At 45.0% G+C, this 121,984-nt stretch overlaps 2 protein-coding genes across 2 annotated transcripts; both read left to right on the forward strand.

Annotated features, from left to right (window-relative positions):
* Positions 1 to 26,416: 26,416 nt before the first annotated feature.
* On the forward strand, positions 26,417 to 45,036 carry Calm2 (calmodulin 2). Its single transcript, XM_045137622.1, has 6 exons — positions 26,417 to 26,546; positions 32,026 to 32,056; positions 42,262 to 42,405; positions 42,490 to 42,596; positions 42,959 to 43,094; positions 44,400 to 45,036. The coding sequence occupies exons 1-6, from the start codon at positions 26,544 to 26,546 to the stop codon at positions 44,426 to 44,428; spliced, it is 450 nt and encodes a 149-aa protein (XP_044993557.1). The 5' UTR covers positions 26,417 to 26,543; the 3' UTR covers positions 44,429 to 45,036.
* Positions 45,037 to 52,845: 7,809 nt separating this feature from the next.
* On the forward strand, positions 52,846 to 114,136 carry Stpg4 (sperm-tail PG-rich repeat containing 4). Its single transcript, XM_004660201.3, has 7 exons — positions 52,846 to 52,923; positions 55,464 to 55,523; positions 59,730 to 59,987; positions 88,345 to 88,409; positions 89,089 to 89,143; positions 110,289 to 110,393; positions 114,020 to 114,136. Exons 1-7 carry the CDS (start codon positions 52,846 to 52,848, stop codon positions 114,134 to 114,136), a joined length of 738 nt encoding a protein of 245 aa, XP_004660258.2.
* The last annotated feature ends 7,848 nt before the right edge of the window (positions 114,137 to 121,984 follow it).

Below are 121,984 nucleotides of genomic sequence, written 5' to 3' on the forward strand. Positions count from 1 at the left end.
CCTCCCCACATTCCACATTTTAGTTTCTTTCGGATGTTTATGTTCCTTGGCTTGTCTCTCTGCACACCTTGAATCCCAGCACTCGGGAGGCAGAGGTAGGTGGATCGCTGTGAGTTTGAGGCCACCCTGAGACTACATAGGGAATTCCAGGTAGGCGAGACCCTACCTCGAAAAAAAAGTGAGGGCTGGAGAGATGGCTTAGTGGTTAAGCGCTTGCTTGTGAAGCCTAAGAACCCCAGTTTGAGGCTTGATTCCTCAGGACTCACGTTAGCCAGATGCACAAGGGGGCGCACGCGTCTGGAGTTCATTTGCAGAGGCTGGAAGCCCTGGCACGCCTACTCTCTCCCTCTTCCTCTCTCTGTCACTCTCAAATAAATAAATAAAAATAAACAAAAAATTAATAAAAAAAAATATATAGAGAGAGAGAGATTTCAAAGAAATGTATCTTTGCCTGCAATGACAAACACAAGAGAATTTTCTCACTTTACTTTTGCTGAGGTAGAAATTCCAGAGAAATCCAGTAGGGATGCAAGTGTCACTTCTCTCACGTCTTATCAATGCCATATCAATATTAACAACAACTGAACCTCCTGAGCATTTACTGTGTGGGAGACACTATGCCAAGCCCCTTCCACAATTCATTTCAGCTAGCCCTTGCCCACCCCACAGGGTAGGTATTATTTATTATCTTGGTTTCCGCTCTGATGACACTGAGGTTTAAGGCGCCAAGAGCTTGCACAGCTGAAGAATGGGAATGCCAGCAACAACCCTGCTATGAGTACTGCGAAGCTGCAGCCCTTCCTCATACAGCTTTCTGGGATGATCTCCTTTCATGAAACTGTTGTCTTTAAGTCCCAGAAACAGCCCAGTGTGGTGGCACATGACCAAAATTCCTGCTGCTTGGGTGGGGCGCAGAGGAAAGAAGATGGATGGATAAATAGATACATAGATAGATAGATAGATGGATAGATTGATAGATACATAGATAGATACATAGATAGATAGATAGATAGATAGATAGATAGATAGATAGATGGATGGATGGATGGATGGATGGATGGATGGATGGATGGATGGATGGATAGATACATACATACATAGATGGATAGATACATAGGTAGATAGATGGATAGATAGATAGATGGATAGATACATAGATAGATACAAAGATGACTCACAAGTTATAGCACAGCTTGGTCTACACAGTGAGTTTGAGGCTAGCTAGCGCTACATAGTGAGACCCTGTTTCAAAACAAAAATGAAATAACAGGGCTGGACAGATGGCTTAGCGATTAAGGCATTTGCCTGCGAAGCCAAAGGATCCCAGTTCAATTCCCCAGGGCCCACGTAAGCCAGATGCACAAGGCGCACGTGAGTCTGGAGTTCCTTTGCAGTGGCTACAGGCCCTGGCACGCCCATTCTCTTTCTATCTGTCTCTCTTCTCTCTGCTTGCAAAATAATAATAATAATAATAATAATAATAATAATAATAATAAAAGAGAAAGAAACAGTAACATGGCTTTCTCTGAATTTGAAAACCTAGAGGATTATTATTATTTTTTTAATTATTTATTTAAGAATGACAGACACAGAGAGAAAGACAGATAAAGGGAGAGAGAGAGAATGGGCGCGCCAGGGCTTCCAGCCTCTGCAAACAAACTCCAGACGCGTGCGCCCCCTTGTGCATCTGGCTAACGTGGGACCTGGGGAACCGAGCCTCGAACCGGGGCCCTTAGGCTTCACAGGCAAGTGCTTAACCACTAAGCCATCTCTCCAGCCCACCTGGAGGATTATTAACATTGCAAATATGAGTCATTTTTTTATGCACTTGTCACTTGAAAGATCATTGTTGAGGGATCGATTGGCCAATGGCGTTTTGTGCCTTGGCTCCTGGGTAGAGTTCTGGGTGACAGGAGATGACAGAAGGAAAGCCACACATTGGCCTGGCATTACTGGGTCCACACCTCTTCTGAAACACTTCCTACTTCACAGAGCCTAACATGAAAGTGCTGGAGCTGTCTGACAAGGCTGAGGGCTGCTGGGCTCGTGAAGAAGCAGAGCAATTTCAGAAAATGAATCCAGTGGTTGAGAAAGAAACCAGTTGAGCTTCTCTTTTCAGAGGGCAGTGACCTTGGGATGACTCAGAAGGCACCATGGTGCTGAGAAGAAGTGACCGAGGAGCGCTCAGCACTGCAATATCTCTATCACACCTTCCAAGTCTCCGGGTCCACTGCAGAAGAGGAGGTGGAAAGAATGCAAGAGCCAAAGGAAGGGGAGGACTCCTTACAACATGCTCCCTCCAGACACAAAATGGCCTGAATATCCATGACCTCGCAGTGCCTGACACTACCTACACAAGACCATCATAACAGGAGGAAAAGATGATGACATCAAAATAAAAGAGAGACTAATTGAGAGGGGGAGGGGATATGATGGAGTTTCAAAGGGGAAAGTGGGGGCAGGGAGGGTATTACCATGGGATATTGTCTACAATTATGGAAGGTGTCAATAAAAAAAGAAATAAGGCTCCAGGACTGTGGAAATGTCTCAGCAGTTGAAGGCATTTGCTTGAAAAGCCTGCTGGTCACCAACACCTATGTAAAGCCTGTTCCCAACCTCCCTACAACAACACAAGACAGAGCCAAGAGAATCCAAAGCTCACGGAGCAGCTAAATCTGGCATTCTGTCTGCTAGTTCGTTTGCAGGAAAACCTATTTCAAAACAGGTGGAACGCAGACACTTGAAGCTGTCCTCTGACCTCCACGTGCCTGCTGTGGCTTTCCTGCATGTGTGTGTGTCTGTGTGTGCGTGCACGTGCAAATAAATAAATAAGTAAATAAATAAAATATTTAAAAAGAATAGAACTTCTAAAAATAAAAAAGAAGCCAGGCGTGGTGGCACACGCCTTTAATCCCAGCACTCGGGAGGCAGAGGTAGAAGGATCCCCGTGAGTTCAAGGCCACCCTGAGACTACATACTGAATTTCAGATCAGCCTGAGCTACAGTGAGACCCTACCTCAAAAATAAATAAATAAGAGCCGGGCGTGGTGGCACATGCCTTTTAATCTCAGCACTTGGGAGGCAGAGGTAGGGGGATCGTTGTGAGTTCAAGGCCAGCCTGAGACTGCATAGTGTATCTCAGGTCAGCCTGGGCAGAGTAAGACCTTACCTCAAAAAAACAAAAACAAAATTAATAATAAATAATATAATAAATAAATATAAAAAAATTTTAAAAAGAAGACAAAGCAAGGCTCCAAGAGACCTAGAACCGTGCAATAATAAACAGAAAGTGATTCCCAGTTTTTCTGTCATTTCTATCTCACTCCTTCTTTACCCTTTTGCTTTGTGAATGATGATATTTGCAACCCATGAGGGGGGGAGAACGGACATAATTTCTGCTTTTTCTTTATTTAGTTTTTTGGAGAAAGTGTCTCACTCTAGCCCAGGCTGACCTGGAATTCACTCTGGAGTCTCAGGGTGGCCTCGAACTCGCAGCAATCCACCTACCTCTGCCTCCTGAGTGCTGGGGTTAAAGGCGTGTGCCACCACGCTCGGCTAATTTCTGCTCCTTTCAAAAAGACCAGTGAGACTTCCAAACTCGAAGAAAGAGGAGACTCAAATTGCTTAATGTAATTTCAGGAATAGCCTTGATTTTGTTAGCTAAGGACTAAAGGAGGAGGCACAGGCCCCCACAAAGCAAGATTTATTTGTTTTCCATGACAAGAGAAGGCAAATGAACATTGGCTTAATGGTGATTCAGGCTTGTAATTTAATTTTTCATCTCAGTTTAGAGAAACCATCCAGAGACAGGACAAAGGATGCTAAGGCTAGCAGCGGTCTTCTGAGGTAGTGAAGAAAGAAGGTCACCCGGCTACTTCTTCAGGGTCCCCCTAGGATGGCATGACCTCTGATGTGAAAGTCCTGGAGCAAATTCATTCAACGCACAGATATTGAGTGAGCACTGTGTACTAAACACCGAGAGAGACAGCTGCTCCCGCTGGAAATGCTTGCAGATCAGTTCAGAACTAACAAGCCGGGAAACCCTTGCTACCAGCCTGCAAAACCCTCCCAGCCTCCCCAGGTACCCATTTTCGTCCTCAGACTTATTCTGCTCCGTTGGCACAACTCACTCCTATGGGCTACCAAACTCCCCAACTAATTAGCAGCTCACAGATATTAACAGCAGCTGGATGTCAATGTTCGAAAGAGAAACGTTTGTCATCAGGACAAACAGGTCACAGGGCTCTTTCCTGGCCCGACTCCAGAACGTCAGCTTAGAGGGTTGGCTTCGCTCTATCAAGCCTTCAGTTATGGAGGAACCAAGACTATTTTGCCTTTGTTAACACAAAAACCAAATAGCGTTCTCCAGCGTGGGATGTGATCCAGACCAGCGCCTGTCGGATCAATCAACCTTTTAAAAGTCTTTTTAGGAGAAATATTCCGCTACAGTCATGAATTAAAGATGTGAGGGAGAGGGAAAATGGGACATGCTTCTACTGGTTAACACTGGGTTTCAAACCAAAGCGTGAGGCTGCGTAGTCATATCTTCTCAGCGAGGCCTATAATGAAAGTAAAATTTGAGCTGAGTAAAATTTGTTTTAAGCACTGCAATTCTGACAAATATCAAAGGTTTTTGAGTTTTGTGGCAAGCAAGAAGAGAATGACCTCAGAACAGAGGAGTCAGGCTGCATCTGAATTATAAATTTATATATATATATAAAATTTTATTTTATTTATTTGAGAGAGAAAGAAACAGAAAGAAGCGGATAGAGAATGGGCATACCATGCCGGGCATGGTGGCACATGCCTTTAATCCCAGCACTCAGGAGGCAGAGGTAGGAGGATTACCGTGAGTTCGAGGCCACCCTGAGACTCCATAGTGAATTCCAGGTCAGCCTGGGCTAGAGTGAGACCCTACCTCAGAAAAACAAAAACAAAAACAAAAACAAAACGAATGGGTGCACCAGGGCCTCTAGCCCTGTAAAGAACTCCAGATGTGTGCACCACCTTGTACATCTGGCCTAATGGGTCCTGGGAAATCAAACCTGGGTGCTTTGGCTTTGCAGGCAAGTAACCTTAACCACTAAGCCATCTCTTCAGCCCTGAATTAAATATTATATAACATATTGTATTATATTATATTTATTATATCAACAACCAGAAACCTAGATTTTTTTTTTTTTTCCCCACTGATTCTGTGTCTGATTATGCAATAAATGACTTCCTGGCTCATTTTGCTGACTCATGGCAGATATGTTGCCCTATCATGAGCTCTGTGTATATGCAAAACAGTGGATGTGGTAAGGGTCTGTGGTGGTTTGATCCAGGTGACCCCCATAAACTTAGGTGTTCTGAATGCTGTGTTCCCAGCTAATGGTAATTTGGGAATTAACGCCTCCTGGAGGCAGTGTATTGTTGGGGGCGGGCTTATGGGTGTCATAACCAGCTTCCCCTTGCCAGTGTTTGGCACACTCCCCTGTTGTCGTTTTGTCTACCTTATGTTGGCCAGGAGGTGATGTCCACCCTCTGCTCATGCCATCATTTTCCTCTGCCATTGTGGAGCTTCCTGCTGAGTCTGTAAGCCAAAACAAACCCTTTTCTCCCACAAACTGCTCTTGGTTGGGTGTTTTCTGCCAGCAATGCGAACCTGACTGAAACAGGGATGGCACCCATTACCATTTGGATCACTGTCCGATTCCCTAAGTGAATTACTCTTTGTTCCTCTGGATTTTCACAGGTTAGAGTTATGGCAAGGATTTCAGGGAACAAACAGGTTGGCAGGCAGGGATGAAAGTAAATGCAGATCTTCCATCAACTCAACTTAACACTTTATGACTGCCGTCTTGTCTTAAAACTTAGAAGGTTCATCTTTGCCCTTGCGTCCTATAAATGAAGTCTAATGGGATAATGGAGCAAGTAGAGAGATATACAGAAATAGGCAAGTAGAGAGAGAGAGAGAGAGAATGGGTATGCCAGGGCTTCCAGCCTCTGCAAATGAATTCCAGATGCATGTGCCCCTTTGTGCATCTGGCTTACATGCGTCCTAGAGAGTCGAACCTGGGTCCTTTGGCTTTGCAGGCAAGTGCCTTAATCACTAAGCCATCTCTCCAGTCCCTCTTTATTTTTCCAAAGGCAGAGAAGGATATTTTTTAAGATTTTATTTTTATTTATTTATTTATTAGAGACAGAGAGAGGGAGAGAATGGGCACGCCAGGGCCTCTAGCCACCGCAAACAAACTCCAGATGCATGCGCCACCATGTGCATCTGGCTTACGTGGGACCTGGGGAATCGAACTGGAGTCCTTAGGACTCACAAGCATGCGCCGTAACCGCTAAGCCATCTCTCCAGCCCCTCCCCCCCCCATAATCTTTTCTTCCTATACCTTCTCATCTCTGCAGGACCAACTCATCCTGGTTATCCTGCTTTCTGTCCTCAGGCATTCTGAACCTCACTGGCCTTCCTCTTCCCTTTGCCTATCTTGTGGTCACAGCCGCCACGCTTTTGGGGTGTCAGCTGGGGCAGAGCAGCAGAGAAGGCTCTTATGTTCCACTGTGGCTGTGTGTGACTTGGGGCACAAACATGGGCAGGGCTTGGGTTGAATTTGCACCTCATGGCATCAATCCCCTACTCTGGCCATCAGTGCACCCTGAACACTTGGCCCTGTGACTATCCGGGCACAGAGTTGGGAATCCCTTGGGACACACCTAAGCGGGGGGGGTCATGGGTTGGGGCACTGGGGGGAAACTGAGTCCTCATTCCAGACTTGGGCCTTACTTCTTCACTTTGTGATGGAGCCTCTTGACTAAGTGGCTAACTTCAAGGACTTGCATGGGGATAGGTGATAAGACCCTGCTTGTGAATTCTTGTTTTGTTTTTTAAATTAATTTTTGTTATCTTTCTTTTAGGTATGTGTGTGTGCACGTGTGAGCGTGGGGAAGCAGGTGCCACGGTGTTATGTGTGGAGGTCAGAGGACAAGAACTCAAAACTATTTTGTTGTTGTTATTCTTGAGGCCGTGCCATCCCTGGCACTGAAAATTTTCTCGTAACAATCTATGTCTCCTGAATGTTCGTTCCATTGTCTAAAAAAGCAGGCTTCCATATGACTTATTTATATCCTCTTAGATTTTTGAAAATATTTTATTTTATTTTTTGGGTTTTCAAAGTAGGGTCTCACTCTAGCCCGGGCTGACCTGGAATTCACTATGGAGTCTCAGTGTAGCCTCAAACTCATGGTGATCCTCCTACCTCTGCCTTCCCAGCACTCCACCATACTTGGCTATCCTCTTAGACTTTGATTAGCCCTCCCTCCACCATTCCTTTACTCAGTCTCTTCCCCTGACCTCACTTAGGCCTTTTCACCCCCATTAATCTATTCTTCTACTTACATATATACAATACCATCCTGTTAAGGCCCCCACCTTTCTTTTCCCTTTACATCACTTTTCTAGCTTACCAGCTAGAATTTTAATCTTTTTTTTTTTTTTAATTATTGCTTTTTTGTTTTTCAAGGTAGGGTCTCACTCTAGCTCGGCTGACCTGGAATTCAGTCGGTAGTCTCAGGGTGGCCTTGAACTCACAGTGATCTTCCTACCTCTGCCTCCCAAGTACTGGGATTAAAGGCGTGTGCCATCACGCCCGGCATTCTTTTCTTCTGTTTTGATCTTTCTTTTTTCCTGCTCTGCTGATGGGTCCAGTATTATAGAGGTATTATGAAGGTAACAACAGCCTCCAAGATTACTTCTTAAATACATATCTGTGTGTGTGAGAGAGAGAGAGAGAAAGAGAGAGAGAGAGGAGAGAATGAGAGAGAGAAGAGAGAATGAGAGAGAGAGAGAACGGAAGAGATCTATACCACTTTTTGTGTCTGACTTATGTGGTTGTTTGGGAATTGAACCCATAGGCTTTGTAACCAAGTACCGTCTTCCCAAAGCCCAAGCCTATTTGTTAATACAGTTTTTATATGACATATAGCTTGGGGCAAGCCTATTGATAAGTACATTTTAAAAAGGAGAACTGGGCTGGAGAGATGGCTCAGCAGTTAAGGTGCTTGCCTGCAAAGCCTAAGGACCCAGGTTCGATTCTCCAGTTCCCATGTAAGCCAGATGCACAAGGTGACACGTGTCTGGAGTTCATTTGCAATGGCTAGAGTCCCTGGCATGCCCATTTTCTCTCTCTATTTCTCTCTATATATCTTTAAGAAATAAATAAATAAAAATAAATCTTTTTTTTAAAAAAGAAGGAAGCTGGGCATGGTAGTGCACACCTTTATAATCCCAGCACTCGGGAGGCAGAGGTAGAAGGATCACTGTGAGTTCGAGGCCACCCTGAGACTCCATAGTGAATTCCAGGTCAGCCTGGACTAGAGTGAAACCCTACCTCGAAAAACAAAACAAAACAAAAATAATAATAATAAAATAAGAAAGAAGGAAAACTAAGTTGTTTTCAAGGAGCTTATGATCTAGTTGGAAATAGATGAGATTGAATAGACAAAACAAAGAGAAGATTTATCTCCAAAAAAACAGTGGGGCTGGAGGGATGGCTTAGCCATTAAGGCATTTGCCTGCAAAGCCAAAGGACTCAGGTTCGATTCCCCAGGATCCACGTTAGCCAGATGCACAAGGGAGTGCATGCATCTGGAGTTCGTTTGCAGTGGCTGGAGGACCTAGCACACCCATCATCTCTCTCTCTCCCTCTCTCTCCATCTTTCTCTGTCAAATAAATAAATAAATAAAAATATTTTTTTAAAAAAAGTGGAATTAGCTGAGTGTGGTGGTACATGCCTTTGATCCTAGCACTTGGGAAGTGGAGGTAGGAAGATTGCTGTGAGTTTGAGCCCAGCCTGAGACTACATAGTGAATTCCAGGTCAGTCTGGGCTAGAGTGAGACCCTGCCTCAAATACAGGGGACAAACAAAAAACAAAAACAAACAAACAAAAAAACATTGAGGTATGGAGTGTGGGAATTAGGCCAAGGATCCTCCTAAGGGTGCTTCAAGATGCAGCACTATGGGTTTTGCCACACAGCAGAGTAGAGGCCAGTGTGACCTTATGACATAGGCTTTCTGACTAGCGATCATGAACCATCTCGGGTCACTCCTTCCTACCATCCCAGGTCGCAGCGTGGTTCTGGTGAGTGGAGGACATGTGGGGACATGCAAGGCTGACACTGGCCACTTGGGGAGAGTGGCAATAGGCTACCTGGAACTCAACTGCCCGAAGGGTGGCAGGCAAAGACGAGAAAATGGGTCAGAGCCTCTAGGATACGCACATCAAGACTGCAGGCTGCACCGTGTAACCCGGGCAGCCTCTCCACGTGCTCCTTGGACCCGGCGCCCAGGAGACCAAGGGAGCTGACCTTGCAGTAAGCAAGGGAGGGGAGGGAGTCAGGTCTCACAGTAAGCGCAGCAAATGAAGGGGGTGGGGAGAGCAAATATTCTCTGGTGAGGGTTGACTTAATTAGCCATTTTAATAATTCATGAGTCTTTAAAATGTTTGCCAGAACATTCGGAGCTCGGATTCTGCTTCTGGCATTTCGCTCTGGGTTTTCTCTATTACAGACTGTGCCGCCTCGTAGGATGGCATCGGCGGGAGCGAGGCTGGGAACAGAGGTCTGGGTTTGGTCACAACACACACAGTTCTTCTTCTTTGTTTGGTCGGTTTTTCGAGGTAGGGGCTCGCTCTTTTTTTTTTTCTCAATTTTTATTAACATCTCCCATGATTATAAAATATATCCCATGGTAATATCCTCCCTCCCCCCACTTTCCCCTTTGAAACTCCACTCTCCATCATATCCCCTCCCCCTCTCCATCAGTCTCTCTCTTATTTGGATGTCATCATCTTTTCCTCCTATTATGATGGTCTTGTGTAGGTAGTGTCAGGATATTCAGGCCATTTTGTTTCTGGAGGAGCACGTTGTAAGGACTCCTACCCTTCCTTCGGCTCTTACATTCTTTCTGCCACCTCTTCCGCAATGGACCCTGAGCCTTGGAAGGTGTGATCGAGATGTTACTCAGTACTCCAGTCACTTCTTTCCAGCACCATGATACCTTCTTAGACGTCCCAAGGTCACTGCCATCTGAAAAGAGAAGATTCTGTACCCAAAGTGAGAGTAGCATTCATATAAGGGTATGAATATTAAGAGAAGTGCTCACTGGGCAGTTTGATAAGCATAGTATATACATTTATCAGACATCAGCAGACGTTACACGCCTAGAGCTCATGACTACCCCTGTTTTAAGTTTTCAGGATCAGGAATGTATTCCCTCCCATGGAGCGGGCCTCCAGTCCAATTAGAGGGCAGTTGGTTTCCACCATGACAGACATGCCACTATTGTACCTGGAGGGTCTCACTCTTGATCAGGCTGACCTGGAATTCACTATGTAGTCTCAGGGTGGCCTTGAACTCTCAGAGATCCTCCTACCTCTGCCTCCCGAGTGCTGGAATTAAAGGCATGCACCACCACGCCCAGCTCATCATACAGTTCTTGACTCTTAGGGGCTTAAAGCCTCTTTGAAAATCTGGTGGTGTTCTGTACCCAGGCCCTAGGAAGATACATATATATGCAATTGATTCAGGGCTTGATAGACCCCCCAGAAGTTCTTTCCTTGAACACTAGACGACTTAGATGATTTCTGATTTTTTAAAAATATTTTATTTTTATTTATTTGAGAGAGAGAAAGAGACAAAGTGGGGGGAGGGAAAAATGGGCATGCTGGAGCTTCCAGCCTCTGCAAACGAACTCCAGATGCATGCGTCACCTTGTGCATCTGGCTAACGTGGGACCCTGGGGAATCAAACAGAGGTCCTTTGGCTTTGCAGACAAGTGCCTTAACCACTAAGCCATCTCTCCAGGCCATGATGCTTTTATAACTTAACCACAAGCCACACTTTCAATCTGTCACCTGACAATGTTCAACGACTCTTTGGGCATGCAGGCAACCAGCCTCAACTCATGTGGATGTTTGGAAAGGGAGAAATGCACAAAGCAATATTTGTTCATTATACTGAAGTGATGTTAATGCAAAAAAGAGAACTGAATGAACCCAAAAGCCATGAGTCAGCTTGCTCCCTGGCACCTGCCAGGGAGGGAGGCAGCCTACTGAAGCCTGGGGGTGTGGGGCTGGGGGGTGGGGAGGGGGGAGGGGAGCAGGCCCTGGAATCAGACAGCCTAGGGCCTTTGAATCCCAGCCCGAATGCTTTCTCGCTGTGACTGGAGGGAGTGACTTAGCCTCAGTTTCCGCATTTGAAAGTTAGGGCTATAGCCGGGGCCTGGTGGTGCACGCCTTTAATCCCAGCACTTGGGGAGGCAGAGGCAGGAGGATCGCTGTGAGTTCAAGGCCACCCTGAGACTCCATAGTGAATTCCAGGTCGGCCTGAGCTAGAGTGAGACCCTACCTCGAAAAACCAACAACAGCAACAAAACGTTAGGGCTGAGAGGATATCGCTTGTGTCCCCAATTCTGAATGACCATCCTGGCCCACCTCTACCTGATCTCACCTAGTCCCAGGCCACAGTGATGCCCAGTGAAGGCTGTAAATAGTCCTAGGGTCATCATCCAGGCATATGCTATGGACTCCAGGACACTGCGGTGGATTTTCATGCTGGGGGTTGGGGTAGGGACACTGGAGCGTGGAGGAGGGTCTCACTCTTTTTGTGGCCTCTCTTCATCCACCAGCCCTGTGTCCTGAGGGACCGCAGGGCCCTTTGCTGGGGTCTCACAGCTCTGACCTTCTGTCTGTATGGCTCGGGAGTGCAGAAGTGCTCCCGAATGGGTGGGAGACTCTGGGCTTTTTAATTTTTTTTTAATTAATTAATTAATTTTTTGGCTGTCAGTCTGACCGCAGGCTGAGAAGAACACAAGAGGAGAGAGAGAGGAAGAGTGCGGAAGGGAAGAGAGGCTCGCTTGCATCCCCATCCCCAGGCAGGGGTGAGGGTGATGGTGGTGGTGGACCCTGGGAAAATGTGGAACCCAGGCAGCTTGGGTGCCTGCTCTCCCACGTTGTCTGGGACATGAAAACAAGCTGGAGAAAGGAGAGAGACAGTGCTGGGTAGATGCCAAAAAATGGTCCCAGCCCTGATGGGGGTCCAGGCTGCAACCCTCCCAGTCACCCTCCAAGATAAACACTGTCGTCCCGCACTGTGCCAATGGTGGGGGTGGGGGGGGCATGACGACAAATCTCAGGGAGGCTAAGTGACTCACGCAGGAACAGCCATGGTGTGTTGCCAAAGAATTCAAACCAGGTCAACCTGCTTCTGAAATCCGTTTGCCTTTTTTTTTTTTCTTCCCCTCCCGCCATCCACAATTGAACTAGATGAAAACAGGACTCCTGCGTGGACCTCACTTCCAGGGCCTGGAAAGCCACCGTCTCTCAGCTGCTCACAGCACCGTGCCCAGAGTCCCAGCTCGGTAAATATTTGCCCATGACTGGGAAGGAGAGAATGCGCCTTTCTTGGGCCTGGGCAGCTCTTGGCAGTTCGGGGCACTCTGTTTACCTTTCCTCCCACATTCCCCCCAGAGGAATCATCATGCTTTCCCTTCTCCACCGCCTCCCCACAATCCCCCACCCCCCCCCACACCCTTCCCTTCAGTCTGCTCAATTGAAAAAAAATAAGGCAGAGAGGGCTGGAGAGATGGCTTAGCGGTTAAGGCCTGTGAAGCGGGTTCGATTCTCCAGGTCCCACCTAAGACAGATGCACACGGTGGTGCATACATCTGGAGTTCGTTTGCAGTGGCCAGAGGTCCTGGCACACCCATTCTTACTCTATCTCTCTCTGTCTTTAATAAATAAATAAATAAAATCAGAAGGAAAATAAAAGAAAGAAAATGAGGCAAAGTGGAACGAAGGGGAATTGCCTGGTGCGTATAAAGCCTGTCTCAAATCTGTCCCATGTGGACTCGGGTCTTCTTCAAAATGATTAAGAATTCTAAATGGAGGGCTGGAGAGATGGCTTAGTGGTTAAGTGCTTGCCTGTGAAGCTTAAGGACCCTGGTTCGAGGCTCGATTCCCCAGGACCCACATTAGCCAGATGCACAAGGGGGCGCACACGTCTGGAGTTAGTTTGCAGTGGCTGGAAGCCCTGGCGTGCCCATTCTCTTTCTCTCTTTCTGCCTCTTTCTCTCTCTATCACTTTCAAATAAACAAATAAATAAATAAATAAATAAATAAATATAATAAATCCTAATGGAGAGCTGATGTGGTGGCGCACGCCTTTAATTCCGGCACTTTGGAGGCAGAGGTAAGAGGATTGTCATGAGTTCGAGGCCACCCTGAGAATCCATAGTGAAATCCAGGTCAGCCTGGACTAGCGCAAAACCCTACCTCAAAAAAAAAAAAAAAAAAAAAATTCTAATGGAGAAAAAGACCTCAACTCCAGGTGGACATAGCCCTTTCATCTAGGAAGATGGAGTGTATTCAGCTCCCAGTAAGGAAAGTTTTCCTGGGAAAGCTGCCACCCCAGAGGCTGAGGGTAGACCAGTTGTCCTGGGCATTTTGCTGAGCAGGGTCTCTCTCTCAGCCTGATTTTGTAGCTGGTGAAATGACTGTTAACATGAGCGCCAAGCAGAGAACAAACCAAGACCTCACCCCCGCCCCCTACTAATTTCCAGTCATTGGTTCCATGATGGTGATGAACTGTGACTGGTAAAGAGAAAGGGTTTTGTCACCATGATTTTTCCATAAAATTCTAGCACAGCTCTATTTTCTCACCGAGGCCTCAGGCATCCTTTTAACATGTTGAGTATGCCATGTTCCTCAGGGCCAGCTTTTTATTTTATTGCCATTTTAAGAGTATCAGAGTTTTTAGAATACGCAGCTAAATAATAAGACTTCGGATGGCAGCAGCCTGTATTATCACTTACATTTAGTAAAATCCCCTTTGGATAATAAGAGCCAGCATGATATTAATTTCTCTTGTTGTCACTTGACAATATGGATTGGTTTCGTGTAAGAACCCAGCACTCATTGGATTGGGTTTAGGAAATTGGTAAATAAAACAAATTCAACTTCAGTGGGTTTGAATGATTACAGTGTAAGAAACATAAAGGCTGGGAGGCTAATTTATCATTGCTTTCAGCTCTATTTATTTGAAACTCCTTCATCATGGATCTAAGCAGACTTTATTAAAGATTATGAATCCAATTTCCAAACGAGTCATAAATGGTTTTCTATAAACGGCTTACTTGAATAAAACATGCTTTTGCCCAGTGGGGTTGCAGAGCCCATATATTAATACTGGAAGCTGATTCTCTTGCGCTTGGCATCTATGATATGCAAGTTAGATTTTCTCTCTCATCTATGGGTCTTCAACTGTCTTTCATAAACACCGAGACCCAGATGCAGAAACCTCTCAAGACCTGGCACTTCAGTGAGTCATCAAAGAATGTCTGTCTGTGTGGCGGCTTATCATTTGAATGATTATTCTGGTTCCCTTTAGAAATGCTCAAGTGTCTGCTCTTCAAAACAGACTGCAGCGAAAGGGAAGAGAGCTGCTGTGGGTCACCGCTGGAAATCGTGACTGACCTCGGCTTTTGTCGCATTGTAACACGACCGTCAGGATCTTAGATCACTGCATACCACGGAACGACCAGGATGCTGCCCTGGAAGGCAGGGGAAACCTCTGAAATCACCACCCTCACCCCCAGAAGCCTGGTATGCTGCACAACCCTGCTCCCTTTCACTTCTGCCACCAAAGGATGCTAAGCTCTCCCCAGCCGGTGCCTACTGGAGCGATGCCTGGCACAGAGGCAAAGGGCATGAGATTCTAGGTGGGGTGGGGTGGGGTTGTGTCAGAATGCTGCGCAGGACATCAGGAGGCCATTCATCTTAATTCCCTCAAGGTTGCTTGGTATATGTTAATATATTAAACCCAGCACTCAGGAGGCAGAGGTAAGAGGATCGCTGAGTTCGAGGCCACCCTGAGATTACATAGTGAATTCCAGGTCATCCTGGGCTAGAGTGAGACCCTACATCAAAAGACCAAAAAAAGAAGTCTCCCTTTAAGGAAGAAGACTCAGGGGGAAGGGTATACACACCTATTTGAGAGTGACGGACACAGAGAGAAAGACAGATAGAGGGAGAGAGAGAGAATGGGTGCGCCAGGGCTTCCAGCCTCTGCAAACGAACTCCAGACGCGTGCACCCCCTTGTGCATCTGGCTAACGTGGGTCCTGGGGAACCGAGCCTCGAACCGGGGTCCTTAGGCTTCACAGGCAAGCGCTTAACTGCTAAGCCATCTCTCCAGCCCAATTTTTTTAATTTTTGAGACAGGGTCTTGTAACCCTAGCTGGCTTTACACTCTATGCTCTTGCCAAGGCTGACCTCAAGCTCCTGATCTTCTTGTCCCCACCTCCCATGTGCTGGGGTTATAGGAGGATGCCACCATGCCCAGCTCAGATATTTATCTGTAATGGGTCCTGGCCTTTCCTTTCCCTGGTGGACTGTTCTGATTATCTTCCTTGCTTATTCTTCCCAGGTGCCCATTGCTGTTCCTAGTGTTTTGTGGACACTCAACTGTTCTCACTGCTGACATCTTGCTAACACAATTTTCATGGAATCTGCAAATTCTATATGAACTGTAGGACTTTTGTTTGACTCTCAGCAGTAAACCTCTTTTCTCCAACCCAAGATCTATGTTCTTACTGACCAGAGATTATTTCTGGCCATGTTCTGTCTAGATCCCTTTGTATTCTAGGAATCATGAATTTAAACCTTGCTTTCAGAAAGTTTCTAGCCTATGGAGATAAAACAGAGCTACTAAACTTGGAATACCTACGTCACACATGATTACCTTGGATTGTGATCTAGTTGTTTCTTTTTTTTTTTTTAATTATTTATTTATTTATTTGAGAGCGACAGACACAGAGAGAAAGACAGATAGAGGGAGAGAGAGAGAGAATGGGCACGCCAGGGCTTCCAGCTTCTGCAAACGAACTTCAGACGCGTGCGCCCCCTTGTGCATCTGGCTAACGTGGGACCTGGGGAACCGAGCCTCGAACCGGGGTCCTTAGGCTTCACAGGCAAGCACTTAACCGCTAAGCCATCTCTCCAGCCCTAGTTGTTTCTTTTTAAAACAATTTTATTTATTTATTTGAGAGCGAGAGATAGAAATAGGCTGGTGGAGAGAGAGAATGGGCACACCAGGGCCTCCAGCCTCTGCAAATGAACTCCAGATGCGTGTGTCCCCTTACGTGGGTCCTGGGGAATCAAACCTGGGTCCTTGGCTTTGCAGGCAAGTGCCTTAACTGCTAAGCCATCTCTCCAGCCCTAGTTGTTTCTTGTGTACAGACTTGTGCATTTTTCAGTTAGAATATTTCCATTTCTCTTACTTTTTTCTCCTTTCACATTGTACTAGATGCCGGGTGCTAGCTGATACAATGAATGGGTGACTGGATTTCAATAGAAGTATTCCCAGGCAGAAAGACGTAATGGTTAAGTCTGTAAGCCAGACAGGGAGGAGTTGGAGATCTATTGTGTAACTGAGCAAATATTATCAATTCTTAAAACCTTAGCTCCTCCAACTGTGAACTTGGATGGTTACACACTGACCCTGTAAGTTTTCCATGAGGAATAAATAAGAGGCTAGATCTAAAATATTTAGCACAGAACTTAGACACAATCGATTCAGTGTTTGCAAGTATTGGTGACTACTAGTGTAAAAAGTGATAAATGATCACACAAGAACAGAGGGGACAGTTCATTCAGTATTGTGCTTGCCCTGCAAGCCTGATGGCCTGAGTTGACCCCACCGAAAAATACTGGATGCGGGGGGTGTTGGGGGTGGGGCTGGAGAGATGGCTCAATGGTTACAGGTGCTTGCTTGCAAAGCCTGATGGCTTGGGTTCAATTCCCCAGTACCCATGTAAAGCATGCATATGGAGTTTGTTTTCAGTGGCAGGAGGGTCTGGCGTGCCCCAACTCACTCTGTCTGCCTTTTCTGTGTCTTTTTTTTTTTTTTTTTTTTTTCTGAGGTATGGTCTTACTCTAGCCCAGGCTGACCTGGAATTCACTATGGAGTCTCAGGGTGGCTTTGAACTCACAGAAATCCTCCTACCTCTGACTCCTGAGTGCTGGGATTAAAGGCGTGCGCCACCACACCCAGCTTGTGTCTTTCTTATATAAATAAAAAGTTTAAATTATTTAATTAATTTATTTAGTTTTGTTTCTCGAGGTAGGGTCTCACTGTAGCCCAGGTTGACCTGGAATTCACTGTGTAGGTTCAGGGTGGCCTCGAACTCATGGCAATCCACCTAGCTCTGCCTCCCAAGTGCTGGGATTAAAGGTGTGCGCCACCACACCCGGCAATAAATATATAATTTTTTAATGCTTGGGAGGAGGGAACAGGGTTGGAGAATGTCTGTAATTCCAGCACTGGGGAAGTAGAAATAGGGGGTCTCTGGGGCTCACTGGCCAGCTCATTTGGTCTAATTAGTAAGCTCCAAGTCACTAAGAGACCCTGTGTCAAAGGAGGTGGATAAATTTTCTGAAGATGAGGCCCAAGGCTGTTCTCTGACCTCCACATGCACATGGGTCCATCTACATGCACATACACACACACACACTCACTCACATTTAAAACACATACAAAGGCCGGGCGTGGTGGCGCACACCTTTAATCCCAGCACTCGGGAGGCAGAGGTAGGAGGATCACCGTGACTTCAAGGCCACCCTGAGACTCCATAGTGAATTCCAGGTCAGGCTGGGCCAGAGTGAGACCCTACCTCGAAAAACCAAAAAGCAAAACAAACAAAACAAAACCACATACAAAGGAAGCTGGAGAGATGGCTTAACAGTTGAAGTGCATGTCTGCAAAGCCTAAGGACCCAGGTTCAATTCCCCAGTACCCACGCAAGCCACATACACAAGGTGCCACATACATCTGGAGCTTGTTTGCAGTGGCTAGAATCCCTGTCACACCCATTCTCACTCTCTCTATCTTCTTTCTGTCTCTCTAAAAAATAAATAAGCAGGGCATGGTGGCGCACGCCTTTAATCCCAGCACTGAGGAGGCAGAGGAAGGAGGATCACCATGAGTTCGAGAGTCCTGAGACTCCATAGTGAATTCCAGGTCAGCCTGGGCTAGAGCAAGACCCTACCTCAATAAATAAACTAAACTAAATTAAATATTAAAAAAACACAAACAAAGGGCTGGAGAGATGGCTTAATGGTTAAGGTGCTTGCCTGTAAAGCCTAAGGACCTGGATTCGATTCCCCGGTACCCACATAAAGCCAGATGCCCAAAGTGGCACATGCATCTGTTGTAGTTTGTAGCTAAAGGCCCTGACATGCTCGTTCTTTCTCTTCTTCTTTCTCTCAAATAAATAAAATACAAAACGCATACAAAGATGAGGTGGAAGCCACTGGCGTTACTATGGTGGGGTTCGAAACTTGGTGGAATTTTAAACAGGGTGGAGATGAGCACCCCGTCTGCACAGTGCAGGAGGGATGAGATCAGAGCCAGGGATTCTAGCCTCTAGACTTCCTGCAGATAGATGTGGACCTTGAGCAAATCACCTCAATTGTAGGGGCTCAGTTTCTTCCTAACAGACCTGCACTAAATTATATCTAAGTCTTTTCCCACTCAAGTTATTTTGCAATTTTTTTTTTTGTTTTGTTTTTCGAGATAGGGTCTCACTCTAGCCCAGGCTGACCTGGAATTCACTATGGAGTCTCAGGGTGGCCTCGAACTCACAGCAATCCTCCTACCTCTGCCTCCCGAGTGCTGGGATTAAAGGCGTGAGCCACCACGCCCAGCTAATTTTGCAATTTTAAAAAATATTATTTTTATTTATTTATTTATTTTGGTTTCTCGAGGTAGGGTCTCACTCTGGTCCAGGCTGACATGGAATTCATTATGTAGTCTCAGGGTGGCCTCAAATGTAATTTGCAATTTGAGAAGAAAAAAAATAAAAGATGCATAGGATCTCTCCCTCTTCCCTTCCCTGCCCCTTGTTCCTCTTCCTTTCCTTTCCCCTCCGGTGGTGGTTTGATTCAGGTGTCCCCAATAAACTCAGGTGTTCTGACTGCTAGGCTCCCAGCTGATGGAGATTTGGGAATTAACGCCTCCCGCAGGGAGCGTACTGTTGGTGACGGGCTTATGGTGTTACAGCCAGTGTCCCCTTGTCAGTGTTTGGCACACTCTCCTGTTGCTGTGGTCCACCTGATGTGGGTCAGGTTGATATCCATCCTCTGCTCATGCCAACGTTTTCTCCTGCCATCATGGAGCTTCCCCTTGAGTCTGTAAGCCAAAATAAACCTTTTTTTTTAAATTTTTATTTATTTATTTGAGAGCGACAGACACAGATAGAAAGACAGATGAGAGAGAGAGAGAGAGAGAGAGAGAGAGAGAGAGAGAGAGAGAGAGAATGGGCGCGTCAGGGCTTCCAGCCTCTGCAAATGAACTCCAGACGCGTGCGCCCCCTTGTGCATCTGGCTTCCGTGGGTCCTGGGGAAATCAAACCAAGGTCCTTTGGCTTTGTACTCAAACACCTTAACCGCTAAGCCATCTCTCCAGACCATTTTTTTCCTCAAAAAATGTGCATCTGTCTTACATGGGTCCTGGGGTGGCCTCAAACTCACAGTGATCCTCCTATCTCTGCCTCCCAATTGCTGGGTTAAAAGGATCCTTTGGCTTTGCAGGTAAACGCCTTAGCCACTAAGCCATCTTTCAGCTCCCCAAAGAGGCTTTTGTTTTGTTTTGTTTTCCTAGGTAGAGTCTCACTCAAGCCCAGGCTGACCTGGAATTCACTATGTAGTCTCAGGATGGCCTCGAACTCACAGTGATCCTCCTACATCTGCCTTCTGAGTGCTGATATTAAAGGTGTGCACCACCATGCCTGGCTAAGTGTTTTGAAAACCAAACCAATACAAAAAAAATTAAAATTTGGGGTATTTTTGCAAAAATTCATTCCACCATGTGGTCTTCCATGCTGCCAACAACATATCAAAAATATCAAATACATCTTATCTGTAAAACCATTGAGAGAGTGGAAGCATGTTTTAGTTTAATTATCTGGTGACTTGTTGCTTTAATTCTTAATTTCATGGCTAATATAGCCAAAACTATTAATACACAGAGATAAGAAAAAACTATTACAATTATGTAAACAGAGCTGGAAAGTCAGCTTAGTGGTTAAGGCGTTTGCCTGCAAAGCCAAAGGAGCCAGGTTCGATTCCCCAGGACCCACGTTAGCCAGATGCACAATGGGACACACAAGTCTGGAGTTCCTTTGCAGTAGCTGGAAGCCCTGGTGTGCCCATTCTCTCTCTCCTCCTGCCTAATTCACTCCCTCTCTCTCTCTCTCAAATAAATAAAATAAAATAAAATTAAAAAAATTAATGCTGGACATGGACATGGTGGCGCATGCCTTTAACACCAGCACTCGGGAGGCAGAGGTAGGAGGATCACCATGAGTTCGAGGCTACCCTGAGACTAATTCCGGGTCAGCCTGAGCTAGAGTGAGACTCTACCTTGGGAAACAAAAACAAACAAACAAGAAAATTAGCTGGAAATGTACCAGATACCATGGATGACAGATGACATTCTGTCTAGGAAGTCTTCATTTCGTCCTTGATGTTGTCCTCCATGTGCTTCCCATGTCTCCCACATTCCTTTGTGTGTGTTCATACATGTGCATGTGCAAGTGTGTGCCATGACAAGTATGTTGAGGTTTGAGGACAATTTTTCAGGTCAATCTTCACCTTTCCATCTTATTTGAGGCAGGATTTGCTGTGTTCACTTGTGAGCTTCTGGAAAATTCTTCTGTCTCTAACCCTACCTTACGTCAGCATGCTGGGATTACAGAAGCCCACTAGACATTCTGGCTTTTATTGTCGTTATTATTATTGTTTTTTCGATTGGGCTCTGAATGATCAAACTTGGGTACATACTCAAGTTTAAGTGATAAGAGCTTTAACCACTGAGCCATGTGTCCAGCATCCCATGTTCACTTTCTCTTAAAATATTTTATTCATATTTATTTATTTATTTGAGAGCAACAGACAGAGAAAGAAAGAGGCAGAGAGAGAGAGAGAGAGAGAGAGAGAGAATGGGTACGCCAGGGCCTCTAGCCACTGCAAATGAACTCCAGGCGCGTGTACCCCCTTGTGCATCTGGCTTACGTGGGTCCTGGGGAATCGAGCCTTAAACCGGGGTCCTGAGGCTTCACAGGCAAGTGCTTAACCTCTAAGCCATCTCTCCAGCCCCCATGTTCACTTTAAAAAAATATTTTTATTTATTTATTTAAGAGAGAAAGAGAGAATGGGCATGCCAGGGCCTTCAGCCAACTCAAACAAACTCCAGACACATGTGCCACCTTGGTGCATTTGGCTTATGTGGGTCCTGGGGAATCAAACCTGGGTCTTTTGTCTTTGTAGGCAAATGTCTTAACTGCTAAGCCATCTCTCCAGCCCTCCACATTCACTTTTATCACAACACATTTATAGCATATAATAGGCTACTGGTATTGAAGGAATGGAAAACCTCAGTTTTCCTGGAATTGCCTATTTTTAGCACTTGAGAGTCCAGTATCCCAAGAAACCTTTTTTTTTTTTTTTGGTTTTACAAGGTAGGATCTCACTTTAGCCCAGGCTGGCCTAGAATTCACTATGTAGTCTCAGGGTGGCCTTGAACTCACAGCGATCCTCCTACTTCTGCCTCCTGAGTGCTGGGATTAAAGGGGTGCGCCACACGCCTGGCCCAAGAGACCTTTCAATCGTAGGCAATTTACATACCTAGGTGGATGGTCACCCTAACCTAATCAAATATTTTTTCTTTCTTTCTTTTTTTTTTTTTTGGTTTAGGTTTTTTCTGATACCAGTATGTCAACATCAAAACCAAAGGCCCTTAACTGTTCCTATGTGTACGAGCATAAGTCTCTTCAGGATACTTGGAGGGTTCAGATCTTTTCCCATGGTCTTCAGCCCTCATGGACCTAAGAATGCATTGAGCAAAACATGACCTGGCTGGATTCCTCACTGTGTTGATACCAATCCTAAACATCTGCCAGAAGCTTCTGTGTTGAAGGCTTGGTCCCCAGTGCAACAGTGTTCAGAATCGGGACCTCTGTGAAGTGATTGACTCCTGATTTGGGGTGAGAGGCTTAATTATAAAAGCCAGCTGTCGGGGGCTGGAGAGATGGCTTAGCCGTTAAGCACTTGCTTGTGAAGTCTAAGGACCTTGGTTCGAGGCTCTATTCCCCAGGACCCATGTAAATCAGCTGCACAAAGTGGCACGTGCATCTGGAGTTCGTTTGCAGTGGCTGGAGGCCCTAGCGCACCCATTCTCTTTCTCTGCCTCTTTCTCTCTCTGTCTGTGGGTCTCAAATAAATAAAAATTTTTAAAGCAAAAAGCCAGCTGTCTTTGTCTCCTAGCTGCTGTGAAGTGAGCAGTTTTACTGCACCTCACGCACTCTGCCATGGTCTTCTGTCTCACAAAAGACCCAGAAACAAGCCTACTGACTGTCAACTGAGACCTCAGAAACCATGAATCAAAATAAATCTTCCCTCCTTTTGTTTTTCTTGGGTATTTTGTCACAGTGATGCAAGGGATGGAAAGCTAACACCTTGCTCCAGCTGTGTTTTGTCCCACAATCCTGAAGAAAGAATAGCTTAATTTTTTTCGACCAAGATTCCCTATCTGAACTATAGAAGAAGAAAACAATTTCAGTTCTATTTTCTTAATTCTGTCAAGGTTGGTAAATAACAGATGCATGGAAGAGAGGAATTGATTCATTATATATGAACATGCTTTAGGACATTTAGGGTTTATTTAAAAAAATATTTTATTTTTCTTTATTTCTTTGAGAGAGAGGTTGAGAGAGAGAGGGAGAGAGAATGGATGCATCAGGGCCTCCAGTCACTGCAAACAAACTCCAGATGCATGCACCCCCTTGTGCATCTGGCTTATGTGGGCCCTGGGGAATCGAACCTGGGTCCTTTGGCTTTGAAGGAAAGTACCTTAACCACTAAGCCATCTTCTAGCCCTAGGGCTTTTTTTTTTTTTAAAACCTGTTAAGAAACCCATAGCTCTATAGTCAAGATCACCACCCTACCCTTGTTCACTAGCTTAGCTGGCTAGAGGAGGGAAGCTGTGGAAAGGAAGTTGTCAAAAAGATAAGACTTGTATTATCTCAGTTCTGCGAATGAGGAAGCCCAGAGAGGAAGTGCATTCTTATTCACCCCCCCTACCCCAATGGGCAAAGGTGGAGAACTATTAGGTTTCACCAAGGTGGGGGCCAGTTAGAAAAGTACTTTCTGACACGGTGGTCATCAGCGACTTTGCATCTCAGCTGGTAACTGCCAAAGTTAGGCAGCACTGCAGTGTTGTGGAAGACAAACGCTCTATAAATAAATTGGCTTGGAACAGTCTCAAACACGCATAAACCGCAATGGCTTTAAATGTAGTTCTTGACTTTTCTCTTATTTTCTTTCTCTTCTTGAGAGGTCAACAGGGAAGGCTTTTAAGAGGCCTTACCAAAATTCAACCCAGGGAATCTGGAAGAACTGTTCTGATTCTGTTTTTAAAAATGCATATTTAAAAAACTGGGTGTGGGGCTGGAGAGATGGCTTAGCGGTTAAGCGCTTGCCTGTGAAGCCTAAGGACCCCGGTATGAGGCTCGATTCCCCAGGACACATGTTAGCCAGATGCACAAGGGGGCGCATGCATCTGGAATTCGTCTGCAGTGACCGGAGGCCCTGGAGCGCCCATTCTCTCTCTGCCTCTTTCTCTGTCACTCTCAAATAAATAAATAAAAATAAACCAAAAATCAAATTAAAAAAAAAACTGGGCGTGGTGGTGCTTGCCAGTGATCCTAGCACTCAGGGGGCAGAGGCAGAAGCAGGTAATCCTCAGCTACACAGTGAGGTATCCTGGGCTACTTGAGACTCTTGTTGCAAAACAAAATATCCAAAATAGTAAATGACTTTTTTGGGGGGTGGGGTGGATTTCGAGGTAGGGTTTCACTCTAGTCCAGGCTAACCTGGAATTCACTATGTAGTCCCAGGGTGGCCTTGAACTCTCTCTGCTTCCTGAGTGCTGGGATTAAAGGCATGTGTCACCATGCCCAGCCATAAAAAATTTTAAATATCATATTTTGCATCTCTAAATACTTGCTAAGAAGCTTCAGAGTACAACATATTCCTGCTTGGGCATAGTCCTGTGACTTATGTTGATGCCTATTAAGTACTGTGCATGAGTGCTTTTAAAAATATATTTTTCTAGAGGAGGTGATTATTCATTTTATCATTCAAGTTCCCATCATTATAAATTCCACATGTAAAAGTCATTGCACGCTCATGGGGTGCTGTGTAAAGAGAGAGTTTAAAAAATTTTTTTTGTTCATTTTTATTTATTTATTTGAGAGTGGCAGAGAGAGAGAGAGAGACACAGAGAGAATGGGCACGCCAGGGCCTCCAGCCACTGCAAACAAACTCCAGACGCGTGCGCCCCCTTGTGCATCTGGCTAATGTGGGTCCTGGGGAATCCAGCCTCGAACCAGGGTCCTTAGGCTTCACAGGCAAGCCCTTAACCGTTAAGCCATCTCTCCAGCCCAGAGAGAGTATTTTTGATGACTCAGCTGAAAGAAAAGATTATTGTCAGGTCTTCCATCTGAGGATATAAGGAGGAATCAGTGATGAAGGTCTGAGGAATCTCTTGGAAAGAGTTGGAGGCTGGGCTGGAGAGATAGTTCAGTGGTTAACGTGCTTGACTGCAAAGCCAGAGGACCCGTGCAAGCTAGATGGACAAGGTGGTGCATGTGTCTGGACTTTATTTGCAGGGCTGGAGGTCCTAGTACACCCATTTTCTCTCTTTCCCCTGCCCCTGCCTCAATCTCTCTCTCAAATAAATACATAAGTCATTAAAAAAAAAACCCAAAAAACAGAGTTGGCCGCAACCGGAATGCAGAGCGATGGACTGACTAGTGGCCTGAGATTCTGAAGCCCAGGTGGCCAGTTTTAGGTTAACATCCTGACTTTATGGTATTTACTTCACTTGTAGGCTAAAGGCTAATTAAATCACCCTCTCCTCTACCATCATTACATCGCTACATTAGCAAGGACAACAGAAACATAGCAGCCTGATTTTTCATTGAATGGTCATTCATCTGAAAGGGTCACAGTTTTTGCCAATGCTAATTAGAAGGGCGCTTAATGTCCATCTCTGGCCTAGTTTATATGTGTGTGTGTGTGTGTGTGTGTGTGTGTGTGTGTGTGTGTGTGTATGTGTCTATGCATATTATGGTGCGATAAAATGCCTAATTTGGCTAAAGGAGGTTAAATTCAACAGAAGCCTGCCAAAGGGGTGCAGATAGCTGTTTGCAAAAAGAAAAGCTGTTGGGCAAGAAAAAGGAATCCTTCTCTTCCGTAGGTGAGATTTCACCTCGGCTTGTTTTAAAAAAAAAAAAAAAAAAAAAAAAAAAAAAAAAAACCCTCTTGACTAGGTAGGTTTCCAAAGGCACCCGTGGCTGTGCCGTTGACTGGGAAGTTAAGACCTTGACAAGGTCCCGAGAGAGGATTTCTGTTACCGTCAACATGTAACCAGAGAAATACATCTCGCTCGCGGAACCCTAGCTCCTCTTTTCACCTGCAGCCTCCTTGGCTGGGCGATGCACTTTGGGCTTCCAATCTCCAGGGGCTACTTGGGGGGGTGGGGGTGCGATGGAAGCAATCTCAGGTACACCGCAGGTCTGGAGTGACATGTATTTGTTTATTTGTTTATCTACCCATCTATTCCTGGTCCATTCCTGCTGGAGCCCCTTGCAGATCTTAGTGTGTCGTGCGGGAATTGCACGTTTATTGGGGAGTGTGTGTGGGGGGTGATCCTGGGGTTTCATTTTTTTTTTTTTTTTTGGAGGGGTTAGGATGATGGAGAGGAAAAGCGAGCGCAGGATGGGTGGAGGAGGAAGGCTCCCCATCCAGAGCCGAGCTCTTTGGAGCCTCCGGGCGCAGTTGCTGGGAGGGGGGCGGGGAGGAGGAGGAGGAGGAGGAGGAGGGCAGCAACGGCGGCGGCGGCCGCAGCGAGAGCGCGAGTGACGCATTGCAGGTACAAACCAACCAATCAGAACGCGCCTCAACGACCGCCGCGGGAGCGCGCGCACACGCGCGCGCGCGCGCGCGTGTGCGTGCGTGCGTGCGTCTCTGCGCCGCGGTGTTCCTCCGCGCCGCGAAATAGCGCCCGCCAAAGGAGCTTCGACTGCATCGGGGTCGTTTGTTTTGTTGTTGCTGGTTTTATTTTATTTTATTTTATTTTTAATTTAACCGCTCTCCGGCCACTGACGTCATCCGTTTTTCCATTTCTCTCGTGGAGCCGATTGACTGCGGTGTCCGGGATAAGGAGGAGGGTGGAGGGGAGGAGTGGGGGAGGGGAGGGCGGCCGGGACTCGTTCGCGCCGTTCCGTTATCTGGCCGCGCGGCGGAGGGATCCGGCGGAGGAGGGAGGTGTTTATGAAGCGGCCGGGGGCGGACGGGGGGACAAGTAGTCCGAGTGGAGCCGGCGAGGCGAGCGGTTGTGCGTGCGCAGCTCGGCGGAAAGCGGTAGTCCTTGCAGCATGGTGAGTGCGCCTGAGTGTGGGGGGGCGGGAGGCGGGTGGAGCGGGGGATCGGGATGGTGGCGAGTGATGATGATGATGATGATGATGATGAGGGTGATGGGGGTGATGGTGATGATGGTGACTGTGCAGCAGCAGCAGGGGGAAGAGATGCTGCAGGGGCGCGGGGCCCCGCCAAGAAGGGCTGTTGGTGTTCACCGGAGAGATGGTGGCGCAACCCCGCGACGGCTGTGTCGCAGGTGCTTCCCCCGCACCCTGTCCATTCCCGAGGGTGGGGGGTCTTGCTATGGGTTATTGGGGAGCGGGGAGGGTTCCTTGCTGCTCCCCCTGAGCCCCGGAGGTGCTCCTTCGGGGATTGGCTTGTGCAACAGGAGGAGGAAGAGGAGGATGGGGAGAGGCGGGAGTCTGCAAAGGTCATGCCGGGAGGGCGGGATGCAAACCCTCCACGGACGGTTAACGCCAGGAAGCGTCTTTGTCCGCTCGGCCGCCACGCGCTGCTGGGACGGGGGTTGGCGGCGGTGGTGGTGGTGGTGGTTAAGGGCGTGCGGACGTGGGGGGGGGGGCTTCCACCCCCCCCCGCCCTCCCTCCCATCGGGACGAGCGTTAACCCGCATCGCACGCACGCTCGCCCGCCCGCCCGCACGCCGGCCCGCCCGGGTGGAGAGCCCGGGGTCCAGGGGGACGCGCGCGCTGTGTGAGCCGGGCCCGCGCGGGCGCTGGGAGCGGTCGCTGGGGGCGGGGCGCGCGGGTTCGGGAGCCGCCGCCCCGCTCGGCTGGGCTCGGCTGAGCTCGGCTGGACTCGGCTCGGCTCGGCTGGGCTCGGCTCGGCTCGGCTCGCGCCCCAGCTGCTGCGCTGGCACCTGCAGGACTGCGGCGGTGCCGGCGCGCGCGCTGCGGGCCTGGGCGGGGGAGGGGCCCTCCAGCTTCCCACCCACCCTCTTTCCAGCCCTGTCTCTTACTCCATCTGCTCTCCTTCCACCTCCCACCCCACCCCCAGGCTGGATGTCCAAACCGGTTTTATTTAGGGAAGGGAAGGAGAGAGAGGGAAAAAAAAAAAAGTCATTTTGTGCAAGCGAAGAGAAAATCAATTATTGTGACCATTGCATGGATGCCTTTGCAGAGAGGGCGGGTGTCTGCTGTTGGTTACTGGGGTGACCTACGCACGCACCCACGGCGTTCCTTGAATACAGACTCCGTATTTCCGTGTCGAGGTTGCAAGCCCAGCTCTTTTATACAAGAGTGACTGTTAAAAAATTAACTGGCGTGGTAGATAGGAGAGCACATTAGGGGACCAAGAAATGTTTGTTTTTTGTTTTTTTTTTTTGGGTCACCTGCGACCGGGGTTCCTGATTTTTTTTTTTTTTGTTTAAAAAAAAAGAAAGTTAAAACGAAGGCGATAATTTGCCATACTTATTTTGTGCTGCTCTCTGCCAAGATGGGTGTGTCTAGGGAGGCAAGGTGACATCTTAAACTGGAGTTGAGGATCCTTGCCAACTGAAACCTCCAGCCTGTATGGGTGTGGGGGGAGAAGAGTTCACCTTGGATAGATCTAGCGTTCATTACGTTTGGTGGACTCTTTTCCCTGTTAATATTTTATTTTATTATAACTTAGAATATGCTGGCTGAACTTCCTCTCTACGGCAAAACAGGATGTACTTTATAGACATATAATCTTAACTTCAATTCGTGTAGGTTTTTTTTTTCCAATTAGGAAGTTGGATAAGATTTTAAGTTTTCTTGGGAATGTAAAATTTTCTATGTAAAATTTCAGTGTAAACGGTTCCTTGTCCTAATAAGCTTCTGTATTTACCATTTACATCACAGATGGATTGATAGTCATGTTTAAAAAGCTATTTTGAAAATTGCCCTCTGGTAGCTTCATGAATTATGGAACTTTAAAATTTTAACTTAGGATCTGCTAAACAAAAAATTAATTCAGCGCAGATGTGTGTATAAAGCTCTTGAGTTTACATGCAGTCGTTATATTTTTATTAGAAAGGATATTGCTTCAAGATGATTTGGGGCTAGGTTGATAAACATGTGAAAAGGTAGAAAGTTTTATCCCTGGTTTAAATCATTCCATTAAGTTGCAAAATCTGTATTGTATTAAACTCAGAAAAATCAAAAACTTCCCACCAAATAAAGTTCTACTTAGGGTAGAAACTAGACCTTTGATAAAGATCCTCATTTTTAGGAAGTTTTGTTCCACCGGTTTCGATCTTGGCTCAGGATGCTAAATGGTAAGTGATATTCTGTTAAAATGTCTTTTTTTTCCCCCTATGGAGAGAACTTTGACTGCATTTGATACAGGGAAAAGAAATATCCTAATGTACAATTGTAGGAAAGTGATGTAGTCCTGAGCATTTTGGGGGCGTGTACAGGTAGGCAGGGTTGAAGCACAGTATTTGTGTTCCCATTGAAGCTAAGAACTTGAGATTGGGAGGGGTTGAGTTAGGGTCTCCGCTGAGCTCAGGTTGACCTGGAATTCACGATGTAGTCTCAGGGCGGCCTCAAACTCACAATACTCCTTTTTGCTTCCGGGAGTGCTGGGACTACAAGGTGTGTGCCACCACACCTGCTAACTTCAGATTTTTATTTTTATTTTTGTTTTTTGGTTTTTTGATTTTTCGAGGTAGGGTCTTACTCTAGCCCAGGCTGACCTGGAATTTACTCTGTCATCTCAGGGTGGCCTCGAACTCATGGCAATCCTCCTACCTCTGCCTCCCGAGTGTTGGGATTAAAGGTTGCGCCAGCCACCACATCTGACTCTTAACTTCAGATTTTTTAAAAGCACTTTTCACCATGAACTCCAAGAGTATTAGTACTCAAGTTTGAATGCCAATTGGAAAATACATAGTGGGCTGTATGCTTTCCCTTGAGTTCACTGTTATGCAGATCAGAGCTTCTCAATGCTTAAAGCCCACATGTGGTAGCCCAGAATGCAGCTTCTAGTTGAGAAGGGCTGAGTGGGACTTCTAATTCTCTGCAGTGACGAGAACAGCAGGAAGAATTAAAAGTAAGAACTAGTCATATCTGGTGAATTAATCTTCACACTCTACTGAGATAAGGTAATAGCTTACCGATTCCTAAAAGTATAATTCTGGCTGTAAGAAAATGACACTGTAGACAGAATAGTCACATTTACTTGCAGTGAAAAAGAGTGTCAGGGGGCTGGATAGATAGATGGCTTGGCGGTTAAGCACTTGCCTGTGAAGCCTAAGGACCCCAGTTCAAGGCTTGATTTCCCCAGGACCCACGTTAGCCAGATGCACAAGGGGACGCACGTGTCTGGAGTTCGTTTGCAGGGGCTGGAAGCCCTGGCGCGCCCATTCTCTCTCTTTCTGCCTCTTTCTCTGTCACTCTCAAATAAGTAAATTAAACAAAAAAAATTTTTTTTTAAAGTGTCAGGAAGTCTTAGGGGTTTTTTTTTTGTTGTTGTTGTTGTTGTTTTTGTTTTTCAAGGTAGGGTCTCTCTGGCCCAGGTTGACCTGGAATTCACTATGTAGTTAGTCTTAGGCTGGCCTTGAACTCATGGTGATCCTCCTGAGTGCTGGGAATAAAGACGTGGGGTGCTACATCCAGCCTAGGTTCTTGTTTTTAGGAAGTTTTAATCTAAATGTTGGTAAAGTTTATTTTGAAACCTTAAGCTCAAATAAGTAGTAAATATGGAAACAAAAAAACCTTATTATGAAACCTTCAAAAAAAAGTTGAGCATTCAGGTTATCTAAGAAATTTCTTTTCCTATGTGCCTAGTTCATTCTCTGAAGTTCATTTCTGTGATCTAAGATAATATTTTTATTTAAAAAAAGTATGTGTACACATACATACGTGCATGCATGTGCTTGCTCACATTCCTCAGACCAGATCGTTTGAAGTCCTTAAATTTTGACTTTGTAAGAAAAAGTGGACAATCCATAGCACATCCATAACTAATTTCATTTTTCCTGAGGTCTCATGCTCTTTCATATTGTGCGTGTGTGTGTGTGTGTGCACGCACGTGTGTGTCTTTCCTGAATCATTGACCCCCGTGTTCAGAATAAAATCCCACCGTCTGCTGCCCCTTCCTGCACATAGGCCGTGTTGTCTTTCTTTCAGAAATGGGGTCCTGCTAAATTCAAGTTGACGAAAAGTATTCAATTCATTGGATTTATTCTGAAGTCTCAATCCTAGAGCAAAAAATAAAGATGGTGGGTTGGGGTTTGTAGATACAAAAGAACGGTTTTATCTTAGAATCTTGAGCAGTTGACCTCAGTTGCACTCCTTGGCTTGCCTTGGTGCTGGGAATCAAGCACAGGGTCCTCATGCTAGGCAAGCCCTTGCTGCCGAACTCTGTATCCCCAGTCCTCCTTTGGCTTTAAAAAAATAGAAGTGAATTCAATTTATTTTGATCAAATAGGATTTGTTGTTTGAGATAGGATCCCGCTGCGTAGCTCAAGCTGGCCGCTGGCCTTGAGTTCCTTCTTCCTGCCCAGGCTCAGATCTGAACTGTTGAGCTGGGAAGTTTACTCTCTGGGTCCCCTTCCACCTTTCCTTACGCTGTGTCTGACAGAGAACGTGACAGCGCTCGGTTTCCTAGGGATGAGCTTACTTACTAAAAAATGAAACGAGGCTCTAATTAATTTCCTTCTCCCAGTAAGGGACTGGATCATGATAACATTTGCCTCCTGCATTGATGGGGTTTGAGGCCGTATGACACTACCCCTCGGGTCACACAATCCGTTGGGTCATGGGATGTTTGTCATAGACAGTATAACACTCAAGGCTACAAAGAATTGGATATTTTGTGATCATTTTATATGTTACAATGCTCTGAATTTAAAATTTAAAGGCAGTGGGTATATCTGACATGTGTTTAATCCTGGATCTGTTAGTTAAGAATTTTGTCTGCCCTACTTTGACCTGTTTAATTTGGGTCAATTTTTTTTTAACCAAATGTTTCTTTTCCATGTGCTGTGCAAACATCACAAACCTTAGGTTTATTTTGGGAGTTTAAAGCTACAGAGAAAATTAATAGTTGGACTTGACGGTCAGTAAATATTGTAGTTCAAATGTTCAGAACCCTGTATTTTTGCATTTGCCTGCCAGGTGGGAAGAGTAAGAGCTGGGGATGCCCCCACTCCAGGTTTGGGGTCATTTCTGTATCAGAATGTGTTTAGTCATTTATGGAAGTGACTTTTTAAAATTTGAATTCATTGAGTGTCAATTTCTAGTATGAGATTTTTTTTGTGCCTCTTCCTTAGAAGGGTATCTTAAATGTAGGTATTCTAACTGAAAAGGGCAGCTTAAGTCTTCTGAGGTGGCGGGCTGTGGAGGGTAAGCACGGTGGGCGCTCTCCCCACCCACGGGTCCTGTCGCCTCCTGAGGGAATATTGAGCTCAAGGAAGCTGGTGAGACAAGATAGACTGAAATTTAAAGCTTGTTTCTGTAACTGCTAATCTACATAATTACAAGTCATTAACCTACCTTTTTGATCTCTTTGTAGGCTGACCAACTGACTGAAGAGCAGATTGCAGGTGAGAAACACTCCTGGGGTTTATAAATAACCAGCCTCAAAATACATGAATAAAATGAGATAATTGACTTTGTATGTCATAGATGATTATAAACGAGGATCACCATGAGTTCAAGGCCAGCAATGAATACATTTTAGTCTCTATATAGTCTGGAGCCTGGTGGTGGTCTTGGTTTTTTGTGCCCCCCCCCCCCACTGACCTGGAATTCACTCTCTCCTTTTACGGGCTGGTGGTCTATGAACTGTGTCTCCCAGTGCTGGGATTAAAGGCATATCCCACTGCACTAACTTAGTCTTGTTTTACTAGATTTTATTTTTTAAAAATACTTACTTATTTGAGGGAGAAGTGGCAGATATATATGCACCAAACTCCAGACACATGTGCCACCTTGTGCATCTGGTTTACGTGGGTCCTGGGAAAGGTACTCAGGGTTCTTAAAGCACCTTGACTGCTAAGCCTTCTCTCCAGCCCTGTGAGGCCTGGGTGAGGGCTGGCTAATGGTACAGCTACAAATCAGGCTCCATGAGAAAGTGGGACAAATTCAGTAACCGACTTCATTTGTAGAATGTAGAATCAGAAAAGTGAGCATTTAACTTTATTGGCTTAAGTCAGCTAATCTTTTTTTTTCGTTAATATTTTTATTGGGGGGAGTGTGTGTGGACCGGCCAGGGCCTCCTGCCACTGCAAACAAACTAGCTGTACATACTGCTTTTGTATCTGGCTTTTATGAGTATTGGAGAATAAAATAAATCATCAGGCTTTGTAAGCATTGTAACCTCTGAGCAATCTCTCCAGCCGTTAGCTAGTGTTTTAAAATTAGGATTACATAGTTGAGCATCCCTAATCTGAAAGTCTGAAGTGTGCCAAAATCTAAAACTTTTGAGTGTCAACATGACACCATCCAATGCAAGTTTGCTCATTCCACTTCATGCAGCGGTGGGCTACAATCATAGTGGTTAAGGGTACCAAAAAGTATATATTACTTTAAGGTTGGAGAGATGGCTTAGCTATTAAGGCGCTTGCCTGCAAAGCCAAAGGACCCGGGTTCATAACCCAGGACTCACGGAAGGCAGTTGCACCAGGGCCACAAGCATCTGGAGTTCATTTGCAGTGGCTGGAGGCCCTGGCGCGCCCATTCTCTCTCCCTGCCTATTTCTGCATCTCTCTCGTAACTGAATAAAAATAAAATATTATAAAAAAATACTTTAAAGCCAGGCATGGCACATGCCTTTAGTTAGAGTCTTGTGGGGAAAAAATTTACTTCAAGGATATGTGTGTTCCAACTTGTTTATGAAACATGAATTTTGTGTTTAGACTTGGGTCCCATCTCCTAAGTACTTCTTTATGTGTATGAAAACCCTTGAAATCTGAAGTATATCTGGCCCTGACCATTTCAAGTAAGGAATATTCTATCTGAAATTAAATGGGGAACAGTGTAGAGATGATGTTGTAGTCATTTGCATGAAACTGTTGGCACTTTGTTTTTAATCGTTTTGCTGTTGGTATTTCCATGCAGGGTCTCCCTGTAGCCAGGTGTACCCGGAACTCCCTCTAGCTCAGACTGGTCTTGAACTCATGGTGATTCTTAGACTCGGGCTTTCCCGTGCTGGGATTAAAGGCCTGCGCCACCACGCACGGCTTAGGATTTTTAGTGAGGCAGGGTCTTGTGTGGTACAGGTTGGCCTTGAACTCTCAGATCTCTGTCCTCACAGGATTGTGCCATCTTGCCTGGGCTCATTAGACGTTTTTCCTTGAGGTTCGGTCTTGCTGTAGCCCAGGCTGACCTACAATTCACTGTTTCGTCTCAGGGCGACCTCAAACTCACATCGATCTCGTACATGTCTCCCTAGTGCTTGGGATTAAAGGCATGAGCCACCACACCCAGTTTATTGGACTTTAATTAGCACTTCAACAATGTAATTGTCACAGTTTTCCCAGCAAGCAAAGAGGCATTCTGTGATCAGCACTTAAAACAGTCCTAGAGCAGGCTGTGATTCCGGGGATTGAACGCAGGGCAAGTAGGGGCTCTTCCACTGAACTGTATCTCATATTTATGTATAGGTCAAGCTAGTTAGGAACTTTTGAGCTTCCTGGCTCCCGAGTTCTGGGATTACATTCCTGCACCCATGGGAAGCAGATCTGTCATTCTCATAGAAGCTTGGAGACAGGAAGAAATAACTGATTTCCTTGAAAGATCCATCACAAATATCTGATAACAGAAAAGCTGTTGGAGGGGGTGGAGAGGTGTCTTAGTGGCTAAGGCACTTGCCTGGAAGCCTAAGGACCCATGTTTGATTCCCCAGTACCCATGAAAGCCAGATGCACAAGGTGGCATATGCATCTGGAGTTTGTTTGCAGTGACTAGAGGCCCTGGGGCACCCCTTCTCTCTCTAATAAAATATTTTTTAGGGCTGAAGGGATGGCTTAGCAGTTAAGGCGTTTGCCTGCAAAGCTAAAGGACCCAGGTTCGATTCCCCAGGATCCATGTTACCTGGATGCACAAGGGGGCGCACGCATCTGGAGTTCGTTAGCAGTGGCTGGAGGCCCTGACACACCCATTCTCACTCTCTCTTCCCTTCTTGCTTTATCAAATAAAGAAATAAAATATTTTTAAAAAGTTATTGGAAACAAATTAGAAGCAGGTTTTATTTTTATCACTTACTGTGTAATTGGACTTAAGTTTGGGATTTACTTTTAAGAGTTGGTAAATTACATGTATTAAGTGCATTTCAATAGCTGAGCAGAGCTTTGAAGAAAATTTTTTTCTTCTTCAAGATAGGGTCTTACTCTAGTACAGGGTGACCTGTCATGCACTATGTTGTCTCAAGATAGCCTCAAACTCATGCAGCTCCTGCCTCGACTTCCCAAGTGCCGGGAATAAAGGCGGGCACCACCATGCCTGGCTGTTTTGTCATTTTTTATTTTTTATTGTGTATTTCATGCTGGGCATTGTACCCAGAGCCTTACATATGCTAGGCCAGTGATCTGCCACTGAACCTATACCATTTTAAATTAACAATACATGTTTCCTCACCATGGATTTGGCTCAGTGGGCAGGATGCTTGCCTAGCATGCTTGAAATCCTGAGTCCAACACCCAGCTCCACATAAACTGGGTGGGGACAACCTTGTGTCAGTGCAGTTTCCACACTTGGGAGGTGAAAGCTGGAGGATGAAAAGTTTTACTTTTTGTTTTTTTCTTTAATGGTAGGGTCTCGCTGTAGCCCAGGCTGACCTGGAATTCACTCTGTAGTCTCAGGGTGGCCTCAAACTCATGGTCATCCTCCTACCTCTCCCTTCCTAGTGCTGGGGTTAAAGGTGTGTGCCACCATGTCTGGCCTTTTTTTTTTTTTTTTTCTGTCTACTCCCAGACATGGATAGCCACATCCAGCGGTTTTATGTGGGTCCTGGGAGTCAAATTTGAGTGGTGTCTCAGGCTTCCCCCTCATGCTTGCACAGAAGGGCTCTTAACCACTGAGACCCCCCCCCCCCCAATAGGGTCTCACTTTAAGGCCAGTCTGACCTGAATTTCACATGTGGTCTCAAGGTGGCTTGGAACTGTGGCTATCCTCCTACCTCTGTCTCCCGAGCGCTGGGATTAAAGGCATGTGTCACCACCATTCCTGGCTAGTCACATTTTATTTCTTAATATTTCTAGTTAAGTAGTGGACCCTCATTCATAACATGTAATTAACTACTGATTAGAAAACGTGTTAATTCAAGGTATCTGTCATAGTTGGTACTCCTAAACACAAATGATGTTCAGAGTTCTCCATTGAATAAAAGAGAATCTACTCTTCAGTGACTGGTAGCATAAGGCATTTCTCCTAGTTAGTTGTCTCTAAGAAAAGCTCTGGCTGGGATTCATAGGGCACTAACCCTAACATGCTCTGGCCGGCACTTGAGGCAGGAAACTCCCAGGTGTAGACCCCGTCTGAAGAGAGGAAGTGTGGGAGACGTGGTCAGTGGTCAAGTGCTTGCTGCACACGCCAGCTCCAGGGCCTGAGCTCACATCCCAGTGCCCCACGTAAAGTGCCAGTGTGGTTGAAGCACACCTGTAATCTCCCTCTGACGAGGTGGGGTCTGGAGGACCCCCGCGCTTGCTGACCATCTTGTCCAGCCCGGTTGGTGAGATCCAGGTTCAATGAGAGATCTTGCATCCACAACCACCACCAAACAAGGTGGAGAGCAGTAGAAAACTTCTGCTGTTAAGACACTCAGCTTTGACAGTCGTACCTAAACATGCATGTACTCCCCACACACATAAATGTGGCCACATGCACCTAGGAGAAGAGAAACATCGCAATTTCTCTGTCCTGCCTTTGTCACTTCTACCTGCTTCTCAGTGCCTTTCTTCCTCAACTTAGTCTATTTCGGTGCCTACTTGTGGGGGGGGGCGGGGGTTATGGTCTCACTCTGGCCCAGGCTGACCTGGAATTAACTAATAGTCCAGTGCCTACTGTTTTGAACTGGTAAATTACTAGTGGCCAATCTGTGACTTACTTCAAGTCTAAAAGTCTGCTAATTCTTTCAGGAGAAACACTGGTAAGAAGCTTCCCGTGTGTGATGCAACTTGAGTGCACGCTGAGGTCCTTTGGAATTGTTTTTGTCCTTGTTTAATTTTCGCTACAGATTTGTTTAGGAGTTCTACTGACAGCAAATAATCTAGAAAGTCTAGAGAAACTTCTTCAGGTTAAATTATTAGAATTCATGTTACCTGCCCTTAGAGAGCACTTTAGTATGACATCACCAACAAGTTATTTTTGTTTGTTTCCAGATGTTGATGTTAATGAAATTAACCAAAGTTCTCATTAAACTTTGAAGGTACAAGTTGGGTTAAGAAAATAATACCTTAGCCTATATCAGCACTTGGCACGTAATAGCAGCAAAAGTACATGAAGTTGTTTGAGATTATTAAGTTCAGCATTCTTTTATTTATTATTATAAGTTTAATATTCTAAATAAGTTAACAGACAGGCATTCCAATTCTGTTGTAAGAGTTTCATGATGAGGTGTAACAAGCTAAGGGTCTTTGAGGGCTAACAGATAAATTTAAAAAGTCGTTTAGACTCCTAAAAAACGACACAGGTATAACTAGAGTGATTGCAGGAGCTCCTTTGTGCCTGTTACGTAGAAAACAAGTGCTGTCTGACATTCGAGGCACGTGGCCTTCATTGTGTGCTCGGAGTTGGGCTCCGGGGTTACATTCCAGGTGACTGTTTAGAGTGAATTGTTTCTGTGGTAAAACTTGTGCTGATTCTGAAGGACAAATGAACAGGTGAATTTAAATTGTACCCTCTGAGATACATACCTTATTTGAATGAGTTGCTAATCCATAGCTCTGAATTTTTAGCGTAAGAACACAGATAGATTTGACCTTTAAATGCTGTCAGTTGTTCCTTTCTTGTATACATAAATAATAGGTGTGGCATGAATTACTTTATTTATTTTTTTGCTTTGTTTTGTTGGAGACCGTGCGCAGCCCCCTCACCACTAGCGTCACACCGGCATTGCACGCGCGCCTCCGAGCCTAGCCAGCGAGTGCTTGTTTTCTGCTTTTTATTTCTGTCATTTACCACTTAAAGGGTTATTAGGTTTTAAGCTTTTTAAGTATTTATTTGAGGGGGGGGGCGGGCTGGAGAGTTGGCTTAATGGTTAAGGCACTTTCCTGCAAAGCCAGAGGACCCAGGTTCAACTCCCCAGGACCCACTAAGCCAGATGCACATAGTGGCACATGCGTCTGGAGTTAACTTGCAGTGCCTGGAGACCCTGGCATGTCCATTCTCATTCTCTCTACCTGCCTACTTCCCCCTCCCCCCACCAAATAAATAAAGGGGGAGATGAGTAACAGGATCTCAAGTTCAAGGTCAGCCTGCGACTACATAGTGAATTCCAGGTCAACCTGGGCTAGAGTGAGGCCTACCTCAAAGGGGGGGGGGGGATGAGAATGATATGCCAGACACTTTGTACATCTGACTTTACCTGGGTAATGGAACCCAGGCCATTAGGCTTTGCAAGCAAGCAATTTATTTAATTTATGCCAACTCTCCAGCCCTGATTATTAGATTTTAAACTTAGTTTGAACTTTAGAACATGCATATATGTAAACCTTAACCACCTTTAATCCAGAATTTGGCTTCGTTAAATCATTTAGTAGAAGAATAACTGTTGCTGAACGTTGGGAATTTATGCACTTAATGGTAGTGTGAAAAATTGGTCATAAAAATCCAGGAGTGGTGGTGCATGCCTCTAATCCCAGCGCTTGGGAGGCAGAGGTAGGAGGATCACTATGAGTTCAAGGTCAGCCTGGGCTAGAGCCAGACCCTACCTTGAACAACTAAAATAAATAAAAAGGCCTTAGGTATGTGTGTGTCATGTAGTACAGAATGTAGTATAAACACAAAATGCTTAAGCTCTGAGAGACCAGGCATAGAGCAGGACCTCTCTGCAAACGAGGTACCACTTTTTGCATCTGTCTTTACCATGGGTACTGGGAGCTTGAACCCAGGCCATCAAGCTTTGCAAGCAAGCCCTTTTAACAGCTCAGCCGTTTTCCCAGCCCTCAGCTCTTTAATTTTTTTTTTTAATAGCTGAGGTGATGGATGCTGTGTGTCTTAATTATGATAATTTGTAAACAACTTATGCATCTTGTTTATAAGATAGCACTTAGGCCCGACATGGTGGCTCAAGCCTTTAATCTTACCAGCACCTGGGAGGCAGAAACAGGATCGCTGTGAGTTCAAGGCTAGCCAGAGACTAGCTAGAGCAAGACCCAAGACTCAAGAGGGAGAAACACTTACAACTTTAGAACTTTAGTGAGATGGAAGTTGTAATCAAATCCTACTGTTCAGGTGAGGAATCATCACATGTATTTTTAATATTAAATTGCTCTAAGTTAGTACTATGTAGTAGTTTCATAAAATTATCAGTGTGATGCTAAGCTTCTCACTGATAATAGAATTCCTCTAGAAGTAGTATTTAAATAGAATAGAACTGTTACTTACTGTAACGAGCAGACAAACTCAAGTCAGTGTAGCTAGTATGAATAAAGCTAAGAATTATTTTATGAAGACAAAAGTCACATGGTGCTACAAAAAGGCAATAACCTGGGTAGTTCTATGGGTCCTTTTTTAAAAAAGAACTCACGGGCTGGAGAGCCTGCTCAGTGGTCAGTGTACTTGCCTGCAAAGCTGGTTCCCCCAGTCAGTACTCATGTCAATCCAGGTGCATGGAGAGGCAGGCATGCACCTAGAGTTTGTTTGCAGCAGCTGGAGGCCCTGGTGTGCAGGCTCATGCTCCCCCACCCCCACCCCGTTCCCCGAAAGAAAGACAACCCAGTAGGAAACAATTGGAATAGTGCAAAAGATGATGGGACCCTTGAACCAAAACACTGGTTGTAAGGATAGAAAAAGGCAATTTTTTTTTTCCCAAGGTAGGGTCTCTTTTAGCTCAAGTTGAACTCAGACTCGGGCCTCACAGTTTTAGGTATGAGTCACCTTACCCAGTGAGGGCCAAGAAAACAGCAATATTTGAGAAAGTGAAGGTATGGGCATGCCAGGGTCTCCTGCCACTGCAAATGAATTCCAGATACATGTGCCACTTTGTACATTTGACTTTATGTGGGTATTGGGGCATTGAGCCCAGGCTGTATGCCTTTACAAGCAAGCATAGGGCAATATTTGTAAATGGTAGATCCAACACAACCTGTTGATTTCAAGGGAAAGAAGAGGTTTAAAGTAACATCTTGGTGTTTGCTTGTATCTGCAGGGCCACTGAGGATAGAATTTGTTAAATACATATGTCTTGGTTAGGGTCAGCCAGGGAGACATCGTGTAGAGAGCAGAAATAAAGGAATTGAGAGACAAGCAAGATACAAGTCTTCACCAAGTGGAGTAGATGAGATGGCCACAGAAACACAGAACAACACAGAAACACAGAACAAGGGTGCAGTTTGGTCAGGTTTGTATGTAACGACAGAGCAAGAGCAAGAGCCTTAGTGTTAGGTGGGAGAAAAATAAAAACGAGCTTTTCTTGGCATATGTTAAAAGTATTTAGTGCTTAATGCATATTTTTAATCTTGGAAAGTTGATACTGTTAACCTTTTTAACAAAAGAGGCAAAAGTCGTTTGTTTAGACCTTTTTTTTTGCGGTAGGGTCTTAACTGTAGTTGAGGCTGTCCTCTGATTCACAGTGATCCTCCTGCATCAGCGTCTCACGCAGGTGCTGGGATTACAGGCTTCTTCACCTCTTTTATGATGTTGAAGTCAAATTCCAGAGCTTACTCTTCAGTCTGTTATATGAACCCCCTAGTTTGGATTAGATTAAGTCATTGATGAACTTCACCGTGTTTTGCTGTTTAGCTCATCGGTTGAGCTAAGACAAGGAAGCCAGCCCAGCTTTTTTTTTTTTTTTTTACGTGGGTTATCGGAATCTGAACTCGCGATTTGTGGCAAGCACCTTATCAACTGAGCCATCTCCCCACCAGAGCTGTAACTAGTTTATTAATAGAGCATAATAGGTGTGAGTAATGGTGCCCTCCTAAATTTGGGGGTGGTATGGGCAAGCACTTGAAAAGAAAATGTGCTAGAGAGATGGCCTAGCAGTTAAGGCATTTGTCTGCAAAGCCTAAGGACACAGGTTCAATTCCCCAGGACTCACAAGTCAGATGCACAAGGTGTGGCACATGCGTCTGGAGTTTGTTTGCAGTGACTGGAGGCCTTGGCGTGCCCATTCAGAAGAATAAGGGCTGGGCGTGTTGGCGTGGAGACAGAGGTAGGATCTCCATGAGTTCGAGGCCACCCTGAGACTGCATAGTGAATTCTAAGTCATCCTGTGCTAAAGTGAGACTCGACCTCAGTCCAAAAAAAAAAAAAAAAAAGGATAAGGTTGGAGTTTATTTTCAGAACAAGAGGCGCACAAAAATATACAAAATGACTGGAGTTGTTGAAACTAGAGGAGATAAAATGTAAAATGGGACTGAAAAGTATTTAAATTGGATCCAGGTTACATAAACACTTAGAAGTATATATACCATGTAACTCCCCCATTCCTTAAACATGTGTTAGATACACATTTATAAAAGTATATATAGGAAAATGACCCCCCCCATGGTTTTTGAAATTGCTTTTTTTTATTTGCTGATAGGCTCTAATATCTTTTTAGAAAGTTCCTTACTTGTAACATACTAGCTTTGTTATTAATTTGTTTAGTATGACTATGGAAATACTGCATTTAATAATCTTTTCTCTGTAAGCATAAAAGGTGAAGGCAGACAGTATGGAGTGTGGTTCTAGATAATAGTTTGAATTAGAAGGAAAAGAATTACAATTTCACAAGACCGTAAGGATCTTATACATACGGTGTTTGGGGCTGGAGAGATGGCTTAGCAGTTCTTGAGGTGCTTGCTTACAAAGCCTGATAATCCAGGTGTCCACATAAAGCCATTTGTACAAAGCGGGGCTTGCTCCTAGAGCTTGTGTGCAGTACCAAACGGCCCTGGCATGCCTCCTCCTCATTCATCTTCTCACTCGTCCTCCTTTCCTCTCTGCTCTTGCAAAGAAGTAAGTATTTTAAACAACTTGGTGTTTACTAAATTGCCTCTATTTTCCATAATATAACACTTAGCTAAAACTGGACATTGATATCTTGATCATTATACGTCATGATTTGGTGATAGTTCAGCTAGAAAAAGAAACTAGCTTATTTCATGTTTTTGTTTTGAATTTAATAGATTGATTTTAGACATAGTTGTTTTAACGACTCTAAACATAGTGCTTTTCATCTGTCTGAATATTAGAATTCCCTGTGAGGTTTTAAACGTGGAGCTTGGTGTGAGCATATACTGGCATGATTGTAAAGATCTTTTTTTAAAAAATTTTTTGGTGGTTTTTCGAGGTAGTGTCTCACTCTGGCTCAGGCTGACCTGGAATTCACTATGTAGTCTCAGGGTGACCTCGAACTCTCGGCGATCCTCCTACCTCTGCCTCCCGAGTGCTGGGATTAAAGGCGTGCGCCAGATTGTAAAGATCTTGAAACAAGGTTTTTCTACCAAACTGACTAGGAATCGTCTAATAATGTACGTGTTAGAGTCAAGATCTCATTTCAGACGTGATCTACGTACATTTTTGCTTTCTTAAGAGGTAATGAGTACATTTGAGCATCGATTCTTTGTTAACCTGTGTGTTTGATTTGTTGTCTTTTAAACAGAATTCAAAGAAGCCTTCTCGCTGTTTGACAAGGATGGTGATGGGACTATAACAACGAAGGAGTTGGGGACCGTAATGAGGTCTCTGGGGCAGAACCCCACAGAAGCAGAGCTGCAGGACATGATTAACGAGGTCGATGCTGATGGTAAGCTTTCTGTTTTGAAGGAGTTGGGAGTTCTTGAAGCAGAGTGTTTTGCGTTTTGTTTCATGTTTAAACAAATCATTTCAGGTAATGGCACAATTGACTTCCCTGAATTTCTGACAATGATGGCAAGAAAAATGAAAGACACAGATAGTGAGGAAGAAATTAGAGAAGCATTCCGTGTGTTTGATAAGGTAAAGGTTCAAGGTCTGGATGTATTAATTTGAAGATGAATTGAAGCTACCAGGTCTCGTTATTCTCCACAGTGTTTCCGCTGCTTCAGCGTCATAATCGTCAAGCGAATGTTTTGAGAACGGAGTATAAACTTAGATTTCCTGATAACATTATTGCATTAATTTTGTGAAGGAGGCATCATGTGACTTTGGAATAAAAAAACTAGTGGCTTTTAATATGCAATATCCTGCCTAGTGACATTTGTAGAATCTGTTCATTTTGTGGGAATACATTTTTCTCCCTGTTATGAAAGCTAAACATAATTAAGTTTCCATTACAACTCTAATTTCGCTCAGATACTACACTGTCTGTTTCTCCCTAGGATGGCAATGGCTACATCAGTGCCGCAGAACTTCGCCATGTGATGACAAACCTTGGAGAGAAGTTAACGGATGAAGAGGTTGATGAAATGATCAGGGAAGCAGATATTGATGGAGACGGTCAAGTAAACTATGAAGGTAAGGCACATGTTCTCCCTCTCAGGCCTTGATTTCTAGGTTAAAAGTACTTGTTAAGTATCTCAGCTGAAAATCAGTGACCTAACGTTCAGGTGCAAAAATAGGTAATACTTACTAAACTTGTGCTATTTCAGACTGTTTTCAACACATCAGACAATGTTAGTCCCCTAAAATCTCATTTGTCACCTTTTTGTTGTTGTTGTTGTTTCGTTTTTCAAGGTAGGGTCTCACTCTAGCCCAGGCTGACCTGGAGTTCACTATGGAGTCTCAGGGTGGCCTCGAACTCATGGCGATCCTCCTACCTCTGCCTCCCGAGTGCTGGGATGAAAGGAGTGTGCCACCACGCCCGGCTACCTATTTTTATTTAATAAAATTTATTTAATAAAAATTTCTGGATAGTTCATATGGACACTAAAAATTTTTTAATTTTTTTTTTTTTTTTGAGAATGACAAAAAGGCAGAGAGAGGGAGAGAATGGGCGCTCCAGGGCCTCCAGCCACTGCAAATGAATTCAGATGTATGTGTCACCTTGTGCAGCTGGCTTACGTGGGACCTGGGGAATCGAGCCTCAAACCAGGGTCCCTAGGCTTCACAGGCAAGCACTTAATCTTAGCTAAGCCATCTCCAGCCTAGGACATTAAAATTTGAACAGAACAATATAGTTTTTCTGTAAAATTGTAGGATAATTTGAAAAGGTTCATATTTACTCTGAATTCCTTCAGATGAAATGAAGACCTTTCTTTGGCTAGATTCTCTAGGGGTTTTTCCTCTATTTGACTTTAGTCTGAAACTGTTTACACAGTCTTTGAATCAAAAGAATCATATGTAGCACTAAACTTTGGGATGGCCATTACAGGAAATAAGGCCTGCAGACATTGAAAAGTGAACCCTTTGTCTTACTTTTTTTTCCCAGCATAAAACTTAACATTGTGAAAATTTCAACCTAGCAGCTGTTACACTGAAATTAACAGTGTTTGGCTAGTATAACCAGGGACCTAAAATTCATTTAACGGCTAAGACTGCTTCCCATAGCTTCCTTGCTGGGGTTGAAATCCAAAGACTTGCAAATGCCTTCTACTACTGAGCTTATGGCCCCAGCCCAAGAAGACTGGTTTTTGTGTTGTTTTTTAAATAGTTTATCTGAAGTATCAGATGGCTTATGCCTATTGATCTGAATGCTTGAGGTTGCTTCTCTTCCTTATGGTAATTCCAAGAAAAGGAAATAATAAGACAGGCTGCTTAGCGGTTGAGTAAATGTGATTTTGTCCTTTGCCATTAATTCAACCTTTTGTGTTTAATTTGCAGAGTTTGTACAAATGATGACAGCAAAGTGAAGAAATTGTACAGAATGTGTTAAATTTCTTGTACAAAATTGTTTATTTGCCTTTTCTTTGTTTGTAACTTATCTGTAAAAGGTTTTCCCCTACTGTCAAAAATATGCATGTATAGTGATTAGGACTTCATTCCTCCATGTTTTCTTCCTCCTCTTACCGTCACTGTCCCTCAGCCTTATTTTAGAAATTGACGAAGTACCATGTTGCATGTGGCTTTCTCTGGATATATCTAAGCCCTTCTGCACACCTAAACTAGATGGAGTTGGTCAAATGAGGGAACATCTGGGTCATGCCTTTTTTTAAGTAGCTTTTAGGAACTGTCAGCATGTTGTTGTTGGAGTGTGGAGCTGTGACTCTGCGTGGACTACGGACAGTCAACAATATGTACTCAAAAGTTGCACTATTGCAAAACGGGTGTATGATCCAGGTACTCCGTACACTATTTTTTTGTACTGCTGGTATTGTACCAGAAACATTTTCTTTTATTGTTACTTGCTTTTTAAACTTTGTTTAGCCACTTAAAGAAAATCTGCTTATGGCACAATTTGCCTCAAATCCATTCCAAGTTGTATATTTGTTTTCCAATAAAAAAATTACAATTTACCCAACTGTTGCTCTGAATCTGAGTCATTTAATTAATTAACTTGATGTCCAGTAATTTTGAGAGCAGTATAAGGAATTGGTTTCTCTGTGGTGTTCAAGTCAGTTGAGGTGTGGTCTTTTTAGCACTGGAGCGATGACTTAGCAGGTAAGGCATTTGCCTGCAAAGCCAAAGGACCTAGGTTCAACTCCTGAGGACCCACGTAAGCCGGATGCACAAGGGGGCACACGCATCTGGAGTTCGTTTGCAGTGGCTGGAGGCCCTGGTGTGTCCATTCTCTCTCTCAACATTAGATTATTGACTTACTTGTGGCAGAGATTAAGTATGGGCACACAACTCCAGATGCAAGTGTCATTTTGTGCTTTACATGGGTACTGGGGAATTGAACCCAGGCTGTCAGGTTTTGCAAGCAAGCACCTTTTACCCAGTCATTTCCTACCTTTTAAATAGTTATCAATTTTGTTGTCCATCTCTTGATTTTAATTTAATCATCCCTGATGATTTGTTTTGAAGGGGGGGATTCCAAGGAAAGGCCTCATTATAGCTCAGGCTGACCTGGAATTCACTAGGTACGGTGGGTGGCCTCACTTTCCTTGATCCTCCTACCTCTGCCTCCTGAGTGCCGGGATCAAAGGTGTGCGCCATCGCATCTGCACCCTGATGATTTTTAAAGAATGATTGTTAAAGCCAGCTGTGGTGGCGCACGCCTTTAATCCCGGCACTCAGGAGGCAGAAGTAGGAGGATCACCATGAGTTCGAGGCCACCCTTAGACTGTACATAGTGCCTTCCAGGTCAGGGCTGGACTAGACTAAGAATCTACTCCACAGTGTTTGCAGGGTCTCACTGTTCAGGATCATTTCAGAATTTACAGTGATCCTATCTCAGCCTTCTTAGCTCAGACACTCAAGGCATTAGCCACCATGTCCTGCTTTCTTTTATAATGTAAATTACTCAAGAGGTAGTTATCAGGATTTTTATTATTTTAACTACCTTTAAAATATTTAAAGAGCCAGGTGTGGTTGCACATGCCTTTAATCCCAGGAGGTAGGAGGATCACCATGAGTTCAAGGCCACCCCAAGAATACATAGTGAATTCCAGGTCAGTTTGAGCTAGGGTGAGACCCTGCCTTGAAAAACAATAACTTTTTGTTTTTCAAGGTAGGGTCTTACTCCAGCCCAGGCTGACCTGGAATTCACTATGGAGTCAGGATGGCCTCGAACTCACAGCAATCCTCCTATCTCAGCCTCCCGAGTGCTGGGATTAAAGGCGTGCGCCACCACGCCCAGCTACAAAATTTTTTTTTAAAGAAAGTTCCATAGCAAACCGAAACAAAGATGAAAACATTGGCTAGGTCCTTATAACAACCCACAAGTGTTGCGAACTTCCCCAGGTGGCAGGGGCAATTTATTACATGGTAAGTTACTGCCTCATCTTTTTACATAGAACTATAGAAGTTTCAGGTAAAAGTATCCAAACAAGATGGGGATAAAAGTCAGTATTCCTGGCTGAGGCTTTCTTTTTCTTTTACTATTACACTTGGTCTTATTAACAACTTACATGATTATAAAAAATGACCCATGGTAATACCCTCCCTCTCCCCACTTACCCCTTTGAAACTCCGTTCTTTATCATGCCCCCTCCCCATCTCAATCAGTCTCTCTTTTACTTTTGATGTCATGATCTTTTCCTCCTCTTATGATGGTCTTGTGTAGGTCGTGTCAGGCACTGTGAGGCCACGGATATCCAGGCCATTTTTTGTCTAGAGGGAGCACGTTGTAAGGAGTCCTACCGTTCCTTTGGCTCTTACATTCTGTCTGCCACCTCTTCCGCATTAGACCCTGAGTCTTGGAAGGTGTGATAGAGATATTGCAGTACTGAGCACTCCTGTCATTTCTTCCCAGCACCATGATACCTTCTGAGTTGTCCCAAGATCACTGAAAATGGCCCATTTTAATCAACTAGTTTCTACATGAAGCTTTGTAAAATGTCTAGTGTGACAACATAATTAATCTCTGGCCTTTTCAGTAAATGTTCAGTGGTAATAATGTAGTTAAACTGTTTTCAACCCTGTAAAATGAAGGAATTGGCAATGTAGCACTTTTCTAGTTTCATAAATTTGAGGTTCAAGTAAATTGATAGCAAGATTTGGACAACTATATAACATATTGGGTGTCCTGGGTCAGGGTTTTGGCTCTGTCATCCTGGCTGGCCCAGACCTTGTGTAAAGCAAACTGGAGGCAATCCTGCTGCTGCTTCCTGAGTTGTGGGGTAACAGACATATTCCATGCCTAGTGGGGCTTCTTCCAGCCCCCATCCCACACTAGTCAGTCCTCTTCCACTGGGCTCTGTCCCCAGCACACTTCTGTGGCATGGGTTTTGCTGTTTTGGTTCATAAAGCTATCCTTTTGCGAAAGACAGCATTACCCTCATTTCCCAGGAGTCGGGTATAGACAGTGGGTCAGGATGAGGTGGTACGGGTTCAGACCTCCTTTCTACCATGTATATAGGACTCTCAACCCAGGACACCAGCCACCTTTTCACCATGGTACTGGTTTCGTGTTAAGGTTGTGGTAGATATAACATGTTTGCTCTCAGATAAAGCCTAGTACACATTTTAGAGTTGAAGATGGTTCGGTTTATTTTCCCAAGAAATTTAGGGAAGGGTTAGCGTCTTCAAAGAATAATGCAAGGCTGGAGAAATGGCTTAGCAGTTACGGCGCTTGCCTGTGAAGCCAAAGAACCCAGGTCCCAATCTCCAGGACCCACGTAAGCCAGATGCACAAGGTGGCACGTGCATCTGGAGTCTGCAGTGCCTAGAGGCCCTGCTGTGCCCATTCTCTGCCTCCTCTCTCTCTGCCAAGGCATTATTGGGCTCTAAATACGGTCTTGTTTTCTCACCTTAAAAAACTGTTAACCAGAAAAAAGGAATCTTAGCTGATAGCTCCAAAAGTTTCATGTAGCCCAGGCTGGCTTTGAACTCCCGATCCTCTTGCTTCCACCCCCCATGTGCCAGGATTACAGGTAGAAATGCCAAGCGCGGCCAGTTTATGTAGAGGTGGGGGTTGAACCCACGTCCTCCTGCATTCCAGACAAGAGTTACACCGCAGCTGCACAATGCTTTAAGAAGATGGTATGTATTCATCCTTCACGCTTAATCTATTTGTTGGATAATGTACTTGAAGTCATTTATGCTGTTTCTAGATGGGTTTTTTGTTTTTCCATCTTAATGTTTCCAGTTTTTCACTTTCACCCCTTGTCTGGGTTTCTGGACTTTTCTGTACCTTTCATGGTCTTCACTGTAGGGTCTCAGTCCCCAGTCTGCTGAGCCACTTTTTTTTTTCCAAGCTCAGCTAAAATAGAAAATGAAATGAACTGTGGGGATGTGTTTACTAGTCTGTTAAGATTTGCGAGGACTTTATCTTCATTTCTGATAACTTCCTCGGGTGAATCGGGTGAATCGTGAAGCCGGGGCATGGGGGTGCATTTCTATTATCACAGCACTTAGGAAGAGGAGGCAGGTAGGCCAGGAGTTCAAGGCCAGCCTCAATCAACTATTGTGATTGTTTTCTACCTGAGAGGGATTTTGTTTCCCCTCGTGACTAAGATGGGAGCCCTGGGTGGCCTTTAACCCCAGCACTCTGGAGGCAGAGGTAGGATAGACATGAGTTCTAGGCCAGCCTGAGACTACAAAGTTAATTCCAGGTCAGCCTGGACCGGAATGAGACCCTACCTCAAAAAATAAAGATGGGGGCTGGAGAGATGGCTTAGCGGTTAAGCGCTTGCCTGTGAAGCCTAAGGACCCCGGTTCGAGGCTCGATTACCCAGGACCCACGTTAGCCAGATGCACAAGGGGGCGCACGCGTCTGGAGTTCATTTGCAGAGGCTGGAGGCCCTGGCGCGCCCATTCTCTCTCTCTCTCTCTCTATCTCTATCTGCCTCTTTCTCACTCTCTGTCACTCTCCAATAAAAAAAATTAATTAATTAATTAATAAAGATGGGATGTTCCATCTTCCTTGGGAGGCACTATTCCATGGGCTAGGGTCTTGGACTATGTAAAAAGGAACGAGCAGGTTGAATAGCATTTTCTACTATTTCCTCCCTGCCCATGTGAAGATATGACCTCTCTCCTGCTCCTTCCGTGTCTTGACGGACTCTACCCTCTGCAACCAGAAGCCCAAATAAACTTCTTCCTAAACTGCTTTTAGTCTGGTATTTTGTCCCAGCAAAAAAAAAAAAAAAAAAAAAAAGGAACTGATAAAGCTATGTAGTGAGTTCAAAGCCACCCTGGGCTACATGAGACCCTGTCTCAAAAAAAAAAAAAAAAAAAGACGCTGGGTAGATGGCTCAGTAAGAGAAAGTGTTGTACAAGGTCAAGGGCCAGAAATTAGATGCTACATAAATGCCCGGGCTAGCTGGCTTGCTAGACTAGCTGAATTGGCAAGCTCTGGCTTCGGGTGAGAAACCCTGCCTCGGTTGAAAGCAGAGTGATAGAGGAAGACACCCAACATCAACTTCTGGCCCCACACACAGGGACATACATACACATACACACTGCATAATGCAAAACAAAAAGGGAGCGCTGGAGAGATGGCTCCGTGGTTAGGGTGCTTGCCTCATTAACCCTGATGACATGGGTTCGATTCCCTAGTACCCACAGAAAGCCAGATGCACAAAACGGTGCATGTGTCTGGAGTTACTTTGTATTGGCTGGAGCTCCTGATGTGCCCATATTTCTTCTCTCTCCTTGCAAATAAATTCTAAGAAAGTACCAATATTTTCACAGATCAGTATCTGGGTGGAGTTATCTAGTCTTTTCAAAAAATTCCCAAGTAATCTGGGTGCTTGTTAGGCACAGTCTTTCTGGTCCTTGTCCTGGGATTTTAGCAAGATAGATATCTTCATGCACATAATTTTAAAAAGGCACTGCTAGAATCCTCTGTTTTTATTTGTGGAGGAAAATTGGTCAGTTACTCAATATTTTGATTCCTCTTGTGTTCCAAGGGCTCAAAATTTAAAAGAGGGGGGTCCATATTCAAAATTGAGGGATAGCATGAGGGGGATGGGTCAGCTTTTGAGGGTGCTTGCTTACAAATCTGCTGGTGCCCCAGTTTAAGTCTGGTATTTGTCAGGACAAGAGACTTTGGTGCGCGCACGCTCACACAAACACACACACGCGTGCAGATAACTAATTCAAAATTAGGGGAGAAAAGCCGAGCGTGGAGGTGCACGCCTTTAATCCCAGCACTCGGGAGGCAGAGGTAGGAGGATCGTCATGAGTTCAAGGCCACCCTGAGACTATGTGGTGAATTTCAGGTTAGCCTGAGCTAGAGTGAGACCCTACCTTGAAAAAAAAAAAAAAAATTAGGGGAGAAGTAATTTGAGTCTTCCAAAAATGGTACACATGGGCTGTAGAGATGGCTCAGCAGTTAAAGGCAATTGCTAGCAAAACCTACTGACCTTGGGTTTAATCTTCCAGTACCCGTGTAAAGCCAGATGCACAAAGTGGCACATGCATTGAGTTCATTTGCACTGGCAAGAAAGAGACCCTGTCATACTCATTCGTATTTCTCTCCTCCTTCCCTCCCCTATCTCACACACAAATAATTAAAAAAAAAAAACAAAAAAAAAACCAAAATACAGGTACCCACGGGCCCTTTGAAACATGGATTAGGTTAAGAGAGGGGTTGACACTTGAGATTTGCGAGGTGGCCAAAGAAAGGAATTAGCATGCCATGCCAAAGGGCTAGTCTATGCTGAGACGATAGAAATGTGAAGATGCCATAATTGGAGTTTATGATGACAGAACATCAGGTTCTAATGAGGGAGAGAAGGGAGCCGAGCATGAATTGTAAATTGCTTTTTTTTTTTTTTTTTTTTTTTTGGTCTTAAAGACACACACACACTTACAACACTACGGCCAGACATGGTTGCAGACAAGTTCACTGGAGTGAATCGATCATGTGGATTGGCACTACCTTATTAACCTCTCTTTCATAGACCGTGGCAAATAAATTATCGCACATGCAGTTAGTGTTCAACTCCTGGCAGCAAAGGGAGGAGAGGAACTCAAAAATGGAGTAATCAATGAAACAATCAAAAATGAAGCCAACTTTGATAAGAGCTAAAGAGTCTCCATTGGGTTTGGCAATTGGGTCAACTGTCAAGTATGACAAGGGAAATTTTAATTGAAAGGTGTGTGCACACACTACATTAAAATGGTTTCGAAGAAAGTACATGTGACAGCTAATTTCCATTGTCGACTTGATCAGATCAAAAATCAGCCGGGCGAGGTGGCGCACGCCTTTAATCCCAGTAGGCAGAGGTAGGTTTGCCGTGAGTTCAAGGCCAGCCTGAGACTACATAGTGAATTCTAGGTCAGCCTGAGCTAGAGTGAGACCCTACCTCGGGGAAAAAAAAAAAAAGTGAGGATCAGGTGTTGTGGCACAGTCCTTTAATCCAAGCCCTTGGGAGACAGAGGTAAGAGACTTGCTGTGAGAACCAGCCTGAGGCTACATAATGAATTCCTGGACAGTCTGAGCTAGAGTGAGACCCTACCTCAACCCCCCCCCCAAAAGAAAATTGGGCTGGAGAGATGACTTAGCAGTTAAGGTGTTTTGCCTGCAAAGCCAAAGGACCCAGGTTTGATTCCCCAGGACCCACAGAAGCCAGATGCACAAAGTGGCACATGCGTCTGGAGTTCGTTTGCAGTGACTGGAGGCCCTGTGTGCCCATGCTCTCTTTATCTCTCTGCCTTGTATTTTCTTTCTCTTGAGTAAATAAAATATTTTAATATATATTTTACTTATTTTTTTGAGAAAGAGAGAGAGGGAGGGAGAGAATGGGTGTGCCAGGGCCTTCAGCCACTGCAAACGAAATCCAGACCGGTGCACCCCCTGTGCATCTGACTAATGTGGGTCCTGTAGAGTGGAACCGGGATCCTTTGGCCTTGCAGGCAAATGCCTTAACCGCTAAGCCATCTCTCCAGCCCCCATAAATTATATATATATATGTAATTAAGCTCAAGGAGCGGCTTGTTTTTAAAGGAGAATCTTCCTAGCATGAAATGCTACAGCCAAGAGAGGCCCAAAGTGAAAGGGGCCTGACAGAAAAGAGGGGAGGCCTGGTTTCACTGCCAATGAACCCCCAGGGCGAGTGCTCATTCCTAGGATCAGAAAAGAAATAGGTAGCCATCGCTCCTATCCCGAGGAAGACGGGAAAGTAGGTTTACTTAAAGCAGGATTCTTTTTTTTTTTTTTTTAATTTTTATTTATTTATTTGAGAGCGACAGACACAAAGAGAAAGACAGATAGAGGGAGAGAGAGAGAATGGGCGCGCCAGGGCTTCCAGCCTTTGCAAAGGAACTCCAGACGCGTGCGCCCCCTTGTACATCTGGCTAACGTGGTACCTGGGGAACCGAGCCTCGAACCGGGGTCCTTAGGCTTCACAGGCAAGCGCTTAACCGCTAAGCCATCTCTCCAGCGCTAAAGCAGGATTCTTAAAGCTAAGTATGGCTACCAAGGTAGCGCTGTTTCCCTGTCTGGAGTGTGACATTGGAGGAGATTTGGGAGTAGGCGGCAGAGGTGACTAGTGGGGAAACCTGGCCGCCTTTCCACAGACCTCTGAGGACCCGGCGATCCTCCAGGTCAGTGCGCATGACCGTCTCGAGGGACGACCGCGGGGCGTGCAGATCCCCGGGCCGCAGCACCCAGGCACCTGCGGGTGGGATGCGCGCGGGGAGGATGCTGGCGCTGCGAAGCCAGCGGCCCGGCGTTTCCTAGCAACCGGATGCCTGCCCGTGGAGAGCCTCGATCGCCATGGACCAGACAGCCATCCCCTCTGCTGCAGCGCCAAGAGAAGACCAGGGGCACGTAGAGTCGTTAGTCGCCCCCTCGGTAGGATCGCCAGCCTCCTGTAGCCCCACTGATGGGCTCCTTACACCGGAGCCTCTCCAGGATCTAACCCTGGGGGGACTGAACTCCACTTAGCTCCTCTGCTAAGGGGTCCCTGACCTCACTCTACCCTACAGTCTTTTTTCTTTTTCTTTTTCTTTTTTTTTTCTCCATCTGATCTTCACTTTATTTCCTTTCCTCTTGGTGCCTCTCTTTCACATTCCCTCCCTCGTTTGTTTCACACATATATTCTCTCTAAGACTACTGACTTTCATAGGGCCATTCGATTTCTTTCCCTTTCCAGCCTTAAGGTTTCCCCTCCATGCCCCCACGGTTTATCAGACATTTTCTCCTGTCTTCTACTTTAATACTTTTATTATTATTATTATTATTATTATTATTTGGTTTTCCGAAGTAGGGTCTCACTCTGGCCCAGGCTGACCTGGAATTCACTCTGTATTCTCAGGGTGGCCTCGAACTCATGGCCACCCTCCTACCTCTGCCTCCCAAGCGCTGGAATTAAAGTCATGTGCCACTACACCCGGCATAATACTTATATTTTAGATTGTCATTGTTTAGTTTTTGAATAAACTTGGGTGAGTGGTGTTTAAGCTATCTTTTGTCTTGTCTTTCCCTTTAAAGTGGCGTTAAATCACCAGCCCAGAGCCAAACCAACCCAAAAGCTGCCAGTTCCTTTCTTTTCCATTCATCCCTTTTGATCTCTTTCTGGATCTTTCCCACCACACTTCCCTGCTTTGGGGTAGAGGTGGTAGACCTGGCCTGCCAGAGAATATTTTCTTTCTGCGGCTGTAAAGTGTACAAAAGAAAATTCCACATAAACCTAATGTTAAAAATGCATAGGAGAAAGCCAGGCATGGTGGTGCACACCTTTAACCCCAGCACTTAGGAGGCAGAGGCAGGAGGATCTCTGAGAGTTCAAGGCCACCCTGAGACTACATAGTGAATTCCAGGTCAGCCACGGCTACAGTGAGACTCTACCTAGAAAAACAAACAAACAAACAAAAAAACATAGGAGGACAGTGCCATATATGATATCACGTTTTTTTTTTTATTTTAGAGAAATGCACATTTTTCACAGTAAAATCATGAGCTGAATAAGTAGACTTGATTCCAGTTATGAGACAGGAAGAATGAATAATTATATTGACTATTTTTACACATGGCTATATTCCTCTTTTTTTTTTTTTTTTTTTGGTTGTTTAAGGTAGGGTCTCACTTTAGTGCAGGCTTTCCTTTAGTTCATGATGTAGTCTCAGGGTGGCCTCAAACTTGTGGCGATCCTCTTGCCTCTGCCTCCCACATGCTGGGATGAAAGGTGTGTGCCACCATGCCTGGCCACATGGCTATATTCTTTTATACATTCTTGCTTGAGGCAAACCTTATTTCATAATAATACCAAAAGCACTATAAACGGGAAAGCAGAACACAATATTTTAACGATCTTAATTAGCTGAAATAGTGAAAAAGGGAATATTAAACTACTGTCGTTCTGTGGCCAGTGGGAAAGAAAGAAACGTTGGACCATTCTGAACGCATATAGAGTGTGGCTATGGAAGCAAGAACCTTCTTGGAAACTGAGTAATACCAAAATAACCTGAATCTTAACTTGACAGCTGAGGAGTTAAAAATAAAAGTTTAAAAAATAACAAAAATAAAAGTTACTATTGATCAAGCTTTGGCTGTGGGTGAGAGCCTTTTTTTATTCATGTCTAACCAAATAATGGGTTTCCTTATGACATTTTCATTATGCGTGTAAGAACTCTGGCCAGGCTGTGATGGCGCACGCCTTTAATCCCAGCACTTGGAGGACCACGGTGAGCTCAAGGCCACCCTGAGACTACCTAGTGAATTCCAGGTCAGCTTGATACCATGTTCTTGCACCTACTTTCCTACTCCGGTTAGGAACAGTAAATGAGACTTGAGAAACTTGCCTTGGGTGCTTAGCTGTAGCCCAAGCCTAGTTCCTTTCTTCCTAAGAATAACAACTTCTGTTACATCAAATATTCCTCTGACATCTGTGTGAGATATGGGCATTTATTACTATAATTTTGCCAAAGGGAATTTGGATATTTGAAACCACTTACTCGCATAGAAGAGCAATTTAAGAGCAAAATTTATCATTATCTTTTTTTTTTTAAAAAAACACCTTTTTTAAAAAATTTTTTTTTGTTCATTTTTTATTAATTTATTTGAGAGTGACAGAGAGAGAGAAAGAGACAGAGAGAATGATTAAGAAATGGTGCACCAGGGCTTCCAGCCACTGCAAACGAACTCCAGACACGTGCACCCCCTTGTGCATCTGGCTAACGTGGGTCCTGGGGAACCGAGCCTCGAACCGGGGTCCTTAGGCTTCACAGGCAAGCGCTTAACCGCTAAGCCATCTCTCCAGCCCTATCATTATCTTTTAATGATAGCTTACCTCTCTGGTGTAGGTAGATCTTTAAGTAAATGTTTTATATATTATATTTAATCTCGAGGGATCACTATTCACATGAATAAGTGTATTTTGTGTTTGTTACTAGAAACCAACCCGGAAGAATTCATCTTTTGAAAGAGAAGGATGGTGGAGAGAAACATTAACAGTGTGTATATTTTCAGTCTTTTCCTATTCAAATTATTTTTGTTTCCGTTAAAATGTTAATTAGTCTTACCTTGTAAGTCAGTGACACTTTCATTGGAAGAACACAGTGGTTGTTCAAATTTACATGGGCCTCATTTCCTACTTGTAATTTTAGTATTAGCATATGAATGAGAAATTAGCTCTAAATGTTGAATCTAATAAAAGCTTAGAAAGTGTAAAAAAAAAAAAAAACAACCAATTTTCTGGAGCACAGGTGCTTTGTAAGGCCAACCTATGACGCTGTGATGTTGGTGGTATTACAGGAGATGGAAGAGGCACCCGGGCTGGAAAAGGGATTTGGTTCCCGCTGTTACCACAGAGAGAACAGAACCCAGGTTATCTTTTGTTAACATGTATGAAATGTATAGAAATAAGATGGTACTGCATGAAAGAATGGACAAAAGAGCTACCTCAAAAGACAGTTTTTAAATATATATATTTTATATAATATATTATATACATATATATATATATATATATTATACACATTTTTATTTATTTATTTGCAAGTAGAGAGAGACAGAATGGGCATGCCAGAGCCTCCAGCTGCTGCAAACAAACTTCAGGTGCACACACCACTTTGTGCATCTGACTTTACATGGGTACTGGGGAATTGAACTCTAGTCCTTACGTTTTACAGGCAAGTGCCTTAGCCACTGAGCAGTCCAGCAAGGTATAGTTTATCTACCGCAGCAATACTCTCTATTAACACCATTCAGCAATAGAGGAAGCCCCACGGATTTAAGACTTCTTGGGATGGAACTAATTAAAAAAATGTTCTGATGATGTTACTATTTTAAAATTATTTATTTATTTGGTGTGTGAGGGCGCACATGTTTATGAGCTTCTGGAAAATTGTCCTGTCTTGCTGGGCATGGAGGTGCACGTCTTTAGTCCCAGCACTTGGGAGGCAGATCTAGGAGGATCACTGTGAGTTTGAGGTCAACCTGAGACTATATAGTGAATTCCAGGTCAGCCTGGCCTAAAGTGAGACCCCACTTTGAAAATCCCAAATAAATAAATTAAAAAAAAAATCCCTGGGCTGGAGAGATGGCTTAGCGGTTAAGTGCTTGCCTGTGAAGCCTAAGGACCCCGGTTCAAGGCTCGGTTCCCCAGGTCCCACGTTAGCCAGATGCACAAGGGGGCGCACATGTCTGGAGTTCGTTTGCAGAGGCTGAAAGCCCTGGCGTGCCCATTCTCTCTCTCTCTCCCTCTATCTGTCTTTCTCTCTGTGTCTGTCGCTCTCAAATTAAAAAAAAAAAATCCTATTGTGATGGGGAGGTAAAATGATGGAGAATGGAATTTCAAATGGGAAAGTGTGGGGGGGGGAGGGAATTAACATGGGATTTTTTTTATAATCATGGAAAATGCTAATAAAAATTCAAAAAAATTTCCTGTCTCTAAGCAGATGCAGTGGGATGATAGAAGCTCGCACAGCTTCCAGCATTTTCTGTGGGGTCTGGGAATTTTCATAAGATAGACAACAAACCATGATAATTCCTTCCTATCCCCTCTATTGTCCCCGTCCCAAATCCACCCTACATTGAATCCCTTCTTTAGTCTCTCTTCTATTTTTTTTTTTAAATTTTTATTTATTTATTTATTTGAGAGCGACAGACACAGAGAGAAAGACAGGTAGTGGGAGAGAGAGAATGGGTGTGCCAGGGCCTCCAGCCACTGCAAACGAACTCCAGATGCGTGCGCCCCCTTGTGCATCTGGCTAACGTGGGTCCTGGGGAACTGAGCCTTGAACCGGGGTCCTTAGGCTTCACAGGCAAGCGCTTAACCGCTAAGCCATCTCTCCAGCCCTCTTCTATTTTTGATGTCATAACTTTTTCCTCTTTGGCTGGATGGATACTTAGTGGCTAAGGCGATTGCCTGTAAAGCCAAAGGACCCAGGTTCGATTCCCCAGGACCCGCATTAGCCAGAGGCACAAGGGGGCACACACATCTGGAGTTCATTTGCAGTGGCTGGAGGGCCCTGGCACGCCCATTCTCTCTTTCTCTCCTTCTTTTTCTGTCAAATAAATAAACAAAAATAAAATATTTTTTAAATTAAAAAATAACTTTTCCTCCGATTATAAAGGGCTTGTGTAAGTAGCTTCAGCCACTGTGAGGTCATGAATATCAAGGCCTTTTTGTTTGTGGAAGAGGGCATTGTAAGCAGTCCTCCTCTTCCTTTGGCTCTTACATTCTTTCTGCCACTTCTTCTGCAATGGACCCTGAGCTTTGAAGGGTGTGATAGAGATGTCTCAGTGCTGAACGTGTCCCCTCGCTTCTCACGCTGAGTCTCTGCAGTGGTCACCAACATTTGAAAAGATAAGCTTCTCTAACCCAAAGCGAGAGTAGTATTAATATAAGGGCATAAAATTGGTATTTAGAGGGCAGTCTGATGGGCATAATATATCCATGTAGCCAGACAGCAGTAGTCATTACTCCCCTAGGGCTAATGACTTCCCTAGTCATAGGCTTTTTTTTTTTTTTTTGGTCTTGTTTTTGTTCTGGCCCAGGCTGACCTAGAATTCACTATGGAGTCTCAGGGTGGCCTCGAACTCACAGTGATCCTCCTACCTCTGCCTCCCAAGTGCTGGGATTAAAGGTATTTGCCACAACACCCAGCATGCCATAGGGTTTTGACTAGCTTTTTAGTACCAGGCATGAATTCCCTCCCGTGGAGCAGGCTTCCAATCCAATCAGACAGCATTTGGTTTTCCCTGTAGCAGCCATGCCACTATTATACCAGCTGGTGCATTTGGCCTGACTGGCCAGCCATAAGGCTTGAGGGGTCTACTGCTGGTTAACGCTGTTGGTTGATTTCTCCCCAAAGGCTGTGTGCTCCCTAGCCCCAGCATTTTGACAGTCAACAGGGAGGAGGTGAAACTGAGTACTTTTAATGGAAGAACTGGGTTGAGTGTTCAGAGGGAATGTGATCACAGAGAGGCAGGTTCTAAAACTTCAGACTTGGACGTTCAGCCACATTGAGGTTGTGATTTGAAGTGCCAAGCCTCTTGTTGGGCTATAAGTAGGCCACGTGTTCATACCATTCACCTTGAGACTCAAGCTGTATTTTAATCTCCCTCTAGTTAGAAACAAAGCACCTATGAGGGAGTAGGGTAGCTTTTAGCTAGCCAAGAAACTGCTAAATATTCACATATTGGCCTGCAACCTATAGTAAAGTAAAAATTATAAATAAGGTGGGCGTGGTGGTGCACACCCTTAATCCCAGCACTTGGGAGGCAGAGGTGGGAGGATTGCCAAGAGTTCGAGGCCACCCTGAGATGACAGAGTGAATTCCAAGTCAGCCTGGGCTAGAGTGAGACCCTACCTTGGAGAAAAAAAATCATAAATATATACTCAAAGTTACCTTTTAAAAGTAAGCCTTAACAACCTTTTTGCAAGAACTCAGAAGTGAAACCACCAGGATTCTTTTGAAATATCAATATTCTTCTGTCAAGAATGTTCGTTACATTGGATAGAATTTCATGGAACTTTGAAAAAGGAGACATGCTGCATAGAAACGATCCTTCAAGAATGGCTCAGTGGGGGCTGGAGAGATGGCTTAGCCGTTAAGCGCTTGCCTGTGAAGCCTAAGGACCCCGGTTCGAGGCTCGGTTCCCCAGGTCCCACGTTAGCCAGATGCACAAGGGGGCGCACGCGTCTGGAGTTTGTTTGCAGAGGCTGGAAGCCCTGGCGCGCCCATTCTCTCTCTCTCTCTCTCTCTCTCTCTCTCTCTCTGTCTTTCTCTCTGTGTCTGTCGCTCTCAAATAAATAAAAAATATTTAAAAAAAAAAAAAAAAGAATGGCTCAGTGGTTAAGGCACTTGCCTAACAACCCGAGTTCAATTCCCCAGGACCCACATGAAGCGCAAAGTGGCATATGTGCCTAGAAGGTGTTTGCAGTGGTTACGAGGCTCTGGCAGACCCTCTCTCTGTCTCTTTTCTCTCTCTCTCTCTCTCTGCTTGCAAATAAACCAATTAAAAATTAAAAAAGAGCCAGGCGTGGTGGCACACGCCTTTAATCCTAGTACTCGGGAGGCAGAGGTAGGAGGATCACCGTGAGTTCGAGGCCACCCTGAGACTCCGTAGTGAATTCCAGGTCAGCCTGGGCTAGAGCGGGAAAAGTTACAGATTTATGCAGCAATGTTATAACTCATGTCCATTTCCCACAGAATACTCCTATCCCTGGCACTTACCACTTGAGAACTTTCATTGAAGAATCCCAATTAAATCCAGTGAAAATAACCTACAATTTTAAAAATGAAGGCAGGAAAAAGCCACCTCTTGTGCAAAGAAACGATCTAGTCCTAAATGATCTTCCACAGTACAAGCCACCTGACATCCTGGACGTGTTAAACAAACAGATGGCCACATACTCATTCAAAGACCAGCCCCGGCCAAGCCCCAGCATGCTAGTGGACAGAGATAAGGTAAGTGCTGCTAGTAAATTCAATTCTGTGAGAAAAGCTTCTAGAAGCTTCTGGGGAAAACATTCTTTTTTTTTTTTTTTTTTTTTTTGTGGTATATTCTTGCTCTAGCCCAGGCTGACCTGGAATTCACCATGTAGTCTCCAGGTGGTTTTGAACTCATAGGGATCCTCCTACCTCCGCCTCCCTAGATACAGGGATTACGGGCATGTGCCGTTACACACGGCTGAAAAGATTCATTATATTTTATTTTACTTTATTATTATTTTGCGGGTTGGGGGGTTTCTAGGTAGGGTCTCATAGTAGCCCAGGCTGACCTGGAATTCACTATGGAATCTCAGGGTGGCCTCCAGCTCACGGTGATCCTCCTACCTCTGCCTTCGAGTGCTGGGATTAAAGGCGTGCGCCACCATGTCCGGCAAGATTCTTTTTTTTTTTTGTTTTTTTTTTTCATATCCTTGCCAGTGTTTATTATTACTTGTTTTCTTTTTTTTTTTTTAATTTTTATTAACATTTTCCATGATTATAAAATATATCCCATGGTAATTCCCTCCCTCCCCACCCCCACACTTTCCCGTTTGAAATTCCATTCTCCATCATATTACCTCCCCATTACAATCATTGTAATTACATATATACAATATCAACCTATTAAGTATCCTCCTCCCTTCCTTTCTCCAAAGATTCTTTTTAAAAAAAAAATATTTTTATTTTATTTTTATTCATTTATCTGTGGAGGGAGAGAGAAAGAGATGGACAATGGGCCTGCCAGGGCCTCCAGCCACTGCAAGTGAACTCCAGATGTGTGCCCCACCTTGTATATCTGGCTTATGTGGATCCTGGGGAATCAAACCTGGGTCCTTTGGTTTTGCAGTCAAATGCCTTAATTGCTAAGCCATTTCCCCAGCCAGAAAATGTTCTTTATGCACAGAGTATATGCTTCCCTTCCTCCCATGGAAAACCTCCAGGATGTCTTGTTTCCTATGGAAATGAAAGAAGGGTTGCCTCTGGCTTGAAAAATGTCTTGTAAGATTTTTTGTGTGTAAGGCCTTCTTAACCTAAGGAGTGTGTTTGGAGAGAAATATTTCCCCCTAGGGCAACTCTTGGCAGGATTCCTCATGGCTGGAAACTGGGATTCTATCTGTGGGCGGGCCACGAACGCTCACTGATCTCTCGAGGCAGTTGACTTTGGCGAATCCTCTTACACAGAAAATCAGGGGCTGGGGAAATGGCTCATTGGTTAATGGTACTTGCGTAACCAGAAAACTCTGTCTTTGGGTGAATATCCTTATAGTTTATCTTATTTATTTTTAAATATTTTATATTTATTTATTTACTTATTTATTTGACAGAGAAAGAGAAGGAATGGGCGCACCAGGGCCTCCAGCCACTTCAAACGAACTCCAGACGCATGTGCCACCTTGTGCGTCTGGCTTATGTGGGTCCCAGGGAATCATACCTGAGTCCTTTAGCTCTGTAGCGCCTTAACCGCTGAGGTATCCCTCCAGCCCTATCCTTATAGGATAAATGTAACTATACCCCAGGGACACTTTTAAATTTTTTTCTTGGCTGAATCCCCATGTAACTCAGTAGTAGAGGACATGCTTAGCATTGACAAATCCCAGGGCTTGATCCTGGCACCAAAACAAACCAGAAAGCAAGCGTTTCTTGTAGAAATGGGCTTGTAGTCACAGAAGGTCAGATTTTCTTCACAGCTCCACCGGTTCATTCACGGCATCAGTACTACAGAGCGTCCCATGCTTACAGCCTTGTGCTTGGCTCTGTTGAAGGAAGACAGATGTCCCTGACCTGGAAATAGCTAAGGCGTAATATATGACCTAATAGATCAAGCGCTGGGATAAATGGGCAGAAGGAAGTGCTAAAATGATCTCAAGCCAGAACAAAATTTTCAGAATCGTATGAAAACCCGAGAAGAAATGCATGGCAACCCAGAGGTTGAGTGAGAATCAGTAGCTGTAGCTACGTGTAATAACACACATATAGTCACAGTATTTAGGAGGCAGAGCTAAGACAATCAAGGTCCAGAGCAGCATGGAGTACATAGCAAGACTTTGTTCTTAAAAAAAAAAGCCGGGTGTGGTGGCGCACGCCTTTAATCCCAGCACTGGGGAGGCAGAGGTAGGAGGATTGCCATGAGTTCGAGGCCACCCTGAGACTACATAGTGAATTCCAGGTCAGCCTGGGCTAGAGTGAGACCCTACCTCAAAAAAACCAGACAATAAGAATAAAAATAAATAAAGGTGGGGGAGGATTTAGGAGATGGCTCAGTGGTTAAAGGTGCTTGCCCGCCATCCCGGGTCCAATTCCTTAGTGCACACATAAAACCAGACACAAAATGGTGCGTGTATCTGGAGTTCACTGGCAACTGGCAAGAGACTCTAGTATGCCTATGCACACATGTGTACAATGTACAAATAAATAAACTGTGACCAAAAACACACAAAACCATAATATGTTGCTGAAGACTCCACATACGTGGGCTGCAAGGCCACTGAGAAATCCTGCTGGAACTGAGCTGATAACCTTCTCCATGTAGACCAGCTGACAGAAAGCTGGAAGAAGACATTCTATATGCAGTTCAATGGGAGAAAGAGATACCACCAGTGAAGATACTCAACAATGGACACTGCAAGCCTTGTAATTGGCCAGCCAGCCTAAATGAGCCAATGGGTGCAATAGTGGCACATCTGTCATGGTGGAAACCAACTGCCCTCCAATTGGACTGTAGGCCCGCTCCATGGGAGGGAATACATCCCTGATACTGAAAACTTAAAACAGGGGTAGTCATGAGCTGTAGGGGTGTAACATCTGCTGCTGTCTGGCTAAATGTATACACTATGCTTATCAAACTGCCCAGTAAGCACTTCTCTTAATATTCATATCCTTATATTAATGCTACTCTCACTTTGGGTAGAGAATCTTCTCTTTTCAGATGGCAGTGACCTTCTAATGACTCAGAAGGTATCATAGTGCTGGAAAGAAGTGACTGGAGTACTGAGTAACATCTCGATCACACCTTCCAAGGCTTAGGGTCTAATGCGAAAGAGGTGGCAGAAAGAATGTAAGAGCCAAAGGACTCCTTACAACATGCTCCCTCCAGACATAAAATGGTCTGGATATCCATGACCTCACAGCGCCTGACACTACCTACACAAGACCATCATAAGAAGAGGAAAAGATCATGACATCAAAATAAAAGAGAGACTGATTGAGATGGGGAGGGGATATGACGGAGAATGGAGTTTCAAAGGGGAAAGTGGGGGGAGGGAGGGTATTACCATAGGATATTTTTTATAATCATGGAAAATGTTAATAAAAATTGAGGGGAAAAAGCCATAATAAAAACAAGTTGTGATTGCCAAGTGGCCAAGAGGGTTTCAGTAGAATGTGTACACGGATCCGCCGTGTGTTTCTTGCCAGGTGTTCACAGGTTAGATCCGTGAAACAGAACAGAATGTGTAAATGTTCACTGGGTGAGTCTGGCCCTGTTCCATCAGTGGATGGACATAAACCCTAAACTATACTTGGCTTTATGGCTTGGAGTCAGGTAGCCAAGCCACCCCACTCTTTTTGTTTGTTTGTTTGTTTTTATTTATTTGAGAGTGACAAAGAGAGAAAGAGGCAGAAAGAGAGAGAGAGAAAGAGAGAGAGAATGGGTGCGCCAGGGCCTCTAGCCACTGCAAACGAACTCCAGACGCATTGCGTGCCCCCTTGTGCATCTGGCTAACGTGGGACCTGGGGAACCGAGCCTCGAACCGGGGTCCTTAGGCTTCACAGGCAAGTGCTTAACCGCTAAGTCATCTCTCCAGCCCCACCCCCAATCTTAATTAATTCTTCCATGTTGTCCTGGGCCACGTCCTTCCCTCTTGCTTCATCTCTTGCTCTTGCCCATCTCCGGGCATCCGTCAAAGGCTCACGGTGGAAAAGGCACCACAGAAGGGAAGAATTAGGCAAAACTAAAAATTTTAAAACACCAAGCTTACTTGAAGGGATGGAAGGGCTTCTGTAAACACACTTTTCCTACTTCTTTCTACCCCACCTCCCACAGAGGATTAAGTTACTGAAATTGGAATAACTCAATGTTTTCTTTCTTAAAAAATATTTTATTTATTTATTTATTTGAGAGAGAGAGAGAGAGAATGGGTGCACCAGGGCCTCTATCCACTGCAAATGAATATTAGAGGTATGCGCCACCTTGTGCATCTGGCTTTACATGGGTCCTGGGGAACTGAACCTAGGTCCTTTGGCTTTCCAGGCAAGTGCCTTAACTGCTAAGCCATCTCTCCAGCCTGAATTCAATGTTTTCTTTTTTCTGATATTTGAGAATATGTTCACAAGGGGATATAGTCAGATAAAACGTTGTTTATTCACCTATATGATTCAAAATTCTCTTGTTTTTTATTTTTTTAAGGTAGGGTCTCACTCTAGCCCAGGTTGACCTGGAATTTACTATGCAGTCTCAGGGTGGCCTCGAACTCATGGTGATCTTCCTATGCCTGTCTCCCGAGTGCTGGGATTAAAGGCGTGTGACATCATACCTGGCTAGAATTCTCTTCCTTTAATAGTAGAGCTCAGTAGAATAATTTGAATTGGGACAGATATAGCAAGTGTTAGTGTTATTTGTTAAAATAGCACAGCAGTCTCAAGCTCTGTCATTTTAAATAGAATACACCTCATCTATACTGGTTGCAGTCAGGTTTGCATTGCTGGCAGAAATCACCCAACCAAGAGCAGCTTGTGGGGGAACAAAAAGGAGGGGAGTTATTTTGGCTTACAGGCTCGAGGGGAAGCTCCATGATGGCAGGGGAAAATGAGGGCATGAGCAGAGGGTGGACATCACCCCTGGGCCAACATCAGGTGGAAAATGGCAACAGGAGAGTGTGCCAAACACTGGCAAGGGGACACTGGCTATAACACCCATAGGTCCATCCCCAACAATGCCTCGAGGAGGTGTTAATTCCCAAATCTCCATCAGCTGGGAACCTAGCGTTCAGAACACCTAAGTTTACGGGGGGGGAGGGGCGCCTGAATCAAACCACCACAATACTGGCGGGTTTTTTTGGTTTTAGTTTGTTTTGGTTATATTTTATAATTTTTATTTATCTATTTATTTGTTGGGGGGAGCACATGTGCTATAGCGTGCATGTGGAGCCAAGAGGATCACTTTGAGGTGTCTGTGTGCCCCCTTTTTGAGCTAGGGACTCTTAGCAGACTGTAAATGACTTTCAGCCTAGCTGGCAAGTGAGGTTTGGGTTCTCCTGGCTCTACCTCCCACTGTCCTAGGTTCAAGGGGATCACAGATGCATTCACCACTTTGCAACTGTCTTTATGTAAGTGCTGGAGAATTGAACCTGGGCCAGCAAGGCTTTGCAAGCAAGTACCTCTAACTGATGGGTGATATTCCCAGACCCGTCATTTAATTAATTTTCTAATTAGTTAATTAATTAAATTTTTGTTTGTTTGTGTTTTGTTTGTAGGGTCTCACTCTAGCACAGGCAGACCTGGAATTCACTATGTAGTCTCAGGGTGGCCTCGAACTCACGGCGATCCTCCCAAATGCTGGGATTAAAGGTGTGCGCCACTACCACCCGCCCGACCGTTATTTTGTTGTTTTTATTTTTGAGGCACAAAAGTAGACCATCTTTCTCCCTGTGATCCACTTTTTCTTGTGGTGCAAGTCAACCACTGGCCCCCAAAGTTACTCCCCTTATTTCTTGAAGATAAATTTTAGCTCCTTTGTTTACTGCCCCATTTTCCACTTCCACCACAATTTCAGTACACATGTAGATGACTTTCCAACAACGGGCTCCTTGGTTTCCTCACCAACTGTTCTCCTCCTCAGCTATTCATCTCGTAGATTATTTTTTCAGAACTCATAATTTCAACCCTCAGTAATCTCTTACATGGCTCCAACTCACTGGCTGTACTTTAGTATTCCACTATCCCTCACCCCTGTCTCCAAACCCACTGATTCTCCCACATTTCACTTCCCCTCACCTTCCTTCTATTTCCTCCTTCCCAGCAAGCTTAAATTCCATAGATAGGGGCTGGAGCGATGGCTTAGCGGTTAAGGCGCTTGCCTGGGACGCCTAAGGACCCAGGTTCAATTTCCCAGTACCCATGTAAGCCAGATGCACATGGTGGCTCATGCTTCTGGGGTTTGTTTGCAATGGCTGGAGGCCCTGGTGCACCCATTCTCTCTCTATCAGCCTCTTTCTCTCTCTGTAAAATAAATAAATAAAATAAAATATTTGAAAAATCCCATAGTTAAGCCGGGCGTGGTGGCACACGCCTTTCATCCCAGCATTTGGGAAGCAGAGGTTAGAGGATTGACATGAGTTCAAGTCCACCCTGAGATACGTAGTGAATTCCAGGTCAGCTGGGCTAGAGTGAAACCCTACTTTGCAAAACCAAATAATAATAATAATAATAATAACAATAATAATAAGAATAATAAAAATCCCATAGTGAATCAGGATGACCACTCCCCATGGACACTGTTGATTCCCTGGGTCCTGAGTGGCCATCTCTTGCTTGTTTGGCAAGGTCACATGTGGGTTGAATCTAAGTGTGTTCCTGGCAGCTGTTTGCATGCTATTTTTTAAAATTGTTTTATTTATTTATGAGAGAGAGAGAGAGGCAGATAGAGAAAGAGTGGCCATGCCAGAGCCTCCGGCTACTGTAAACGAACTCCAGACACATGTACCACCTTGTGCATCTGCCTTATGTGGGTACTAGGAATCCTTAGGCTTTGCAGGCAAGTGCCTTAACTGCTAAGCCATTTTGCCAGCCCTGTGTACATGTTATTGAACTAGTGTTATTTTAAAATATTTTATTTTTATTTATTTATTTACTTATTTATTAAAGACAGAGAGAAGGAGAGAGAGAGAATGGGCACGCCAGGGCCTCTAGCCACTGCAAACAAACTCCAGATGCAGGTGCCCCTAGTGCATCTGGCTAACGTGGGTCCTGGGGAATAGAACCTGGGTCCTTAGGCTTCTCAGGTGTGCACCTTAACCACTAAGCCATCTCTCCAGCCCCTAGTGTCATTTTAAGCCCTTCACCTACAATGAGCACCACGTGGACTTCTCTGGCCTGTTTTTGCTTTCCCCGATTCCTGCACGACCCTATCACATACTGTCCTCACTTTATAGCCTGTATTGCTTTTTTCCGGTTCTCCGTCTTGGGATTTTCTTCTTAGCCTTTTTCCAGATCTCTCCACCTCCTCCCCATCTGTTCGTCTTGGAATGCCCAGGCTTTCAGACTCTTTTCCCCATCTTCCCTCTCTCCCTGGATAGTGATTTCTTCCAGCCTCCAGGTGGTGAACACCACCTATTTGCGGGAGATTACCAGGTGTGTATCTCCCATTTAGTCTTGACTCAAAGTCTCTTTGCCTTTTTGACTTTCACACTGGTTGTGTCTAAGCCAAGGTTTCTCAGCTTTGGCACTAGTGAGATTTTGGACAAGCTTACTCTTCATGGGGGAGGGGGGAAGAAGGGGTGCTTTGTAAGCAGGCAGCAACATTTCTGGCCTCTGCACATTAGCTGCCCTTGGTAATCTCCCCTCCCCAAAGTGCCACTGATGATTACCAAATGTCCCCGTGGGCTGCTATGTCCCCGGAGACTAACCACTGGTCAGAGACACTGTGATTGTGTATATGATCTCTGGTCAGTTTTTCTCAGGGTCAGTAGGCCTATTGTGAATGGAGTTGCACTTAAAAAAATCAATTATTTATTTATTTATATGACAGAGAGAAAGAGATAGAGAGGGAGAGAATGGGTGCACCAGGGCCTCCAGCCACTGCAAATGAACTCCAGATGCATGTGCCACTTTGTACATCTGGCTTATGTGGGCCCTGAAGAATCAAACCCGGGTCCTTTGGTTTTGCAGGCAAATGCCTTAACTGCTAAGCCATCTCTCCAGCTCCCCACCCCTCTTTTTTTAAGAGAAGAAAGCTAACATTTAAAAAAATATTTTATTTTTATTTATTTACTTGAGAGGGAGAAAGAAAGGAGAGAGAGAGAGAGAGAGAGAGAGAGAGAGAGAGAGAGAGAGAGAATGGGCGTGCTAGGGCCTCCAGCCCCTGCAAATGAACTCCAGATGCAGGCACCACCATGTGCATCTGGATTAATGTGAGTCCTGGGGAATTGAACCTGGGTCCTTAGGCTTCACAGGCAAGTACCTTCACCACTAAGCCATCTCTCCAGCCCTGGGGGTTGCTTTTTCATTTCTTGCTTAGCTAGTTCATTACTGGTGTGTGAAAATACCACTGATTTGCTTTTTCATTTTTATGTTTATTTTTATTTTAAATTTATTTACTTTTTTTTTTTTTTTTTTGGTAGGGTCTCACTCTGGTCCAGGCTGACCTGGAATTAACTCTGTAGTCACAGGGTGGCCTTGAACTCATGGCGATCCTCCTACCTCTGCCTCCCGAGTGCTGGGATTAAAGGCGTGCACCACCACGCCTGGCTGTATGTTGATTTTATATGCTACGACTTTACCGAGCCTGTTTCCCATTTCTCTTCTCCTACTCACTACAAGCACACCCGCATTACAGAAGCCCACCAAAGTTTTCAGGTCATCCAAGAGGTCTGGGGATCTGAACTCAGGTACTCAAGAGTCGCTGTGTAGGCGCTCTGTACACAGTCCTAAATGTGCCTTCCATCTTTCAGATAGAAATGTTGAGTCTAGCTGGGCACTGTGGCACACACCTTTAAACCCAGAACTTGGGAGGCAGAGATAGGAGGATCGCTACCAGCCTGAGACTACATAATGAATTCCAGGTCAGCCTGGGCTAGAGCGAGACCCTACCTCTAAGCCTCTCCCCACCAAAAAAAGAAATATGAGTATAGGGTTACAAATGGAGGGGTTGAAGTTTGAACACGCTAGGGGGGAAAAGTGTCCTCAAGTCAACTCTTTGTGCCAATTATGTGGTTCCAAAATATCCCTACAATGAAGAGGTCAGGGTCTGCGGCCAACTTAGCAGCTCCGAACAAGGTCAGTCAACCCAAAAGAAAGCAGAATGCTACAACTGGAAAGATGCAAGGAAGATTCCAGAAAGGGCTGATCACTGTGTGTCTTTAACACTTGCCTCAAAGTGTTAGAATGAGTCATGTTCTCTTACATTCTAATTCAAGTAGATAGTCTGATTTTAAAAAGCAATGGACAGGGGCTAGAGAGACAACTCAGCAGTTAAAGGTACTTGCTGGGTTCAGTTCCCCAAAACCCACGTAAAGCCAGATGCACAAAGTGGTGCAATCATCTGGAGTTCATTTGCAGTGGCAAGAAGTCCTGGTGTACCCATTCTCTCTCTCTCCCCCCATCTCTCTCTGCTTGCAAAAAAATAGTTGCTGGGCATGGTGACACACACCCTCAATCCAAATACTTGGGAAGCAGAGGTAGGAGGAGCCCCATGAGTTTAAGGCCACCCTGAGACTACCGAGTAAATTCCAGGTCAGCCTGGGCTAGAGAGAGACCCTACCTCGAAAAGCAAGCAAGCAAACAAACAAAAGTAATGGATACAAACAGCAATTGTGAAGTAGTTTAGAAGGCAATTTGGCAACCTAGAAATATTTTAAATGCAAGTAGCAGTAAACTTGGCAATGCCTTATTAATTAGCTAAGTAGTATGTTAATCATTTTGAGAGATCACTTTATATTAAGCCTATGGTTGGTCTTACTAAATTGTTATGAGATGTTTATATAACATTGCGTCATTGTTTGTAATTTCATTTAATTAGAAAATTGACCCCAAAACTAAACACCGATGCATCTATGAAACAGCATACTGTTGGGTATCCTGTTAAAATAATGAGGTGCTGATATGAAAGTATCTCTTAAGTCATCATTAAGTAAAAAAAAAAAAAAAACTCAACATGTGAATTCATGTTATAGCATTATCCCATTTATATAAAGGAAAATAAATAAATATATATATATATGTGAGGTTTAATGTACATATTTTTTAAAATTTATTTTATTAGATATGGACATACTTAGTATGTAGACAGTACATGTTGGTACCATCTTACCCTCATCCCCGCCCCTTTCCTGAAGAGGCCCTTCGTGTTAGGAATGCCGTCAACCCCATGGGGATTGTGGGTCATGCGCTGTGGGGGCAGAAGTCAATTATGGGGGAGAGGCAATGTCTCTGTAATGCACAAATATTTCTTGAGAGGTACATAATCATTTTTATTTATTTATTTATTTAAGAGAGAGAGAGAATGGGTGTGCCAGGGCCTCTAGCCACTGCAAATGAACTCCAGACTCATGTGCTGTCTTGGGCATCTGACTTACGTGGGTGCTGGGGAATCGAACCCGGGTCCTTTGGCTTTGCAGGTAAGCACCTTAACTGCTAAGCCATCTCTCCAGCCCAGAGGTACATAATCATTAATGGTAGCTTACATTTGGAAAATAGGGTCTAAATGAGGGACAAGGAGACTGTTTTCTTTTTTTGAAGGTAGGATTTGCTCTAGCCCAGGCTGACCTGGAACTCACTATGTAGTTTCAGGGAGGCCTCAAACTCACATCAATGCTCCCACCTCTGCCTCCTGAGTGCTGGGATAAAAGGTGTGCGCCACCATGCACAGCATGAGACTGGCTTTTCCTTAGTGAAGAAGTGAACTTTTGGGGGAACTAAAGACATAGCCCAGTGGTTAAAGGTGCTTGTTTTCTTTCTTCCTTTCTTTCTTTTTTTTAATTTATTTTACGAGGTAGGGTCTCACTTTAGCTCAGGCTGACCTGGAATTCTCTATGCAGTCTCAGGGTGGCCTCGAACTCACAGTGATCCTCCTACCTCTGCCTCCCTAGTGCTGGGATTAAAGGCGTGTGCCACCACGCCCGGCTCTAGGTGCTTGTTTTCAAAGCCTGACAGCCTGGATCTGATCCCCAGTACCCACATAAAGCCAGATGCACAAGGTGGTACATGAATCTGGAGTCCCTTTGTAGTGGCAGAAGGTCCTGGCATGCACCACTCACTCTGTCTGCCTCTCCTCTCTCTCTCTCGCTTAAACAAACAAACAAACAAACAAACAAAAACTTGAATAGGCTACAGAGATGGCTTAGCAGTTAAGGCACTTGCCGGCAAACCCAAAGGATCCAGGTTCAATTCCCCAGGACCCACGTAAAGTCAAATGCACAGGTTGGCGCATATGTCTGGAGCTCGTCTGCAGTGGCTGGAGGCCCTGGTGTGCCCATTCTCTCTCTCTCTCTCCCTCTTTGTCAAATAAATAAATAAATAAATAAATAAATAAATAAATAAATAAATACAAACAAAAAGAGCAGCGGGCTGAGAGTGTATAAAGCATGAGCGTGTAAGTTCAGACCCCCAACACCCACGTAAAGCCAAACTGTGGCGGCATCAGTAATCCTGGTGCCCCTACAGTGAGAAGGAAGTTGGAAACAGGAGCAACCAAGAGAGTTAGCCCGACAACCGGGGAGGTCCCCTTCCTGAAACGAAGTGGAAATCGAGGTGTGGCACCCGAAAATTTTCCTCTGACCACCCCATTGTGCTTGCGCTCCCTCACATATCCCCAGCTCCCCTCTCCAAAGAAAACAACCAGTTTTCCTGGTGGTGTTGGCCTTGTTTCTTCTTTTTGGATATATTTTGTTGATTTACTTATTTATTTGAGAGAAAGAAAAAGGCAAGAGAGAGAGAATGGGCGCGCCAGGGCCTCCAGCCACTGCAATGAACTCCAGACACGTGCGCCCCCTTGGGCACCTGGCTAATGTGGGCCCTGGGGAATTGAGCCTTGAACCGGGGTCCTTAGGCTTCACAGGCAAGCGCTTAACCGCTAAGCCATCTCTCCAGCCCCAACCAGTTTTTTTTTTTTTTTTAATTATTTTACTTTTTGTTTGTTTGTTTTGTTTTTTTGTTTTTCGAGGCAGGGTCTCACTCTGGTCCAGGCTGACCTGGAATTAACTCTGTCATCTCAGGGTGGCCTTGAACTCAAGGCGATCCTCCTACCTCTGCCTCCCGAGTGCTGGGATTAAAGGCGTGCGCCACCACGCCCGGCTCAAATTATTTTACTTTTTAATTTATTCATTTGGGAGGGAGAGAGAGAGAGAGACAGAAAGAGGCAGATAGGAGAGAGAATGGGCGGCCAGGGTCCCCAGTTACTGTAAACAAACTCCAGACGCATGCGTCACCTTGTGCATCTGGCTAACATGGGTCCTGGGGAATTGTACCTGAGTTCTTTGGCTTTGCAGAGGCAAGTGCCTTAACCGCTAAGCCATCCCTCCAGCCCGCTACGCTATTTTTCATTTCCTTCTTTCTTTCTTTCTTTCTTTCTTTCTTTCTTTCTTTCTTTCTTTCTTTCTTTCTTTCTTTCTTTCTTTCTTTCTTTCCTTCCTTCCTTCCTTCCTTCCTTCCTTCCTTCCTTCCTTCCTTCCTTCTTTCTTTCTTTCTTTCTTTCTTCTTTCTTTTTTTTTTTTTGGTTTTTCGAGGTAGGGTCTCACTCTGGTCCAGGCTGACCTGGAATTAACTCTGTCATCTCAGGGTGGCCTTGAACTCATGGCAATCCTCCTACCTCTGCCTCCCGAGTGCTGGGATTAAAGGCGTGCGCCACCACGCCCGGCTCTTTTTTTTTCTTTTTCTTTTTTTTTAAAATTTTATTTATTTATTTGAGAGCGACAGACACAGAGAGAAAGACAGGTAGAGGGAGAGAGAGAGAATGGGCGCGCCAGGGCTTCCAGCCTCTGCAAACGAACTCCAGATGCGTGCGCCCCCTTGTGCATCTGTCTAACGTGGGACCTGGGGAACCGAGCCTCGAACCGGGGTCCTTAGGCTTCACAGGCAAGCGCCTAACCGCTAAGCCATCTCTCCAGCCCTTTTTTGCTTTTTCAAGGTAGGGTCTCACTCTGGCCCAGGCTAACCTGGAATTCACTATGGAGTCTCAGGGTGGCCTCGAACTCATGGTGATCCTCCTACCTCTGCCTCCCGAGCTCTGGGTTTAAAGGCGTGCGCTGCCACACCCGGCTCCCTTGTTATTTTTGCCGCCACCCGTCTAGCTGGCCTGCAAGTTTCTGGATTCCTCTTACACCCTCCCACCCCCGTGCTTTGATGTAGGCATTGGGATCCCAGATGCTCCCACCACTTTGCAACTTTAAGTGGATGCCCCTGAGGAATTGAATCCAGGCCAGCAGGCTTTGCAAGTAAGTACCTCCAACCATCGAACCATCTCCCCTAGCCCCAGGGCTACTTAAATTTTTTTTTTTTTCTTTGAGATAGAATGCCCTTAAACTGATCATCTTGCTTCAGCATCCTGAGTGCTGGGGTTACAATGTGTGCCACCATACTGGCAGGATTACTTTGATATTATAAGGTGTTCATACTTCTCATAAGACAGTATAGAGCTTGAAAGTGTACTGGAATTTATTCTAAATAGACTTTGCAGACTCAGGGGCAACCACTAAAATCATTATTTAAAAAAAAACAAAACTGGGGTGGCTATCAGCAGCCAGGATGACTGAGTTAAAAATGGGTACAGGACAGCCAGCAAAGGCTGATGAAATGCTCACTCAACTCACACTTGCTCAACTCACGAATATTCACTCAACTAACACTCCACGTCTCTCTGCGTTGACCCCCGCCGCAAGGAGAAGCAGCAGCCAGCGGGACCCCTGGGCAGGCCGGCAAGGAGCAAGGTCAAGACCCCTGATGCCCTGGGGGGGTTAGGGCCAGGAGGCTAGGGTAGCTGAGAGGATATGGACAAAGGAATTGGCTTAATTAACATGTGTGAAGAGTGAATAAAGTGTGTAAACTGAATCTAAAAAAAAAACAAAAAACTGGGGCTGGAGGGTTGGCTTAGCAGTTAAGGCACTTGCCTACAAAGCCAAAGGACCCTGGTTCAATTCCCCAGGATCCACATAAACCAGCTGCACAAGAGGGCACACACATCTGGAGTTTGGTTGCAGTGGCTGGAGCCCTGGCGTGCCCATTTTTTCTCTCTCTCTCCCTCTCTCTTTCTTCCTCTTCCTCTCTGTCAAATAAATAAAAATAAAATATTACAAAAAAAAAAAAAACCCTGATATTCTCGGCTGGGGAGATGGCTCAGCAATTATAGGTTCCTCCTTGCAAAGTCTGCCAGTCCATGTTCCGTTCCTCTGGACCCGTGTAAAGCCAGATGCACAAAGCGGTGTATGTGTCTGGAGTTGGTTTGCAGGATCACTAGACCCTGGTGCACCCATTCTCATTCTGTCTCTCTCTATTTGCTCTTCAAATAAATAAAAGCTTGTTTTGTTTTGTTTTTCAAGGTAGGGTCTCATTCTAGCCCAGGCTGACCTGGACTTCACTATATAGCCTCAGGGTGACCTCGAACTCACAGCGATCCTCCTACCTCTGCCTCCCAAGCGCTGGGATTAAAGGCGTGCGCCACCACGCCTGGCAAATAAAAGTATTTTAAATATTCAAATATAACTAAAAATGTATGCTCTATGAAAGACATTGCAAAGCAAATGAAAAGACAAGCCACAGACTGGAAGGAAATATTTGCATAAGACATATCTAGAATATACAAAGAATCCTTTCTGTGTATGAGAGAGAGAGAACTGCATGGTGTGTGTGTGTGTGTGTGTGTGTGTGTGTGTGTGTGCAAATATATGTGCCACGTACATGCACATGTGGAAGCCAGAGGAGAAGATCGGGTGTCTTTCTCTGTCCACTCATCCATGTGCTTCCTTTGAGCAAAGCCACACAGAACCCAGGTCTGCTGGATTTGGTCAGGTGGGCTGACCAGTGAGGCCCAGTGCTTCTCTGGTTCCTGCATGTGTGTGTGGCTTTACCCAGTTGTTTACAAAGATACTGGAGATTCAAACTCTGGATGAATTAGCCCTCTTGGGGCCTCATGTTTGCATCATGTGCTGGTTTGATCCAGGGGGTCCCTCATAAACTTAGGTGTTCTAGATGCTAGGTTCCCAGCTGATGGAGATTTGGGAATTTACGCCTCCTGGAGGCGGTGTATTGTTGGGGGCGGGCTTAGGGGTGTTCTAGCCAGTGTCCCCTTGCCAGTGTTTGGCACACTCTCCTGTTGCTGTTGTCCACCTGATGTTGGCCAGGGGGTGATGTCCACCCTCTGCTCATGCCATTGTTTTCTTCTACCATCATGGAGCTCCCCCCTTGACACTGTAATCCAAAATAAACCCTTTTTTCCCAAAATCTGCTCTTGGTCGGGTGATTTCTACCAGCAATGTGAACCTGACTGCAATACGCTGCAAGTCCTTTTACCTGCTGAGACAGTTTCCCAGCTCCACAAAAAACCCAAAAAAACAAAAATACAAAAAACAACAACAAAAAAAAACCTCCTAAAATTCCACAGTAGGGCTGGAGAAGATGGCTTGGTGGTTAAGGTATTTGCCTGCAAAGCCAAAGAACCCTGGTTCAATTCCCCAGGTCCTACATAAGCCAGACGCACAGGGGGCACATGCGTCTGGAGTTCGTTTGCAATGGCTGGAGACTCTGGTGTGCCCATTCTCTCTCTCTCTCTCAAATAAATAAATAAAATGTATTTTTAAAAATTCCACAGTAGGGCTGGAGAGATGGCTTAGCGGTTAAGCGCTTGCCTGTGAAGCCTAAGGACCCCGGTTCGAGGCTCGGTTCCCCAGGTCCCACGTTAGCCAGATGCACAAGGGGGCGCACGCATCTGGAGTTCGTTTGCAGAGGCTGGAAGCCCTGGCGAGCCCATCCTCTCTCTTTCCCTCCCTCTGTCTTTCTCTCTGTGTCTGTCACTCTCAAATAAATAAATAAAAAATTAAAAAAAAAAATTCCACAGTAAGCCAGGCATTGTGGCGCACGCCTTTCATCCCAGCACTCGGGAGGCAGAGGTAGGAGGATCGTCATGAGTTCAAGGCCACCCTTAGACTACCGAGTTAATTCCAGGTCAGCCTGGACCAGAGTGAGACCCTACTTCAAAAAACCAAAAAAAAAAAAAAAGAAAAAAAAGAAAAAAAGAATTCTACAGTAGCAAAACACGCAGTTCAGTTGAAAAAGTGGGCTAAACGCTTCACTAGATATCTCATCAAAGAAGATATGGAGACAGTAAACAAGTGAAAAGATATCCCACATTGTATGTCACCAGGAAAAACGCCAGCCAGAATATTCAGCCAACAATGTGATCCCCCAAATCCAGAACACTGAGAACCCAACAGGGAGAGACAGGAACACTCATGGTTGCCAGAGGAACCGCAGAGTGGGACAGCCATGCTGGAGGGCAGTTTCATACATTATGTAAATCACTAAATATACTCTTACTCATGTCACTCTTTAGCATTTACCCACGGGAATTGAACAATTATATCCACACAAATGCATGGGTGTTTATAGCAGGTCAAATCTTCAAAAGTGGGAAGCAAACTAGGATGGTCATCAGTAGAAAAATGACTTAACAGAACTGTGGTATATTCAGACAATGCAATATTATTTGGTTCTTTTTAAAAAAAATTTTGTTTATTTTTATTTATTTATTTGAAAGTGACAGAGAAAGAGGCAGATAGAAAGAGAGAGAGAATGGGCACACCAGGGCTTTCAATCACTGCAAACGAACTCCAGACGCGTGTGCCCCCTTGTGCATCTGGCTAACGTGGGTCCTGGGGAATCGAACCTCAGACTGTGGTCTTTAGGATTCACAGGCAGCAATCGCTTAACTGCTAAAGCATCTCTCCAGTTTTTTTGTTTTTTTTTTTTTTCGAGGTAGGGTTTCACTGTGGTCCTGGAATTCACTATGTACTCTCAGGGTGGCCTTGAACTCATGGCAGTCCTCCTGCCTTTGCCTCCTGAGTTCTGGGATTAAAGGCATGCACTACTACACCTGGCTATTATTTGGTTCTTAAAAGAAATGAGTGGGAGGCTGGAGAGATGGCTTAGCAGTTAAGCGCTTGCCTGTGAAGCCTAAGGACCCCGGTTCGAGGCTCAATTAAGGACCCATGTTAGCCAGATGTACAAAGGGGCACACGTGTCTGGAGTTTGTTTGCAGTGGCTGGAGGCTCTGGAGTGCCTATTTCTCCCTCTCTCTCTGTCTGTCTCTCTCTCTCAACTTGCAAATAAATAAACGGAATTGAAAAATTGATTTGGGGCTGGAGAGATGGCTTAGTCGTTAAGGCGCTTGCCTGAGGAGCCTAAGGACCCACGTTCAATTCCCCAGGACCCACATAAGCCAGAGGTACATGGTGGCACATGCATCTGGAGTTTGTTTGCAGTGGCTAGAGGCCCTGGCATGCCCATTTTCTCTATCTGCCTCTTTCTCTCTCAGAAATAAATAATTTTTAAAAAGGGGGGAGGAGGGAGGGCATTCCCATGGGGTATTTTTTATAATCATGGAAGTTGTTAATAAAAAAATTTGAAGCCAGGTGTGGTGGCCCATGCCTTTAATCCCAGCACTTGGGAGGCAGAGGTAGGAGGATCTCCGTGAGTTCTAGGCCACCCTGAGACTCCATAGTGAATTCCAGGTCAGCCTGGGCTAGAGTGAGACCCTACCTTGGAAAATTAAAAAAAAAAAAAAAAGAAAGAAAGAAATAAAGAAATGAGCTTTGAATCTATAAAAAAAGACATAGAAGAAAGGTAAATACATATTACTGAGTGAAAAAGCTAATAGGCAAAGGACACATGCTGTAAGGTTCTGTTTATATTATCAGTCTTGTCACTGTTGAAGTTACCAGCTTATATTATTTTTATTATTTTGAGACCGTATTGCCTGGGATGGTCTTGAGATATGTAGTAGAGGATGACCTTGAACTTCTGATACTCTTGTCTCTGCCTTCCAAGTTCCGGGATTATAGCCATGCACCACCATGCCCAGTTTGTCCAGTGCTGGGGATGGAACCCAGGGCTCCATGACTGCCAGGCCAGCACCCCAGCAGCTGAACTACGGCCCAGCTAGCTATGTTGCCAGCTTTGTGTGTGTGTGTATGTGTGTGGTTTTTCAAGGTAGGCTCTCGCTCTAGCCCAGGCTGACCTAGAATTCACTCTGTAGTCTCAGAGTGGCCTCGAACTCACAGCGATCATCCTACCTCTGCCTCCCGAGTGCTGGGAGAAAAGGCGTGCGCCACCATGCCCAGCTCTGTTGCCAGCTTTTATTTCTCAGTGTCACTTATTCTTGGTGTCGTCAGCTCAGCCTTTGGTTGTTTTGCTCAATTCAAAATAGAGACCATGAATAAGCCAGCGATACCACTTAACTGAGGCTTCATTGGGGCCTAGGGCTCTTAGCTGGCTCTCTGAGGAGCAAAGCTTCCATTGCCCAGGTACAAAGGTATTGCGCGTGACCCTGGGATTTCTGCACACCACGCCTCAGTTCTTTGCTCCTGGCATTCTTTTTTTTTTTTTTTTTAATTAATTAGTTTTGTGCTCAGCGAGTACAGTCAATTTGGTACCACTGTTGGGCTCATCCACATCCCACCCCCTCCCTCTGGCCCCTCCTTGTTGAGATATATGGGTCATGCATTGTGGAGTTAGCCCATAGTTATGGGTAGGAGACATGTCTCTGCATATCATGACCCAACACCTCATCACTGAAGCAGACCAAAAATGAACCCAACATGGCTCAGGGAAATTTTGCGGAAGAGGGGGCTGAAAGAATGTCAGAGTCACCCGTTGGGGGCCTCTGGGTCTCTGGCTCTCTGATTTGGTAGGCGTTGATTTTTCTCTGTGTTGATTTCCTTCCCCCTTGTGCTGGTACCCGGTTCACCAGGAAAACAGCACCCTTGCTTGTTTTGCCAATTGTTCTTAGTTTCGGCCGAGGCCCTTTTGAGGTATGATGGGGTGACTCTCTCCTTAGGATCTACATCTGTCTGAAAAAGAGAAGCAGATTCTCCAACGGAGAGTAAAGTTAGCACCCGACAAATGAGATAACCCTTACTTTTTTATAGAGAATTTAATAGGTGTGGGCCTTCTTGTAGCCCTCAATTGATGGTAGCTTGATAATGGAGAGTGGGCTTATGTTTGGATATGGTTCTGACTTGTTTCCCAGCTCCAGCTATGGGTACCGTACCACTGAGGGGATCAGTTAGCTGAATCAAGAGCAGTTGGTTCCCCACCGTGGCTGTGTGCCACTATTGCACTTGTGTGGGCATCACAACAGGTTATTTGCTGCTAAGTAGGTTAGACCTTGAGTTGCTTGGACAGGTTTTGGTCATTTTCCCCCAGTCGCCCATGTAGTACCTTCTGGCACTAGACACGCTGACTGTCTGGGGACTGACTCTCTTCCAGCTATGCCATCCCATTTTACGTGCCAACTGGATAAGGTGTCTTCAGCAGTAGGGTCTTACCACTAACCTTTGGTGGGTCATCAAGTACTCTGACAGAAATCTGTCTTTCTTTTAGGAAACCTTATAGGTCTCTCTGATCAAAAGCTCATTGTTTGATGATAGCCACATGCTGGTACTGGGAGTTACAGGTCAGTGCCCACTAAGAAAAGTAAGAAAAAGATAACTAATATAAAAGAGTTAGAGAGGGGCTGGAGAGATGGCTTAGCGGTTAAGCGCTTGCCTGTGAAGCCTAAGGACCCCGGTTCGAGGCTCGGTTCCCCAGGTCCCACGTTAGCCAGATGCACAAGGGGGCGCACGCATCTGGAGTTCGTTTGCAGTGGCTGGAGGCCCTGGCGCGCCCATTCTCTCTCTCTCCCTCTATCTGTCTTTCTCTCTGTATCTGTCACTCTCAAATAAAAATAAATAAAAATTTAAAAAAAAAAGAGTTAGAGAGAATAGCGAGAGCGAGAGCGCGAGCGAGCGAGAGAGAAGCTGTAGAAGATTAAGGTCAGTCTTCATCATACCCTCTCCAGTGTCTTGTGGCTCAGGTGTTCCCTCTAAAGGCCTGGTGAAGGGCATCTGGTTTTTGTACTCGACACAGCAATCTGTTTATGAGCATTGGATTGTGGTCTGCCTGTGCTTGGCTCACAAACGCTTGTGGAAATGCTCATCACCACTACCGCAAGTTCAGGCAAATTGCCCTTACACATTTTGCAAGAAAGCTTGGAGAGGAGTCCTTGGTAGAAACGTCTTTTATCTCATGGTGGCAAGTCTTGATAGAGGAGTTAAAGCCACTCTATTTTGTCTCAGAATGACATTAGAGAGAAGGCAAAATTGTGGAAGTGATAAGATCAGTGATGGCCAGGGGTTAGGAAGGAAGGAGGGGTGACTAGATAGGACACACAGGCTTTTTTTTAGGACAGGGAAAATTCCCTGTATGATCTATAATAGTGGATTTATGTCACTGTACATTTGTCAGGCACCAGGGTGTATGTAATTAGACTTTGGCGATAATGATGTGTCAATGTGAGTTCATTGGCTGTAACGAAGGCGTCACTCTGGAGGTCAGGTTGTTAAGGGGGAAGGCTTGTGCATATATGGGGGCTTAAAGGAAACCATTTCACCCACCCTTTAATTTTGTTATGTATCAAAAACTGCTGTACACAGAGTCTTAGCGTGACATATACATCATTAATATATGCTCATGCCGAGAACCTAGTAAACAGTGGGCTTTTCCACTCTACCACAGTTGTGTGAAATTGATGGGGCCAGTGCAGTGTAACTGACTGAGATAGCCACACTAATGCCATTCTACTCTATTTTATGACCTGAACCTGTTACAATTTTTAAAAATTTATTATTATTATTAGTATTTTTTGAGGTAGGGTCTCACTCTAGCCCAGGCTGACCTGGAAGTCACTATGTCGTCTCAGGGTGGCCTCGAACTCACAGTGACCCTCCTACCTCTGCCTCCCGAGTGCTGGGATTAAGGGCGTGTGCAACCACGCCCGGTGGAGTTTTTTAATTTTATTTTTACTTATTTGAGAGCGACAGAGAGCGGGGTGTGGGGGGGTGTGGAGAGAGAGAATGGGCACACCAGGGCCTCCAGCCACTGCATATGAACTCCAGATGCATGTGCCACTTTGTGTGTCTGGCTTATGTGGGTCCTGGGGAAATCAAGCCTTGAATGGGGATCCTTAGGCCTCATAGGCAAGCACTTAACCGCTAAGCCATCCCTCCAAGCCTGGATTTTTTTTTTTTTTCCTTCACATGGGACACATTGGTTTATTGGTACAAGACCTGTCACACCTGGGGCCTTGGGAACAGCTCCCAGCCCTCCAGCTTGGCCAAGCATAGTAGTCTCAGGACGGCCTCGAACTCACGGAGATCCTCCTACCTTTGCCTCCTGAATGCTGGGATTAAAGGCGTGCACCACCACGCCTGGCTGTTACACAATATCTTCAAAATTAATTTTATTATTTATTTAAGAGAGAGGGAGAGGAAGAGGCGGAGAGAGAGGTGCGTCAGGGACTCCAGCTACTGCAAATGAACTCCAGACACATACACCACCTTGTGCGTCTGGCTTACGTGGTTCCTGTGGAATTGAACCCGGGTCCTTTCGCTTTGAAGGCAAGTGTCTTAACCACTTAGTCATCACTCCAGCCCCTGTTAAGCAATATTTTTGAGTGCCTCAATCAGTGTGGATTGAAACATTAATTAACTAGAATCAGGTATCTTTATTGGGCATGTTGTCTAGCTTTTCTGAGTCTTATGTATTACAAATGAGGCGTATGTGGAAAGCAGGAAGTGATATGTGCAGGTGTGTGTGTGTGTGTGTGTGTGTTACACGGAAGAACAGACCCATCCAGATTGTGTACCACAAGCCTAGTGATTATACAGAGGAACAGTCTCTTAGACAAGGAAGTGGACTTTTCAAGACTCCATGGGAAAGAGTCAGGCCTCTGTTACGTTAAACAGCAAGGGATGGGCTATGCCAAGAATCGTAGAACAAATATGGGTGCCGTGGGGAACCAGTATTCCTTTCCCACATAATGAGTTTTCCACAAGCGCTCTCACACAAACCTTATGAGGATTGCTGAGTGTAGAACCAAAAGCTGCTTTAAGCCTCACCCCCACCTTCCGATGATCCTCCCCTCCCCGCCCCTGTGAAGGTGAAAGAGGGAAGGACACATATAGCCAGAGTCTCAAGTGAATGTAAAGCAAGTATCTATGTCACCATTACCAAAACCAAGAGACTGGCCCCCAAGAAAGACCCCTGTTTAAAATATGTTCCGGGGCTAGAGAGATGGGTGAGCGGTGAAGGCACTGGCCTGCAAAGCCAAAGGGCCCAGGTTCGATTCCCCGGGACCCAGTAAACCAGTGGCACAGGGTGGTGCATGCATCTGGAGTTCATTTGCAGTAGCTGGAGGCTCTGCCATGCCCATTTTCTCTCTCTCTCAAATAAATAAAAATAAATAATATTTTTAAAACTAAAATAAAATATGTTCTGTGTTTCTACAGTGTGATACAAAAATACCGTTGTCTCCTTGGACAATAAACAAGGCACAGGTACATGAGAATGGTGTGTATATTTCACCATGAAGTTCATATTTACTGTTACCACCATATCCACAAGACACTGCCTCTATGATAAAAACAGTTTAGTGACATGAGAATGACAGTCACAGGGCTGGAGAGATGGCTTAGCGGTTAAGGTGTTTGCCTGTGAAGCCAAAGGATCCCAGTTCGATTCTCCAGGACCCACATAAGCCAGATGCACAAGGGGCACATACATGCATCTGGAGTTTGTTTACAGCAGTTGAAGACCCTGGGGCACACATTCTCTCTCTCTTTCTCTTAAATAAATAAATATTAAAAAGCGTTTAAAATTTTTTATTTATTTGCAAGCAGAGAGAGAAAGAGAGAGAGGAGAGACAGATAGAGAATGGGCATGCCAGGGCCTCCAGCCACTGCAAACGAACTCCAGATGCATGTATGTGCCCCCTTGTGCATCTGGCTTATGTGGGTCCTGGGGAATCAAGCCTGGGTCCTTTGGCTTCACAGGCAAACTCCTTAACCATTGAGCCATCTCTCCAGCCCTTAAAATATATATATATATTTTAAAAAAGAATGACAGTTGGGCTGAGGAAATGGCTTAGCGATTAAGGCATTTGCCTGCTAAGCCTAAGGACCCCGGTTCATTTCCCCAGGACCCACGTTAGCCAGATACACAAAGGGGCGCACGTACCTGGAGTTCGTTTGCAGGGGCTGGAGGCCCTGGCGCACCCACTCTCTCTGCCTCTTCCTCTCTGTTTCTCTCTCTCTCTCAAATAAATAAATAATAAAATATTTCTTTTAAAAAACTGACAGTTACAGGGCAAAGTGCCACCGGTGAGCTTCATGTGCAGCTCATGCTAAGATAAAGGTGGGTGCTCCACGCATGACAAAGGTGATGCTGTTTCCTCAAATCCAGAGGAGACCACCACTTCCGGAAGCAGGCTTCCTAGGGTTTTGTTCTCCATCTCCTCCTTGCCAGCTTCTGCAGCATGGCTATTTAGGGAGGTCCAGCCAGGCCTCTTGCCCAGCCTCTCTCTCTCTCTCTCTCTCTCTCTCTCTTTCTCTCTGTCTCATGCTTCCGTCCTGTCTACCAGTTCTGACGCTCTCACACGCTTGGATTAACACCCATGGACACAAGGACATCAGAGCCCATCAGAGATTCTGAAGCAAGTTCACTGGTGTGTGAGAAACCATTTCATCCAGAAATGGACACTCTCCCTGGCTCTCCTTGAGGAAGGGCTGCCAAACTCACAGGTCATCTTCAGACCACAGCGTTGGATTCAGTTTCTCCCTGTCCCCATATTTCTGACTCCGGTGTTTTGGCACATGCCTTTGGCCCTGGAAGGTCACTGTGGTAGTTTGAATAGATGGCTGCCAATATAGTCAGTGTGTCATTACGGTTTGTCACTTAGATCTGCCACCAACTGGCTGGAGGAGGTGGGTCTTAGCTATGCAAAGAGCTTGAGTTCTCCTCCACTTCCTGAAGTGCGCTGTGTGGCTTTTGCCTTTTGGCTTTTTTCTCTCGCTGCCTGGTCCTTTAAGAGGGGGCCAACTTCTTCTTCTGCCACTATGGAACTTCCCCCGGGTCTGAAAGCTTCAATAAACATCCCTTCTCCACAGCTGTGCCTGGTCTGGAAGTTCATCTCAGCGACCCGAAGCTGTCTGCTACAGTCACCCACCCGGCATCTCTGACCACTGTGTTTCCATCACCAACACTAGGATGTGCTGATTTATGGGATCTAATACATTAGAAAATGTGGTCAATTAGATGACATTTTTCCATGCAGCATTTTGCTGCTGCTTCTCTTCCTCCTCCTTCTTTTCTTTTTTTTTTAAAATTTTTTATTTGTTTATTTGAGAGCGACAGACACAGAGAGAAAGACACATAGAGGGAGAGAGAGAGAATGGGCGCGCCAGGGCCTCCAGCCTCTGCTAACGAACTCCAGACGCGTGCGCTCCCTTGTGCATCTGGCTAACGTGGGACCTGGGGAACCGAGCCTCGAACCGGGGTCCTTAGGCTTCACAGGCAAGCGCTTAACCACTAAGCCATCTCTCCAGCCCTCCTCCTTCTTTTTAATTTGGTTTATCGAGGTAGGATTTCACTCTATCTATCCCAGGCTGACCTCGAATTCACATAGTCTCAGGCTGGCCTCGAATTTACAGTGATCTTCCTACCTCTGCCTCCCCAGTGCTGGGATTAAAGACGTGTGGGATTAAAGACCACGCCCGGCTTCCATGCAGTATCTTGGGCATAATTGTTGATAAAATCCACCATGAGGGTTGGGGAGATAGCTTAGGAAGTGAAGTGCTTGTCTCACAAACATGATTATCAGAATTCAAATAAAAATGCCAGGCCGGACGTGATGACACTTGGGAGGCAGAGGTAGCAGGATCAAAGTGAGTTCGAGGCCACCCTGAGACTACTTAGTGAATTCCAGGGCAGCCTGGGCTAGAGTGAAACCCTACCTCGAAAAACAAACAAAAGAACACAAAAAACACCATTCTGTGCTGGGGGCGTGGGGCAGAGAGATGGGTCGGTGGTTAAAGGTGTTTGCTTGCAAAGCCTAGTGATTCCTTACTACACATGTAAAGTCATATGCACAAAGTGGCTCATGCATCTGGAGTTTGTTTGCAATAGCTAAAGGGCCGGGTGTGCCCATTTTCATTCTCTTTCTCCTTACATATAATAAATAAATAAATAGAGCAGATGATGATAATGCATGTCTGTAATCCCTGCTCTGAGGATGTGGGGACAGGAGGGTCCCCAAGGCTTGCTGACCAACCTGTCTAGCCTAATTGATAAGCTACAGGCCAAACAGAAATTCTGTTTCAAGGGGCTGGAGAGGTGGCTTAATGGTTAAAGGCTCTTGCTCTGAAAAGCCTAGGCACCCCAGGTTCAACTCCCCAGCACCCATGTAAGCCAGATGTACAAAGTGGCTCATGCATCTGGAGTTTGTGTGCAGCAGCTGGAAGCCCTGGCATACCCATTCTCTCTCTCTCTCTCTCTCTCTCTCTCTTTCTCTCTGTTTCTTTCAAATAAATAAATAGAAATTCTGTCTTCAAAGTAAAAGGGGGAATTTGGATTCACCTCACACCATGTTTAAAAACTTGTCAAGCTCAACGTACAATACATATATTTTTTCAGATGAAAGTATCCTTATGTAATTTAGCACCATCTACAATGAATATACGCAATTGGAAAATTTAAATGTCAACTGTATAAACTTGTTGATATAAAGGGTGGGACGGCTTAGCGGTTAAGGCATTTGCCTGCAAAGCCAAAGGACCTAGGTTTGATTCCCCAGGACCCACGTTAGCCAAATTCATGTGTCAGGAGTTCATTTGCAGTGGCTGGAGGCCCTGACGCGCCCATTCTCTCTTTTTCTCTCTCTCTCACTCTCTCTCCCTTCCTCCCTGCCTCTTTCTCTGTCAAAGAAATAAATAAAAATAAGGGATTAAAAAACAGCCGGGCATGGTGGTGCACGCCTTTAATCACAGCACTTGGGAGGCAGAGGTAGGAGGATCACCGTGAGTTCAAAGCCACCCTCAGACTCCATAGTGAATTCCAGGTCAGCCTTGGCTAGAGTGAGACCCTACCTTGAAAAAAAAGCAACAACAGCAACACACACACACACACACACACACACACATATATGGAGAGAGAGAGAGAGAGAGAGACAGAAAGGTGCATGATGTTTCTGAATTGACAACTGAGGTTGTTCTCTGGCCTCCACATGCACATGCACGTGTATGTGTGTGCTTACCCACACACATGCACATGCACACTCACATATGCCTAAACACACACACACATACATAAAATAAATTAAAGGGCTGGAGGGATGGCGTAGTGGTTAAGGCACTTGCCTGAAAAGCCAAAGGACCCAGGTTCAATTCCCCAGGGACCCCCTAAGTCAGATGTACAAGGGAGTGCACACATCTGGAGTTCGTTTGCAATGGCTGAAGGCCCTGGCGGATCCATTCTCTCTCACCTCTTCCCCTCTCTCCCTCTCTCTCTCTCAAGTAAATAAATAAATAAGTTATTTTAGAAAATTTTAAAGTAAATTAAAATCCACTGTAAAAAGTGATTAATGAGAATGTTTTGAAGCTTCACTTAAAAAAAAAAAAAACTTTTTAGCCAGGTGTGGTGCCACATGCCTTTAATCCCAGCATTCCACTCCAGACGCATGCGCCACCTTGTGCATCTGGCTAAGGTGGGTTCTAGCGAATCAAACCTGGGTCCTTTGGCTTTGCGCACAAATGCCTTAGTCGCTAAGCCATCCTTCCAAACCTTCACTTAATTTTTTAATGTTTGCTATCCTTACTGGGGTAAGGCGGAATCCCCACTTGTTTTAATCTGCATTGCATTTCCCTAATGGTTAGAGATGTTGAACATTTTCTTAAGTGTGTGTTAGCCATTTGTAATTCTTCCTCTGAGAACTCCCTGTTCGGTTTTCTGCCCCATTTTCGGAGTGGGTTGATGGATTTTTTTCTTGTTTAGTTTTTTGAGTTCTTTGTAGATTCTAGATATTGGGTTTCTGTCAGTGGTACAGCTGGCAAAGATTTTCTCCCATTCAGTGGGTAATCTCTTGGCTCCGCTTATGGTATGTTTGTGTGAAAGCTTTTTAGCTTCATGAGATCCCATTGGTTCAGTGTTTGTTTAGTTTCCTTGGCTACTAGGATTGTGTTCAGGAAGTCTTTTCCTGTATGATGAAGAGTGCTTCCTCTTTTTATTATTGAAGACTTTCAGGTTTTATATTGAGGTCTTTAATCCACTTGGACTTTATTTTTGTAGATGGCAAAATGAGTGGATCTAATTTCATTTTTCTACATATGGTCATCCATTTTGTCCAATATAATTTGTTGAAGATGCTGTCTTTTCTCTAGTCTACATTATTGGCAATTTTGTCAAAGATCAAGCAGCCAAAGTTACTTTCCCTAAGGTCTGGGTCTTCAATTCTGTTCCATTGGTCTATGTTTCTGTTTTTATCCCAGTACCATGCTGTTTTTATCACTATAGCTTTGTAATATAGCTTTAGATCAGGTATGGTCATACCACTATAGGTGTTTCTTTTGCTGGGGATATGTTTGGATATCCAAGGCCTTCTGCCATTCCATATGATTCTGAGATCATTATTTCAATCTCTGTGAGGAATGATGCTGGTGTTTTTTATTGGTATTGCGTTAAATCTCCATATGGCTTTTGGTAGAATTGCCATGTTCACGATATTAATTCTACCTATCCAGGAGTGTGGGAGGTGTTTCCATCTTCTCTAGTCCTCCTCTATATCTTTCTTGAGTGTTTTTATGTTTTCATTATATAGTTCTTTCACATCCTTTGTTAGAATTATTCCAACGTATTTAATTTTCTTTTTTTGTTTGCTATTGAAAATGGAACAGCCTCACTGATTTCTTTCTGTGTAAATTTGTCCTCTGCAACCAGACAGAGAGAGCTAGAGAAGAGAGAAAATACATGGCAGGGGGCAGGAATGGGCACACCAGGGCCTCCAGCCACTGCAAATGAACTCCAGATGCATGCACCACTTTGTACATCTGGATTCACGTGGGTACTTGGGAATCACATCCAGGCTGTTAGCCTTTGCAGGCGAGCACCTTAACCACTGAGCGATTTCCAGCTCCTGCCCCCACACTTTCTTTTGTTTTGCCACTACATGCACCAGGCGAGCTGGCCTGCAAGCTTCCAGATTCTCCAGGCTCTGCTTCCCATGTTGGGATTACAAATCTCACGCTACACTTGATGTGGCTGGCTTACATGGGTACTGGAGAATTGAACCTGGGTCCTCAGGCTCCACAGGCAAGCACCTTAGCTGCTAAGCCATCTCTCCAGCCCTCCATGTGACGCTTTGTGTCCGGCTTCATGTGCTGGGAGGGTCGCACTTGAGCTGTCAGGCTTGTTGAAAGTGTACCTCTCTCACTCTTCACGTAGGGCCCCGATGATGAGACGTGTGATCATAAAGCCAAGGGTTACGAACAGCAGACGATGCAGTGAGATGAATGTTCACTTGTTACTCTTTGTTTCTTCTCTGCAGACACTTCAGCTTTCCCCAGGGCAATACGACATACTTCCTATGCCAGTCCCCAAGCACATGGCCAGGTAATTAGATACTTATAAGTTTCTCTCAACCACTTCGCTCAAGCCCTTCTCTTTAATTTTTTTTTTGGTTTATTTTTATTTATTTATTTGAGAGCGACAGACAGAGAAAGAGAGAGAGAATGGGCGCGCCAGGGCCTCCAGCCACTGCAGATGAATTCCAGACGTGTAAGCCCCCTTGTGCATCTGGCTAATGTGGGTCCTGGGGAATTGAGCCTCGAACCGGGGTCCTTAGGCTTCACAGGCAAGCGCTTAACTGCTAAACCATCTCTCCAGCCCAAGCCCTTCTCTTTAAATATGTAGTTGCATACCAAGTATGCAAGGTATGTATACATCTCATTTCCAGATTAGCATTTATAAATTATTTATTTATCTGACAAAGAGAAAGATGCAGGGGGAAAGAGAGAGAGACAGACAGAATGGGTGTGCCAGGGGCTCCAGTCACTGTAGGCGAATTCCAGACTCATGCGCCACTTTGTGCATCTGGCTTATGTGGGTCCTGGGGAATCAAACCTGGGTCCTTTGGCTTTGCAGGCAAGCGCTTTAACTGCTAAGCCATCCCTCCAGCCCCAGATTAGTATTTAAAAACACCCAGTGAGAAACAGGGAATAACAAAGGCCTTCATTTCAAAACAACAGGTTTCAAAAATCTTTTTTCTTTTCTTCTTATTTTTTAAATATAGGAGCTTCGTATTTCGCTCAGCAGTTGAAAGGTTTCCACCCAACTACTTCACTCCTGTAAGTACCCAGTTGTTTAAAAATATACATTGAGGCTGGGTGTGGTGGCACACGCCTTTAATCCCAGCAGTGGGAGGCAGAGGTAGGAGGATCATCATGAGTTCGAGGCCACCCTGAGATGACATAGTGAATTCCAGGTCAGCCTGGGTTGGAGTGAGACCCTACCTTGAAAAAGCAAAAATAGGGCTAGAGGGATGGCATAGTGGTTAAGGCATTTGCCTGGAAAGCCAAAGGACCCAGGTTCGATTCCCCAGGACCCATGTTAGCTAGATGCACAAGGGGGCACATGTGTCTGGAGTTCCTTTGCAGTGGTTGGAGGCCCTGGTGGACCCATTCTTTCTCTCTCTCTCTCTCCTTCTTTCTTTGTTAAATAAATAAATAAAATATTTTAAAAAAGGAAAAGTCAAAAACAAATAAAATATATGCTACAAAAATACATGATGAATTTGATGTTTCAAATATTCAAAGATTACTTTTAAAATGTTAAAATTTTGATCATATAAGAAACTATTTATTTTTATTTTTTTGAGAGCAACAGACAAAGAGGCAGAGAGAGAGAGAGAGAAAATGGGCACGCCAGGGCCTCCAGCCACTGCAAATGAACTCCAGACACACGCGCCCCCTTGTGCATCTGGCTAACATGGGGAATTGAACCTTGAACCGGGGACCTTAGGCTTAACAGGCAAGCACTTAACCGCTAAGCCATCTCTTCAGCCCACGTGGAAAACAAAGTACTAAGAACCAAAGAGACCTCAAAGGATTAAGAAACAATGAAGGAGCCGGGCATGGAGGTGCACGCTTTTAATCCCACTGCTCAGGAGGCAGAGGTAGGAGGATCTCAGTGAGTTTGAGGCCACCCTGAGACTCCATAGTGAATTCCAGGTCAGCCTGGGCTAGAGTGAGACCCTACCTCAGAAAACAAAACAAAACAAAAAGGCAGGCTGGATTCAGAAGTAGACATAACCTTCAAAGTCATGTCCCCAGTCACGCCTCCTTCCAGCCAGTTCCTACTTTGTAAGGGCTTTCCACAACCTGGCCATGAGCCCTGATGCATAAGTGTGGGGAGAATGTTCCACACTTAAGCCTAACATTCTGCCCCCCCATCCCAAAGACACAGGGCCATATCAAAATGCAGAGTGTATGTAGTCTAACCTCAAGAGCACGCCCCCCCCACACACACACTGGCCCTCTTTTAAAAATTTATTTTTATTTTTATTTATTTAATTAAGAGAGAGAAGGAGAGAATGGGTCTCCAGCCACTGTCAGCAAACTCCGGACAAATGCACCATCTTGTGCATCTGGCTCATGTGGGTCCTGGGGAATTGAACCTTGGTCCTTTGGCTTTGCAGGCAAATGCCTTAACCACTAATCCATCTCTCTAGCCTGGCCCTCTTGTTTTAATTTTAATTTTTTTTTTAAACGAGTCTTTCAAATGAGTTTTGTGCCCTGAATCTTTCAGTGGGTGGGGTCTTGCCCTCCCCTTTCCTATTTTCTCAGTGCAAACTCTACGGTTTCTCTTTAATCGCACTAATCTCTTGAACAACTACTGAAGTTTTTATCTGTAGCATTTGCTTTGTCTGTGACTAAAACTGGATTTGCGCTTGTCTCTTGCCAAACCACATTTTTCAAATCCTTCTGTTCACTGTAAATCTTCCTAACAAGGAGCCAGCAACTGTCATGCTATAGCGTGGATGCTATTAGACCATTACTTTTGAATCTGGTCTTAACTCAAATTTTCCAGACATGGGCAGAATACAGCCAGATTTGTGTTTTCTTTTTGTTGTCAGAATGTAAAACAAATGTCTAAAGCAATTCTTTTAAAAAAGGGTTTTTTTTAGCTGGGCGTGGTGGTGCACGCCTTTAATCCCAGCACTCGGGAGGCAGAGGTAGGAGGATCCCTGTGAGTTCAAGGCCACCCTGAGACTACATAGTAAATTCCAGGTCAGCTTGGGCTAAAGTGAGACCCTACCTTGAAAAACCAAAAAAAAAAAATTTATTATTGTTATTATTAAAATATATATAGGGGGCTGGAGAGATGGCTTAGCGGTTAAGCGCTTGCCTGTGAAGCCTAAGGACCCTGGTTCGAGGCTCGGTTCCCCAGGTCCCACGTTAGCCAGATGGACAAGGGGGCGCACACGTCTGGAGTTCGTTGGCAGAGGTTGGAAGCCCTGGCGCACCCATTCTCTCTCTCTCCCTCTATCTGTCTTTCTCTCTGTGTCTGTCGCTCTCAAAATAAATAAATAAAAATAAAATATATATATATATATATATATATATATATATATATATATATGGCTGGAGAGATGGCTTAGCAGTTACAGGGCATGCCCGTAAAGCCTAAGGACCCAGGTTTGATTCCCCAGGACCCCACGTAAGCCAGATACACAAGGTGGAGCATGCGTCTGGGGTTCGTTTGCAGTGGCTGCAGGCCCTGGCATGCCCATTTTATCTCTCTCTTTCTCTCTCTCTCTGTCTCAAATAAAAATAACTTATATTAGATGACCTATTAGTAATATGTGTGTGTGTGTTTGTGCCCAGGCTTCTTACCACTTCAAATGAACTCCAGATGTATTGACCACTTTTTGGGTCTGACTGCATTTTGGACTGGGGAATTGAACCCCAGCCAGCCAGCCCTGTGCGCAAGTGTATTTAATTGCTGAGTCATTTCCTCAGCCTTAGTGCGAGTCTTGATAAAGCCCTCGTTCTACTAGTGATCTCATCTCAACTCCCAGCAGAACGACCCGTCGAGCTCCGCTTATAGTATTCTAAGGCTTTTCTGCATGCAGCTCCAAATTTTTCTGTCTTGTTCCCATAAACCACTTCCAAAGGCCTAAGAATGACTTTGAGGCTCATCACAAGATTGAACCCATTGCTCAGTACACATTTTCTTTTCTCTTTCTCTTTTCTTTTCTTCAAAATCTTAGGCCAAAGCTGGAGAGATGGCTTAGTGATTAAGGTGCTTGCCTGCAAAGCCAAAGGACCCACCAGGTTCTTTCCCCAGGACCCAAATATAAGCCAGATGCACAAGATGGCGTATGGGTCTGGAGTTCATTTGCAGCGTCTGAAGGCCCTGGCACCCCATTCTCTCTCTCTCCTGTCTCTCCCTTTCTCTGCCTCTTTTTCTCAAATACACACACACACACACACACACACACACACACACACACATATACATGGCTAGGCTGGGTGTGGTGACTAATGCCTTTAATCCCAGCACTCAGGAGGCTGAGGTAGGAGGAGCACCATGAGTTCGAGGCCACCCTGAGACCACAGAGTGAATTCCAGGTCAGCCTGAGCTAGAGTGAGACCCTACCTCGGAAAAAAAAAAAAAGATAAATGTGGTGATACATGCCTTTAATCCCAGCATTCAGAAGGCAGGGTGATAGAGGATCTCTGTGAGTTCCAGGGGAAGTTTTACAATGGCGGGGGCAGAGAATGGACATCACTTCTTGCCACAGAAGCTGGAAGACAGCAGCAAGAGAATGGGTTGACAGCACAGGCAAGTTAGAGGTGACAAACCCGAAGGTCGCCCCCAGTGACACAAGGCTCCACCTCCCAAACTGTCACCCGCTGAGGAGCAAGGATTCAGAACATGCGTCTATGGGGGACAGTTGGTTCAAACTACCACAGTGACTACTGTTAATAAAAAGGCACTCTGTTGTTGCAAATCAAGAGAACAGGGGCTGGAGAGATGGCTTAGCGGTTAAGCGCTTGCCTGTGAAGCCTAAGGACCCCGGTTCGAGGCTCGGTTCCCCAGGTCCCACGTTAGCCAGATGCACAAGGGGGCGCACGCGTCTGGAGTTCGTTTGCAGAGGCTGGAGGCCCTGGCGTGCCCATTCTCTCTCCCTTTCTCTCTCAAATAAATAAATAATTAAAAAAAGAGAATAGACTTTCACACACACATAAAAAATGACAACAATAAATCTGTTAATTTATTTTATTTGGACACTCTACACTGTATAATGACACATTTATTATAATTTTTATTCTCAGTATAAAAATTGATTAAAATACTTGGTATGCAATGCCAGTGTCTGACAGGTCATCAAGCTAAAAAACAAAACAAAAAAAAAAACATCAAGCATGCTTTCTCACAGTATTTTTATTCTCACAAAGGCATTACCATCATGCAACTCAATGTCAGTTGATGCCATACATCGTAACAAATAGCAGGTCTCCAGCATGTCTCTTCTACCTCCTGTTTCTACTTCCTGAGGGTAATTGGTACTGACTATTGTAGCTATTTCTTCTGATACTTTCATTCATATTACCAAAATATCAGTCTTCTACAATGACTGTATATATATATATATATATATATATATATATATATATATATATATATATATATTTTTTTTTTTTTTTTGAGGTAGGGCCTGACTCTAGCCCAGGCTGACCTGGAATTCACCGTGTAGACTCAGGGTGGCCTCGAACTCACAGCGATCCTCCTACCTCTGCCTCCCAAGAGCCAGGATTAAAGGCATGTGCCACCACACCCGGCTCAATGACTGTATTTTTTTCAATTTTAGAAATGATAGCTTAGTTTTTTGTGTGTGTGGAATTTGAATCTACAGTTCTCAAATCTTTCCCTATATAAATCCTTCGCCTATCCCCCCAATATTTGCATTACAATTTAATGTCAATGCATAGCATTTGATACATTTGCTATTTTAATTTTATTCCCTGTCAAGCCATATATTACAATTAAATTTCTTGAGATTTTCTTTCTTTATTTGATTTTTCAAGGTAGGGTCTCAGTCTAGCCCAGGCTGACCTGGAATTCACTATGTAGTCTCAGGGTGGCTTCAAACTCATAGGGATCCTCCTACCTCTGTCTCCCGAGTGCTGGGATTAAACATGTGCGCCACCACACCTGGCCACCTTTTCATTTTTTAATAGTTGACAACCGCTTTGATTTTGGTTTTCTTAGTTTGTTGAGGACCTCTTCTCCAGAGAACAACGAATTTTTCCTGAGTAATTTCAAATGCATTGCCTAATTCATCTTAAAATATGCCATCAGGGGCTGGAGAGATGGCTTAGTGGTTAAGCGCTTGCCTGTGAAGCCTAAGGACCCCGGTTCGAGGCTCGGATCCCCAGGTCCCACGTTAGCCAGATGCACAAGGGGGCGCACGTGTCTGGAGTTCGGTTGCAGAGGCTGGACGCCCTGGCGCGCCCATTCTCTCCCTCTTCCTCTATCTGTCTTTCTCTCTGTGTCTGTCGCTCTCAAATAAATAAATAAATAAATAAAAAATATGCCATCAGCCAGGTGTAGCAGAGCAGGGATTACTAGTCACGCTACTGTGTGAAACAGCAAATGACACAAGATAGCTGATTCTGACACATTTTGCTAGTGTTCTGGAAGGCTTGTTTTTTATGGACTATATATATATATATATATATATATATATTTTTTTTTTTTTTTCTGGAAGTCTTTACTCTGCTATTCTGCCGGCATCACCTCATCCACTCCATTTTATAAATAACAGTGATTCACTAATTTGGAACATCTTGTCCCTCAAGAAAAGTGAACAGAAAACTTTCATGGAAAATGTTCCAAGGCAAAGAATTAGCCCAGGGCTGTGATTCAAGCCTGTCCTAAACACGCATTCCCAGAGCCGACTTGTGGGTTTGGTTTAGAGCCACGACCTTGTTAACCACAGGGAGCAGTCTTTTGATCCCAGCAGAGGAAAGCCATGGCCTGAAGTCAGTACCATCACCGAGTAAAATGCCTTAAACCTTCTTGTGACAAATGCATTCATCCTTATCCTTAGACCATTATAATGCAACTTTTATCTGAAAAATTCACGTGGTTGACTTTATCACTCAGTTTGTTCTAGAGATGCACATCACAGCTATGGAACTGTTAGGGACTCTTAGAGCTGAAAGAAATCTCATACATCCACTGTGTAAGATCAATACTGGTGCTGCAGTCAGGTTCGCATTGCTGGCAGAAATCACCCGCCCAGAAGCAGCTTGTGGGAGGAAAGGGTTTATTTTGGTTTACAGACTGGAGGGGAAGCTCCATGATGGCAGGGAAAACGATGGCATGAGCAGGGGGTGGACATCACCTCCTGGCCAACATCAGGTGGACAACAGCAACAGGAGAGTGTGCCAAACACTGGCAAGGGGAGACTGGCCATGACACATGTAAGCCCGCCCCCAACAATACACTGCCTCCAGGAGGCTCCAATGCCCAAATTGCCACCAGCTGGGGACCTAGCATTCTGAACACATGAGTTCATGGGGGACACCTGAATCAAACCACCACAATTGGTAATGATTTTGATGACAATTTATTGAGTCTTTTTTTGTTTTTGTTTTTGTTTTTGATTCCAGGCACAGTTCTTAAGGTGATGCATAGAGTATCTCATTTAATCCTCACAACTTAATGAGGTAGTACTTATCCATCATCTTTATTTGGTAGGCCAGCAAGTAGAAAGTAATTGCCCAGAGTAACACAGTTATTAAGACAGAGTCAGGACTTAGACCCAGCCCAGAGTAAGCTCAAACCCTGAGCTGTCTGCTGTCTTATCTAGGGAGTGCACGTGGCCTAATGTCTTCTGACAATAGGAGCTGATCTGGGGTCAAAGTCGCCTGATGACTGTCGTGTCGGTTGGTTTGTCCCTTAGAACTCCAGGGAGGCTAGTTAGGTGCTTGGAGGAGCTGTGAAGTAAGGCATTGGGTGTGAAACAAGAGAATTAATTAAAACCTCACACAGAGGGTTAGATTTGGAGGATAACACCTTCCTCATGTGAATGCTGGTCATTGAACATTTGCCCCTTGGGCAAAAGATTGGTGGAATTGGTATAATGTCACATACCTATAACTCCAGTCACTTGGCATTTAGGAGTCTGAGGCAAGAGGATTGCTTGATTCAAGAGTTCAAGGCTAGCCTGGATTACAAATGAGATCGTGTGCATGCGTGCATGTGTGTGTGTGTGTGTGTGTGTGTGTGTGTGTGTATGTGTGTTATACCTGAATGATAGAGTACTTGTCTAGCTTGCAAAGGGCCCTGTATTCAATCTTTAGCACCCTTCCATCCCCTCAATGGAGAAAGAACAACTCAAAAAGATTGATGGGGGCTAGAGGGATGGCTTAGCAGTTAAGACGCTTGCCTGCAAAGACAAAGGGCCCAAGTTCGAGTCCCCAGTGCCCATGTAAACACAAGGTGGAGCATGTTTCTGGAGTTTGTTTGCAGTGTCTGGATGCTATGGCACGCCCATTCTCTCTCCCTCTTTCTATTTCTCTTAAGTAAATATAATTAATTTTTTTAAAAGGTTGATGCTTTTTATTCTCTGGGAAAAATCTCAGCAAGCCTAGAGGAAATATGACCATAACTCACACCAGGGAGGAAACCCCGGGAAGAACCATAGATTGCCATTGAGTTGCCTCATCCCAGTGTATCCCAGCCTCACACTCAGAGTTTCCCACAGGCACATGAGTTGATGGAGACAGACAGACAGAACATGGGAACCCGGTTGAAGACAGAATTCAGTGAACAGAGGGCAATAGGAATACAAATATTTCCAGGTGTGATGGTGCACACTTTTCATCCCAGCTTAGTTGGGAGGCTCACCATGAGTTCAAGGCTAGCCTGGAGCTACAGAGTGAGTTCCAGGTCACCCTGGGCTGAAGTGAGTCCCTGCCTTGAAACAAAAGCAAACAAACAAAAAGCATAAAAATTACCTCCTGATTACCCTTTCTAAAGGAGCAAAAGTGGGCTGGAGGGATGGCTCAGTGGTTAAAGTACTTGCCTGCAAAGCCTAATGACCAAGGTTTGATTCTCCAGTACCCAGGTAAAACCAGATGCACAAAGTGGCGCGTGTGTCTTTAGTTAATTGGCAGTGCCAAGAGGCCCTGGCAGACCTATTCTCTCTGTCTTTCTTTTCTCTCTGTACTTGCAAATGAATTTTTAAAAAAGAACCTACAAGTGATAAAATATGGCAAAAGAAGGGACTGCATCCAGGAAAAAGAAACTGACTGCTTGCTACACAGCAGGTTGAGTGAGAAATCAATCTATACTGAGAAAGCAAGTGGAGAACTCCAGGAGGAGTGTTTCTAAGGAAAATGAGAAAATAAAGCACTTAATAACTCCAGGCAAGACAAAAGGATATACAAGAAAATAAATCACTATGTTACTTGGTTCTAAAAAGTAATTATTTAGTAAACAATTAATGGATGATTTAAAAAGACTATTTTCGGGCTGGAGAGATGGCTTAGCGGTTAAACGCTTGCCTGTGAAGCCTAAGGACCCCGGTTCGAGGCTCCATTCCCCAGGTCCCACGTTAGCCAGATGCACAAGGGGGCGCACGCGTCTGGAATTTGTCTGCAGTGGCTGGAGGCCCTGGCGCGCCCATTCTCTCTCTCTGTCTCTCTCTGCCTCTTTCTCTGTCTGTCGCTCTCAAATAAGGAAATAAAAATAAACCAAAAAAATTAAAAAAAAAAAAGACTATTTTCAGGGCTGGGGAGATGGCTCAGTGGTTAAAGGCACTTGCTTTCAAAGCCTGACAGCCTGGGATCAATTCCCCAACACCCATGTAAAGCTGGATGCATAAACTGATGCATGCGCCTGGAGTTTATTTGCAACAGCAAGTGGCTCTGATGTGCCCATGCTTTCTCTTTCTCCTTTTTTCTTTACTTGTATGTCTGTCTCTCTTGCAAATAAATCAATGAAATAAAATAAAATATTATTTGCAGTAGAGAGCAAGAGGAGTGATGGGTAAAGCAAAAGAACCATAACATTTTAATTCCAAGAAGCAGCCAGTGGATCGTTTCTAAAATACAAACTAGGAAACGACAATAGGAACGTACTACTGAGTTATCAGATAATTTCCTGAAGAACAGCAAAAATATTATGAAGAGTTATTTTAAGGCTGGAAAGATGGCTTAGCGGTTAAGCACTTGCCTGTGAAGCCTGAGGACCCTGGTTTGAGGCTCGATTCCCCAGGACCCATGTTAGCCAGATGCACAAGGAGGCGCATGCATCTGGAGTTCATGTGCAGTGGCTGGAGGCCCTGGCGTGCCCATTCTCTCCCCCACCCATCTCTCTCTCTGCCTCTTTCTCTGTCTGTCGCTCTCAAATAAATAAGTAAAATAAAACAAATCTTTTTTAAAAAGAGTTGCATAGATTCTATAAAGGGACAAGTTTAAAGTATGTTTTCGAGCATGTTGTTGTGGAATGGATTAGCAAAATGTTTCAGTGAGATCCTATATTCATCATTCCTTGCTGTGTGTAATATGCTCTAGAAAAGATAAAAGAAGACCTGGGCGTGGTGGCACAAGCCTTTAATCCCAGCACAGGGGAGGCAGAGGTAGGAGGATCACCATGAGTTCGAGGCCACCCTGAGACTCCATAGTGAATTCCAGGTCAGCCTGGGCTTCAGTGAGACCATACCTAACCTGTGTCCACACCCAATTAATTTTTAAAAATCCTGATTATGTTTATTAACTTAATTCAAAGTCTTAAAAGTTAAGTAAAATTATATAGGTTAGAGTAAAAACACAGAAAAATTTAGAAAAAATGGAAAATGTAGAATATTATGTCTTAAAAAGCTTCTACTTACTCATACAAGTCACGATATTCACTTTTTTGTGAATATTATTATATTATAATATGTTAATTTTGCAATATTAAAAACATATCTGACTGGGTGTGGTGGCGCACGCCTTTAATCCCAGCACTCGGGAGGCAGAGGTAGGAGGATTGCCATGAGTTCAAGGCCACCCTGAGATGACAGAGTTAATTCCAGGTCAGCCTGGACCACAGTGAGACCCTACCTCAAAAAAACAAACAAAAAAACCTATCTGTGATCATGGTACACTACAATTTTATATTCTTTTTTTAAACTTAGATATAGTTTGCTTGTATGTTATTAAAAATCCTCTTAAAATTTATTTTTCCTGGGTGGATTAGTCATTATGTCATAATTTTGTTTTTGTTTTTGTTTTTCGAGGTAGGGTCTCACTCTGGCCCAGGCTAACCTGTAATTCACTATGGAGTCTCAGGGTGGCCTCGAACTCACGGCGATCCTCCTACCTAAAGGCATGCGCCACCACGCCCAGTTTGTGTCATAATTTTTGTGTGTGTGTGTCATAATTTTTAAAAACATTCTCCTGTTGGTGATTCAAATTATTCCCTATATTGGCATATTCATCATTCAAGTGTAAGTTGACCTACAAGAAGATCTGTTAAGGTGAATAAACTTTAACAGGAATAAAACTGTGAAAATAATGAATGGAGTTTGATTTAGACTTTACCTTGAAAACTGAACTAAAAAATATGGACATACAAATTAAGAAAAGGAAGTCAGGTGTGGTGGCGCACGCCTTTAATCCCAGCACTTGGGAGGCTGAGGTAGGAGGATCACTGTGAGTTGGAGGCCACGCTGAGACTACATAGTGAATTCCAAATCAGACCCTGCCTTGAAAAACAAAAACAAAAACAAAAACAAAATCAAGAAAAGGAGTTGTGTTTAGTTAACCTGGGCTAGAGTGGCACTCTACCTTGAAAAATACCAAACAAAAGGAGCTGGAAAGATGGCATGGCACTTAAGGCACTTGCCTACAGAGCCTAACAACCTGAGTTTGATTCCCCAGAACCCATATAAAGCTACATGCACAACGTGGTCCATGCATCTGGAGTCTGTTTGGAGTGGCTGGAGGCCCTGGTGTGTCCATTCTTTCTGTCTCTTTTCTATCTCCTCTGCTTGCAAATACATTTTTAAAAATTAGATAGTGTGTTACCACCTTCCAGTGTGCAAACCCTATGAATGGAGAGAATGTGTTTGTTTATTTGTTTCCATATTTATTTATTTGAGAGAGAGAGGCAGATAGAGAATGGGTGTGCCAGGCCCTTTAGCCACTGCAAACAAACTCCAGACACATGCACCACCTTGTGCATCTGGCTTATGTGGGTCCTAGGGAACTGAACCAAGGTCCTTTGGCTTTGCAGGCAAGCGCCTTAACCACTAAGCTATCTCTCCAGCCCTGTCCAACCTTTTGACATTGCGATATGACATTGTAATCTACAGTGTGTTGAGTGGACTTCATAGCTGTCCTTGGAAGCATATAGCCCATGGACTGCAGTTGGACATATCTGGATCTGTATGTTAACTTTAATTTCCTTTAAACTTTTTAGTATATTTTATTTTAATATTTTATTTATTTATTTTATTTTGACTTTTTGGTTTTTTCCAGATAGGGTCTCACTCTAGCTCAGGCTGACCTGGAATTCATTATGTAATTTTAGGGTGGCCTCAAACGCTCAGCGATCCTCCTTCCTCTGCCTCCCAAGTGCTGGGATTAAAGGCATGCACCACTACACTCGGTTAAAAGTTTTATTGTTATTTATTTATTTAAGAGAGAGAGAGAGAGAAAGAGAATGGGCATGCCAGGGCTTCCAGCCACTGCTAACAAACTCCAGATGCATACACCACCTATGCATCTGTATTATGTGGGTCCTGGGGAATCAAACCTGGGTCCCTTGGCTTGGCAGGCAAGCGTCTTAACTGCTAAACCATCTCTCTAGTCCTTCTAAGTTTTATTAGTTTTTTTATTTGTTTGTTTTGAGGTAGAGTCTCACTCTATGCCAGCTGCCAGGGAATTCAGCTAGCCCTAAACTTGTAGTAATCCTTTTAACTTCAACCTTCCAAGTGCTGGATCCTTGTACCTGGCTTCCTTTTTGGGTTTGACTACAAAACTCTTTTACTTTCTAATTCTTCTGAAATGTGCTTTGTATCTGGTTATACAGTTAAAGTCATGGTGTCATTTGAGCCCTTTGACTCAGGACAAGCTGTCTGTTTGTATATGTGAAACCTGTGATCATCAGAACCTGAGCCCATAGATCTGGTGTGATGTACACTACACATGGACTGCTTCAGATCGAGGCGTGTTATAAGATATGCATACAGGCGCCCATTTCTCCTCCTCTCTTTCTGGGATCTGTGACGAGCTCGTTGAAAGTTGTTAACCAGTTATGTTTTTTTTTTCCTAAATTTTTATTGACATTTTTCCACGATTATAAAAAATATCCCATGGTAATACCCTCTCCCCCCACTTTCCCCTTTAAAACTCCATTCTCCATCATATCCCCTCCCATCTCAATCAGTCTCTCTTTTATTTTGATGTCATCATCTTTTCCTCCTCTTATGAGGGTCTTGTGTAGGTAGTGTCAGGCACTGTGAGGTCATGGATATCCAGACCATTTTGTGTCTAGAGGAGCATGTTGTAAGGAGTCCTTCCCTTCCTTTGGCTCTTACATTCTGCATCAGACCCTGAGCCTTGGAAGTTGTGATCAAGATGTTACTCAGTACTCCAGTCACTTCTTTCTAGCACTATGATACCTTCTGAGTCATCCCAAGGTCACTGCCATCTGAAAAGAGAATATTCTTTACCAAAAGTGAGAGTAGCATTAATATAAGGGTATGAATATTAAGAGAAGTGCTTACTGGGCAGTTTAATGAGCATAGTATATACATTTAGCCAGATATCAGCAGACATTACACCCCTAGGGCTCATGACTACCCCTGTTTTAAGTTTTCAGTATCAGGGATGTATTCCCTCCCATGGAGCGGGCCTCCAGTCCAATTAGAGGGCAGTTGGTTTCCACCATGACAGACGTGCACTATTGCACATCTGTCATTGGCTCATTTGGCCTGGCTGGCCAATTATCAGTTATGTTTTATAATCTCTACAAGCAGGCCATTAGAAATGATTAGTGAGGGCCTGGAGGGATGGCTTAGTGGTAAAGGCACTTTCCTACAAAGCCAAAGGACCCAGGTTCAAATCCCCAGGACCCACTTAAGCCAGATGCACAAGAGGGTGCATGTGTCTGGAGTTCACTTGCAGTGGCTGGAGGCCCTGACATGCCCATTCTCCCCCCCGCCCTTTCACTTTGCCTCTTTCTGTATTGAACATTACTACTTTAGTAAAACTTTTTTTAAAGTGGAATGTCTGAGGGTGTTTGGTTTGGTGTCTGGGATCAAACTCAGGCTCAAATAAACCAGAAAGTGCTCTGCCACTGAGCTGAACTCTGTAATTTGTTTGTTTGTTTATTTGTTTGATTCATTTTATTTATTTATTTATTCTGGTTTTTGAGGCAGTGTTTCACTGTAGCCCCAGAATTCACTCTGTAGTCCCAGACTGCCCTTGAACTCATGACAATACTACTACCTCAGTTTCCACATGCTGGCATTAAGGGCATGTGCCCCCATGCCTGGCCTCTGTGATTTCTGTAGCTCAACATGCTTTTCTGTGAGTTATATCAATGCACATCACACCAGCAGCAAGTAGCAAAAGCACTGGGTTTCTGTGGCGCCCACGTGCCAAGTGGGTATTGTTGGGAAGGGGAGATTTAGAATAGCAAACTCGTTTTCACTCCAATTATTCTAATGGGAATACTAAATAAAGCCACTAGGAGCTCTTGTAAGTATGTATGCCACTGTGCCCAAACTATTGGCTATTTCTTTTCTAATTCTCTGTCTCTATAATTTTCAAAAAATATATTTTAGGGCTGTAGAGCTGGCTTAGCGGTTAAGGCACTTGCCGGCAAAGCCAAAGGACTCAGGTTCAATTCCCCGGGACCCTCGTAGACCAGCTGTACAAGGTGGCACATGCATCTGGAGTTCATTTGCAGGGCTAGAGGCCCTGGTGCGCCCATTCTCTCTCTCTCTCTCTCTCTCTCAAATAAACAAATTGAATAGATTTATAGATAGAATCTTGTTAGTGGAAACAAATCATACAAACAAAGGCAGATAACAGCCAGGTGTGGTCGCACACGCCTTTAATCCCAGCACTCGGGAGGCAGAGGTAGGAGGATCGCCGTGAGTTCAAGACCACGCTGAGACTACAGAGTGAATTCCAGGCCAGCCTGAGCTAGACTGAGACCCTAGCACAGAAAAAAAAGAAAGAAAGAAAGAAAGGAAAAGAAAAGAAGAAAGAATAAAACAGGGATTAGAAAACTAGGAAAGCCTCTAAAGAGATATACATGGTTGTTACATGTTGTCTGTTTTGATCATGTTTGGTAGAAAAAAGCCCTCAAGGTGAATGTCAGACGTACATCATACATCATTGCATACGTCATGTAGAAAAGAATGCTGAATCATTCCAGAAATCATTTGCATTCAAGGAATTAGTTCAATTAAAAACTAAGCTGACAGTTTGAGATTTCATGGGGAGTAGAAAATAATGAATAAATAGAGCCAAATTGAGTAAAGCGGAAAATTGATTTCTGCTTGAATGCAATCTAGAATTCAAGATGATTAAGGCAGATCCCCATCTCAGGCTTCTCAAATGAGTTTCACTTGCAGGAATAAATTTTTGAAAATATAGCATGTTAAATAGAGTTACAGATATATTTGGATTTTTTTTGTGTGGGTGGGGGGCGGGGTTTGAGGTAGGGTCTCACTCTGGCCCAGGCTGCCCTGGAATTCACTATGTAGTCTCAGGGTGGCCTCGAACTAGTCTTTGCTCAAGCTGCTTCCTGTCAGGTATTTGGTCACAGCCATGAGTAAAGTAACTAAGATGGAGACAGGTGAGGTTCTTGCTGGAATGGACTCTGCAGTCCTTAGGTGGCTCAGAGCCTCACATGGTGACAATATCCCAAGCTAAGGCGTCTCCCATCGGATTAGGACTCCATGCTTGTAGCAGACAGCTTCAGGTTCACTGAGATGAACTTCCAGACCAGGCGCAGTTATGGAGGAAGGGATTTATTGAAGCTTACAGATCCAGGGGATGTTCCATGCCTTCACAGGTCCAAGCAGAGAGAGAGAGAAACACAAGCCAAGAGCCACACAGCACAGCACACTTCAGGAATGCCAGGAGGAACTTGGCACTTTTCATACCTTTTGATTGGAATTTCAAACCCACCAGCACACCTTAAGACGCACCCAGTGACACCTCCTCCAGCCAGGTGGTGGCAGATCCAAACTACAAACTAATAAAACACTGAATATATTGGGGGCCATCTATTCAAACTAACATAATGCTCATGGCTTCATTTAAACTTCAGTCATCTCAGGGGCTGGGGAGATGGCTCCGTGGTTAAGACACCTGCCTGCAAAGCCTAATGACCGGGGTTTGATTCTTCAAGACCCACATAAAGCCAGATGTACAAAATGGCACACATATCTGGAGTTTGTTTGTAGTGGGTAGAGGCCCTGATGTGTACATTCTCTCTCTCTCTACTTACAAATATAAATAAAAAAAAATATTTTTAAATCTTAAGGGATGGAGAGATGCTTAGTAGTTAAGGTCCTTGCCTATGAAGCCTAAGGAGCCAGGTTCGATTACCCAGGTCCCACATAAACCAGATGCACAGGTGGCACATGCATCTGGAGTTTGTTTTCAGTGGCTAGGGACCCTAGTGCACCCATTCTCTCTGTATCAGACTCTCTCTCTCTAATAAATGAATAAATAAAACAAAAAAAAATTTGAGCTGAATTTGGTGTTGGACGCCTTTAATCCAAGCACTCGGGAGGCAGAGGTAGGAGGGTTGCTGTGAGTTTGAGGCCACCCTGAGACTACATAGTGAATTCCAGATCAGCCTGGGCTAGAGTGAGGCCCTACCTCAAAAAAAAAAAAAAAAAATTAATCATCTCCCAAACGTCCCAGTCCAAACATGATAGATTAAGCTTCAACCATTTTCATTCCTCACAGCGGTGATAAAAATCTCAGCATGAGCTTTAAAGGGGACATTCAAATATGGCATTTATTAGTTCATGAAGCCAGAACAGTACTTGCTCATCCTCCTGCAACCTTTTGGCTGTTATCCCTCCACGAATGAACACAGGGACCGGGAGCCCCACATCCACACCCTGCCTGCTCAGAGTGTGAAGAGACAGGCCTCTCAGACTGGCCATGTTAGGGTCATATATCCATCCCTGGGCCTATGACCGTGATAAAAGAAATCAGTGGGTTCTCAGGCTGGATTATGTCAGTTGTCCATGTCTATGTAGGTGGAAGGAATGGGCTCCAACTCACCCAAGCCAAGGAAATAGGCATAGGGTAAGGAAAGGGTAAGAGAAAAGCAAAAGAGAGCACCAGACTTGATATCTACAGACAGACTCTTCATTGAGAGAACCAGCAAAGGGCAGCAGCCCTCCCATGGGATGAAGGCTGAAGCACTGGGCCAGGCTGGGGTGCAAGTTTACAAGAAGGACCCTAAGAAAAACAGGCTGGACCAGGTGCAGTTGATAAGAAAATTGTAGCTGTGAGTGTCCTTGTTGAGAATGAGCTTCTTCAGCCAGGAATGTCTGAGGGAGGACACTCAGATGGTCTCTGGTCCTTCAAGGCCATCTAGGCTAAGGGGAGTGCATCAATCAGGGAAGGGTGCCAAACTTAATGAGGCCGAATGCCTCTTTGCCTTCTTTATGGTCCGCGAACATTAAGGATAGTTATTAACTCTTTAGTTCCCTTTCGTTTTCAGGGAAGGCTACTAACCCTTCACATAGTTATCTGAACAGGGCGGGGATGCTGAAAGGTCAAATCAGAACCTCGTTATCCCACTGAAACAAGAACTTATTTTGGGGGTTATATTAGTTACCTTCTCGTTGCTGGGACAAAATACCCGACAGGAAGCAACTCACATTCACACAGTGACAGCCCTCACGGAAAGCCAGACGCACAAAGTGGCACATGCATCTAGAGTTCTTTTGGAGGTGGTAACAGGCCCTAGCGTGCCCAGTCTCTCTCTCTCTCTCTCCTTGCAAATAAATAAATTAATTCAAAAAATGTTTTAAAAAAGGGAATGTTTGAAGCCGGGCGTGGTGGCGCACGCCTTTAATCCCAGCACTCGGGAGGCAGAGGTAGGAGGATCGCCGTGAGTTCGAGGCCACCCTGAGACTCCATAGTGAATTCCAGGTCAGCCTGGGCTAGAGTGAGAGACTACCTCGAAAAACCAAAAAAAAAAAAAAAAAAAAAAAAAAAAGGAAATGTTTGGTCCCTGATAGGTTTCCTTCTACCTCACCCCAGCATGGATGTCTCCTCCTCTGAACCAGTATTTATAGGATCCCAGTTTTTCCCAAGTTGGATCATTTCTGCTACAGAGCCCCGTAGCTTTCCTTTGTACCTTCTTTTATGCAGGACTCTATCCTCCTTGTTGAGCAATTGGTTTTCTTTTTGAGGCACTGTAGCTTTTGTTGTTGTTTTGGTAGCGTATCCACTTCAATAGTATAATACACCCAAACCTTGTTACCCATGAGGATTAGCTTCAGTTCTCAGGAGACTCCCAGATATGAATCTAGATCTTTCATATAAAAACAGCACAGCAGGGCTGGAGAGATGGCTTAGTGGCTAAGTGCTTGCCTGTGAAGCCTAAGGACCCCGGTTCAAGGCTCAATTCCCCAGGACCCTCATAAGCCAGATGTGCAAGGGGGCGCACGCATCTGGAGTTCATTTGCAGTGGCTGGAGGCCCTGGCACACCCATTCTCTCTCTCTCTCTCTCTCTCTCTGCCTCTTTCTCTGTCTGTCAGTTGCTCTCAAATAAATAAATAAAAATGTTTAAAATGTTAAAAACAAAACCAAAAACAGCACAGTAGCCAGGCGTCATGGCACGCACCTTTAATCCCAGCACTGGAGAGGCAGAGGTAGGAGGATTGCCATAAATTTGAGGCCACCCTGAGACTATATGGTGAAGGGGTCCTGAGGAGTTGTATGCCTTTTATTTGCAACTCTTGCCTTATTGCTATATTGAATAACAGTGGAGAAAGTGGACATCCTTGTCTTGTTGCTGATTTTACTGGAAATGCTTCAAGTTTTTCCCCATTTAGTATAATGTTGACTGTAAATTTGTCCTATATAGCATTTATTTTATTGAGATATGTTTGTTATAGTTCCAGGTTTTTTTTTTCAGGACTTCATCATGAAGAAATATTGGTTTTTGTCAAATGTCTTTTCTGCAATTATTGAGATGATCATGTGATTTTTGTTCTTGAATCCATTTAAATAGTGAATTATATTTTTACATTTATTGACCTGTACATGTTGAACCATCCCTGTATCTCTGGAATAAAACCTACTTCATCAAGGTGAATAGTGTTTTGATGCATTCCTGTGTCCTGTTTACAAGCATTTTGTTGAGAATTTTTCCATCTATGTTCATGAAGAAGATTGGTCTCAATTTTCCTTTCTTGTCTTTATAAGGTTTTAGTATCAGGGTAATAATGGCTTCATAAAAGAATTTTGTATCATTCTTTCCTTTTTTTCCATTTTATGAAATAGTTTGAGAAGCATTGGTGCTAGCTCCTTTTCAGAGGTCTGGTAAAATTCACCACATCTGGGCCTAGACTTTTTTTAGTCGGGATCCTTTTTTTATAACTGCTTTGATCTCATTACTTGTTATATATAGGTCTGCTTAAGTGGTTTATCTCCTCTTGGTTTAATTTTGGTAGGTCATATATAGCTAAGAAATTCTTCTATTTTATATTTCCCAATTTCATGGAGTATCTGTTTTTAAGATATATCCTTACAATTTTCTGAATTTTGTTGGAATGGTTATGAACCTTTTTAAAAACTTATCTATTTATTTATTTGAGAGAGAGAAAGAGGCAGATATATATATAGATAGATAGATGATAGAGAAAGAGATAGAGAGAGAGAGAGAGAGGAGAGAGAGAGAATGGGTGCACCAGGGCTTCTGGCCACTGCAAACAAACTCCAAACATGTGTGTCACCTTGTGCATCTGGCTTTAGGTACTGGGGAATCGAACATGGGTCCTTAGGCTTTGTGGGCAAGTGCCTTAACTGCTAAGCCATGTCTCCAGCACCAACCCCACCCCCAAACCTTTTTATTGTTACTACTGCTTTATTTTTTGAGACAATGTCTCATTATATAACCTAGGCTATTCCTGAATTCACGCCCTTCTTCAGCCTCCCAAATGTTTGGAGTACAGGGATGTACTTATGCACCTATTTTTAAAAATATATATTTATTTATTTGCAAGCAGAGAAAGACATAGAGAGAGGGATGGAGGAAGAGAATGGACACACCAGGGCCTCCAGACACTGCAAATGAATTTCAGATGCACGTACCACTTTGTACATCTGGCCTTATGTGGGTACTGGGGAATCAAACTTAGGTGCTCTGCCAAAAGGAATCTTTTCTGTTTTTGTTTTTTTTTTTATCCTACCCTACCCTTGAGACAGTGGGCATAAACCCACTTGAAAATGGGAGAGGGAATAAAGGTAATTTACTAGAAAAAGCTTGGCATCATGTCAGCATCCCCGCTTATGACTCACTACTCCCTGTGTGCCACGTTCCCACAGCGTAAGGTCTTGCTCTAGCCTAGGCTGACCTGGAACTCACTATGTAGCCCTCAGGGTGGCCTCGAACTCAAAGCAATCCTCCTACCTCTGCTTCCACAGTGCTGGGATTAAAGGAATGCGCTGGGCTGGAGGGGATGTCTTAGCCGTTAAGGCGTTTGCCTACAAAGCCAAAGGACCTGGGTTTGATTCCCCAAGACCCACGTGAGCCAGATGCACCAGGTGGTGCATACGCATCTGGAGTTCGTTTGCAGTGGCTGGAGGCCCTGGTGCACCCATTCTCTCTGTCTCCCCCTCCCTCCCTCTTTCTCTCTCTCAAATAAATAAACAAATAAATAAACTTTAAAAAAAAAAGCCATGCACTATTATGCCCAGCAAGTGCATTTTTAAGCCATTTCAGGTCTTGCCAACCTGCTGCAGAAAGGTTGATCACAAACACAGACTCCTGCCAACACCACGGAGTGCCCACGCTTGTTACATGTGGGTTCTCTCCCTCCTTGTTGAGCTCTCTTCCTTTCTTCCCTTCCTCCCTTTTCCCCTCCCTTTCTTCCTCCCTCCCTCCATCCTTCCCTCCCTCCCTTCTTCCTTTCTCCCTTTCTCCTTTCTTCCTTCCTCTCTCCCCCCTCTTTCTCTTTCTCTTTCTCTTTCTCTTTCTCTTTCTCTTTCTCTTTCTCTTTCTCTTTCTCTTTCTCTTTCTCTTTCTCTTTCTCTTTCTCTTTCTCTTTCTCTTTCTCTTTCTCTTTCTCTTTTCCTTCCTTCCTTCCTTCCTTCCTTCCTTCCTTCCTTCCTTCCTTCCTTCCTTCCTTCCTTCCTCTCTCTCTTTCTTTCATGCTCACATGCTAGGCAAGTGCTTTTCAACTGAACTACGCTACCAACCCTTTTCTTTCTTTCTTTCTTTCCTTCTTTCCTTCTTTCCTTCTTTCCTTCTTTCTTTCCTTCCTTCTTTCTTTCCTTCTTTCCTTCTTTCCTTCCTTCCTTCCTCCCTCCCTCCCTCCCTCCCTCCCTCCCTCCCTCCCTCCCTCCCTCCCTCTCTCTCTCTCTCTCTCTTTCTTTCTTTCTTTCTTTCTTTCTTTCTTTCTTTCTTTCTTTCTTTCTTTCTTTCTTTCCCTTTTTGTTCTAGATCCCGTCCTCAGAACAAAGCATCTCCTTGTTTTGATTAGAAGCTATTTGGTTGGGAATGATGTGAAAGCCCAGTTTTCTCATTGAACATTTGTATTTCCTGCCGGTGAACTGTAATTTTCCCACTGGCTCTTTGTTATTATTTTAAATTGTGTTTACCTGGTTTGTTTAGCGGACGGCATCGTCAATTGCTGTCACGACCTCCTCAGATGTCACAGCCACGTGAAAGGATAAACGTGTTTTAGTAAGCTAATAGTTCAGTTCAATTCACAGTAAGTGCCACGTGGGAAGGGAGCCTGCAGACACTGGGGGCCCAGCAAGACCAGGTCACTCAGTGTCCCTCTGTCCGCATGTTAGGCAACTCAAGCAGGTGGCACACGTGTTGTTCTTGTTCCCTAAATTTCCAGGTCATGCCTTAAAGTCTTTATTTATTTATTTATTATTTTTATTTATTTATTTTGGGGGTACAGTCTTGCTCTAGCCCAGGCTGACCTGGAATAATTCACTATGCAGCCTCAGGCCGGCTTCGAACTCGCGACGATCCTCCTACTTCTGCCTCCCACATGCTGGGATTAAAGGCGTGCGCCACCGCGCCCAGCTTAAAAGGTGTTTCAAGTTCAGACCTTGGGACTTTTCTGCCCTCTCACGCTGATTCATGTGCACATTTGTAGGAGTCAAATAAAGCCTTAAGAATATGCCAACCCCGAGTAATAATGACATATCTCTTTTTTTCTGTTTGTGTATTTTTATTTTTTAAATACCCTACAGCATGAAGGCCCCGGACCAGGTCAGTATAACTTGAAAACGCCGCCACCAAACCCCATTACTTCTTGTTTCCGATCCAGGGTCCCCAGATTCTTGCCGAACAGTTCAGTAAGTATCCCCAAGGGCAGACTTCTGCAGAGCAGTAGGTCTTGCCATTCCATTGGTGTGGGTGGGGACCCCGTGGAACCTCCAGTTAAGGGGTGTCTTGACAGCTCCCACCTCTGGAAGCCTTCAGCCAGCTCTAAGTTAGGGCGACTCTGCCCCGAGATTGGCCCAATCAAACAGCCATTAAACAGCGAGGCCAGCCAGGGTGGCCTGCTTGAGGGGACACCTTTAATGGTTTGAAATTGACCATGAGCAGTGTGCAGGGGCCACCACAGGCCACCCAGAACTGCCACTCTTGGTGTGTGTGTGTGTGTGTGTGTGTCTTCTAAGAGTTCAAGGAATCAAAAGTTCAAGCAGAATCATTGTTATTAAAGCAAACAGTACCATTAAGGGTGCGAGCAATCACTTCACTATCCCCCTCCCTCGCCCCGCAGGACTCAGGGAGGCAGGAAGAGCTTCCCGCCCACATATGCAATCAAGTCTACAGAGAGCTTTCAATTCATTCAAATGAGCTTATAATAGAAGAGTAGATTCTGGAGGCATGGAGGGCCTCAAAGGCCCCCAAAGACCAACGAATATTACGCAAGCACGGCATGGAGTTTACCAACAGTGTCTTGTAAAAATCCTTGGGAGAGGTGGAGCTCACTCAGCAGTAAGGCACTTGTCTCCCAAGCATGAGGACCTGGGCTCAAGCTCTAGAACCCATATTAAAACACAAACGAGGGCTGGAGAGATGGCTTAGCGGTTAAGCGCTTGCCTGTGAAGCCTAAGAACCCCGGTTCGAGGCTCGATTCCCCACGTTAGCCAGATGCACAAGGGGGCGCACGCGTCTGGAGTTCGTTTGCAGTGGCTGGAGGCCCTGGCGTGCCCATTGTCTCTCTCTATCTGCCTCTTTCTCTCTCTGTCTGTCGCTCTCAAATAAATAAAAATATTAAAAAAAAAAAACATGGGCTGGAGGGATGGCTTAGCGGTTAAGGTGCTTGCCTGCAAAGCCAAAGGACCCAGGTTCGACTCAGGGGTTTAGAAATTTGTTTGCAGTGGCTGGAGGCCCTGGCACACCCATTCTCTCTCTCTCATGTAAATAAATAAATTTAAAAACAAACGAACAAACAAAAAACACCCCAGGAAAATGCATATACTAGGATGCAGAGGCAGGAGGATCTCTGGTGACGCACACCTTTAATCCCAGGCAGAGGTAGGAGGATCGCCATGAGTTCCAGGCCAGCCTGAGACTACATAGTGAATTCCAGGTCAGCCTGAGCTACAATGAGAGCCTACTTTGAAAAACCAAAAAAAAAAAAAAAATCATTTATTTGCACATTGCTGTGAGTGTGTACACACCAGGGTCTCTTGCTAAACACTTGTGTCACCTTTTTGTTGTTGTTGTTTTGTTTTTTTGAGGCAGGGTCTCACTGTAGCCCAGGCTGTCCTGGAATTCACTATGTAGTCTAACTCTTGGCAATCCTCCTGCCTCTGCCTCCCGAGTGCTGGGGAATTGAACCTGGGTCCTTTGGCTTTGCAGGCAAATGCCTTAACCGCTAAGCCATCCCTCCAGCCCTAGATGGGTATTTTTGTTTGTTTGTTTGTTTTGTTTTTTTGAGGTAGGGTCTCACTCTATCCCAGGCTGACCTGGAATTAACTGTGTAGTCTGAGGGTGGCCTCGAACTCATGGTGATCCTCCTACCTCTGCCTACCAAGTGTTGGGATTAAAGGCGTGTGCCACCCCGCCCGGCTTAGATGGGTATTCTTGCGGGCACAGTTCCTTGAATCTCTGCTCTGTGGGCTGGTTTCCAGCAACGCACACGCACATTACATCCTCGTTAACAGCACTAATAAAGGCTCCTGCTTCCTTTGACGTGTGGTCGGGAGTTGATTAGATTTGCAGCCCGCTCCTTTGCTTTTGGCCAAGTCAACATCCTGCCTCTAAAGCGGCTTCTGCAGGCAGCTGGCCACAAGCAGGGTGATGCCGTTTCCACCCACTGTCTCCTGGAGACCCAGCAAATGGCCAGGAGGGGTGGGCATGCAGCTGTGGGAACAGCGAATGGCAGTGGTGAAGGACTGTCGGTGGCCAGGCAGGGTGCCGCCTGTTCCAGAGGGGATGGACGTCACCCCTTCCCACGAGACAGGCATTCTGCCCGTTTTGATGGCCTGGCGTCATCCTTGATGGCTGTGACTAGAACTCAAACCAGGCCTGCTGGATTCTGAAACCTTTGTGGTCATCATTATCATCATCATCTTCCCCCCACCCAGCCCCCTCCCCGAGGTAGGGTCTCACTCTAGCCCAGACTGACCCGGAATTCACTATGTAGCTTCAGGGTGGCCTCGAACTCTCAGCGATCCTCCTAACTCTGCCTCCGAGTGCTGGGATTAAAGGTGTGTGCCACCATGCCCGGGCTCCTCATCTTCTTTAAAAAAATTTTTTTTTAATTATTTGCATATGTGTGTTGGGGGGGGCTACCTTTTCTTTCCACAATAAGTGAATGCCTCATCAAGCTTTATGTAGGTGGCTTGGGAATTGAACCCCAGCTGGCAGGCTTTGTTAGCAAGTGCATTTAACAGCTGAGCCAAGACCCTGGGCCCCTCCTTTTCTTTCTTTCTTTTATCTTTTTTTAAAATATTTTTTTGTTCATTTTTTATTTATTTATTTGAGAGTGACAGACACAGAGAGAAAGACAGGTAGAGGGAGAGAGAGAGAATGGGCGCGCCAGGGCTTCCAGCCACTGCAAACGAACTCCAGACGCGTGCGCCCCCTTGTGCATCTGGCTAACGTGGGACCTGGGGAACCGAGCCTCGAACCGGGGTCCTTAGGCTTCACAGGCAAGCGCTTAACCGCTAAGCCATCTCTCCAGCCCTCTTTTATCTTTTTTATTTTTTAATTTTTAAAAATTTATTTATTTTTTCAAGGCAGGGTTTCACTCTAGCTCAAGCTGACCATGCCCGGCTCAGCCCCTAAATTTTTGACAAACTATTTTGTTCAAGAATTTCAACCAAGTGAAAACATGATGTTTAAAAGTGAGACCTTATGAGCCGGGCGTGGTGGCACACACCTTGAATCCCAGCACTCGGGAGGCAAGGGGTAGGAGGATCGCCGTGAGTTCGAGGCCACCCTGAGACTCCATAGTGAATTCCAGGTCTGCCTGGGCTAGAGTGAGACCCTACCTTTAAAAAAAAACAAAAACAAAAACGAGAGTTGAGTGGATTTCTTGAGAATAATTCTGTCCCTGGGGTCTTACAGATAGGGCCAGGAAACACTTCACTCCATCACACTGAGTCAGTGACGGCAACATGGGTAGCGGTTGGGGCTTTTGGTTTAGACCTCCTCTTGTAGCGGTCAGTCTGTCCAGGGTCAGTTATCCAGGAGGCAGATGGCAGCTGCTGTGACAGGAGCTGCTGGACCTAGCACGAATGGGAGAAAGCATGCCTCGGGGTATCAGTGGGGAGTCACCCTGCCTCTGCCCTCAGATGCCCATTGCTACTGAACGGTCCCACCCATGTGTCACCTTGAAGTGACCCCAATAGGGAGCTGCCTCAGTTCTCAGGAATGAGCCACACTCAGCCAGCAGCAGCCCCAACCAAGGACTTTAGCTTTGTCACCGGCTCATCGAACCCCACTTTGTTTTGTGTTGCAGAAAACACCCGGCCCAGGAGCCTATACATCCGCAAGGCAGTTCCCTAAGCAGTCCCCAACCATAGCCAGAATGGGCCGAGAACACAGCCTGTTCTTCAACAACACGATTGGCTTTTAAAATAAAGCCACAAAAAAAAACCCCAAAAAACTAAATAAAAAATAAAGCAATCTTGGCACCAAGACACCTTTAGTTTTAGCGAGGATTTGTGTTTAGAAAACGACTTTGTCCGCTCCTTGTAGATGTTGGCCACAAAACAAGATTGTTCCCTGGAGTGACCAACCTGCCTGTTTATCCGGAGCGGTCCAGGCAGCGTTCTGGTCTCTTCTAATTCCCCAGGAGCACATCCATCCAAGAGACTGGGCTATGCCTGTGGCAATGCGGATGACAAACGCGTCCCGGCCTTGTACTCATGGACCCTCCAGCTCCCGTGAATCCGTGTTGGAAGACCTTCAGGTGCCCTTGAAGACTTCCAGGGCTCATCCATTTCAAGCCACACGTGGAGCCCGGCAGGATCCCCCAAAACGTGGCACTTTCCCCCCCTTTTTCAACTCCCTGCAAAGAACAACACGGATCCATTCTATTCGTGAACCTGTGTGCCAGAGGTGACGTAGGGCCGTGTGATGGTGGTCCCTGGAGAACAAACGGGAGCCAAAACAATCCCAATTGCCTAGTTACATTGCAACACTGGCCGTTGTTCACATGTTTGCAGTAAACAAACCTGTTGCACTGATCCTCCTAGGAAAGTACGGCAGCTGTGTCCAATGCATAGTGTTTGACAACAGTCAACTACGTCACTGGCTTATGTCCTCATTGAGGTATGCTTCTCCCCGTCCATATACCAGTGACTATCCTGCGTGCGTACAGGTGAGAGAATTTGAACATAGGGCCTCATGCATGATCAGCGTGTGCTCTGCCATTGAGCTACACTCTGGCCTATCTATTTTTTTTTGTGGGAAGAAAGGGGTTATTTTGGCTTACACACTTGAGGGGAAGCTCCATGATGGCAGGGGAAATGATGGCATGAGCAGAGGGTGGACGTCACCTCCTGGCTAACATCAGATGGATTAACAGCAACAGGAGAGTGTGCCAAACACTGGCATGAGGAAGCTGGCTATAATACCCATAAGCCCACCCCCAACAATACACTGCCTCCAGGAGGTATTAATTTCCAAATTGCCATCAGCTGGGAACCTAACATTCCGACCACCTAAGTTTATGGGGAACACCTGTATCAAACCCCCACCGTCCTTGAGACAGAGTTTCTCACTAAATCTGGATTTCAGCTAATTTTTTTTGGTGGGGGGTGTTGAGGGTTACTTGGTTTTTTTGGTTAGAGTGGCAGACCAGAGAGTCCCAGTGATCTTCTTATCTCTGCCCCACTCAGAACTGGGGTGACAAGATGTGAGGTCATGCCCAGCATTTTTAAAAATATTTTATTCGGGCTGGAGAGATGGCTTAGTGGTTAAGCGCTTGCCTGTGAAGCCTAAGGACCCCGGTTCGAGGCTCGGTTCCCCAGGTCCCACATTAGCCAGATGCACAAGGGGGCGCACGCGTCTGGAGTTCGTCTGCAGAGGCTGGAAGCCCTGGTGCGCCCATTCTCTCTCTCTCTCCCTCTATCTGTCTTTCTCTCTGTGTCTGTCGCTCTCAAATAAATAAAAATAAACAAAAAAATTTAAAAATTAAAAAAAAATGTTATTCACTTTTATTTATTTATTTGAGAGCGACAGACACACAGAGAGAAAGAGGCAAATAGAGAGAGAGATAGAATGGGCACACCAGGGCCTCTACCCACTGCAAGCAAACTCCAGACACATGCGCCTCCTTGTGCATCTATTGTTAGTGTAGAGCACATACCTCTTATAAAAAGCAAGGGCACTGCCGGGCGTGGTGGCGCATGCCTTTAATCCCAGTACTCGGGAGGCAGAGGTAGGAGAATTGCCGTGAGTTCAAAGCCACCCTGAGACTACAGAGTTAATTCCAGGTCAGAGTGAGACACTACCTCGAAAAACCAAAAAAAAAAAAAAAAAAAAAAAAAAAGCAAGGCCACTGTCAAACAGCATATGTTGTTCTACCAACAGCTGCCTCATGTATCTCGCATCTGCTGTCTCTCTTTCTCTCTCTCTCTCTCTTTTTTTTCAACTTTTTATTAACAACTTCCATGATTATAAAAAAACAATCCCATGGTAATACCCTCCTCCACCCACTTTCCCCTTTGAAACTCCATTCTCCATCAGATCCCCTCCCCTTCTCAACAGTCTCTTAATTTTGATGTCATGATCTTTTCCTCCTCTTATGAGGGTCTTGTGTAGGTAGTGTCAGGCACTGTGAGGTCGTGGATATCCAGGCCACGCTGTCTCTTGATTGCACCATTTTCTCTTCTGCTGGATTTAATCTCATATTGTTTTACTTACCATGACTTTAGGAGCATAAACTATACCTATATATATGTCATATCATATAACAGACACATCTAGGTTTCTTTTTTTTTTTTGGCTTTTTAAGGTAAGGTCTCGCTCTAGCTCAGGCTGAGCTGGAATTCACTATGTAGTCTCAGGGTGGCCTTGAACTCTGGGCAATCCTCCTACCTCTGCCTCCTGAGTGCTGGGATTAAAGACATGCACCACCATGCCCAGCAAAAATATTTTATTTATTTATTCATTTCATTATTTGAGAGAGAGGCAAAGTGAAAGACAGAGAGAGAGAGAGAGACAGAGAGAATGGGTGCACCAGGGTCTCTCTCTAGCCATTGCAAACAAGTTCCAGACACATGCGCCACCTTATGCATCTGGCTTACGTAGGACCGGGAGTACCTATCAAACCTTAGGCTTTGCAGGCAAGTGCCTTAGCCACTAAGCCATGTCTCCAGCCCTTAGGTTAGGGTTTGCACACAAAAGCAATATCAACTAATAATGAACACATCCTCACTGTGCCCACGGCTACCTTTCTGATTTCAAGTCAGTGGAAAGCTTCTGAGTATATGTGCACGGTGTCATGCTGGGTTGAAGCAGCTTGGAAGTAGAATTGGGGGCGTATGGTAGGGAAGCCAAGCCTGAAAAGGAGTTCAGGAGGCTGGGAAAGCTGGGTGGGGGGGGTGGCGTTGAGGAGAATCTGTGGATTCTCTGGGGTCGGAAGCCTCCAGACTGCTGTCAACGCAGATCATGGCTCCAGCCTCAGGAAGCTGTCACATCCCTGTGCTGGCCAGAGCTGTGGCTGTGACCCCTGTGTGTGTTCACAGCGGAAAGGGAAGCAGCAGACACCAGTCTAAGGACAAGCTGAACGGACGAACTGAGGGACCGAGGGACTGATAGGCCATGGTCAGCAGCGGGTGAGGAGAGGGGGGTTCAGCGGTGAGGACTGCCACGCGGGCGAAGGCTCACGCAGGGGTAAACATTTGCTGGTGGGGAGCAGCCTGGCCTGGAGAAAAGGGATGCAGGGCGGTGAGGCTCAGATGAGGCAGGACGGTCCAGAGGGTGGCGATAACTTTAAGGAAATGGATAAGCTACCTAATAAAAACTGCTCATCATAAGGTTCAGGAGTGACCAAGGACCACGGAGACCACTCTGAGGGGAGTTTTTAGTCGGGGACGGAGGGGAGGAGGTGCGATCAGCCAGGACTGACTCTCAAGAGCCGAGCAGTCAGTTTGGGGTTACAGATAGTGGGCTATACAGGCTTTTCAGTTGAGGGAAGGCGAGGAAGGGAAGGAATTCCTTTGTTGGGGCAGTAGGACCTGGTGAGAGATGGGGGGGGGGCAGGAAAGCTAGACCTGGAGCCTTGGGCAGGGGAGAGATAATGGCTGGACAGTTTCTTGAGGAATGTGGATGATCCACTTCGCCCTCCTGTTGTCTATTTTGTCCTGACCTAACACTCATGTGAAAACAATGAGAAAGGACCCGTGTGGTGGCGCACGCCTTTCATCCCAGCACTCGTGAGGCAGAGGTAGGAGGATCGCCGAGAGTTCCAGGCCACCCTGAGACTATACAGTGAATTCCAGGTCAGCCTGGGCTAGAGTGAGACCCTACCTTGAAAAACCAAAGATAAAAATAGAAAGGACGGGGGGATGGTTCATTAAAATCAAACAAACAAACAAACATATCTATCTATCTATCTATCTATCTATCTATCTATCTATCTATCTATCTATCTATCTATCTATCTCCAGGCATGTTGGACCATGCCTTATTAGAAACAAACAAACAGACAAACAAACAAAAAAGAAACAAAGAGAAAGGGCTCTTCTCTTCTCTTCTCTACACTTGGAAGCCCTTACAAGGGCTATCGTCTCCGGAATCCATTCACCTTGGGGGAAGAAACTTCCCTCCTACGGAGCATTCTAGCCGAGTTGGAAGCAGCATTTCTTGCTGGCTTTGATCAGAGCATAGCTTCAGGGCAAATACTTCTGTAACTTACTCTCCAAGTGGGTCAGAGTTCCCGCACAATAATTCCAAGATGAGGGAAAAGAGGCGGGACAAACCTGGGGTTGGCACGGAGCTTCCGCTCTCAGCTTGGGGGTATTTACAGCTAGTAGCAAGGGCCATGGTGTGCATCAAAGGACATATCCAAAGCTAGACACAGAGTGCCACAAATCAAAGGGGTTTAGTGGTTTCCTAGGCTGCCACCCACCCCATCTCAAGTTCCCGAGGGACTTGCCCCAGGGTCTTAAATAACTCCCTCCACCGCCCCTCTCCTGCAAGGACACTGGTTCCCCAGGGGTCCCTGCCCTGGCTCCCCTGAGCATCCTTCGGTTCCTTCACCCCCACACAATTGTCCCAACTGCTCTCTGAGTTTGATCCAACCAAAGGGAATGTCTCTTCTTGGTTGCAAATATCTCATGCTATTTCCATGTGAAGTCTCGTCTCCATTAAAGCCAGAGAATGTCAAAAGTGACAGTACTGATGTGGACATTCTGTCCTCTTTCTCTCCTTTCCTGTCCCCACACTGTACTGCTCTCCAGACCCACGTGGGAACCCTTCCACTTCTCCAGACCATCTGTTGTCTTGGGGAGCAGCTGTGGTTCTAGTCTCGTCTCTAACACGCCGGATACCTCCTGCCCATAGCAGAGAGCTGTCCGGTCTTGGGACCACAGGCCTCAGATTCCTTGAAAGGCCCTATTAAGCTAAGATACTGTTCAAAAAAAATCTGCAAGTTCAGCCAGCTGTGGTGGCGCACGCCTTTAATCCCAGCCCCCGGGAGGCAGAGGTAAGAGGATCGCCATGATTTCGAGGCCACCCTGAGACTCCATAACGAATTCCAGGTCAGCCTGGACCAGAGTGAGACCCTATGTCGAAAAACTGAAAAACAAACAAAAATATGCAAGTTCAAATTAGTGGTGCTTTTTGTTTTCTTTTTTAAAACTGTAATAAAATATAAATCACATGCAATTGCCATCTTAGCCGTTTCAGAATATGCAATTCAGTCGTTCTCCCATGTTGTATTATGAGTCTGAACTTTTTTTTGTTTTCTTTTTTAAAGATTTATTTTTATTTATTTATTTATGAGAGAGAGAGAGAGAGAGAGAGAGAGAGAATGGGTGCGCCAGGGCCTCCAGCCACTGCAGATGAACTCCAGACACATGCACTACTTTGTGCATCTTGCTTATGTGGGACCTGGGGAATCGAACCTGGATCCTTAGGCTTCTCAGGCAATTGCCTTAACCTCTAAGCCATCTCTCCAGCCCAGTCTTCTTTTTTTTAATTTAAAATTTTTTATTTATTTGAGAGAGAGAAAGAGAGAGAGAGAGAACAAGCGAATGGGTGCTCTAGGGCCTCCAGCTGCTGCAAATGAACTCCAGACACGTGCGTCCCCCCTTGTGTATCTATCTGGCTTACATGAGTCCTGGGGAGTCAAACCTGGGTCCTTTGGCTTTGCAGGCAAGCACCTTAACCACTGAGCCATCTCTCTAGCACAACATCTTATTTTTTTTTAAATTTTTATTAACATTTTCCATGATTATAAAATATATCCCATGGTAATTCCCTCCCTCCCCAACATCTTATTTTTTTTTTTTAAGGCTGGATAATATCCCTGTGTATGTATACACCATGCTCTGCTTATCCAGCCATCTATTAATGGCACTTGGGACACTTCCATGCTGTAGCTGTTGTCAACAGTCACAATGCTGCTAAGAGCATGAGTCTGGGACCCCGCTTTAAATTCTTTTGTGTATATTCCCAGTCAAACTGCAGAGTCAAAGCCAGGCGTGGGTGCGCACGCCTTTAATCCTAGCACTAGGGAGGCAGAGGTAGGAGGATCACTGTGAGTTCGAGGCCACCCTGAGAGTACATTGTGAATTCCAGGTCATCTTGAGCTAGAGCAAGACTGTACCTCAAAAAACCAAAACAAAACATTAAGAGAAGTGCTTACTGGGCAGTTTGGAGAGCATAGGATATATATTTAGCCAGACACCAGGGGACATTACACCCCTAGGGCTTATGACTACCCCTGTTATAGGCTTTTAGTGTCAGGGATGGAGTGGGCCTCCAGTCCAATTAGAGAGCTGTTGGTTTCCCCCATAACAGGCATGCCACTATTGCATCCATTGGCTCATTTGGCCTGGCTGACCAAATTTAAGGCTTGCAGTGTCCACTGTTGAGTATCTTCACTGGTGATTTCTCTCTCTCCCATTGAACCGCATGCAGAATGGCTTCTTCCAGCTTTCTGTCAGCTGGTCTACATGGAGGAGGTTATCAGCTCAGTTCCAGCAGGATTTCTCAGTGGCCTTGCAGCCCAAGTATATGGAGTCTTCAGCAATAGGGTCTTACCATCTAGTCCTGGTGGGAAACCAAGGGCCTCGGCAATGGCCTGTAATGTTTTAGGGGCATCAGGGACCTCCCTGGCCAACAACTCACTGGGCTACTAATGTTCCTTTTTTTTTTTTTTCCAATGTAGTCTCAGGGTGGCCTCGAACTCACAGCGATCCTCCTACCTCTGCTGGGATTAAAGGTGTGTGCCACCACGCCCGGCGCTGCCAATGTTCCTTATAGCACTGTCTTCCCGCAGCCAGGATGCCGCACTTCTGTCTCTTTAGTCCTTTAGTCAGGACAGTCAGTTCCTTCTCCTCTTCTCTCATAGTGCTCACACTGCTAAAGGGAATGCAGAGGGTCTGGCTTCGGAGTAGCCGGGAGACACAGCTAGAAGCAGCAGCATGTGGAAACAGAGCTAAAAAGCATTAGAAACCGGTGCTGGAGAGACAGCTTAGCAGTTAAGGTGCTTGCCGGTGAAGCCAAAGGACCCAGGTTCAAGTCTGCAGGACTCACATACGCCAGGTGCACAAGGTAGCTGGAGTCCTCTTGCAGTGGCTGAAGGCCCTGGCACGCCCATTCTTCCTCTCTTTCTTTTTTTTTTTAAATTTATTTATTTATTTATTTATTTGAGAGCGACAGACACAGAGAGAAAGACAGATAGAGGGAGAGAGAGAGAATGGGCGCGCCAGGGCTTCCAGCCTCTGCAAACGAACTCCAGACGCGAGCGCCCCCTTGTGCATCTGGCTAACGTGGGACCTGGGGAACGGAGCCTCGAACCGGGGTCCTTAGGCTTCACAGGCAAGCGCTTAACCGCTAAGCCATCTCTCCAGCCCTCTTCCTCTCTTTCTTATCTGCCTCTTTCTCTCACTCTCAAATAAAATAAAGTTTAAAATATACCTTAATCATTTGAGAGTGAGAGAAGGTGGGAGAAGGGAGAAAATGCCAGTCTCTAGCCACTGCAAACGAACTCCAGATGCATGTGCTACCTTGTGCATCCATCCGGCTTTACATGGGTACTGGAGAATTGAACCCGGGTCCTTTGGCTTTGCCAGCAAGCGCCTTAAGTGCTAAGCCATCTCTCCAGCCCTAATATTAACTTTTGTTTTGTTTTGTTTTGTTTTTGATGTAGGGTCTAGCTCTAGCCCAGGCTGACCTGGAATTCACTATGGAGTCTCAGGGTGGCCTTGAACTCACGGCGATCCTCCTACCTCTGCCTCCCAAGTGC

Source organism: Jaculus jaculus, chromosome 18, assembly GCF_020740685.1.
Source record: "Jaculus jaculus isolate mJacJac1 chromosome 18, mJacJac1.mat.Y.cur, whole genome shotgun sequence".
NCBI lineage: Eukaryota > Metazoa > Chordata > Mammalia > Rodentia > Dipodidae > Jaculus > Jaculus jaculus.

Bases quoted from the DNA above. Each gene is read 5' to 3' on its own strand.
- Calm2 (XM_045137622.1), top strand. The intron at 32,057-42,261 runs GTGAGAAACACT...TCTTTTAAACAG, and splicing joins GACTGAAGAGCAGATTGCAG to AATTCAAAGAAGCCTTCTCG. The intron at 43,095-44,399 runs GTAAGGCACATG...TTTAATTTGCAG, and splicing joins CGGTCAAGTAAACTATGAAG to AGTTTGTACAAATGATGACA.
- Stpg4 (XM_004660201.3), top strand. From the start codon at position 52,846: ATGGACCAGACAGCCATCCCCTCTGCTGCAGCGCCAAGAGAAGACCAG. The intron at 59,988-88,344 runs GTAAGTGCTGCT...TCTTCTCTGCAG, and splicing joins TGCTAGTGGACAGAGATAAG to ACACTTCAGCTTTCCCCAGG. The intron at 89,144-110,288 runs GTAAGTACCCAG...AATACCCTACAG, and splicing joins CACCCAACTACTTCACTCCT to CATGAAGGCCCCGGACCAGG.